The 121,896-nt window shown below is 44.7% G+C and overlaps 2 protein-coding genes across 2 annotated transcripts; one reads left to right on the forward strand and one right to left on the reverse strand.

Annotated features, from left to right (window-relative positions):
• Positions 1 to 47,168: 47,168 nt before the first annotated feature.
• On the reverse strand, positions 47,169 to 103,005 carry EPDR1 (ependymin related 1). Its single transcript, XM_007065903.4, has 3 exons — positions 102,578 to 103,005; positions 72,203 to 72,411; positions 47,169 to 49,173 (listed from the first exon to the last, which is right to left on the reverse strand). Exons 1-3 carry the CDS (start codon positions 102,871 to 102,873, stop codon positions 48,983 to 48,985), a joined length of 696 nt encoding a protein of 231 aa, XP_007065965.3. The 5' UTR covers positions 102,874 to 103,005; the 3' UTR covers positions 47,169 to 48,982.
• A 262-nt stretch (positions 103,006 to 103,267) lies between these two features.
• Positions 103,268 to 119,379, forward strand: SFRP4 (secreted frizzled related protein 4). The gene is made up of 7 exons (XM_043540584.1): positions 103,268 to 104,974; positions 105,667 to 106,273; positions 107,164 to 107,244; positions 107,348 to 107,413; positions 110,360 to 110,558; positions 113,587 to 113,650; positions 116,193 to 119,379. Exons 2-7 carry the CDS (start codon positions 105,832 to 105,834, stop codon positions 116,379 to 116,381), a joined length of 1,041 nt encoding a protein of 346 aa, XP_043396519.1. The 5' UTR covers positions 103,268 to 104,974; positions 105,667 to 105,831; the 3' UTR covers positions 116,382 to 119,379.
• The last annotated feature ends 2,517 nt before the right edge of the window (positions 119,380 to 121,896 follow it).

The following is a 121,896-nucleotide window of genomic DNA, read 5'->3' on the forward strand; positions in this document are numbered from 1 at the left end:
CAACCGCCTGGTCACTGTAGTCTGTAAACCTGAGCACTGTACTTCATAGCTGTGCCTTCCAAGATGGAGGGTGGCCTTTGGTGTCTGCAACCACTTCCTTCCAAAGAGGACAGCTGCTCCATACGCACTGTACTCCAATGTTATTCTATGCTCTAGGATACAAGCCAGGGCAATCAAGAGGAAACATACAAAGCACATTTGAAGCTGGAACTCATGTAACATAAATAGCCTTTAAGTCTGAGAACAGAACTACAGGGCCTGAGATTCAGGTAAAGAAGTCTGAGGCAGAATGGAAAAAAAAAAAAAGGCTATTCCTCTCTAAAAAGGGGAACTTTGCAGCAAGTACATAACCCTTGAATTGATGAACATGTTATGAGGTATAAACAAACAAACAGTCTTGTAGAATCAGAAGTTAAGAGCCAAAATCAAAAATTTCTGCTTCCAGGTGAGAAGGGAGCTTACAATGAAAGGTCCCAAATTGTATGTTTCAGAGGCTTTTCCATAAATACAGAAGAAACGCAACGGTGTGTTACAGGGTTAGGGGACGCTAGTTCTGAACCCTGTTTTAATATATCTGTGTGTGTGTGTGTGTGTATTTATTTCTATATATTTGTTGAGATTAAATGGTGCAGCCTTAAATATGTATGTTTCCTGTAGCATTATTGACAAAAATGTGTGGAATAACCTTTGACAGGTAAAGATCTTATTCTAGTTACTAGATACTAGTTCTAGATACTTATTCAAGTTACTATCTTATTCTAGATACTAACTTGAGCTTGTCATAATAGGAGAGAGCGAGAGAGAGAGAGAGAGAGAGACTGCCTGGCCACAACACTTGAGCAGTTTTCTATATGTACCATTTTACAAATGAAATACATTGCAGCTGACTAGTCAATTCTTTATGTAGACAATGGCCAATAAGTGTGCTGCATATCAAGCTTCAGCAATATGAGTTCAAGAATCTGAATGCACAAGATATAACAAAAAGGATCAATTGATATTTATTTATTCTTTAAGTACCACTCCACCAGATCAGAACAATGAAACTGAGGTCCACAACCAGACTTCTAGAATCTTAGCAGAGAAACACTCATGTTTAATTTGTTGATCTATGCAACTATCTAACGTTTTTTGATTACGTCTGCAGCATTCAAGTGCAAAGAAATTGTTTGATGAGTTATCTGGAGTCACTCAAATATTCCTTTCAGTACTTGGCAGCATACAACAGTAATAATGAAAGGGAAAGTTGCTTTTCCCATCTTAAATTATTCACTGGTGATGGTTTTCTATGTTGTATACATCTGTCATTTGGGTAATTAGTTGTAAAATTGAGTATTACACACTTGCATTCGATGTTCCATTTCCTAATACTATGAAGCCAGTGCCAAGCATATGGAGACTAATTCCAAAGATTCACTGATGTTGAGTCAAAGTGAAGTCAATCATTTCCCAATAAATGGCTGTCCACAAGCAACTCTGCCAAAGTCTCGGTGGGAGGCTCTGAAGGCATATTTTATTTAACAGGTACCCAGAGTGCAGAGCGAACCCCATTCTTCACAATTCTGCAGCATGGTTAAATTAAGCTTTCTAAGGTCTGGTATCTGCCTTGAAACTACTGCAAGCAGTTACAAAAATCATGCCTCTCTCTGCTTTATCTTTATTGTTAATGTTGGGTTACCTACCAATTTTCATGTCAAAATTCTCATTTAGCAGGGTTTGTCATTTGCTAATGGGTGGCAATTTCTGCATATGGGAAGTGCTAACCAGCTAGCCATGAATTAGACTACTTGTTGATGACTCCCACTGATAAACTCAGGTCCAGTCAATCATGCTAGCCTGATCTCATTACTGTTTGTCAGGGGAGTGAACCAGCTTCCATATTTTTCACTACACTATTTGCAGGCAAGACTCTGGAAAAATGTATCATCTTGGACATTACATAAAACTTCCAGTCTCTGACATTATCAGCTACTGAATAAACTAGAATGATGGGGACTCCTGCTAAACAGGGTGTGTTCCTGCCAGCAATTTTCTTTTCACACTCAACACCAAGGGAAGGTTCTGGGTTCAGCCTATGAAATCTCAGCTGAATGGCTGGGTTGTGGTAGATCTCGTGCCATACTTAAAGTCTCCTATGTGCTCTAAGCCCTGGTCTACACTACAGGGTTAGGTTGAATTTAGACACGTTAGGTTGATTTTCTAATGAATGCGTCTACACAAGCAACCCTGTTCTGTTGACCTAAAGGGCTCTTAAAATCAACTTCTGTACTCGTACCCAGCAAGGGGAGTAGCGCTAAAATCGACCTTGCTGGGTCGAATTTGGGGTAGTGCTGACGCAAATCAACGTTATTGGCCTCCGGGAGCTACCCCAGAGTGCGCCAATGTGACCGCTCTGGACAGCGCTTTCAACTCCGATGCACAAGCCAGGTACACAGGAAAAGCCCCAGGAACTTTTGAATTTCATTTCCTGTTTGGTCAGTGTGGCGAGCTCAGCAGCACAGGTGACCCAGAATCGCAAAGAAGCTCCAGCATGGAGCGAACGGGAGACACTGGATCTGATTGCTGTATGGGGAGAAGAATCTGTGCAGGCAAAACTCCGATCAAAAAGAAGCTATAGAGGGAGGGATAGCTCAATGGTTTGAGCATTGGCCTGCTAAATGCAGGGTTGTGAGTTCAATCCTTGATGGGGCCATTTAGGGATCTGGGGCAAATGTTGGGGATTGGTTCTGTTTTGAGCAGGGGGTTGGACTAGATGACCTCCTGAGGTCCCTTCCAACCCTGATATTCTATGCCAAAATCGCACAGGGCATGATGGACAGAGGCTACAACAGGGACACACAGCAGTGCCGAGTGAAAGTCAAGGAGCTCAGGCCAGCCTGTCAAAAGACAAAGGAGGCATGCACAGCAGGCAAGCAGAGACTCTGTTCTTCCCGGCAGCCAGGACCTTTTCATCACCCTGGAGCCAGTACTCTCCCCAGGTGGGATCCCCAACCCTAAAGGCGGAGAAGGCACCTCTGGTGAGTGCACATTTGTAACTACAGTACAGGGTTTAAAAGCAATAGTGTTTAATGTTTGATTTGCCCTGAAGACTTGGGATGCATTCGCGGCCAGTACAGCTACTGGAAAAGTCTGTTAACGTGTCTGGGGATGGAGCGGGAATCCTGCAGGGACATCTCCATGAAGCTCTCCTGGAGGTCCTCTGAAAGCCTTTGCAGAAGGCTTCTGGGGAGGGCTGCCTTATTTCATCCTCCACGGTAGGACACTTTACCACACCAAGCCAGTAGCAAGTAGCCAGGAATCATTGCAGCACAAAGCATGACAGTGAATGGTCCTGGGTTTTGGTTGCATTCAAGCAACATTCGGCCTTTATCTTTCTGTGTCAGCCTCAGGAGAGTGATCTCATTCATGGTCACCTGGTTGAAATAGGGGAATTTTTGTAAGGGACCAGTAAAAGGACCCCATTCGTGCTGGACTGTTTGCCCTTGGCTAAAAGGGATCATCCCATAGCCACGTGGCGAAGGTAGGGGTGAAGGGAACATCTCAAATAGCCACGCAGAGGGGTTGGGAGAGGTGTGTGCTGCACATCCACTCAAAAACCGCAGCCCCTCCTTTTAAATGGCAAACCCAGCCAGCATTGCTTGCTATGGGAAAGGAGGACGCTGCAGTTTGAAAACATTCCCACATGTTATGAAGGTGTTAGAAGCCAAAACCCGTGTCCCCTTTGGCTTCCCTTTGGCTGCCTGGAAACCGAATTCATAGGATATCAGGGTTGGAAGGGACCTCAGGAGGTCATCTAGTCCAACCCCCTGCTCAAAGCAGGACAAATCCCCAATTAAATCATCCCAGCCAGGGCTTTGTCAAGCCTGACCTTAAAAACTTCTAAGGAAGGAGATTCCACCACCTCCCTAGGTAACCCATTCCAGTGCTTCACCACCCTCCTAGTGAAAAAGTTTTTCCTAATATACAACCTAAACTTCCCCCACTGCAACTTGAGACCATTACTCCTCGTTCTGTCATCTGCTACCACTGAGAACAGTCTAGATCCATCCTCTTTGGAACCCCCTTTCAGGTAGGTGAAGGCAGCTATCAAATCCCCCCTCATTCTTCTCTTCTGCAGACTAAACAATCCCAGTTCCCTCAGCCTCTCCTCATAACTCATGTGTTCCTGTCCCCTAATCATTTTTGTTGCCCTCCACTGGACGTTTTCCAATTTTTCCACATCCTTCTTATAGCGTGGGGCCCAAAACTGGACACAGTACTCCAGATGAGACCTCACCAATGTCGAATAGAGGGGAACGATCACGTCCCTCGATCTGCTGGCAATGCCCCGACTTATACATCCCAAAATGCCATTGACCTTCTTGGCAACAAGGGCACACTGTTGACTCATATCCAGCTTCTTGTCCACTGTAACCCCTAGGTCCTTTTCTGCAGAACTGCTGCCGAGTCATTTGGTCCCCAGTCTGTAGCGGTGCATGGGATTCTTCCGTCCTAAGTGGAGGACTCTGCACTTGTCCTTGTTGAACCTCATCAGATTTCTTTTGGCCCAATCCTCTCATTTGTCTAGGTCCCTCTGTATCCTATCCCTACCCTCCAGCGTATCTATCTCTCCTCCCAGTTTAGTGTCATCTACAAACTTGCTGAGGGCAATCCACACCATCCTCCAGATCATTAATGAAGATATTGAACAAAACCAGCCCCAGGACCGACCCTTGGGGCACTCCACTTGATACCGGATGCCAACTAGACATGGAGCCATTGATCACTACCCGTTGAGCCCGACAATCTAGCCAACTTTCTATCCACCTTATAGTCTATTCATCCAGCCCATACTTCTTTAACTTGCTGGCAAGAATACTGTGGGAGACCGTGTCAAAAGCTTTGCTAAAGTCAAGGAACAACACGTCCGCTGCTTTCCCCTCATCCACAGAGCCAGTTATCTCGTCATAGAAGGCAATTAGATTAGTCAGGCATGACTTGCCCTTGGTGAATCCATGCTGACTGTTCCTGATCACTTTCCTCTCCTCTAAGTGCTTCAGAATTGATTCCTTGAGGACCTGCTCCATGATTTTTCCAGGGACTGAGGTGAGGCTGACTGGCCTGTAGTTCCCAGGATCCTCCTTCTTCCCTTTTTTAAAGATGGGCACTACATTAGCCTTTTTCCAGTCGTCCGGGACCTCCCCCGATCGCCATGAGTTTTCAAAGACAACAGGCAATGGCTCTGCAATCACATCCGCCAACTCCTTTAGCGCTCTTGGATGCAGCGCATCCGGCCCTATGGACTTGTGCTCGTCCAGCTTTTCTAAATAGTCCCAAACCACTTCTTTCTTCACAGAGGGCAGGTCACCTCCTCCCCATGCTGTGCTGCCTAGTGCAGCAGTCTGGGAGCTGACCTTGTTCATGAAGACAGAGGCAAAAAAGCATTGAGTACATTGAGCTTTTTCTACATCCTCTGTCACTAGGTTGCCTCCCTCATTCAGTAAGGGGCCCACACTATCCTTGACTTTCTTCTTGTTGCTAACATACCTGAAGAAACCCTTCTTGTTACTCTTAACATCTCTTGCTAGCTGCAACTCCAGGTGTGATTTGGCCTTCCTGATTTCACTCCTGCATGCCCGAGAAATATTTTTATACTCTTCCCTGGTCATTTGTCCAATCTTCCACTTCTTGTGAACTTCTTTTTTGTGTTTAAGATCAGCAAGGATTTCACTGTTAAGCCAAGCTGGTCGCCGCCATATTTACTATTCTTTCTATACTTCGGGATGGTTTGTCCCTGTAACCTCCATAAGGATTCTTTAAAATACAGCCAGCTCTCCTGGACTCCTTTCCCCATCATGTTATTCTCCCAGGGGATTCTGCCCATCAGTTCCCTGAGGTTGTCAAAATCTGCTTTTCTGAAGTCCAGGGTCCGTATTCTGCTGCTCTCCTTTCTTCCCTGTGTCAGGATCCTGAACTCGACCATCTCATGGTCATTGCCTCCCAGGTTCCCATCCACTTTAGCTTCCCCTACTAATTCTTCCCGGTTTGTGAGCAGCAGGTCAAGAAGAGCTCTGCCCCTAGTTCGTTCCTCCAGCACTTGCACCAGGAAATTGTCCCCTACACTTTCCAAAAACTTCCTGGATTGTCTGTGCACCGCTGTATTGCTCTCCCAGCAGATATCAGGGTGATTGAAGTCTCCCATGAGAACTGGGGCCTGCGATCTAGTAACTTCCGTGAGTTGCCGGAAGAAAGCCTCGTCCACCTCATCCCCCTGATCCGGTGGTCTATAGCAGACTCCCACCACGACATCACCCTTGTTGCTCACGCTTCTAAACTTAATCCAGAGACATTCAGGTTTTTCTGCAGTTTCATACCGGAGCTCTGAGCAGTCATACTGCTATCTTACATACAATGCAACTCCCCCACCTTTTCTGCCCTGCCTGTCCTTCCTGAACAGTTTATATCCATCCATGACAGTACTCCAGTCATGTGACAGGTTTCAGAGTAACAGCCGTGTTAGTCTGTATTCGCAAAAAGAAAAGAAGGACTTGTGGCACCTTAGAGACTAACCAATTTATTTGAGCATGAGCTTTCGTGAGCTACAGCTCACTTCATCGGATGCATACTGTGGAAATCGCAGAAGACATTATATACACAGACACCATGAAACAATACCTCCTCCCACCCCACTCTCCTGCTGGTAATAATCTAAATGGCCCAACTTGATGATCACTTTAGATAAGCTATTACCAGCAGGAGAGTGGGGTGGGAGGAGGTATTGTTTCATGGTGTCTGTGTATATAATGTCTTCTGCGATTTCCACAGTATGCATCCGATGAAGTGAGCTGTAGCTCACGAAAGCTCATGCTCAAATAAATTGGTTAGTCTCTAAGGTGCCACAAGTCCTCCTTTTCTTCCAGTCATGTGAGTTATCCCACCAAGTCTCTGTTATTCCAATCACATCATAATTCCTTGACTGTGCCAGGACTTCCAGTTCTCCCTGCTTGTTTCCCAGGCTTCTTGCATTTGTGTATAGGCACTTGAGATAACTTGCTCTATGTCCTGCTTTCTTAGTATGAGGCAGGAGCCCTCCCCTTTTGCGTTCTCCTGCTCATGCTTCCTCCGGGTATACCACGTCCCCACTTACCTCAGGGCTTTGGTCTCCTTCCCCCGGTGAACCTATTTAAAGCCCTCCTCACTAGGTTAGCCAGCTTGCTTCCGAAGATGCTCTTCCCTCTCTTCATTAGGTGGAGCCCATCTCTGCCTAGCACTCCTCCTTCTTGGAGCACCATCCCATGGTCAAAAAATCCAAAGCCTTCTCTCCGACACCACCTGCGTAGCCATTCGTTGACTTCCACTATTCGATGGTCTCTACCCAGGCCTTTTCCTTCTACAGGGAGGATGGACGAAAACACCACTTGCACCTCAAACTCCTTTATCCTTCTTCCCAGAGCCACGTAGTCCGCAGTGATCCACTCAAGGTCATTCTTGGCAGTACCATTGGTGCCCACGTGGAGACGCAGGAATGAGTAGCGATCCGAGGGCTTGATGAGTCTCGGCAGTCTCTCCGTCACCTCGTGAATCCTAGCTCCTGGCAAGCAGCAGACTTCTCGGTTTTCCTGGTCGGGGTGGGAGATAGATGACTCAGTCCCCCTGAGGAGAATTCTGTTGCCCAGCCATGTGTGATGTTCAATATAAAAGGCAAAATGCGACCTTGTACCTAAAGCACATGTGCTGTCTGCTGTGAATTGCTTGATTCACTGTGAAAGAGTCTCCCTTTTGTTCTCAGAAATGTATCATCTGAAATTTTACTCTCCCTTTCTATCCCCCTGCAGGTGCAAATGTTTTTATGCTCCCCATATCATCTCCGTCCCTGAGGTTATCGCAGATTACAAGGCGAAAACAAATGCACTTGCGATGACATATTTTCCGAGCTCATGCAGTTCTCCTGCACTGATAGGGCACAGCTGAATGCATGGAGGCATTCAGTGGCAGAGTCCAGGAAAGCATTAAGTGAGCACGATGAGGTGAGGCAGGATGCAGTGCTGAGGCTAATGGGAGAGCAAACAGACATGATGATGAAGCATCTGTTGGAGCTGCAGGAAAGCCAACAAGAGCACAGACTGCGTGCCCTCCTCCCCAGGTTCCATATCCTCCTCACCCAGACACCCAAGAATGCGGGGGGGGGGGGGGGGAGGGGCCACCAGGCACCCGCCAGTCGACTCCAGAGGATGGCCCAAGCAACAGAACGCCCACTCCAAATTGATTCCTGACTGACCGGTAGCAATCAGGCGTTGCAAGCTTCCACAGGACACTTCAGAGTGGGGGAAAGCAACTCACAGAGTTCCAGGAAAGTGAATTTACGCATGCAAAAGTTTCGCAGCCACTGAAAATCATCCCATACCTGCAAGACTATGCAGTCCCACCAGTCTGTGCTTGTTTGTCGGGCCCAGAATCGGTGTTCCACTGTATTAAGCAGCCCCACTGCCGCCATGATGTCCCAATTGCCACATTCCGTGCTTTCAGGAACGTCTGTGTCCTTGTCCTCCTCACAATCATCCTCGTGCTGCCGTCCCTTAGCCAGGTTCTGCACATACTGCAGTATAATGCGCAAGGTGTTTACAATGCTCGCAACAGCAGTAGTGAGCTGAGTGGGTTCCATGCTTGCTGCGCTATGGCGTCTGCATGGGTAACCCAGGAAAAAAGATGCAAAATGATTGTCCGCAATTGCTTTCACAGAGGGAGGGAGGAGGGGGAGACTGACGACATGTACCCAAAACCACCCGCGACAATGTTTTTGCCCCATCAGACATTGGGAGCTTAACCCAGAATTCCAATGGGCAGCGGAGACTGCGGGAACTGTGGGATAGCTTCCCACAGTGCACCGCTCCATGAGCTGATGCTAGCCATGGTAGTGAGGACGCACTTCGCCGACTTAATGTGCTTAGCGGGGACATACAATTGACTGTATAAAACTGATTTCTAAAAATCGACTTCTATAAAATTGACCTAATTTTGTAGTGTAGACATACCCCTCGAGAAACATGCAGAGATTCTCCTACCTTTAGGTACTGCACTGTGAACTGCAGACCACTAATATGGTTCTATGCCCAGTGAAACACCATACCGCACTTTTTTTCCAGTATCCACTGTTTGTGGTCCCAGTACAGATCCTGCAGCTCTCCCTATTGCTCCAAGAGATTTAAACTTATTGTTGGGACCATGACAATTTAGGATAATCTGAATGATGCTCAACTCAAAACCAGAAGCTAGAATATCGGGGACATACTAGCATATGAAGTATGAATCCTGTATAGGACATTTTTAAAAATTCACAAAACCAGGGGTAAACATGGTTTGGATTGTCCATCTGTGAGATGGAGTTCTACTTCCAAGGCAGTGGGAGGGAACCTGTCCTTCCCAGAAATCTTAAGAGCCAACCTGGATGAATTTCTGAGACATACTTAAGTGACTGATTATGCTGGAAGATAAAGCATTCACCTGGAATGGATTGCTTCATTGATAAAAGGTGGGTGAGGGAATATCAAAAAATTCTGTGTAAACCTGAAAACTTATCTGTTTCACCCACAGAAATTGGTCTAATAAAGGTATTACCTCACCTACTACAGCACTTGCTTCACTGACTCAGACATTGCTTAATTACTTAGTAATAATCCAAGATCCAGCACAGCCCTTGTGGCTTTCCCTACTCATTTCAATGAATCAGAGCCTGGCTTGAGTGGAATGGGATGCGGGGAGGTCAGCTAGGAGCAGCAACAAATTAATGTGGGGCCCAGAGCCCAAGCTGTAGCGGGTAGCATGGTCTGAGAGAGACTTTCTGAGTAAGTCCTCTGTGGCGAGAAAAGGTTAGTTTAAGACAGCTATACATTTTTAGCAGTGCAAAACCAGTTCATAAATAGGTCATGCACTGGGGACACAGTAAAAACAGTGCCCTCACATGCATGAGAAAGACTGGTGCTGGTCGGGAAGATAATACCCAAAGCCCTGAAGGCTCAGTCAAACATTCAGCAGTGTTTGTTGACTTTAAAAGCATAACCAGAAGTCAGTCTTTTTATGGTTTTTCCCCTCACTTGTGGAAAGTGGAGCACTAAGAACTGCACCCTCTTGCCTAATTAGGCATTCATTGTGGAAAGACATTTCAAGAGAACACCTGAAAAAAAAAGTTTTCTATAACCAATGCTGCCTATATTAGATACAATCAATTCTGACTGACAGATTTTATCCTTCGTCTTACCTCACTGGTTATTTCAAACTCCTCTTGATTTTTAAATTTATTATAAAGTCTTAAATTTCATTTGACCTGTTGATCATACCACAGCTGCCACTGACATGCAGCACACACCTGCTATTTAATTTTAGCTCATGCATTTTCATGTTACGTTCCATTTCGCTACACTTGTCACCATTCCTATCACCTTTAGGCCTAGCTCCACACTGAAGCTGAACCAGTATAAAAGCTCTCCTCTTTTCAGCATGAACTGTGCGTGGCTGTATGACTTGCTTTCTCCCTCAGTGTTTTCCCATGAATGACTCTCTGGCCTTCCACTGATAGAAATCAGTCTGCTTCATAATTAAAGCAAATTTGTATGAGTGGGACTTAACTCTGCTTATTGGCAGGGTAGAGGCATCTGACTTCCCATTTAAAATGCCAGTGAAAGCAGTCCTCCCACTGGTGTCCCAGAGTGCACTGCTCACCGTAGCCCTGACCCCATCCATTTACTTTTCTGCATTCCAGTACTCTGGACTAGAAGTTAACTACTGGTTCCAGTAGCACTGAAACACAGAGGAGTCTAATTTGCAAGCCACTTTTATACAGTAAATGCACAACACTTCAGAGAATCCAAAGCTTCATTACTGTGCCTTATGTCTGCCTGGAGTTAAACAACAGCTTCACTTGGGAGAGTTGGGACAAGGGGAAGCGGGGAGTGTAATCCCAGATGGAAAGCAGTTGCAGAGTGCATCTGACCAGATGGCAGCGGTGGGTAGTTAGACTAGACCAGACAGTGGCATGCTATCTGTTTCCACTAAATGATAGAGCAGACTGGCTGCAAAGTAGCAAGGAAAAGACACTTGCACAAAAGCAACAGGACACCTTGCCATCTAGTTAGTGTTCTGCAGGGGTAGATGATTGAGGTTTTTTACTGTCCCCACTACCTGGTGAGCCAGGATGGAACCATCCCGGGGTTGAGTAGCTTTGAAGGTGTAATAACATCACAGGAATTCAAGTAAAGATATTATTGAGCAGCAGCTGGCATAAAAAAGTCTGGATATAATCGGAGTATAACAAATTTTAAATCTTTGGAATGTTCTTATTGCAGCCAGGTGGGACACAAGGCAAGGGAGTGACAACTGGGGGGAAAAAGTTAGAAAAGGAACCTGTGTTCTCCACAAGAGGAATCCAGTACCAGCCATCTAGACGTTAATTTCCTTCTATTTATGCATACTTAAGAGGCCTCCTAGGAGAGCTTGAGTAGTCCTTTATCCACAGCAAGTAAATGCTATTTAACATGCTAAAGCATTTTATGCTATAAAAACCCTCTTGCATCTCAAATTAAGATAGGAAGATAGTCTCCTGTTAATCTGGGTAAGAGTTCTTGTATCAACCAGGCAGTTTTTAGATTTTATTATTGTAATTTCACATTGTTTAATAATGCTTAACATGGTAAAATGTGTAAATTTATTTTCTACATGGGTGTTTGAAGACTTAACTTTAACACCCCCTCACACAGAGCCAGGCATCTCCCACTGCACCTTACTGACATGATTCCTTGTTCTTTCCACCTTCCTTGGGAGCACTGAGCAGAGAACAGTTTCCATAGTAGTGGTTGTGTGGTCTTAGGCTAGTTTGTTAATTGTTTTTAAAAAGCATTCTCTTTGGTTTAATATATTATACAAACCTCTGATCAGTTACTGCAGTAGAGAGATCAGAAGCTTGGTCTGGTGGGTAAAGTTTTGGTTCTAAATTGGCTACTTAATTAAGGAGAAGTATCTTTTCATTTGTGACCCTGCATAGTGTTTTTCTTCTAAAGCTATGAAAGCAGATAATCTGAAGCCATTGTATAAAACCATTTCATTCCCCCACCTCCCTATCCTAGCCATTTCTTTAGGTCACAGTGTCTTCTTCACATGAATCAGTGACAAATATGAACCATCTCGAAGACAAAACACACAGTCTTAGTTTACTGAGCTATAAAATAAATAAGTGAAACCCTTAATTCAAGTCCAAATGTTAGTTAGCACCAAAGTTTGCTCTTTTGAACTGGAGCAGTCTCTAGGTTACTTCATTGATGTGAGGTGGTCAGGTATTGGCACAAGGGGGATGAACAACCTCAAAGTCTACAGCACACTGCTATAGATTAGGATGCATTCTAAACTTTACTATCAGCACTTGTAACTTCCAAATATTGGAAGTTGGAAATAACTTGGAAATATTAAGTGACTGCCACAGTATTTAGTCTCCAAAGAGATTGTTACAGGGCAAATTGATTCCATCAAGTCTTAAATTCTGAAGTATGAAGAGTGTATGCCAGGCCTCCACAGAACACTACAAAGAATGGAAGTTCCAGAATGACAAGTATTAGTCTGAGAAATACATTTGGCACAGGTCTATCTGAAGTCATATTTTGCACTTACCATTGTGCAATTCTTTATCCAAAGAGCATCTCATAACACTGCACAAAAGATAATCACTATTTTAGAGACAGGAAACCAAAGCAGAGATTATTTGCTTAAACTCTGTCAGTGGCAGAACTGGGAACACAACCCATGTCTCCTGACCTAGTCACTTGCTCCTTCCTTGATCTAAACTCCAGTTTTTAAGAGAGCTATAGCTAGTGTCTGCAAGTAATTCTAAAATTTAGTCTTATGCACATTTGTGTGAAAAACCCAACCGTTTAACAAGCAGTGTATTATTAATTTGCTTTGCAGTAGCACTTAGGAGCTCTGGTCACAGATCAAGACCCAGAATAAAATTGGAAGAATGATTCATCAGATGTCTGCAATCGTTCCTTGTTCCTAGTTAAGTCTGACACCACTAACACCTATGAGTCAGCAGAGACTTGTTGGGAGTATGGTTTGCCTGCCCTGTTTTCAGTCTGCTACAGCAGGATCTTTACCCAGTGCTGGAAACCGGCTTTCAACACTCCTGTCACTTTTTCCTATCCATTATCAAATATCACCAGCTTTGACTATGAGGAAAGGTCTATTACTGTACTCCAAGATGTCTGCAATATGGCTATAATATTTAGGCACATATCTTTCCATGCAACTCAGTAGGAGTTTATACCCTCCAAGGAGCGACTGCCTTTTAAAGCTATGACTAAAGATTTTAAGTAAACCTTTAATTATATTCAAGTCGACAGTCACCATCTGATTGGATCGTGGTTTGTTGGCACGAGCCACGAAGGTATCTTATGTATTTCTTATCTCCAGATTAGACTACAATACTTTTTCTACAAAAGGCTACATCCTAAATTTCAAGTTATAGACGGTGTAGAATTCGGTAACCTCTTTGTTTGTTACAGGGTATATCTTTTCCATGATACCTGACACCACTGGTTTTGGATCTGCACTGCTATTTACTTGCTACTGGGCAGAATTTAAAGGTGTTGGATTTGACCTACAAGCCCTAAATGACTTAGGACCTATTTCTGAAACCCCACCTCTTCCTGAGGGACACTGCCACAGTCATGGTCAGCAGAGCTGGACCATACCCATGTGAGGGGACAGTTGGAGGGTATTCTTTGTGACAACCCCTAAGCTTCGGAACTTCCAAACTCCATTGATATGAAATAGTCCTGCTTTAATGAACCCTCAGCCCATGCTACAAGACACATTTTCCTGAACTGAGAGGACTCTGGGGATATCATAAAAATAAGTGGTTTTAGCTGCTGGTTTGTTATTTACTAAAGATTGGGCAAAAGGGAAGTGCTTGGATTAATCTATTTAGATAAATATTTTTTTAAATAAATCAAAGAGCATCTAGAGCAAAGGACAGGTGCATTTGTTAATGGAATGTGTCCATAACTTTATATGTATTTTACTCCATATAATCCACTTCAAAATTTACATATTCTAATTCAGGGCTGTACTACTTTGCCTGAGCCTGTATTTCCCAACAGGGAGGTGGTAGGTGAACAAAAGTTCACCTGAGGGTTGACGATCACTATCTGGTTTAGAGGCCATCATAATTTGTGGTCTAAAATATTTCTCATCTCATCCATAGATTGTCTAGGCCAGAGGGATTTAAAAAGGAAAAGCTCCCTATACAGATTCAGTGGAAAGATTACGAATTTCCCCATTCTCAGGACTGAGTAGAGTATGGAAATCTCCCCAAAGAACAAAGTTGCTGTATGGGTACTTTTCTATAAAAGAATCAATGAGCGATTCAAGCTGTCCCCAGAAAGACTCATTGTAGAAGGAGGTTAAATATTCATGGCTAATAAAAACAAATGTATCTGAAAAGAAAACTGAAGGCCAGGAACTAGGGGTTATTTGTTTTAATGGAAACAAAAGGCTAGAGGGCATGTATACCCCCCTTAGCATGCTTAATCATAGAATCATAGAATCATAGAATATCAGGGTTGGAAGGGACCCCAGAAGGTCATCTAGTCCAACCCCCTGCTCAAAGCAGGACCAAGTCCCAGTTAAATCATCCCAGCCAGGGCTTTGTCAAGCCTGACCTTAAAAACCTGTAAGGAAGGAGATTCTACCACCTCCCTAGGTAACGCATTCCAGTGTTTCACCACCCTCTTAGTGAAAAAGTTTTTCCTAATATCCAATCTAAACCTCCCCCATTGCAACTTGAGACCATTACTCCTCGTTCTGTCATCTGCTATCATTGAGAACAGTCTAGAGCCATCCTCTTTGGAACCCCCTTTCAGGTAGTTGAAAGCAGCTATCAAATCCCCCCTCATTCTTCTCTTCTGCAGACTAAACAATCCCAGCTCCCTCAGCCTCTCCTCATAAGTCAAGTGCTCTAGACCCCTAATCATTTTTGTTGCCCTTCGCTGGACTCTTTCCAATTTATCCACATCCTTCTTGTAGTGTGGGGCCCAAAACTGGACACAGTACTCCAGATGAGGCCTCACCAGTGTCGAATAGAGGGGAACGATCACGTCCCTCGATCTGCTCGCTATGCCCCTACTTATACATCCCAAAATGCCATTGGCCTTCTTGGCAACAAGGGCACACTGCTGACTCATATCCAGCTTCTCGTCCACTGTCACCCCTAGGTCCTTTTCCGCAGAACTGCTGCCTAGCCATTCGGTCCCTAGTCTGTAGCGGTGCATTGGGTTCTTCCGTCCTAAGTGCAGGACCCTGCACTTATCCTTATTGAACCTCATCAGATTTCTTTTGGCCCAATCCTCCAATTTGTCTAGGTCCTTCTGTATCCTATCCCTCCCCTCCAGCGTATCTACCACTCCTCCCAGTTTAGTATCATCCACAAATTTGCTGAGAGTGCAATCCACACCATCCTCCAGATCATTTATGAAGATATTGAACAAAACCGGCCCCAGGACCGACCCCTGGGGCACTCCACTTGACACCGGCTGCCAACTAGACATGGAGCCATTGATCACTACCCGTTGAGCCCGACAATCTAGCCAGCTTTCTACCCACCTTATAGTGCATTCATCCAGCCCATACTTCCTTAACTTGCTGACAAGAATGCTGTGGGAGACCGTGTCAAAAGCTTTGCTAAAGTCAAGAAACAATACATCCACTGCTTTCCCTTCATCCACAGAACCAGTAATCTCATCATAAAAGGCGTATACTCCCGTATACTCCCGTATAAAAGAGATTCAAAGCCTGGAAGACAAAAAGTCTCGCCCTTAGATAGCCAAATTTCTTGAAGGGAAAGTAATCAGATTGGGATAAAATGATTTCTGTGTTCCATATCCTGAGATTTGCTTTTGAGACCACCAGTATTCCAGGAGGTAATCATCATGCGATATTTTAATGTAGTCTTGCTCAGGCCCATCTCCTAGTCATTCTACCTCCTTCTCCAGAGTCTTGGTTAGAAGACTGCGCTGGTAAACAGCTCCATTGGCTTTATAATTAGGGCTGTTTCTCTCAGAATTATAGTCTTTAACCCTATGATTAACTCATGGGATTGAGCAATAGTGCCTAAATTTGGACCATTTGATTTTACCTGAATAGTAGGGCTTTGGCAGAGTTTACTTGAATAATTTAACCATTCATTTTGTTATCTGGAGCTGAAATTCTCTTCAACTGAACACTTTTAGACTGTTTCCCTTTAACCTTTTCTATCAGGTAGCCTCTGTAGCTAAGGAGTGCTCTCATACTCCAGATTTTCTTAACAGCTCAGCAGTCCTTAAAATTCCATCTCCATGCTTGTGGTTCTACATGAGAAAGAACCTTCTGACTTTGGTATCTGGGTAGAGAACACACTACTTGCTCCAAAATGTGCATACTCTGTGCTGCATTTGGACCGCTGACTCATCCTTTCCACCAGAAATATAAACACCAGGGACACGGCCTAATTATGCTTTTATTTCTTAATCTTGATTCTGAAATACTTTCAATTAAACAAAGATGAGAGGTTGGAATAATTCCTGGGTAAATATGAGGCTGCTCTCTAACCTCAGAAATATGAGAGGGAATAACAGGAGTGCTTTGGAGTATTGACATTGCCCTTCTGGAACATACCAAGTTATTATTAGGCTTTGAATCCCATTGTTAAGATTGAAAATGAGAGAAACTTGCATCTAATAACTTAATTTAAAAAAAAAAACTACCCAGTATGAAGAGTGCATTACAGGTCCATATGGTATTTACTGATAGTTAAAATGACTGGATAATTTGGCTATGAACAGGGGATATTTTCATCCCACGAAAGAAAATCTTGTATGATTTGGATTATTTTGGTTATATACACACACAACAGCTTCAGATTATGGCTAGGGCTGTTAGAAATAGGGGCTGTAGCAATGTTAAAAAAACGTGCTAAGAAGTTTGATCAAAGGGCCCTGTGGAAGCAATTTGAATTTACTACCATCAAGACAAATTTATTTATATAGGTGGCAATTGTAAGGTTAACGTAAATACTAAAGCTCTTATCCTTATACATTGTAAGAGATTTTTTCCCTCCTGTTCTTTAGTAATACCCTATCCGCTAAACCTCTGGCATTGTCTGTCCTGATGGACTTTACCTATTGTGCTCTTCTGGAACAGCCACATTTTCCATTAGGAAAGTTTAAATTTAAATCAGTCATCATCACAATAAAGCTCTCAGTGAAGGTATTATTCCAGCAGAAATGTAAGGATAGTATCAATTGGAGGGCTCCTCTTTTAGCAAATTTACCAATAAAATAACAGAGACATTCCCTGCCAATGCAGCTACTGGTATTATTTTTCCTCTATTACAAAGGAAATAAAAGTTACTCTGAGAATTATTGTCCAGTAAGCCTTACAGATCTCTTCCATATACCTCCTGGGGAGGTTAGAAGACTGGTCTGAGAACTGAAACTTTATGCAGAGGAACAAGCTGACTTTAGGAAAGTCCCCTCCACTATAGATAATGTTTGCGCTCATATTGGACCTATACAATTCTCTCCCCTTTGAAGAAGCAATGTGACCTCAGATTTGAGGTCAGATTTGTTGTTGATACAGGCAGTCTTTGGGGGAAAACCGAATACTTAATCCACAAGCGCTGGGATATCTTTAGAGAAAACCTTTTCTGGCCAAATGGCATCTAGAGTTAGGATAGGGAAGAAGGGTGAGCTAACATCTTATTTCCATTAGGAGGGGTAGGAGTCAGGGTTGTTTACCGGTCCCCATTTTTAATTTTTATATTCATGGGGTAGTGGCACAATTAGAGGGCGAGCATTATTCCGCCCCTAGAATTCTGAACAGACCAAGGTCAGTCCTCCTGTGTGCAGGTATGGTTTTGTTGTCCCAAACTCCTTTGGTCTGAAGCATCTGTTTAAAAGATTTCAATTTTTTTTTTTGCATCAGCAGGAGTGTATGATTCACTTACCAGAAAACTAAAGTAGTTACCTTCAGCCATAGACCAAAATTGCATAAGGGGATAATTGCCCACTGTACAGAACAGGTTGAGACCTTTTCTTGTCTGGGTATTTGTTTTTTATACAGGGGTGTCCAAGACAAACATATACAGGAGGCTTAAGGGCCATGCAAGCAGCTCTTAGTTTCTTATGTGCATGGGGTAATTTAATTGCACGCACTGGCTCTCAGTGTTTAGTGCTAACTTTCATGCTCAGATATTATATGGTGTGGAAATTTGGGACAGGAAAGAACTTATGTCATTAGAGATGGTGCAAAATCAGTTTTAACAGAATGCTTGGTCTCCCTACTTACACCCCTACTGCTTTACTTAGGGTAGAAGTGGAAGAGTGCTCCATTTCAACCAAAGCACAATGCCTCTCTAATTGCTTATGCATTCATCATAAGAATTTATATCTGATGGCAATGTTATATTTGGAGAAACAGCTTAATATGTCTCAAACTTTAAATTTCCCTGGCTTTTGCAAGCACATCTATATCTGCATTATGTATGGTTTTCAGCAACAGGCTTGGTCAGCACTTTAAATGTAAAAAGAATTAAGCTTAGAGTTTAAGATATTTGTAAACAATTATATATAGCAGATGTTAAACAAAACAAAGGTCTTCCTTGAAGGCTATCTATACATGTGAGAAATTTAGAGTAAAATAAGCTAAGGCAGGCCTTCAGAGCACTGCTTTCAAAACAATGCAGTCAGCTTATTTAAAAAGCACTGAAAGATACCCCTGCTGACCATGCAGGCTAGCCAGGAGAAGATTTGTTACAACTTTTTTTAAAATCAGCAGCCATTTTCCCCTCACACAACAGTTTTCAGTCTTGGCCCAGAAGCCTTTTGGCTCTTTGGTTTAAATTAAAATATTTGTTATGGAGAGATAGTTCAGTCATATGGTCAGTTGTTCTATTTACCTAGGTAGCAGCAAAAGCAAGAATTATGTGAAGCTTCTCTTTATGGTCTAAAATAGATCTACTTTAACTTTTGAAATGTTGTTTTATGGGCTGTCTGAAAATTGTAATTTGAATTTAGAAGGGCTAAATCTTTATTTGTATTGTGACAATTTTAAAATTTCTTCTTATTCTGTCAAGCATTGTGACTACTAGCACTGTACTAATAAAATATTTTACTCCTTATAAGAGATTCCTAACATGACTTAGCGACACAGCTGAGAACTTTGCCTGTTTTTGCCCTTCGTTCACTAATTGGCTAAAGTAGGCTTGTTTCACTTCACTGGACAGACCTTTCATTGCCACCCAAATGGTATTTGACAATGAAGTCTGAAGGTTTGAAAGTGTTCATTAAATGACAGACTACAACTTGTCAAAGCTTAAATAATTAAAATTGATGCGATGAACAAGAAAGTCCTCAATTCTGCCCCTTTCCAGATTTGAGAAGCTGTATTTTTATAGAAGCCATTTGCCATCTTCTCCATTTTTCTGACTAACTTCTTTTAATATTCAGCACAAAGAGACCTCTGCACTGAATCAGACTAGGACACAATGCAGGCCAAGCGAGAACTCTATCTCTGAGGGTACAGTTACTCTGAACCCCTGCATTGTGAATTAGGCTGGGGGCAGGGTAAGCTGAGGAGCAACACATTTCAAGAAGCTTAGTAACTTAAGTGCACACCGGTTAACACTAAGCCAGGTTAAAACAGGTGAGCTAGATGAGTGTGACTTGTGTAACCTTTGGGTGGGCAAGAGCAGGGGTTCTCAACCTTTTTCTTTCTGAGCCCCCCCCCCGCCCCCATGCTCTACAAACTCCATGGCCCACTTGCGCCACAGCAACTGGTTTTCTACATATAAAAGCCAGGGCCTGCTTTAGGGGTTAGCAAGCAGGGCAATTGCCTGGGGCCCCCCGCAAAGCTAAGCTGCTCGGGCTTTGGCTTCCGCCCCAGGTGGCAGGGCTCAGGGCCCCAGGCGGTGGGGCTTCAGCTTTGTACCCTGGGCCCCAGAAAGTCTAATGCTGGCCGTGCTTGGAGGACCCCCTGAAACCTGCTTACAGCCCACCAGAAGGCCCTAGCCCCCTGTTTGAGAACCACTGGGCTAGAGCAGTGTTTCTCAACAACCAATCCATGGACCAGTGCTAGTCCCTAAGATCTCCCGGGCACAGTTTAGGAAGGCTGCAAGCTGGTCCCTGGTATCAAAAAGGCTAAAATACTGAGCTAGAGTTTACTTCACCACTTCCTAAAAAAACCCAATTCCCATAGAAAAGCACCTGGAGACCCAGAATTCAGTCATTGAGGCTTTTCAGCAAGGATCACACAGGGTCAACCTGCCCACAATCAAGTCCAAAAAGAACAAAAGGAATTAAACTTAATTCTTAAGTAACAATTTTATAGAGATAAAGAAACAACAGTAATGACTTAATTTCTACAACATAAACATAGCTACGTTATAATTCACATATATTATCTTCAGTTCTATATAAACAAAGAAAACAAATTAACTCTAAACAGGTCAGTCCCCCCAGAAACACGGTGAGAAGAAACTCAGAGTTCCCAAAAGCTTAGGTTGAGTTCATCTGAGTCTCAGTTACAGATTTTGATTGCCAAAAACTATACAGTCTGCGTCACTGAAAGCACTGCAACAACAGCTTACCGCCACTCGCTTGTTGAAATCTTCAGCTGGAATCCATGCAGACTCCTCCTCCTCCGCTGAAATCACGATTAGCTAGTCAGCTAACTGATTAGCCAACCACTAGATTAAGTATATAGTTTTTTAAAAACCCTGTTATAGGAAAAATACAGAACTGATAAGAGCAAAATAAATGACTTTCCCCATCATCACATTCAAAAAAGAGAAAAGTGAATCATACTAGTTGAGACAATTTAACTAAAACAGTGTGGCTAAAATCAAATGGCATTCCAAATATAAAATTAAAATAAACTAAATCAGTTTTCTCCTTTCTATAATTAACTCTGCCGGGGCTTCCCTGTGGCGGGGTTAACAATATCACTAACCTGCTGCAAAATGCTTCAGAGTTAGGGAAAACAGGCTGCTTTCAGCTCCTGTGGCTCAACGTCTTCAAATCTACACATGGCCACTTACCCTCATGGAGTTCAAGTCCAGCTACAGGGATCCTATTGAGCATACCCAAAACTACCACACCCAATTCCAGAAACTTCTGAGTATGCAGTGTTAATTGGGTATCTGTCTAGCAACAATGAAGCAGACAACTCATTCATACCTGCCCTCCCCCATACATCTCTTAAAGAGATATCTCCCTATTAGGCACATGGGTCACACTCATCTGCTGCTTCTGTGCACAAACTTTCTTCATGAGCAACTTGCTCCCAAGGAGAGGACTACAAATCCCAGCATCCTTTGACTATTTGTAGTTCTTAGTCCCCAAGGGGATACCAGAGTGCTTCAGATTTAGGCAGCCCAAGTCCTTACATCAACAGACCTTCATTGCTTTGTGAGGGCCACATCTTAACAGAGTACTTCACTGAGCACTTCTCTCCTTCCATTCATAATGGTCTAATATCCCTAACCACAGCGATTTCTTTCTGGAGAAGGGGATAGCTGAAAATACATTAAATATTTTGCTGTCTTAACAGCTCAGAATGAGAGCCACCCCCAAAGGCCTAGCTAGCTCTCAGTAGGCCAGTTTGACAGCCCCTATTCTGCAGTTTGTCCTCTCTTCCCTTTTGACAGGCTCTTCTTTCCTGACCTATTTCCTGTTGCCACATGAATTGCATCTATCGCTCACACCCACTAGGGGTCAGACTTCTACATCTTACACTGAGTTACCAAGGCCTTAAGATGACACCAATTTGAAGTCACGTTCTGTCACAAAAGCAGTTTCTCTAAATAATCCTCATCCTGGAAATACGGTAAGAATACGTGTTCATTCTGTATTTGATTGAAAAACTGCATCACAGTCCTTTAGGATGTTAGGTTTCCCTGAAGCACTTCTGTCATGAGTGCATTTTCCCCACATGCAGTAAGAAATCAGCACTTCCTGCTGCAGATGACTAAGGAGTATCAGGTTTGGCGCTATTCATCTTAAAAAGAAATGTATGCTGATGAGGGTCTCATAGGGCTTAAAGCATGACAGCATTGCTAATTCATTCTTGCTCTTTGTATGGCATCTTTGGGGTTTGTTTCTGTTTCATTGCCTTACTGGAAAGTAACCAGTGATTCTCTCTTGCTTCAGGCATTTATGATGTGGAGGTTTTCTTCTAGTTTTCATTTAAATATTTGCTAGACACTCAGTGTAGCTATAATAGAAGTTTTAATATGGGTGTAGTTTGCTAAAATCCTGAATGATGTGTTACTTCCCTCACTCACACACAAACATAGCCAAATTCTCTGTATTTTTGATTTTTTACCAAAATGTACTTCATAGTGCCCTTAAATCTCCATCCATGGAAAAATAGTGGAATGTGATAGAAAGAGAGAAAGCTATGCATAGGTTAGCTGATGCTCTTTACAGAATTTAAAATACCTTGTAAAAAAAGGTTTCTCAGTTTTTCCTTAAGTGAATTTCCCCAAATGCATTAATCATTCTGCAGTCTTCATGTCAGTATACAAGAAGAGCTGGAAAACAGTCTAGCTCATCTAAAGAACAGTATCTAATATTCTAGCACCCAGCCTGACTTGGAACTAGTACTTTCTAAACATGTTTCTGTTTTAAGTTCCTAAATGAAATATTACAATAGCTTGGTATCAACTCCTATCACCCTAAGCAACTAACCTTTGCTACCTCTAGTTATTCCTTCTTTTCTAAAACTAGATTTATGCCACTCTAAGTCTTTTATCAACATCAGCTGCGGAATTCCACCCACATTATTAGCCAATCAGATATGAATTATCATCTAAATTAAAAGGTCTGCCTACAGAAGGAAACCAAGCTGAAAACAATTACTGATTATATGCCAAAAAAGCCACCTTGTAAAAGTAACAATCAGAGTAACAATATATATATTTTTCATACATACAGTTTTTAAATTCCTTAGAACCAGCAGTTAAAACCTTTTAAATGTTAAATTAAAAATTAACTTCTCAAACAAATTCGAGGAGACAGACAGTAGATTATGCAAATCACAGTTTCTATCTTCCCATTGAATGATCCAAGGCCAATTGAATGCAGTGGGAGTCTTTCCAGTAAAATAAAGGTTTTATCTTTTTAAAATCCTCTCCTCAGAAAGTACAAGCAAAGAGTAGAAAGAATCTGATGAGGGAAGGTTGGTTGGCAAACTTCTGAAGTATCTCTTTGATATGCAATATGTGGAATGTGTTAAGAATCCCATTTAAATTGTTATAATTTAAATATTTCACACATATTGATACAAACACTTTGTCTATAATCTGTATGCTTTATATGGGAGGCAGAGTGGCGTAGTGTGTAGAACATGGAACTGAGAACTGATCTGTGTTCTAAACATTGGTTTGTACTGTGATCTTGAGCAAGTCATTTGGGCCCAAATACTGTACTCATGAGTATTTAGGCACCTAACTAGCCTCTTTGTCCTTCAGTACCCCATCTGTAAAATGTGGATAATACCCACTTTTGCAGAGAGCTTTGATATCTTTGCAAGCAAAGTGCTGTAGCAAATTCAAAGTATTCTTTTTATTGTTATATACATTTTCTATATAGACACTGATTTTTATTATATGAGAATATAATATAGTTTTGTAATAATTTTAATAAGTGAATTATAAACCTGCATTAATACAATGTTAATTTTGCATCGCTAAAGTCCTAAAGAAGCTAAAGAAGTTAGCAATTGCAAACAATAAATTGCAATAATAGCAACAATAACTCAGCCAACCACACTGTATATGCTGTGTTTTAAGCCATAAATATAGGTCCTCATTTTGTAAGTACTTGTGCTGTACCCCACAGGTGGCATGAACTATTGTATTCTAGTGAAAGCACAAATAGAGGCTACATTTGTGGGTGGGGAGGCATAGTTCTCTGTGCAGTAGTAGTAAGTCTCAAGCCTCCTGTACATCGAGATCCTGATCCAATACTCAAGTGAAGTCAGTGGAAGGTGTCTGGGCGGATATGTCAACACTGCAGCTGCGAGTGAACCTCCCAGTCTGGGTAGACGGACACGTGCTAGCTCTGCTTGAGCTACGATCCCCCCACTCCCCTTTATCCTTATTCCTGCTACTGGGCAGAAGTATATTGGCAGCCACATAGCAGTTTTGGCAATGCGGGACCAGCTTCTCCTGCATTTCTTCTTCTGCTCATCTCTAATTTTTTTTTTTTTTTACTGTCCATACACATATGCAACATTCCGCATCTGCACTGAACAGGATCAAGCCCAAGGTGTCTACTTCAATGCATTGAGCATCATGTAAAACTAGTTACCTGGGAATTTACAAGCTGTGCTGTCAAAGCTCTTGCATCTGGTAATCTCTGCAAATCCAAATCTGCATCCCTAGGTTGATTTAAGAAAAGGAGTACTTGTGGCACCTTAGAGACTAACCAATTTATTTGAGCATAAGCTTTCGTGAGCTACAGCTCACTTCGCTGTAGCTCACGAAAAGCTTATGCTCAAATAAATTGGTTAGTCTCTAAGGTGCCACAAGTACTCCTTTTCTTTTTGCGAATACAGACTAACACGGCTGTTACTCTGAAACCTAGGTTGATTTAGCTTTTCTTGGAAAATCTATATCCTATAACCCTGTCCAAAATGTATTTTTAAAACTTTGCTCCTGTTTATGTATCTCTTACTAATAATAAGTATGATAATGTTTCTAAACAGATTACTGGAGATTTAGATCAAGTTCTGAATCTTGGATGTAGATGTCCTTGTGTGGCTGAATAACTGGTATAAATATCTGCTGTGAAGAGATTAACTATGCAACAACACACATTCACTAATCTTGTACATTTATTAGGCACAGTTTAAGTCTAAATCCTCATTGCTATATGATACTGAGCTAATTGTAGTTTGTCTTGCATGACAACCTTTTCCCCCATTCTTAATGCAAAACTGTTGACTTGGCTCATCTTCTCCTTTTGGCTCTCAAGCCTTAACCATGGACTGAGTGCAATCAAATCAAGGTCCCCAATGTGCCTATACATACACACACAAAGTTACAGACTAGGTTTGATACAGAAGATCTGATCTGCATGTAAGATCTCTAAATATAACTGTAAGTCCCAGACTAGCTCATTCTGAGGTTTTGCATTCTTTACCATAAGTAAAAAGCAAAGGAGTACTTGTGGCACTTACCACCATAAGTAAGATATCCAAGGGAAGCCTAGGTCTAGTTGCTCAGTTGCAACGTGGTTGAAGTTTGTAGTAAACTTTCCTCTTTTCCCCCACCCTATCGAAAAAAGAAAAAAAATCCAGACCATTACAGATTTTTTGTCTGTGGGCAGATCAGCATGAAAAATGCATCTGTAATTACATAATTTCACAGTGTGAAAATATCATTTTGATAAATACCAATATATTTAAAACAATATAGTTTGTTTAATGAATTATTGAAAGGGGGAATTTTTTTTTTTACAGGCTAGCTTTGCTGAGTGTCAGTGTTATGGGGAAGGACAGAGATGAGTTTTGTGTGCAAAATTTTGGAGTCAAAACTTCATTAGTTTTGACCAGCTGGAAATAACCAAGACATTAAGCAGGTAGTGCTGGTGGACAAACACTCCTAAGTCTGGCTGCCCCAGCAACGGATATTACTTTGCTGTCTCTAGATCTGGTGGAAATATTTTGCACTTTTTTTTTTAAGAAAATGGCCCCTTTTGCAACAATAAAACTTTTTGTAAAAAAAAAATTATCAACATTATAGAATGTTTCCAGTTTTCTGTGACTTTTTTTTTGAAAATTTAAATCCTTTCTGATATTTTTTACTATAGGAAACTTGGTTTCAATAAGAAAACACTGGTTTTAGCAAATAAAATATGTCTATCAGAATATTGGTAAACTTTCTGTAACAATTTTGGCAAAAACATCACTAAAAGTTTCAAAAAGATGAAAAAACATTTTGAAATTTGCCATGCATGTTTCTTCCTGTTTTTTGACCAGCTCTGTCTCTCTGTGGAGAGGGAAAGTAGAGCTCTGCTGCAGACTTCTATCTGCCTAAGGCCACCTTATTTGCCTCCTTCCACCCATTGCCAAGTACAAAGAGCTCGTCCTCTGGCAGCTCCTACTCTGGGGGCTGGCCAAACACGCTCTATTTCTGGCCTATCCCTGCTACCCATCACAATATTATCTCTGCCACTGACTTTCCAGGAAGACTTAAAGGACTTCAAGCATCTATGACAATGTAAATTAACCATTGTTGGACATATTACTGCTATTTGGGGGAAACAAAACCCAGCAATCAGCCATTATGCCTTTGTGAAGCATTCCTCACCAGTCCCATGATAGCAGTCAAAGAAGTCTAGAGCCAAATTAGCTTATCCATGAAGTAGATGGAAAATTCCACACAGTGATAAATGCTTGAAGCTATGAACGAGTGAAAAGAATCTGGATTCACCCTCCAGAACACTTCAGACATTAGTCATGAAGGAAGGGGGGAAAAAATCTTAACCGCAGTCATGGGAAAAGGATATACAAACTCTGTGGTGCAATCAGTTGGCTTTGGAAGGAGGTTTCTGCCACTAACTTGCTTGTCTCTGTCTGCCTCTTACTTGTCTTGGGTGATCTCAGTATGGTAAGGGTGATCTAGGAGAACAAAGTGAAGCACAACACATTAAGGGTTATGGTATCAATGCCCAAGAAGAAAAGGTGATCACAGTATCCTAAAGGGACAGGAAAGAGTGGTCCAGTGGTTGAAGAGCATTTTTATTCAGAGTTCTTAAACTTCAAACCTAAGAGAACAGGGAAAGGAGCATAAACAACAGTCGATGACAAAGCTGCTGAAATAAAATGGGTAACCAAAGAGGCACACTGGCAGACACTGTCTGTGAAAGAGTCCCACAGCAAGGGACTCTGATTGAGAAAGTCTTAGCTCCACTCTGGTCTAGTCTAAATCTAAGGACTAAGAGCAGATCTAGCCCACTTGATCATAACTGTCTTGTCTTCCCAGATCCATCACAACAGGAACTAAAGAGTCCACATACCCATAACCAGTCCCACCCTCAGCCTGCCAAATCCCCACCTCCCAACGGTGTTAACCTTCTTTCAGGACTGCTATGTATGTGGTCGTAGGACAGACCTGGCTCCTAGGGCTGAGAGTGCAAACAGAGACCCTCAGAGCAGGAGGTAAAGGACATCTTACAATAAACTCCATCATCACCTCCCCCTGCCATCCCAGGCCAGGCGCCTTGGGGGAAGCAAACTTTCTTTAGGACACGTTGCTTCCGTTGTAGAGAACAGGAGCAGTGGAGAGGTCTGGCCATGCTCTTAGCTCTTGATAGGACACTGGTGGTTGCCTTGGAGCTACCAAGTTCTCACATTGTATTTGATTATTTTTTAAGCCAACTTCATGATGTTTGGGGAGCCTGAGTCATGGTTTTGATTGCTTGGGGTTGGCAGTACAGAATTAATGATCATATTTGGCACTTAGGCAGTACTTTCCATGTAAGGTAGGCAAATGAGCCTGAGACAGCTGGAGCTGGTCAACTCCTCACCCCCCTGGCACTGACACATTAGGTACAAGGGAAAAGGAGGGGGGAGCTTCGAGAAGGGGAGAGGGAGTAGTCGTAAGCCTTGACTGGCTGTTTACCTGTCCAACTGCAAAAGAAACCCTGATCACCACCTGCAGCCCTGCGTACAAGTGCATTTTAGCTCTGACGAGTGATAGAGAGATACTCTGGGCAGATGTGTGGCTGTCCTCCAGCTGGTGACAGTCAGTAAATATGCCACAGTCTCTGCTGGTCCCTGCTAGCTCCACCACTGGTAGTGAGGGTCCCAGTCACTGGCAATATTTATATGGAAGACAGCAACTGCGACTGATGATTTTTGTCTTCCCCAGCTGCCTATGGTCCGCAGCAGAGGAAAGGGGAGCACGGGCATCTGGCGGCAGCGGTGGACAGTGGTTGATACCAATGTCCTTGGCTCCCCCTGCTGTGTGTGGTGGAGGGCGCTGCTTGTGGAGGAGTTGTCTTGCAAAGGCACATCTGACAGTGTCATGCCTTCCGGAAGTGGTTGGAAGTTTCTGTCAATGTTTTTTGGCTGCTCTCGCTGTCCATTGTTCAGGGCCCTGCAGAGAATTCTTTCCTCTGACAAAAAAAAAATTTTAATTGGACCTACATTTAAAAATCAGTTTGGAAAATATGTTGCTTTAAATGAACTCAGTTTTAACAATCAGTTCAAGATGTGTCATTCCCTGAGCCAGCAGGGGCTGGGAGCACTGTACACGCAGCCCACTCAGCCCCTCAGCTTCCCTGGGGCAGAGGGAAGGTTACTGCAATGCAGGCGAGAGGTACTGCAGCTGTAAAGAAAAGGAGGGCCTACAACATCTAACAGAAAAACAAGGTGTGGATAGTAAAATACGTATTGATGCTTTAAATCTGTGTAATACGTCCTTTAATCAGGGCTATATCCTGCACTTGCATGGAGAATTGGCTGCAGTGTTTTAATAGGTCTTTTCCAGTTCTAACCTCTAAAACCCTACCTGTTCTTGTCTAATTACCGGCTGTAGCATGTACCAATAAAAGATACAGATTGCGAAGAGCTGAGCAAAGGTGGTAACAACAGAAGCAAGCAGAACCAGGCTAGTGTAGCCTGCCAACTTCCCACCCCGAAGTTACTGGGACTCAAAGCCAATCATTGCTGCAACTCCAGAGATTAAAATTCTTCAGAACACAGTCACACATTCTCTAAGGACAAAGTAGTGTTCCAAAAGCATTCTGGACACAGCTCTGCAGTTGAGGCTCTTGTCGATGTCTAAAGGCGTGGGTGATAACTGATAAGGAATAACTGGGAATTTGGCTGAGAAAATGAAGAACACAGTGCCATGAATAAATCAAACTGTAGGACTGTCAGAAATGGATGTCGGAGGAACATTAATACAATGTAATGTGAGGGGATAATGAATCAAGACAGACTTAGGGTATGTCTACACTACGAAATTAGGTCGAATTTATAGAAGTTGGTTTTTTAGAAATCGTTTTTATATATTCAAGTGTGTATGTCCCCACAGAAAATGCTCTAAGTGCATTAACTCGGTGGAGTGCTTCCACAGTACCAAGGCAAGCTTCGACTTCCAGAGTGTTGCACTGTGGGTAACTATCCCACAGTTCCCGCAGTCTCCAGAAATGAGATTCAAAAGTTCGCGGTTCTTTTCCTGTCTACCTGGCCAGTGCATCTGAGTTGAGAGTGCTGTCCAGCGCGGTCACAATGGAGCACTCTGGGATAGCTCCCGGAGGCCAATACCATCGAATTGTGTCCACAGTACCCCACATTCGACCCGGCAAGGCCGATTTAAGCGCTAATCCACTTGTCAGGGGTGGAGTAAGGAAATCGATTTTAAGAGCCCTTTAAGTCGAAAAAAGGGCTTCGTCGTGTGGACGGGTGCAGGTTTACATCGATTTAACGCTGCTAAATTCGACCTAAAGTCCTAGTGTAGACCAGGGCTTAGAAGGAATGAACTCTTCTAAGTAAGCAGTAATACATGACTGGGTATGTATTTGCCAGTCAATATTACTCTGGCAGGGCTTGCAATTTTCCTGGTATGGTGCACTCCTTTTATAAGAATCACCTCTGTCCTGGATGATTTGTTTCTTATAAACAGTTGATTCTTAAAAGTGGAGTATTTTAGTACTTTAGGAATGATTTTGTCCCAGTAGTTTTGATCACTATATGTGGTTGATTCTTATATCAGTGATTCTTATAAATGGAGTGCACTGTCCCACAGAATATATATTCTTTGAATGTAACCATGGACATGATTTTTTAATTCAGGGCTTGATCCCATTGACTTCAGTGGTTTGGACTCTTTCCATTGACTTCAGTTGGCTTTGGATCAGGGTCTTTTTTCAGTAGATTGAGTTGGCAATATTAGGTACGTGCAGAGACGCATATGCTAGATAACAGTTTACAGTGCAGGGGAGACATAGTTTCCATTGAAGAGTTGCTATATTGCTTAATAATGATCTGGCAACATTTTGAGATCTGCCCTATAAGAAGAATTTCTCGAAATAAAGAACGTTCTGAGTGCAGGAGAAATTTAAACTAGTGACCATAATCTGTAGTCAGTCCTAGCCATCTGTTCTTTCTCTTCCATTTTTCTCTTCTCTTTCCCACCCTTTAATTCCTTCTTGCACCCTAATCTGTACCGTACATAGTGTGCAAAACATGGATTCCAATATGCTCATTTGACTTTTGTGTTTTTAATTGTGTTGCTGCTTTTGGTGTTTGTGCATGTTTGTGATCTACAGCTGATCTTTTTTCCGATGTAAATTATACATATAATATAAAATATACAACGATGTGGTGTGAAATAAAGGTTTTGTTTGCATAAGCGGGTCCTCCTAAATGAGCACCAATATCACTTTTCTACGTCACCTCTCTTGCAGACAAAACCATCTTTAAAATATTTTAGGGAATTTTACAATTTTTGACAGTTTTTCCCCCCAATTTTCCATCTGAAGATACAGACTCTCTTAGTTATTTACCCTGAGTTCAACTGCTCTACTCACTGCTCAATGATGCCTCCTCCTGGCTGTTCTGGGGATTAGCTCTGCCCAGCCGACACCCCTTTCCAGGGGTTGCACTCCATCACTCTCCGTTTCTCTCTCACTCCAGGAGCTGCTGCTTTCTGTTCATGACTCAGTCCTCTGGCCAGATCACTAAGTGGTTTCCCCTTCTGAAGTATGATATTTTCCAAGTCTCTCAGGAAAAAACAGCGTTCAACAGTCCTCACGCCCACTGCCCTGACCCTGTCACTCCTGCCGTGACTCAGACAGTCTGCTAGTTCACTGCTCCTGGCAGTACCACTCAGCAATGGCAGATTTTTTTTTGAAATAGTGTCTACAGTTAGGTTTCTTTAGTGTCCATATTTAGGCATTTTAAATAGTGTCCATAAATAGTGTCCATATTTAGGCATTTTAAATAATAATAATTAATAAGGTTTGCTTTTTTTCAGAAGAGCTAAGTACCCACAACTCCTACTGAAGTCACTGGCCTGTTTGAAAATCAGCCCACTTATTTCGGTGCCTAAATATGAGCTTAACTTTTGACACTCAGGGTGAAATCCTGGCCCCACTGAAGTCAATGGCAAAACTACCGTTGTCTGCAGTGGGACCAGGATTTCACCCCCCATTATTTAAATGTTTGGCCTTCATACCTAATTCTTCAGTGTCACAAGATGTAGAGCTATAAATTGATCACTGAGCAGGGTTAATATATATATATTTCCCCCTTTGCATTTTGATGTAATATATATTTACTAATATTTATAGGATAACACTTGTGTTCTCTTTCTTTATATTGATATTATAGGGCCCAGTCATGCTCCCACTGAAGTCAATGCTCAGTGGGAGCAGAAGTAATTACCTTTTCTTATTTTTAAATAAAGCACAAGTTGACTACACACTAAAAAGTAGAGATCTTTGTTCAGACAGTAAAGAGGTTATGGATGAGATTTTAACTTTTAAGTCTGTTTGCACATCATAAAACGGAAGGAAAGTAAGAGCAAGAGACTTGAATAGAAAATGAAATCTATATGAACCATAAAATATAACCACTGTGCAATAATGTGTATCATTATCCATAGGGGAAAAACCATGGCAACTCTTGTTGGAATATACAGCATACGGCTACAGTAATCAGATGAAATATAAGAAAGGCTTGCAATAATATTGTACACATTTTCAAACATTGGTGCCTAAGGTTAAGTGCCTAGGGATTAGCATTAACTGGAATGAGGCATTCAGATCCCATATGCAGCTTTGAAAATCTCGGCCCTAAATCCTTACTTGGAACCCAAATAATTGGCCTTATTTTCAGATGTACTAAATTCAAACAACTCCCACGGACCTGCAACTTTTGGCTCAATGTTGTTATTGATTAATTGAAGCAGTCTGTACAAGTCATTGAGTTAAATGCTGATATGCTTGGATATGCACTTTTCCACAGAAATGTGTAACTATTGTGCTTTAACCACTCTTGTTGAGTGAATGCTACCACCCAAACTTTACATGTAGGCAGAACTTTAAAATCAGTTCACCTCCCTCCAAACTGAGGGCTGACCGTTTTCTATTCAGTACGTGCATCTAACATGCAGTGCATTTTGTTTTTGCCAACCCAGTAAAAATGTAAATACTGTATATTCTAGGTTTCTCCTTACCCCTTAATCCAAAATATAGAGAGAGGGAAAGGATGAGAGAAGGAAGGAAAAATGCTGAAGAGGCTAGACTTTGTAAATACATTTTCTCTTTTTTTATGTTTTCCCCTACCTTGGTGGAACAGCTTTGTTGAAAAGAACAGTAATAACAAATTGAATAGGTTCACCAAACTGTATTGGGTGGCTAGCTGATTAGATAAGGATCACCCCAATATACATACATATGTGAATATACACTAACTCACAAAAACAAACAGGTTAGATTGTCAGCTGTTTGGAGGAAGGGACTGTCTTTTATTAATATATGTGTGCACAGAGCCTAGAACAATGGTGCGTGACTGGGACTTCAAGACACTACCACAATACTAATGACTAGTAATGATAATTAACAGGAAAAGCCAAGCACAACTGTCAAGGTTCCTTCCCCACTCTGAACTCTAGGGTACAGATGTGGGGACCTGCATGAAAACCCCCTAAGCTTATTTTTACCAGCTTAGGTTAAAACTTCCCCAAGGTACAAACTATTTTACCTTTTGCCCTTGGACCTTATTGCTGCCACCACCAAGAGTCTAACAGATATATAACCGGGAAAGAGCCTGCTTGGAAATGTCTTTCCCCCCAAAATCCTCCCCAAACCCTACACTTTCCTGGGGAAGGTTTGATAAAAATCCTCACCAATTTGCATAGGTGAACACAGACCCAAACCCTTGGATCTTAAGAACAATGAAAATGCAATCAGATTCTTAAAAGAAGAATTTTAATTGAAGAAAAAAAATAAAAGAATCACCTCTGTAAAATCAGGATGGTAAATACCTTACAGGGTAATCAGATTCAAAACATAGAGAATCCCTCTAGGCAAAACCTTAAGTTACAAAAAGACGAAAAAACAGGAATATACATTCTATTCAGCACAGCTTATTTTATCAGCCATTTAAACAAAACAGAATCCAATGCATATCTAACTAGATTGCTTATTAACCCTTTACAGGAGTTCTGACCTGCATTCCTGCTCTGGTCCCGGCAAAGGCAGCACACAGACAGAGAGAACCCTTTGTTTCTCCCCCCTCCAGCTTTGAAAGTATCTTGTCTCCTCATTGGTCATTTTGGTCAGGTGCCAGCGAGGTTATCCTAGCTTCTTAACCCTTTACAGGTGAAAGGGTTTTTCCTCTGGCCAGGAGGGATTTTAAAGGTGTTTACCCTTCCCGTTATATTTATGACAACAACTAAAAGAAAGTTAAATTTTAAGCAAAATGGAAACATAGAAAATATTGTTACTCAGCCTTCTAGAATGCTGTGACTGCACTACGGAAATGTTGCTATTTGCTTGCATTTCGCATTTCACTAGAGCTGTCACTTGAAAAAGTGACACTATTCACTGGTAAAAGTAAAACGTGTCACCATTAGTTGGTACTGCCTGCAAGCTTTATATAATACTGAATTCACAACATCCCCATGCTAAGAGTTAATTAATTACAAGAATAGAAGTGCTGCCTCTGTAGTACGCCAGTATGTTTGCCTCCAACTCTTCAGTGGCGTATGCTTATACAGCCTTGGAGAACTCTGATACCTGCTGTGCCCTGCAAGGTGAAAAAGAAATGACAGTAAATTCAAGAACACTCTCATCCACGAGTTATCCTAAAATGTTCAGCTTCCATGACACCAGAGAGGTGTTATTAGAAATTATGAGGTATCTTCCTGCATCTTCCTCTGTAGAGTCACTGGCACTTTGGGGGGTAGTTACACTGACAGAACAGTGAGACCTATTAGACTGTGGTATTGTTTCAAAAGGGGAGTGACTGAGGCATCATTGTGTGGGTCAGTTAAAATTAGACTGGCTGGAACACCTTAGCCTACACTGCATGGGAGGATCCTGGTTGACCTACCAGTTCTTTTAGATCTTTTGCTCCCGTTAATGGTAGGGATGGATTTTTACAAACGGCAAATTATAGATGAGGGATCAGATCCTTACCCTGTGTAAATCGGTGTCGTTCTCCTGGATTTAGGGGAGCTACACCAATTCACACCATCTGGTCCAAGTTCTGTTAGGTTTCCTGATTGTTGTGATTCATCCAGACCCTTACGGAAAAAATAAACCCATTCTTGGTTACCTTAAAAATTGAAATTAGCTGAACTAATTAGTGCTTAATTTCCTACTAGCACCAAATGCAGCCAAGGCAGCTATTTATAATTTCAGAATGTCTCTGGAAGATTTATAGCTATCACAAAAATCTTCCTTTTCAACTTCCCAAAGGTTTTAGCATTACACTGACTTCTTAACATCAGTTCATCTTTAGATCCTGTGGAAACAACACCAAACCCAAACATGGAATGGGAATGAGCTCACACCATCTGCAGAGACTTCTCTTTGGGACATGAAGTGTTTAACTAAGGAAAACCCCTACGTGAGCAGCAGCAGTTCAAATAAAAAGCCTTCTATAACAAGTGCACTTTAAATGGTGTTTATGGTGATACAAAATGTTACACTAGCTGATATTCGTTCCAGGATTCATTACAAGGAAACACTAAAATAGAAATTAGCTTCATGAGCAGATGTCAGACTTTCTAAAATGCTAGGTTAAAACAAAGCATCCTATTGAAATGGAAACTACAGAATGAGGCTAGGAGAGGTTTATTATAGCCAGCAAAAGTATAGTGGTTGCAACATTTTAAAATGTGGCATTACGTTCATTATATATAAGATGATCATGCTTTTTGATAACAGTCATACATATAGAAGCATAATAATTACAATGATTAATACCTTCATACTTAGCACTTATATGCATATTGAATCTTCAAAGCATTTAAATAACCTAAGCTAATGAGTTTTCACAGTATGCTTGTGAAGTAAGATGTAAGTCTTATTATCCCCATGCTAAATGGAAAAACAGAAGCAGTGAAATTAGGAGACTTGCCCAAGGCACCAAAAAGAATCAATATGAGGACTGGGATTGGAAGCAGACATGCCAAACCCATGGAAAAAACGCAGAAATTGGGCCTGTTTTTGGCTTAATTGGCTTGTGAGTTGTTTGTTCGTCAGTTTTTGGCTTGTAGCTTGTTGCTTGTTTGGCTTGTGGCTTGTTGCTTGTTGTAGATTGTTGCTTCTTTTTTTTGATCGGCTCCCAGCAAGCAGGGGCAAGTGGGAACAAGGGGAGAATAGAGTCAGGGGTGTACAGCAGGCCCACCACAATCCCAGACTGCACGCCAGGGGGATCTAGTCACATACAGTGTTGGGGTTCTTAGGGACTAGCATGTTTTGGCCTTGTTTTGAAATGGGATTAGCTTGATTTTTGGTTTATTGTGAAAGTCGGGGTGCTAATTTAACGTGTGAAAGTTGGCAACTGTGATTGGAAGTCAGAAGTAGGATGTATGCAGAATGAAGAACTTTGTACAAGAGGATGATAAACTGATATGGCTGGCAGATGGACTGTGATGGCACTGAGATAACCTGGATTGTTTGAGAGCTAACAAAAAGTCCAAATTTTAAAAATTGTGAAGCCAATGGGCCCCTTACCTTCTGAGAATTCCAGTGGTCCTTGTTGTTGGAGTCTTCAAGCCCTCCAGAGATATTTGTTGAATTTTCAGGGAATAGTCATAATCTGAACTGATCAATGAGCCAGTATCAATATACCAGTCTCAGTGATCTCAGGTCTGGGTGGAGAATATATGCCTGCTCTTGCTGTAATGGATCTGGCAGAATTGAAAGTATTGCTGGAGGTTCCAATTCTGAGGAAAGGAGATCTGAGAATCAAAACTGAAGTGCCCGAAAATGGAGCTATTTTACATCACCCGAACTTTGTCCTGTTGGTCCTCGTGATGACCCTAAAAGAAGCGTTGTAGGGAAGGCAAAATTCTTGACTCTGGTTCAGAAGGAAGCTATGCATTAGGGAGAACAGATCTCTGCCATATCAGGAGCAGAACTGAAGGTACCTTATATTCTCTTTCATGGTCCTATTTCATAGCCTCTTTCATGCCCATATTTGGAGCAGGAAGTCCTTGAAGGCCCCTCACGCTGGGTATTATATTTCCAGAATGAATTGTCTGCCAGCATGTCATCCTTGTTGTGAAAAGGAAGAGCCAGAGAAATGATTTGAAGCTGACTACATTATTCCTGGTACCTGATATCCCCCTACAGAATGGTTGAGACTGACTTTCTCCTGTTGGTTAACATAATACAATAGATTTCACCATGGATTTGTCTGCAAAGACCTCTCTTGATATGAGGGAAGAGAGTGTTGAAAGTCAATGAAATTGTCCTCAGCCCCCAAGACATTTATGTGAAGCATTAGTTCTTTGGGTTTGTAGAGACCCTGGGTCATACAGTTGCTGAGGTGCACTCCCCAGAAAGCTATGTTGGAAGTATCTATTCCTATCACAGCTGATGGTGAAGAAGAGATGAATAGTACTCCCTTGCAGGCATTCTTGAGCTTTATGCACACAACTAAGGTCCTGAATCTTCTGAGGTACGATCACAGAGATTCCATGCTGTCATGCAGAGGACTGTACACAATCCTTAATCAAGCTTGAAAAGATTTACTTTGAAGTATGGCAAACAATGCCATGTAGGTGAAGAAAGCCATGACTTCCATACCCCTGAGGAAGAACCTTATCCTCTTTTGACATTGAGATTGCACAGAGAATAACAATCTATGAATCTCTTAAATTCTGTCATTTGACCAGTAAGTAACTGCAGAGTTGGTGTCCAAAACAGCTCTTGTGAATCTTTCATTTCCGAATGGTTTAGAACTTATAGCTGCAAATAACCTAAATAGGCAACTGGAAGTGGTAGGTGAGGTACCCATCTTGTCTCATCATTCTTGTATGCCAAAATTCATATGCATACTCACATTTTGTAAATAAATATGTTTATAACATATATGTACGTATGTGTGTGTGTGTAGATTTTTTATGCTGTGGCTGTGTGAGAAGCAAGGAAGAGGTTTCATTTTCCTCTACCACCATTTCCACAAAAATTCAGAGAGTAGATTGGCTCCAGATCATACATAGTCTGGTTAATTCAGATTGCCTTTGCTCAGCAAGTATCGTGAGGCCCTCCTACTGTGCAGAAATGTTGTGTTATTTTGTTAATAACATTGATTGGGTGAGGGGCAAACTATCTGCTTCTGTGTAAAAAGAGTAAGGTTATGGGATGTAAGTGAAAACTTTGTTAGAGAAGGGCTGGCCCTAGGTGGAAAATGTTTTTTGCCGAGCAAAAAACCAAACCAAAACAGCTGAGTGAGGTGATGTTTTCCCACATGCTGATTTGGCAGCCCCAGAAGTTAACATCCAGGTCAACTGCCATGATTGACCAGCCCTGCAGCCGGCCCTGTGTTAGAGCTTCAGTTGGTATCCCTCACTGAGATGCTGGAGGTGTTGAGAGAACTCCGGGTCACAACATGTGAAGGCCAGGAAGTCCATTTCTGGTGCTCACCTGGAACATCTGTCTTAGAGAGGACAGACAGCCCCTTCTTTAACTTGCGATCATATCTAAAAATGACAATTCACTGTAGTCTGGGTTAAAAAAAAAGAGATTAAAAATGCCATTCATAAACTTGAGCTGTATGTTATACTAGATGTGATCCTATGATTTACATATGAAGACTGGAATACAAGGGACTGGTAATGAGATATGGAGGCTTTCACCCATATATTACCAGTTCGCATCTAGCTCAAGTTAGTAGCAGCCGACAGTTGTGAGTATCTGATGACTGTGTGATAGGCTATGTTAAATGAGTTAGTATTGTCAGTCTAGCTACTTAAAGACATATGTCCACATCACAGAAAAATATAATCACAGCGGTGGTAACTTGGCCTCCATTTTGGCACTTGAGTTAAAGGGCCAAAGGACTAAATGGGCATGGATAATGAAGTAGTTATCAGGGTTGAGACACATTGGTGGGGTAGCGTGGAGGAGTTTGCACTAATGCTGCCTGTGCTGTACTGTCCTGTGAATAAGTAATAATAGTACTAGTGAGCTCTTCTCCAGAGCTTTTCATCAGTAAATCCTGAAGCGCTTGACAGAGGATGTCAGTAGAGGATTTCGGTATCCAGGGCTCTGAACATATATTACTTTTCATAAACACTTCAGTTGTTTAATGAAGAGAAGGTGGTTGATGATGATGATAACAATAAAAATACATTATCTAGCACCTTTCATCTACACGATCTTTCGGTTGGTCTGTCTACCCCGCAGTGAAAGGCAACCAATGTTTAAAAATATATAGCAACACTAAATAATAGTCTGGTTCAAGAATTGCAGCATAAATCATAATTACCCCGTTCTTTCTTTGTCCAGTTGAAACCGCAGGGGGAATTTAGGTATGTATGATGTAATTACCTGTGCTAGAATTTGGCCAGGATATCTGGATCAAGTGTCTTGATACTGTGACTCTTAATTTATTTCAGTTAATAAATTTGCGAATAAAACCATCTCTTAGTGGATGCCTAATAATTAAAACAATAGTTAAACAATGATTTGGAAAATTGGTGCAATGCTAGCAGAAGACCACCAAACTCTGTCCACATAAATAAAAGAAACGCAACCCGTCCTATATCCCATCAGTTAAGAAGCCTGAGTAAACATGGGCCAAGCAATGTGCCATGAAGTCAACAAATCTGGCTCTGATACGTCAGCCGGGTGAGTAAAGCCAGAGTCAAATTCCCTCCCTAAAAATGTCCTGCCACCAGGTTGCTGTTAGTTCAAGTACTCAAGCTAATTACAACTGTGATGGTATCACCAAGGAACAACACAGTCTTTTAGGTGGTGAGGAAATAAGCTATACAGTTTTATAGGCCAAAACTTACGTTTGAGTTATACTGGTAGCCATTGCAGATTATAGAAACCAAGTACAATTTACTCTTAGTGAAGAGCTCCACAAAGCAAATGGGCTGCTGAACTAGCACATTCTCAACTAGGTACAATTTCTAAATTGTCTTCAGTTATAGACTCGTACTGTCTGTAGCGTACATCATAGTAAGCTAGTCTGGAAGGGAAAAGTGCTACATAACTGCAATGAAGTCCACATCCAAATGGAAAGGTCTTATCTAACAGCCAATGTAGATGGAAAATGTTTGGGGAACACAGGTGCTACTCGATTTTCTTCTAAATAAAAATGTCAAAAGATCATTAATGGCCAGGTCTAACCATAAAGCTAAGGGTAGCCTAGAATTCCTCCTTACCTGTAAGGGGTTAAGAAGCTCAAACAACCTGGTTGGCACCTGACCAAAAGGACCAATGAGGAAAGAAGATACTTTCAAATCTTGGGGGGGGGGGGCGGGACACGGAAGGCTTTGTTGTGTGTGTTCTCTTGGGAAGCAGAGAAGCATCAGGTCAGAAAACTCCTCCTATAAACCATCCTAAAAGTCTCTCATATTACAAAAATTGTAAGTAAAAGCCAGGCAAGGCGTGTTAGATTATCTTTCGTTCTGCTTGTGATTTTTTCCTTTGCTGGGGGAAGGGTTATTCCTGTTTTTTGTAACTTTGAAACTAAGCCTAGAGGAAGTTCTGCTGTGTTTTTGAATCTTTTGTTACCCTGTAAGTTATTTTCCATCCTGATTTTACAGAGGTGATTTTTACCTTTTTTTTTTTTAAATAAAATTCTCCTTTTAAGAACCTGACTGGTTTCTCTATTGTCCTAAGACCCAGGGGGTTGGGTCTGTGATCACTTTGTAACCAATTGGTTAGGATATTATTCTCTAGCCTCCCCAGGAAAGGGAGTGTAAGGGCTTGGGGGGATATTTTGGGGGAATAGGAACTCCAAGTGGTCCTTTCCCTGATTGTTTGTTAAATCACTTGGTGGTGGCAGCGTACCATCCAAGGGCAAAGAATTTGTGCCTTGGGGGAGTTTTAACCTAAGTTGGTAGAAATAAGCTTAGGGGGTCTTTCATGTGGGTTCCCACATCTGTACCCTAGAGTTCAGAGTGGGGAGGGAACCCTGACAACTACATAACTGCAATGAAGTCCACATCCAAACAGAAAGGTCTTATCTAATAGCCAATGTAGATGGAAAACTTTTGGGGGACACAGGTGCTACTAGATTTTCTTCTAAATAAAAATTTCAAAAGTTCATTAATGGCCAGGTCTTGGGTTTACAACTTGTCCCCCAAATTTTTGTGTGAACTAATATTAGTCAATGGAACATTTTAGTGTGACATTTTTCGGTATAAAATAAGTGCTGTTTACCAATGAGCACAGGACTTCTACAAAGATATTGTGAAACAGGTGGACCTAAGTTCTTTACATGGTTTGAAACACCTGACCAAACACTTGGTACCTATTATATGCATCTCAAAGCCCTTTAAGAGCCAATGCTTCCAGCAGCTGCCATGGAAATAAAGAAGAATATTTGCAGGAAGCTTTACAAAATGTATTGTCTTTGGCCAACCTTGTGTGGTGTTTTTGGCTGGATGAGATGCAACTTGCTGTTAAGATATTATTCACATTTACTACTGCTCTTAAAGAGAACCTCCAGAGAGGGTAATTTCATTTCTGAGCAACACTTTTGATGTCATGCAAGTACTGTATAATATATACAATATTACCAGCAATCTCTGAAGTATCATACTTCTTTGCTTTCTGTGGCTTAATTTTCTCATTTGCCTGTTTTGCAATTCCAGCTCAACTGCTTCACGTGGTAGGAAAGGCAGCAGGTACATGCGAACGTATCATCATGCCTTGTTTCTTTTTAGACTACTCCCTGTGATTATTTCTCAGAACATTTCCCGTTAGGCCCATTTGTCCTTTTCATTCACATCTGTAAGAGTAAAATCACTGGAAAAAAAATAATCCTAAGGGCAATATAGTTTTGGCAGTGTGCTAGAAAAGAAAGAGCACAAGATGGAAATTACATGGAAAGAAGTAAAGAGCATTTAATTTCCAACTTCAGCAGCTCAGTTAAGAAAGCTTTTCTTGAAAAGAAAAAGACAGGGTCATACATGATGACTGTTAATTTCCACTAACTGGGTAGGATTTTGCTTTCCAATAATATCTACCTATCTACTTACCTACCTACCTATTTCATTGGGAGTGCAAGTAGTTGGCACGTCTCAGAATCAAGCCCAAAAGGTCAAATTCACCCTATAGCAGAGCCCACACAAAGCCCCATGCACCACTTGAGCCATACTAAAGCCCTGGGTTAAAGGTTTAACACCAATCTCCACAGGCCCGGGGTCTATCAGGTTATGTCTACACTGCAATTAAAAGCCTGTGGCTGACCATGCCAGCTGACTCAGACTAAAGAGCTCAGACTAAGGGGCTGTTTAACTGAAGTGTAGACATCTGAGTTTGGGCTGGAGCCCAGGCTTTAGGACCCTGGGTCCCAGAGCCCGGGCTGCAACCGGAGCCCAAATATCTACACCATAATTAAACAGTTCCTTAGCAGTGTTGACATACCCTTAGTGAGCGGCAGGAAGTGTTTTGTAAGTAGAGATGAGCACACCTTGTGGTGTTTGATATTTTGTGAATCTGCAATATCCTTTGGGGGTTTGTGGTGTTCTCAAGACACTCTTACTTTAAATCCAGATGTGTGCTTTTCCAAGAAAGAGTCGATATTTTTTTTAAAGTTAAAGGGCAGCCTAGGCTCTGTTTAGCAACTGCACAGGCACGGGCGAGCTGCCTGTGTATAGTTTATCGTAGACTCTGGACTAGATCGTCATCTGCACCGGAGCTCCACTTGCCACAGCTGAGGAGAGCAGGGCAAAGTTGGCTTTAAGCACCTTTGGCATCCACCAATCCCCACAGCTTTCGTGGGCCAGTTTGACCCTCAGTGTCACTTAGATCAATCCCAGAAACCGCCCCTCCATCTCACAAAGCAATCAAAGAAGGGGCCAAGGAGCCAGTCCTCTGGGGTGTATTAGGTATCTCTTCCTTCATTCGAATTTTATCTCTCATATTGCTCCCTTTTTCAATCTCCTTACAGGGCACTCTCATTCTGTCCACTCTCTGCTCCACTTTTCACCCTGTTCTTTCTCGGTGCTCTGTTTCCTCTCTCTGCTCCTTTCAAAGGTCCTCTCCTAAACAGAGCATGGCCCACTTAATGTCCAAGGCTGAGATGAAAATTACAACTCAGAATGTCTGAGTAGGTTGGGAATTAGGCAAAATGAGTTTGCTCCTCCCGAATTGTGAGTGTCTCTGAAGTGAGCGTGGGATGTTACTTTATTACCCATACCCTTTAAATACAAAATTGACAAAAATTCTGGGAAGTGTTTCATTAGAAAACCAAAAACCCCCCAAACTGAATTTTTTTGGTGGGAAAGCAAAATCTTTTTTAGGTTTTTGGCAGGTTTTGGCTGATTTTATTTAATTTATTTATTTATTCTTTGGGTGCAGATTTTGGTTTTGTTTTGTTTTTAATTGAAAAATCAAAATTTTCTGCTATTACAATGAAAACCAAAAATATTTTCATTCACATTTTCTGGGGGGAAACCCCCATTTTTCCAGCCAGCTGTACTTGTGGGATCACAGACTGAGAGGCATGGCTGCAATGGTATGAACAGGCTTCTATACTGATAACATTAGCGAGCATTTTACTAGCGCACAGATGATATACAACAGAACCTTGCTTATCTCTCCTTCCACATGGTATTAGAAGAGTTTTTTGGGGTTTTTTTTAATCACTACCCTCATATATATGGGTAGAAACCCCAAGTCGTGGCTGTTCATAAGTTGACTGTATAGTTTTAAAAGAAAAAAAACGTTTAAAAATGTTTGTCGACATAAGGTTTTTGTCAGCATATATTTCCTACCAGTCGGGAGTATATTGTCCCTTGGTTGTGTCAGCATAAATCCAATTAGCTTTCATGGGAACGGAATGGTTTATTCATCTGCCCCTGGGCAATGCATAACTCCTATTCAACCTTTCATAGCTATGCTTCTGGTCCAGCTTCTGAGTTGCCACTACTTCTGTTCCTGTTCTGCCATTCCACAGGAATCACAATGGAACTTCATGACGTGCCTGGAACAATGACGGTGTGTTTTGCCTGACAGCAGCAAAAAGAGGTACATAGATATGCGTGTGGATAGAGAGCAGATGTCACTGAAAGACAATGCCCTTCTGTTGAGAGAAACGTCTTTATCTGCTAAGGAACACGTGTGAAACATAAATAATCCTTTGTGAAAAGGGTTGATTTAGTTTTAAGAAATGTATGTCCTTTTGTAAAACTGTAATTTTTCCCTTTAAAGTAACCTACCGTATCTTGGTATTTATGCCATACTTGTCATCACTAATATCTGAGCACCCAGAGCCACAGTTAAATGTACTTAGTTAATTGAATGCATGTAGAAGGTGCCCACTGTGTGAATATGCACACAGTGACAGTACAGTAAATTAACAATATTATAATATTAAATAAATAAGAACCACAGGAAAAGACCACCAGCCAGCCGAAAAGGAAATGGCAAAAGAGCAAGCTCTGTATCATTAAGGCAAACCACCCACCAAACAAAAGACAGCAACTCTCTATTAAAACGAAAACCTGGAAAGACAAGGAGTTAAGATACCAAAAAGGAAATCAAAACAAAGGAGAGGGTCCAAAAAGAGTCAGGGGTAACCCTGATTCAATAACCAGGCCCAAGAAGCAACCCATGAAGTATCACATGTGGGAGAGAGTTCTCCAACACAGGTCCCTGGCCCAAGAAAGACAACCGAAAGCTGACTCATGATGCTGGCCAGAAGTACACAACAGGCCAAGAAATTATTATTGAGGCATCTAGGGCTTGGATGATTTATGTATTACACTATCTCTTACCGCTTTCAATTTCTATTTCGATTTATGACTAGACGATGGCTCCCTGGAATGCAGCTGTGCAGGCAGGAGCCTCTCTACACTTGCATAACCCACATAAAGGTCCCCCAGAATTGGTATCCCTGTGCTAGGAGGAGTGCAGGAGCTGCTACTCAGTTGCTCACCCGAGCAGCAAGTCACTGGAAAGGGGGAGGGAACTAGCTGTAGCAAGTTGGTTGGCTCTGTGTGTTGGGGTGAGCTGGGGGAAAAAATTGTCCTGTACCCTTAAAGGGGTATCACAGATTGCCTCCCAGCAGTCCCTGGTTGCACAGAGGGTAGCACAATCTGCCTCTAGCTACATGCCCCCATCCTGTCCAATATAAGAACAGAAACCAGCACTGAAATCAACTTGTCTGCCTACTGAGAGAACACTTCTTTCACTGAAAATAATACTGAGTTTGTAACTCTGAGTGAAGGATTGTTTTATTGGCGAGGACAAAATTCAAACTTCTCTTAGTGACGTGGATTGCAATGTAAAAAATGACAACTGAACTGGTGCCGTTTCGAGAACATCAAAACTGTTTGTTTGCTAGAGCGGTCAAGCTTGTGAAAAACCTATGGCATATGAATCCAATGAGCTTTTCTTTTCTTTTTCCAGCTTAGCCACGTTTGCCTGGCTTGACTCGAGTCTGAGGTGAGATCAGTTAACACTAACTGGCCTTTGGAGAGGTCATGATTCACAATCAGTGTACTCAGCTAGCACATATGGGTGTAGTAGAAATACATGTATAAAGTTGGGGCTGGCCCACAGCGTTTTGGCATCTGAGGCGGGGAGCTCAAATGACGCCCCCATTCCCCCTTGCTTGGGCCGAAACTTTGAAATTCTGGGTCCTAGTGGCGCCTCCCCCCCGCCCCCCCCACGGTCTGGCACCTGAGGTGGCTGCCTCAGTTCACCTCTTGGTAAGGCCAGCCCTGTATAAAGCATACATTTTTTGTGTGTGTGCATCAGGAGGAAGACCCTGACAGTCCCTACTCCATAGAGTTTATAAGCTACATAAATAAGACAGACAAAAAAGTGAGGTGAAAAGAAATGCTATTATCCCCATGTTACAAGATGGAGTAGCAAAGCACAGACAGACCTGTACTTTGCTACTCCATCTTGTAACATGGGGATAATAGCATTTCTTTTCACCCCACTTTTTTGTATGTTCACCCTTTTTACAAGACTATGATAAATTCTGTACATGTACAAAGCATGCCTTGTGAAGTATCATTTGAAAACTCATAATTTGCTGAACATTATTGTCCCGGTAAAATATGTGTATCAACATTGTATGTAAAGTTATAAATTTCTACTGTATAACATTGCCATAACATGTTCCAGAGTTAGAAAGGCAGGCCTAAACCAGTTCTTCGGAGACAAAGACATGCTCACACCCCAAAATAGGTATTAAGAAAGTCAAGTGGGCTATCACTTAGTTAAGCAGCCATTTTCTGGCAGGGGAAAGGCATGAACAAGAAATTTACATTTCATCACAAGGACAGTTCAAACCTCACGTCCACAAGAGACTGTTTGGTCACCATGACTCAGCAAAGATATTTCTAGCTCAAGAAATTGAATTAGAAAGAGAGGAGAAAAACACTTGACCTCACTCGTCTCCATCTTCATCTCTGCTCATGACATCAGTGACATGTAAAGAACTGAATGGGGGGGAGCAGGAGACTTTTCAGTTAGTACAGACTGCTCTAAGTTTATGGTGAGGAAAAACCTTTTGCTTTTAAGTTCACTTAGTTTGTTAAGTTAAGCAGTTAGTGTGTGTTTTATCTTATTTCTTTTGCAACCAATCCTAACTTTTATGCCTCATTACCTGTAGCCACTTAAAAACTTTCTTTTCTTTCTGTAGTTAATAAACCTATCTTATTGTTTTATCTTAACCAGTGTGGATTAAAGTGTATAGGAAACTCAATTTGGGATAACAAGGCTGGTGCATATCATTTTCCATTAATGAAATGACAGACTTTATATGAGCTTGCATTGTTCAGCAGTGTTGGACAGCACAAGATACACATTTCTGGGGGAAAATCTGGCACGAGAGAGCTTGCTGGTATTGCTCTGCAGTTTAATTCATGAGTAGCTAGCTAGTCCCATTTACAATGGAGTTCCAATGGGACCAATCCGGGAGGAGAATCACAACCCAATGTCAAGGTTAATTTTAGTGAAACAATCTTTTTGTAGTACTGCATTCCAGTCCACTAGTACAAATTGTCTTTTCCCCCTTTAAAGTTCAACGCATTCTGATGGCTACACCTACGCAAAACAAGGGTACAAATATTTTTCCACCAAGCGGAGAAACAAAAATGCCACACAGTGAATGCAAGTTAATCACCAAGCACTAGAATTTTGCTGCCAGTTTTAGATCAATCTCAAGTTCGGTAGCAGTGCCAGTTTCCATCCAAACCTCGCAAGAGAACCTACAATTTCATATAAACAACAATTGTGTAAGCATTACGTCAAATGGAATTGGGGATGTTCAGGAACTCTGCAAATGAGACTAGTGAGGTGCCTAAATGTGGACTTTGGGTCAAGTTTCTCAGAAATTGGAGCCTAAATTTAGGCATCTGAGGTAAAAAATTTTAATAACACCTAAGTGACTTACAAGCCTAAGTCCCACTGACAATTAGTTTGTTACTACTTAATTTCAGTGGGTAAAATTTTCAAAAGTGCCTAACTGAATGACAATTGGACTTAGGCTTTTTAGCCACTTAGGCTCTTAATTCCCTTAGGCTCTTCTACAAATTTTACCTTCACATCTATATTAAGGCACCTAAATAAATGGCCTGATTTTCACAAAAGCTCCCTACCATGAAGCCCTCATTGATTTTAATGGGAAAAGAAAATGTTTGATAACTGTATTACACCCAGGATAGTTGTTGTGAAGAAATTACTGTCCCACAGTCTCATTTACACGAAAGCCCCTTTACATCAGTCAGGCAGTGGGAATGGACCTTAAAGTGGGCATAAATGTAATTTACTCCCACTGTAAAGTACTTAACACTGCCAGAGTGGTGTAAAAGAGCCAATAAGCAATGTTAAGGGCCTCTGTTGAAGACTATGATAACAAACTAAGCAAACTTTTTGGTTAATGACACACTCGTTTAGAACAATGAGAAAACAAACCCAAGGCTCTTTGTTCTTTCTTTAACAAGTCCCTTTATTGAATATATAGAGCAGAACTCAAAAATTCAAAAACAGCATTGTTTTAAACCGTATATATTTTGCCATTGAAAATTAACTTGGATGTCACTGCAAAATTTTTAAAAGCACTTTGTGTTACAGACTTCTGCAAATGAATATTAAAAGACCATCTAATATTATTGTTAGAACCAATATAATTATAGACATGGTATTACACCCGCACACAGAGAGATTACATAGTTATCTGTCAAACCACAACAAAGCCTAATGATGTGGAATCACAGTTCCATGTTTGCTAGCCAAGTTTATTATATTTTCCAGCTTTCAACAAGAAGCCCTAATGAAAACAATATGCAATTAGTATTTAAGTTGTCACAAAATTACAGAGGAATCACATAGACTAAATGCATACTAAATTGATAGGAAATCCAATTCTATTTCCACTAGCACATCTCCATAAACTTTAATGTTTGGGCAAATATCATTAATTAGTTATATTTCAGCTAGTTCACATGTATACTTGCAGAAAGAGCTCCACTAAAGAAAATTCCTTCAGGACTCCAGCTCTGAAAGGAAAATACATAATGTGCTACAGTGTCTAAGTGATAAAAGCTAGTACTGCTAAAAATGTACATTACCTGGGGCTTTTTGGTTTTTCTTTCTTTCTTTCTTTATAACTAAGCTCTCATTCCTTCCACCAGCAAATAGCTATATGTGGATGATAATGTTTTGGAATGCTGATTTAACAATGAACATGTTCAGGGATCAAAGGAATGTGTGCAAACAAAAGCAGGATTGTCATTCGTGTTTCGCTTATAGTGCATTGTAATCATATCACGCAAAAGGCCTTTAAAATACCATTTTCCCTTTTGTCACACATTTAGGTTTTTCATTTGAATTGCAATGTGAGGAGCTGTATGTGCATTAATATGGCTTTGACTAGTTAGGTGATAGGAGCAGGTGCTTTTTACTTCTACCTGAAATTGTAAAGGCCTTTCATACTCTCTGAAAAAAAGAAAGACTTCTGAAAATAGGAGTTACAGACAATTATAGCAATTCAGCATGCAGTATCTTTTAATTTCCTTGCATAGGTTAAAAGCAAAAATGCCTTGACAAAGCATGAATTAGAAATGAATAAAACAGAAAAATCTCTAATCAGAAAGGCTTCACTGAAGGATTAGTAAATGTAAGAAAACTTTGGCTTAATTTTTTATTTTCCACCCATTAAAGTATTACATCAGTCACATCGTATTATATGAATAGTTACTCTGGTTTCTTTGCAAAAAGCCAACAACCTCAAACCCCTGTACACTTGACTGACAGCTTTTTGAAGAGCAAGGATAAAAAAACCAAGAGAATGCATTTAATCACTCTGATGTAGTCTTCTTAAGCTATGCCATTTTATGGTTACAGTTAAGCTCTTACACAGAATATATTTTACCAACTCCATAAAATCCTCCAAACAACTTTTCTTTTATGTTAATAGGAGCACAATATACTTTTGTGTTGGCATTTTAAAATATTAAATAATGAAACTTTCAAAAAATATTCACAGCTAAAATAGTGCCTATAAACATTACTTTTTCAGTAACAAACACACCAAGTGCATCGTTGAACAGAGTTTAATTTAGTGAAACACTAACATAAAGATATCCTTTCTGTTACACATCTTACCCTCTTGTTCAATTAAATATTGTGTTCTCTTTCAAATGAAAACTCACAATTCCAAAAAGAGCAAAAATCAGGTTACATGTCAGTTGCTGATTATTAATAATTATCCTCCATGTTATTGTTTGCATTTGGCAACCCGTTGTTCATAATCAGCATTCATCTTTCATCTTTATTGGCTGGGCGTCCTGGCAGGTGCTGGGTGGGGTAAACACAGAGGGGTCAGTAATACCCAGCTGTAGATCAAAAAAGCGGGTGGAGGTTGTCACGCTGTAGTTCTTGGTGTAGGTTTCCTGCACTGGGTAACAGTCCTTGACTGTGTAAACGCCAACCCAGGACTCAACTATAATGAAGCACAAAATGTGACTATTTTATGGGACAAGCATGAATTATTTTAAAGTTGTTATTAAAGAGACAAAAGAACATTTGTATATTTTCCTGACTTCAGTGACAACTTTCCGGGAATTTTGGACACCTAGAACTTTGAAAATCCCCGCCTTAATGGAGAAATGAAAAGAAAAATATTTGTCATGCTGTTTCAAGATAAAATGTTTAGTCATGAGCTGAATATTAATTTCTGGAGCAGTTTTTGAAAACTCTGTATACTGTATACATATCTTAAGCAAGTCATGAGCTGGACAGATATCTGCTACTCTAATGGACAGCATCAATCAATTTAGGATTGGGTTAATCCAATAGGAGTTAATCCCTAATTACCAGGAAATTGTTCTGATGAGAGAATCATGTCTGCAGACTTCCCTCTTTCGATCTAATATTGCCCTAATTCATGCCAATACTGCCTCCCTAACCCCCCACTCTCTTCCATTTCTTTTCCTTCCTCAACTCACTCTCTCAGTTCTTTGGACCTTTCTGACATAATGCTTCCTTTGCCTTTATATTCGCCTAAAACAAGTGTTGACCTATAAGTAGGGCTGTAAGTTTGTCAGGGTGGTAAAAATGTCATGGATGCTCTGACTTTTCTGTTTGTCTGAGATTTTTCTTTGTGCCTATCATTTTAATAAAGCAGTTATATTCCAGACCCTGGGTCATGACCCATCAGTGGGTTGTGGGAAGCACCTAGGTTGTCGCCAACCTGGTAGAGAGGCGAGGCCCCAGTGGAAGGGGTTGGAGAGCAAGCCCACCCCATACTCATCCCATGGTGGCAGCTCCTGTCCTGCAAGACTGGCCCTGGCTCCCTCACATCATGATGGATTGGTGGCCAGGCCAAATTTGAGTGAGTTGCACTGTGACCTGCATGCCAGGTGGCAACACCCAGTGTGGGGAGCCAGGCCCAGTCCTATGGGACAGGAGCTGCTGCTGTGAAGTGAGTGTGGGATGGGCTTGCTCTCCAGCCCTCTCACTCCAGGGCCTTTCCTGTGTGGGATTAGGGCTGCTGTGCCGAGGCAGAGGGAACTGCTGCAAGGTCAATGCCTCCTCCCGCCCCCCATTGCGGTGAGGGCAGCGAAGAAGGAGGCATTTATGTATATTGTATTTAAAGAGGTATAGTTGAATTTTCATATCCATGACTTTACAAACCGGTTTCCCCTAAACCTGTGACTTTTACTAAATTTACAAATGAGTTTTGATCAAAAAGTGCGTTGGCAAATCTGCAGCACCACCTATAAGTATCCATTTCTCGTCCACGTAATCAAGAAAGTAGGTTTCTCTCACCTCTCCATCTGACTCTCTCATAGCTCCCACATGCCCCTCACTTGGAGGGACATCACTTATTTTAATCCTAAATTTACGTACCTTCCACACAAATTTACATCATCTCCTTTTTATTCTCAAAAATTATTTAACTCACAAATAAAGAACCATGAAATTGAAGTTCTAGAAGGAAGGGAGGAACTCCACAGCATTTTGTGTTTCCTGCATGAAAAATGTTTTGGGTCCCACATTTCGAGTAAACATCAAACACTGCATCCCACATGTATTCCGAGGTAGTTGAAGAGGTCTGAGTATCCTTGATGGTCACCATAACTTGAAAACATCTCTCTTTCCCATAGTTAACACATTGCCAAATTTATTTCTTCCTTCTGCTACTGAAGGCTCTTTCTCCAGTCTCATACTACTGGGCCTCAGAGCCACCTTTGACACTATGCAATACTCAGTTTCCATAGCTATGTAGGATATCTGATTTCCTCTTACCTATGAAGTTGCTCATTCTTCATTGGTGGGAATTCCTTCTCTACACCAAGACTCCTCCTCTGTGGAGACCCACAACCTTCTACCTTCATTCTTTTTAGTTATCTTAATTCCTAACTGTGAATTTTACACCGATGAACTTCAGCTGTACATATTTTGCCTTTTGTCACATCTTTAATGAAAATATACATGGCTTCTTTTCATCTTCTTCTAGTTAACTATCTCAAACACAGAAGTGTTCATCCTGGAAAAGAAGGAGCATTCCCAAACACAACTCGAACTCCTCTACCTCTTTCCTTCACTCATTCCTCCCATCTCCCTGTAAACCCTTGGCACCATCCTAATCCCTAAAATTTTACTTCTCCCACAACTCTTTGTCTGCAAATCTGCCCATTATCTTCTCCACAGCATTGCGCATATAAGCCTTCCCCTTGCCTGCCCCCATTATGGAAATCTTTACCCATATCTTCATTAGTGCAACTTCCACCTCCCTAAGCATCTCCCCTAGCTCACCATTCATTTGAAATCCTGTTCAAATCCTGCACTCCTTGGACCCTATTCTCCACTGCAAGGTACAAGTCAAGAGCACAAAATTTGTATCCTGAGACGGAGAATACGTCATGGACTTAGTCCAGCCTAAGTCTCAGACCTCCTCTCTCTCTCTGGTCCTCCACCACTAGTTTTCCCTTTGTCAATTCATGTAATCTTGCCACTGTTGATGCAAGAATTTCTCTCTCTGCAGCTTCCGCCATCCAGAAGGGCTTCATTGATTCACCATCCTTTTTTAAATCTCACCTCAGAGCATATATTTTCTCTCTTGTCTGCACCTCTTAACTTTTCTGTTCCCCTTTTTTAACTTGGTGACTGTATAGTTTTAGGGATGTGCTCAAACACCTTGCTGACCTAGAGCCTACTTTTGCACATTATTTGGGACATAGTTTGTATGAAAGAGGCGATTCAAAGCTGAATTTTATTGTATTTTATTATACAGATTTTAAAAGGTGCCATAATTAAACACTGGCAGAGCAGATATTTTTCCTTTGGTGTAATAATTAAGGGATTTCTTCTGTGGAAGGCTGAGTATTAAGGTTCATAACCAGCCATATATTTTGTTGGTCATAACCATAAGTATTGCATTAACTGGATAATGCTGTAAATTCAATTTAAATTCAGGGGGGTTTAAGAACTGTTTTTTATAGTTAAGGTCTGGGTGTGATGCTTCCCAGAGGTACCCAGGGTTGTGAGGTATCTTGCTACTACCTACTCTTAGCGCGAAGAAGCTTTGTCTATGCCTGCCATGGGACAGCTACCCAATTCTTTCAGTCAGAGGCAACACAAGCACACCCCTCTAGATCTACGTAGGCCCTCCTGTCTCTCTACAGGTTAGCAACAGGCACACTCTAACCTACGACCTCTTCAAGCCTCTCCCTGGAGTGTCCAGTCCCTGATACACTGGACTCTGGTAGAATTCACAGATTTGCCATTTCCAAAGAAACAGTACATCCCAGATTACCATTTACACCTAAGATCACGGCTCTGCTTAAAGTACAGCACTTAGATATTGTGACAGGGTCTGGCCAGATGGCTACAAGAAAGTGATCCTATTGGGATCCGGTAAGTGGGTGGGTGAAGCCCACCCACTGCTAAAGGATCCCCCCGCCCAGCCTAAGAGGGGGATCCACAGGACCTGGACACCAAATAAATGTGGGGGACAACTAATGAAATAACAGGGACAGGAGTGTGGTCAAAGGGTCAAACGAAGGGAACCGGACGGGGACACCGAGCAGAGAACCCTGGACAGCACCCACTGCTCCTCAAAGGCGTCAAGGGAGTCAGTGGACGCCGCCCAGAGGAACTCTGCCCAGAGGCGTGAACGGACGGAGGATCAGAAATAGGCCCCACAGTCATAGGAGACTCCATCGGCCAACCTCCTCACTCTGGTTTTATAGATGGCCATTTTATCTAGGGCCAGGAGGAGGTTGACCAGGAGGTCCCGTGACTTAGTGGGGCCACAGACAGGGAGTGCATAGATAAGGAGGTGAGGGGAAAAGTGCAACCAAAATCTTAACAAAACATGCATGAGGAGCCAGAATAGGGGCTGCAGCTTGGCTCACTCCAGGTAGACATGCGCCAGGGTTTCCCTCACGCCGCAAAAAGGGCAGGTGTCTGGGATTGGGGTGAACCGCGCCAAGTACAAGCCCGTGCTCACGGCCCCATGAAGGAGCCGCCAACTGATGTCCCTGGTGGGCCTCGGGACCAAGGTGGAATATAGGCTGGCCTACCGGGGCTCCTCACCCTCTAGAGGTGGCAGGAGGTCCCGCCACTTTGTGTCGGGGTGGGACGCGAGGGTGAGGACGTGAAGGGTGTGGAGCACGAGCGTGTATAGATGTTTACTTGGTGCGGTCTGGAAACGGACCGGCTGCAGCTCGCATAGCCGGCTCACAGTAAAGAGGCGGGGGGGTTGGTCAGGTCCACGGGGCAGGGGCCCGATGAAAAGGTCCAGAGGGCCTGGCATGGAGGGTGGGCGGTGCACGCCCTCCCTTAGGACCTGGTGGAGGTAGACCCGAGCAGTGAGCGGCAAAGCGGCCCTCACCTCCTGAAGTACGCACAGGGGAGTACGAGGTCTGGAGAGCCCCATGTCCTGAGTGAGCATCAGGGGATCCAGCCAGTCTCCCCAGTCGTAGTCCAGGAGGTCTCCAACTCTGGTGACTCCTGCCAGGACCAACCTCTGGCGCCCCGAGGGCGACTCTGCCACCTGGACACGGAGCTGGGGGTTGTGTAGCAGGGGCTCCGCGAGGAGATCTTCCCCCACAGAGGCCGCCACGGACCTGGTCGCTGTGAACAGTTTCCAGGTCCGGAGAAGGTCCTGGTAGAAGACTGGCAGCCCGGAGAGGTCTCGCGGAAGACCTCTCGGATGGAGATAAAGGAGCTGCAGGTCATATTGGAGCCCCCGGAAGCGGTGCAGGAAGGCGTGCACCTGTACGCTCCACGCCGGACTACCTGCACCATAAAGGAGCCTCTGCAGGGCCTGGAGGCGGAAGACATGGACCTGAGTGCGGAGACACTTCAGGCCCTGCCCTCCCTCCTCCAGGGGTAGATGGAGAACCCCTGCAGAGACCCAGTGCAGTCCTGACCAGAAGAACTCCAGAATCAACATCCGGAGGTTGGCCAGGAAATCCAGGGCCGGGACCAGGGTGTTGAGCCAGTGCCAGAGCATGGACAGGACTAGTTGATTAAGCACCAGTGCCCTCCCTCGAAGGGAGAGACACCGGAGTAGTTCTGTCCATTTCTGGAGCCACTCTATCACCCTGCCCTCTAAATCGTGCCAGTTCTCCGGTGGAGAGGGATGCGTGTCAGAAAGGTAAACGCCGAGATAGAGCAGCGGACCCATGCTCCACCGGATGGCCTGAAGCACGGGTGGGAGGGAGCTCGCCTGCCAGCCATCCCCGACCACCAGGCCAGAGCTCTTGACCCAGCTGACCCAGGTCTACAAGAGAGTGATTTTTTTTTTTGAAGCAGAAAAAAAATTTTATTTGTGTAACACTTACAAGGAATCACCAAAAAGGATAAAGCAAAACTATGCAACAAAACAAAAGCAAACACAAGGTATAACACAGCAGCCTTCAGGAGGGAGAAGTGTTCAGGCTAGCCGGGGCCCAGAGCGGGGGGGGGGGGGGAGGGCTTCCTCGACACTCGTGGTCTTCCACCCTCCTGAGTTACCTGGTGGCCTAGAGCGGGGGGGCTTCCTCGACACTCATGGTCTTCCACCCCCTCGAGTTACCTAGTGCCACACCCAGTGTCACCGATTATTCCTCTCCTGAGAGTGCCCGACAAGATGGGCACGGCTGCGGGGTGGGCGGTTTGGCGGTGGGGGGGGGGTACACCACGTGTGATAGGACCCCTCCTAGGTGACAGTGATGATGGTATCCACAGCGGCAACGGCTGGGGCTGGGGTCTCTCGCTCTTCCCCTCAATCAAAGGGTAAGACGGAGGGAACCGGACGGGGTCACCGAGCAGAGAACCTCGGACAGCGCCCACCGCTCCTCGAAGGCGTCAAGGGAGTCGGTGGACGCCGCCCAGAGGAACTCCACCCGGATACGTGAATGTACTGAGGATCGGAAAACGGCCCTACAATCACAGGACGCTTCATTAGCCAACCTCCCCTCTCTGGTTTTATAAACGGCTGTTTTAGCTAGGGCTAGGAGGAGGTTAACCAGGAGATCTCGCGATTTTGTGGGGCCACGGACGGGGAGTGTGTAGATAAAAAGGTGAGGGGGAAAGTGTAGCCAAAAGCGTAATAAAATATTCGTGAGGAGCCGGAAAAGGGTTGCAGCCTGGCACATTCTAAATATGCGTGCGCCAGGGTTTCCCTCACGTTGCAAAAAGGGCAAGTATCCGGGATGGGGGTGAACTGTGTCAGAAACACACCCGTGCTCACAGCTCCGTGAAGGAGCCGCCAACTAATGTCCCCGACGGGCCTCGGGACCAAGGTGCAATACAGGCTGGCCCACTGGGGTTCCTCACCCTCCAAAGGTGGCAGGAGGTCCCGCCACTTTGTATCGGGGCGGGACACCAGGGTGTGGGCATGAAGGGTGTGAAGCGTGAGTGTGTATAGATATTTCCGTGGCGCAATTTGGAAGCTGACAGGCTGCAGTTCATGCAGCCGGCTCGTAGTGAAAGGGTGAGGGGTTTGTTGGGATCTATGGGGTAGGGACCCAATTGAAAGGTCCGGCGGGCCTGGGGTAGAGGATGGGCGGGGTGCGCCCTTGCGCAGGGCTCGGTTGAGATAAGCCCGATCAGCGGGTGTCAAGGCGGCCTTCACCTCCTGAAGTACGCGCCGGGGGGTACGGGGTCTGGAGACCCCATGCGACGAGCGAGCGTCAGGGGATCCAGCCAGTCTCCCCGGTCGTAGTCCAGGAGGTCTCCGACTCTCGTGACTTCCGCCAGGACCAAACTCTGGCGCACCGAGCGGGACTCTGCCGCCTGCACATGGAGCTGGGGGTTGTGTAGCAGGGGCTCCGCGAGGAGATCTGCTCCCACGGTGGCTGCCATGGACCTGGTCGTTGAGAACAGTTTCCAGGTCCAGAGGAGGTCCTGGTAGAAGACCGGCAGCCCGGAGAGGTCTCGCGGAAAACTTCTCGGACAAAGATAAAAGAGCTGCCGGTCGTATCGGAGCCCTTGGAAGCGCCGCAGGAAGGCGTGCGCCAATATGCTCCACGTCGAACTACCTGCACTATAAAGGAGCCTCTGCAGGGCCTGGAGGCAGAAGACATGGACCTGAGTGTGTAGACACTTCAGGCCTTGCCCTCCTTCCTTCAGGGGTAGATGAAGAACCCCAACAGGGGCCCAGTGCATTCCTGACCAAAAGAACTCTAGAATCGATGTCCGGAGGTTGGTCAGGAAACCCAGGTCCGGGACCAGGGTGTTGAGCTGGTACCAGAGCGTGTACAGGACTAGTTGGTTAAGCACCAGTGCTCTCCCTCGGAGGGAGAGACATCGGAGTAGCCTCGTCCATTTCCGGAGCCGCTCTATCACCCCGCATTCTAAATTCTGCCAGTTCTCCGGTGGAGAAGGGTGCGTGGCAGAAAGGTAAATGCCTAGGTAGAGCAGTGGACCCGCGCTCCACGGGATGGTCTGAAGCGCGGGTGGGAGGGAGCTCACCTGCCGCCAGTCCCCTACCGCCAAGCCAGAGCTCTTGACCCAGTTGACTCGCGCGGAGGAGGCTGCCGAATAGATGGCCTGGCAAGCCTCCACCCGCTCCAAGTCCCCTGCGTCCTAAACCACGAGGAGCACGTCATCGGCATACGCTGACAGGACCAGCCGCAGCTCCGGCTGCCGCAGCACCAACCCCATCAACCTCCTGCGGAGGAGACAGAGGAAGGGCTCGATCGCCAGAGCGTACAGCTGGCCCAAGAGGGGGCACCCCTGCCGTACTCCTCGCCCGAAGCTGACCGGTTCGGTCAGGTTCCAGTTGAGCCTAACCAGACACTCCGCGGAAGCGTACAGCACCTGGAAAAAACTCACAAACTGAGGTCCGAATCCAAACGCCTGCAGAGTGCTCAGGAGGTACCCATGGTCCACTCTATCGAACGCCTTCTCCTGATCAAGAGACAGGAGGGCGAACGACAGACCATCTCTACTCCCAAGTTCCAAAAGATCTCGGACTAGAAATAGGTTGTCAAAAATGCTGCGACCTGGGACAGTATAGGTCTGGTCTGGGTGGATCATGTCCGCCATCACGGACCCTAGCCGCAGCGAGATTGCTTTCGCTACAATTTTGTAGTCCGTGCTAAGGAGCAAGATGGGACGCCAGTTTCATAAATCGTGGAGGTCCCCCTTCTTCGGCAACAAGTCGAGCACCGCTCGCCTGCACGAAAGAGGGAGGACCCCGTCCTGCAAAGACTCAGCCTAGACAGTGGCTAGGTCTGGGCCAAGGATGTCCCAGAACGCGTGGTAGAACTCCACGGTCAGCCCGTCCATGCCCGAGATTTATTGGTGGGCATGCGACGGAGGGCTTCCGAGAATTCGGCCAGGGTGAGAGGCAGCTCTAGTCGGTCTCCGTCACCCACGCTGACTGTGGGGAGTTCCTCCCAGAGCACCCCGCAGGCGCCAGGATCGGTCGGATCCGGGGAGAAAAGGCTTGTGTAGAAGTCATGGGCCCTCCCACACATCTCCACCGGATCTGTGAGGGGGGCGCCGTCTTCTGCTAGAAGGCAGGTGACGTATTTCTTGGCCCCCCTCGTTTTCTCCAGGGCGTAGAAGAAATTTGAGCCGCGATCCATCTCCTGAAGGAGGCAGATGCGGGATCGAACAAAGGCAACTCCGGCCCGATGGTCCTCGAGGGCCCGGAGCTCCTCCCGCTTCTCCCGGCACGCTCCGCAGAGGAACGGGTCCTTGGGGCTGGCGGCCAGACGCCTCTCCATCTCTAAGACCTCCCGTTCCAACTGCTGTATCGCCCGATTTCTCCGCCGGCTGGTGCCCCGGGTGTAGTCACGGCAGAAGAGCTTGGTGCGCACCTTCCCTAGATCCCACCATCGCCGCGCGGAGGGAAAGGCACGCAGCTGCTCTCGCCAGGCCAGCCAAAACTCCCGGAAGGACGTCACGAAGCCCTCATCCTCCAACAGACTGTTGTTAAAGTGCCAATAGGCCGGCCCCGGCCTCTCTGCACAGAGGGAGGCTGTTATGGTGGCTAGATGATGGTCGGAAAATGGGGCCGGCCAAATGTTGGAGGAGTGGGCCTGTGAAAGATGGAAACGGGATAAATAAATACGGTCCAACCAAGAGTGGTGTGACCGATGGGCCTCCACCCGAACAAAGGTGAACGTGGAAGTGTCATCTGGGTGGTGGTCACGCCAGACGTCTACTAGGGAGTGATGTTCGACTATTTCTCGGAGAATGTTCGCAGCGGCCGGGCTCAGCTCAGCCCCTGAGCGGTCCTGTTCCTCGAGGGTGATGTTAAAGTCCCCTCCCAGGACTAAGCACTCGTGAGAATCTAGGGTGTTGAGGAAGTCGGACACCCGCTGATAGAATTGCGGCCGCTTCGGGCTTGTTGTCGGGGCATAGATGTTAACGAGGTTGACCATGAGCCCCTCCATACGGACTCGGAGATGCAGCAGGTGGCCCGGCACGGCCTCAGTGACCCCTAGCACCTCGGGCCGTAGGTTGGGGGAGAACAGGTTCCCCACTCCAGCTTGTCGAATCGTGAAGTGGCTGAAGTAGACCCCGTCCCCCCACTCCAGCTGCCAGCTGTCCTCGGCGTTCAGATCCGTATGGGTCTCCTGCAGGAAAACCACAGAGTACCCCCCTTCCCGGAGGTAAGAGAGCACCTGGGACCTGCACAGAGCCATCCTACAGCCCCTGGTGTTCAAAGTTGCAATAATGCGGGGCGTCATGCGGAGGGCTGGGGGGGTGGGGGTTCCTTGTTGGCTGGGGTGTTCACAGCCCCCGGCGGGTCGCGCAACAATCCGTGACCCATCCCGTAAGTCAGTAAATCATCACGGAAGCTGCGGGCCCGCCCGTAGGCCGCGGCACCGTGCCTTCCTTTCCCTCTACCCTCCTTTATAAGGGCCCTTGTGACCTGGAGGATTTGATCAAAGTCCCCCCATAGCTGGAGAGCTAGCTGTACCCTGTTGCGGGAGCCACGGATGTCTTCTAAAAACTCTCGCAACACTTTTCGCAGCTCATGGGGGGGTGGGGTTGCGATTTCCGGGTTATTCCCTGGTGGGGCTCTTGGTGCAGCCTCGTGGTCCGCTGAGGCGGGCAGGCAGGGTGCAGACCACCGACGGGGCGTCTGACAGGCCAAAGTTATTAGGTCCGTCTCAAGCCTTGGAGTAAAAGAGGATGGCGGAGGGAAAATTGCAGCTCCTAATGGGTCGCGGCAGGAAAATGCAAAGGCTGCTCTTTGGGGGGGATCCGCAAAAAAAGGGAAAGAAATAACCCCAGGGGCGGCAATAGCATTGCAGGAGGAGGTGGATTGGGCAGGGACAGGGATGGGGGTGGGGGCGGGGGCAGAGGTGAGGCTCTGGGCTTCGGGAGGCAAGCAGCTCAGAGGTGGTGCCTCCCAAACAGATTCGAGGGATAAGGGGGTGGGGAGGGGGCTCCCAGTGATGCTAGGCGCAGGCTCTGTGATGGATTCGGCAGCCATGGCATCAGGTGGTGCACCACCTTCTGCAGGGTGCTCGCCCGGGAAGGCGGTTATGGGGAGGGAGCATGGGGAAAGGGAGACTGGGGTAAGATTGCCCAGATCGAGGCCAGCCGGCAGTAGGTCATTCTCTCCCTCGGTGACCGGGGTCAAACCTAGGGCCTCGATCTCCTCATACATGGAGGAGAGGTCGTCTTCTGCCACCGTGGGGGTCTCCCCTCTGGCGCCCGCTACGATGGTCGCTTCGGGGTTCGCGGGGGGTTCGGGTGATATTCGGGCAAAAGGGGCTTCCTCAGGGGTCTCAGAGGGGAGGGTCTCCCGTGGAGGGGAGATTCTACCTTCCAGTGCTATTTTGTCTTCCCCTCCTGACACCGGCGGATGGATCTCACTCGTGGGCACAGCGGAAGGCTCAGTGTCGGTGCCTCCCTTCCTGGTCTTCCGGGGGGCCTCCACATCGGATGGGTGCAGCGGAGCTCGAGCCTTCCGCTTGCCTCGCTTCCCCTGGACTAGGGTCCAGCCCTCCATAGCATCGTCTGGGGGCCGGTTAGCAGGGGTCGTGTCGGGGGGCAGAGGCGATGGTTCAGGGGATCGGGGGGGTAACGGTGAGGCAGGATGGGGGGGGCGGTTCTCCTTGGGGTGGGCCCTCTCCTATACCCGGTAATATCTTTGCAGCACCCTCCTCCATAGGCTCTGCTGGATTGTTAACAGCAAGGGCGGGGCTCCCTCGCTCGTCTGGGCATTGTAGGGGAGGTGTCTCTTGGGTCCGGACGGGAGCAGCGGTGGATCGAGCGGGAGGAGAGGTGGTTTCAGGTGCCGGGCGGCCAGGGGCTTCAGCAACGACGGAGCCGATGCCCTGCCGGGTCTTGGGTGCCCCTCCCCGCTGGGCCAAAGGGCAGTCTCTTCGGACATGCCCCGCTGAGCGGCAGAGGTAGCACCGGGCTTCTCCCGTGGAGTAAAAGACCCAATAGCGGGCTCCCTGGTAGGGGACTAGGAAGGACCCCTCAAGCACCTCTCCGTCACGTGCCCCCGCCGGCGGTAGAAGCTGCACTTGCCTGCGGAACGAGAGGACGTAACGGAGGGTGGGGTCCTTGCGGACCAACGGGAGAGGGCTGATGACAGAAACGGGTTTCCCCAGGGTGGAGAGAGCGGGTAACAGGGCGGCATTGGGTAAAAAGGGAGGGCAGAGATGAGGACTAGGCAGACGCCCAGGTCCTCTAGCGGCTCCAGGGGGACAAATACCCCCCCACTGCCAGGCCCTTCTCCACCGCCTCCTGGGCGGCAGCCTCTGATGCTAATAAAAGAACGACCTTCCCATACATTTTGGAGGCCGCCACAATAGCTGTGGGTCCTACCACCCTCACCAACGCCTGCACGTATGTCTCCACGTGGGGCGAGGGGGGGACCAGGAGGCAACGGACGCCGTGCTTCCTGGTCATGATGGGAAAGGGACCCCGGCCGCTATTGATGGTAGCGGAGGCGGTGGGTGGGCGAGATGACGAGGTGGCAGGCATGCGGGGGGCTGCCACCGCCCGGGCATACGTCCTGGGGGCCGGGGGAGAGATGCTCACAGAGCTGGTGGAGGGAACAGCGGGGAGGGATGCCATGGTTGATGACAAGGCCACAGCGGTGGGGGCAGCCCCTGCCATAGAGGACCTGGTGGTTGTAGCGTGGCCCTTTCCCTTCTTCACACCCTGGCCTTTCCGGCTAACTGGGGGGGCTCTACTAGAATCTGGGGGGGCGGTGGGCGTGGCAGCGGCAGTAGTCGCCCCGGTGCCTCCTGCTGTCGATGCCCCAGCGGGGGCGGTGGCAGGTGTTTTGGCAGCAGTGGTGGGGGAGGAGCTTGGGGGTTGGGCAGGGGAGTACGTGGGGGAGGGGCAGCTGAGGTTGTGAGAGGGGCCTCACCCCTCTCAGTCCCCGCCATCGTGAGCAGGGAGAGACGGGGAGACACCAGAAGGAGGAGGGGGGAGGGGGAAGCAGATTAACCACTTCTCCCTGCTGGGCTGCAGGGGGGAGGGCAAATGGGTCGGACTGGACAGGGGGAGGAAACAGGAGTTGGGGTCAGGTAGTAGGGGCAAACTGTGGGGTGGGCAGTCCGGGGGGGGGGGGGGGGCGGAACCGTGGACCCACGCGCGTTTGTCCAAAGAGTCTCGTTTGGTCGGCTGTTGTGTCTGGTCTGGACAGCGGAATTCAGAGCGAGCAGCTAATCCAGAGGCAGATGGCAAATTGCCAGCAGGGACGGACAGCAGGGGGGCCGTGACGGTTGTAGTAGTGTTGGGGGGGGGGCACTGATGGATCGGGGGGGCAGCTTCGTGTTACACCCCCTGTGCCCCTACAAATGCAATTAGGACATAATCAAACTCCCCCCACACGAGAGTATAGTTCAAAAATTACTCAGTCTTACGGCCCCCTTCATGATGGTTTGTAGCTTCCCTGGGTGATTTTTTCTGTCGGCTATCTTCTCTTCCGGCTTTGTAATGAGGCTTTCAGCAGGCCAGGAATGTCGGAGACATAAGAAGATTCCCGTTGGCCATAAACATACAGCAAAGCGGCTGGGTCTGGGGGCTTCCACTCCCCTCCTCCGGGGAGCGGGTCGGCAGTCCTCCCCCCCTCCTCCGGGGGTTTCAGCTAAAGCAATAGCAGTGTCCGAGGGCAACCATGGGGGGGCTGGCAGCAGGCTGGCAGCCGACCAGCACTCAAACGGCAGCAAAAAAACAGCAAAAAAAAAAACAAAACAAAAAAAAGCATCTGGCCCGGTCGGGGGGGAACTGAAGCAGGGTCAAAAAGTAAGAAAAATCCAGGCCAGGGGGCTTTAGGAGAGAATTTTTTTTTTTTGAAGCAGAAAATAATTTTATTTGTGTAACACTTACAAAGAATCACCAAAGAGGATAAAGCAAAACTATGCAACAAAACAAAAGCAAACACAAGGTATAACACAGCAGCCTTCAGGAGGGAGAAGTGTTCAGGCTAGCCTGGGCCCAGAGCAGGGGGGCTTCCTCGACACTCGTGGTCTTCCACCCTCCTGAGTTACCTGGTGGCCTAGAGCGGGGGGGCTTCCTCGACACTCGTGGTCTTCCACCCCCTCGAGTTACCTAGTGCCACACCCAGTGTCACCGATTATTCCTCTCCTGAGAGTGCCCGACAAGATTGGCACGGCTGCGGGGTGGGCGGTTTGGGGTGGGGGGGGGGGGTACACCCATGTGTTATAGGACCCCTCCTAGGTGACAATGATGATGGTATCCACAGCGGCAACGGCTGGGGCTGGGGTCTCTCGCTCTTCCCCTCAATCAAAGGGTCAGACGGAGGGAACCGGACGGGGTCACCGAGCACAGAACCTTGGACAGCGCCCACCACTCCTCGAAGGTGTCAAGGGAGTCGTGGACGCCGCCCAGAGGAACTCTGCCCGGATACGTGAATGTACTGAGGATCGGAAAACGGCCCTACAATCGCAGGACGCTTCATTAGCCAACCTCCCCTCTCTGGTTTTATAAATGGCTGTTTTAGCTAGGGCTAGGAGGAGGTTAACCAGGAGATCTCGCGATTTTGTGGGGCCATGGATGGGGAGTGTGTAAATAAAGAGGTGAGGGGAGAAGTGTAGCCAAAAGCGTAATAAAATATTCGTGAGGAGCCGGAAAAGGGGCTGCAATCTGGCACACCCTAAATATACGTGCGCCAGGGTTTCCCTCACGTTGCAAAAAGGGCAAGTATCCGGGATGGGGGTAAACCGTGTCAAAAACACGCCCGTGCTCACAGCTCCGTGAAGGAGCCGCCAACTAATGTCCCCGACGGGACTCGGGACCAAGGTGGAATACAAGCTGGTCCACCGGGGTTACTCACCCTCCAAAGGTGGCAGGAGGTTCCACCACTTTGTATCGGGGCGGGACACCAGGGTGTGGGCGTGAAGGGTGTGAAGCGTGAGTGAGTATAAATATTTCCGTGGCGCGATTTGAAAGCTGACCGGCTGCAGTTCATGCAGCCGGCTTGCAGTGAAAGGGTGAGGGGTTTGTTGGGATCTACGGGGTAGGGGCCCAATTGAAAGGTCCGGCGGGCCTGGGGTAGAGGGTGGGCAGGGTGCGCCCTCGCGCAGGGCTCGATTAAGATAAGCCCGAGCAGCGGGCGTCAAGGCGGCCTTCACCTCCTGAAGTACGCGCCAGGGGGTACGAGGTCTGGAGAGCCCCACGCGCCAGGCGAGCGTCAGGGGATCCAGCCAGTCTCCCCAGTCGTAGTCCAGGAGGTCTCCGACTCTCGTGACTTCCGCCAGGACCAAACTCTGGCGCACCGAGTGGGACTCCGCCACCTGCACACGGAGCTGGGGGTTGTGTAGCAGGGGCTCCGTGAGGAGATCTGCTCCCACGGTGGCCGCCACGGACCTGGTCGTTGAGAACAGTTTCCAGGTCCGGAGGAGGTCCTGGTAGAAGACCGGCAGCCCGGAGAGGTTTCGCGGAAAACCTCTCGGACAGAGATAAAAGAGCTGCCGGTCGTATCGGAGCCCTTGGAAGCGCCGCAGGAAGGCGTGCGCCAATATGCTCCACGTCGAACTACCTGCACTATAAAGGAGCCTCTGCATGGCCTGGAGGCGGAAGACACAGACCTGAGTGTGCAGACACTTCAGGCCCTGCCCTCCTTCCTTCAGGGGTAGATGAAGAACCCCAACAGGGGCCCAGTGCATTCCTGACCAAAAAGAATTCTAGAATCGATTTCCGGAGGTTGGTCAGGAAACCCGGGGCCGGGGCCAGGGTGTTGAGCCGGTACCAGAGCGTGGACAGGACTAGTTGGTTAAGCACCAGTGCTCTCCCTCGGAGGGAGAGACATCGGAGTAGCCTCGTCCATTTCCGGAGCCGCTCTATCACCCCGCCCTCTAAATTTTGCCAGTTCTCCGGCGGGGAGGGGTGCGTGGCAGAAAGGTAAATGCCTAGGTAGAGCAGTGGACCCGCACTCCACCGGATGGTCTGAAGCACGGGTGGGAGGGAGCTCACCTGCCGCCAGTCCCCTACCGCCAAGCCAGAGCTCTTGACCCAGTTGACTCGGGCGGAGGAGGCTGCCGAATAGATGGCCTGGCAAGCCTCCACCCGCTCCAAGTCGCCCGGGTCCTGGACCACGAGGAGCACGTCATCGGCATACGCTGACAGGACCAGCCGCAGCTCCGGCTCCCGCTGCACCAACCCTGTCAACCTTCTGCGGAGGAGACAGGGGAAAGGCTCGATCGCCAGAGCGTACAGCTGGCCTGAGAGGGGGCATCCCTGCCGCACTCCTCGCCCGAAGCTGACCGGCTCGGTCAGGGTCCAGTTGAGCCTAACCAAACACTCCGCGGAGGCGTACAGCACCCAGAGAAAACTCACAAACTGAGGTCCGAATCCAAACGCCTGCAGAGTGCTCAGGAGGTACTCATGGTCTACTCTATCGAATGCCTTCTCCTGATCGAGAGACAGGAGGGCGAACGACAGACCGTCTCTACGCCGGAGTTCCAAAAGGTCTCGGACTAGAAATAGGTTGTCAAAAATGCTGCGACCCGGGACAGTATAGGTCTGGTCTGGGTGGATCACGTCCGCCATCACGGACCCTAGCTGCAGCGAGATTGCTTTCGCTACAATTTTGTAGTCCGTGCTAAGGAGTGAGACGGGACGCCAGTTTCGTAAATCGCGGAGGTCCCCCTTCTTCGGCAACAAGGCGAGCACTGCTCGCCTGCATGAAAGAGGGAGGACCCCGCCCTGCAAAGACTCAGCCCAGACAGTGGCTAGGTCTGGGCCAAGGATGTCCCAGAACGCGCGGTAGAACTCCACGGTCAGCCCGTCCATGCCCGGAGATTTATTGGTGGGCATGCGACGGAGGGCTTCCGAGAACTCAGCCAGGGTGAGAGGCAGCTCTAGCCGGTCTCGGTTGCCCATGCTGACCGTGGGGAGTTCCTCCCAGAGCACCCTGCAAGCGCCAGGATCAGTAGGATCCGGGGAGAAAAGGCTTGTGTAGAAGTCATGTCCCCTCCCACACATCTCCACCGGATCCATGAGGGGGGCGCCGTCTTCTGCTAGAAGGCAGGTGACGTGTTTCTTGGCCCCCCTCTTTTTCTCCAGGGCATAGAAGAAACGGGAGCCGCGATCCATCTCCCGAAGGAGGCGGATGCGGGATCGAACAAAGGCACCTCGGGCTCGATGGTCCTCGAGGGCCCGGAGCTCCTCCCGCTTCTCCCGGCACGCTCCACAGAGGAAAGGGTCCTCGGGGCTGGCGGCTAGACGCCTCTCCATCTCTAAGACCTCCCGTTCCAACTGCTGTATCGCCCGATTTCTCCGTCGGCTGGTGCCCCGGGGTGTAGTCACGGCAGAAGAGCTTGGCGTGCACCTTCCCTAGATCCCACCATCGCCGCGCGGAGGGAAAGGCACGCCGCTGCTCTTGCCAGGCCAGCCAAAACTCCCGGAAGGACGTCACGAAGCCCTCATCCTCCAACAGGCTGTTGTTAAAGTGCCAATAGGCCGGCCCCGGCCTCTCTGCACGGAGGGAGGCTGTTATGGTGGCTAAATGATGGTCGGAAAATGGGGCTGGCCGAATGTTGGAGGAGTGGGCCTGTGAAAGATGGAAACGGGATAAATAAATACGGTCCAACCGAGAGTGGTGTGACCGGTGGGCCTCCACCCGAACAAAGGTAAACGTGGAAGTGTCATCTGGGTGGTGGTCACGCCAGACGTCTACTAGGGAGTGATATTCAACTATTTCTCGGAGAATGTTCGCAGCGGCCGGGCTCAGCTTGGCCCCTGAGCGTTCCCGTTCCTCGAGGGTGGTGTTAAAGTCCCCTCCCAGGACTAGGCACTCGTGAGAATCTAGGGTGCCGAGGAAGTCGGACACCCGCTGATAGAATTGCGGCCGTTTCAGGCTCGTAGTCGGGGCATAGATATTAACAAAACTGACCACGAGACCCTCCATACGGACTCGGAGATGCAGCAGGTGGCCCGGCACGGCCTCAGTGACCCCTAGCACCTCGGGCCATAGGTTGGGGGAGAACAGGGTCGCCACTCCAGCTTGCCACATTGTGAAGTGGCTAAAGTAGACCCCGTCCCCCCACTCCAGCCGCCAGCTGTCCTCAGCGGTCGGATCCATATGGGTCTCCTGCAGAAAAACTACAGAGTACCCCCCTTCCCGAAGGTAAGAGAGCACCTGGGACCTGCACAGAGCCATCCTACAGCCCCTGGTGTTCAAAGTTGCGATACTGAGAGGCGTCATGCGGAGGGCTGGGGGGGTGGGGGTTCCTTATTGGCGGGGGTGTCTGCGGCCCCCGGCGGGTCGCGCAGCAATCTGTGACCCATCCCGTAAGTGACTAAATCATTACGGAAGCCGCGGGCCTGCCCGTAGGCTGCAGCACCGCGCCTTCCTTGCCCTCTACCCTCCTTTATAAGGGCCCTTGTGGCCTGGAGGATTTGATCAAAGTCCCCCCATAGCTGGAGAGCCAGCTGTACCCTGTTGCGGGCGCCACGGATGTTTTCTAAAAACTTCCGCAATGCATTTCACAGCTTCTGGGGGGGTGGGGTTGCGATTTCTGGGTTGTTCTCTGGTGGGGCTCTTAATGCAGCCTCGTGGTCCGCTGAGGCGGGCAGGCAGGGTGCAGACCACCGACGGGGCGTCTTACAGGCTAAAGTTATTAGGTCCATCTCACGCCTTGGGGGAGAAGGGGATGGCGGAGGGAAAATTGCAGCTCCTAATGGGTCGTGGCAGGAAAATGCAAAGGCTGCTCCCTGGGGGGAATCCGCAAAAAACAGAAAAGAAATAACCCCAGGGGTGGCAATAGCGTTGCAGGAGGAGGTGGACTGGGCAGGGACAGGGGTGGGGGCGGGAGCAGAGGCAAGGCTCTGGGCTTCGGGAGGCAAGCAGCTGAAAGGTGGTGCCTCCTGAGCAGATTCGAGGGTTGAGGGGTGGGGGAGGGGGCTCCCAGTGATGCTAGGCGCAGGCTCTGTGGTGGATTTGGCGGCCATGGCATCAGGTGGTGGACCACCTTCTGTAGGGTGCCCGCCCGGGAAGGCGGTTGGGGGAGGGAGCATGGGGAAAGGGGGACTGGGGTGAGGTTGCCCAGATCGAGGCCAGCTGCAGTAGATCATCCTCTCCCTGGGTGACCGGGGTCAAGCCTAGGGCCTCAATCTCCTCATACATGGAGGAGAGGTCATCTTCTGCTACCCCGGGGGCCCCTCCTCTGGGGCCCGCCTCGACGGTCGCTTCGGGGTTCGCGGGGGGTTCGAGTGGTATCCGGGTAGAAGGGGCTTCCTCAGGGGTCTCGGAGGGGAGGGTCTCCCGAGGAGGGGAGATTCTACCCTCCAATGCCATTCTGTCTTCCCCTCCCGACACCGGCGGATGGATCTCACTCGTGGGCATAGCGGAAGGCTCAGTATCAGTGCCTCCCTTCCTGGTCTTCCAGGGGGCCTCCGCATTGGATGGGTGCAGCGTAGCTCGAGCCTTCCGCTTGCCTCGCTTCCCCTGGACTAGGGTCCAGCCCTCCATAGCATCGTCTGGGGGTTGGTTAGCAGGGGTCGTGTCGGGGGGCAGAGGCAATGGTTCAGGGGTTCGGGGGGGTAACGGTGAGGCATGATGAGGGGCGGGGGGTTCTCCTTCGGGCGGGCCCTCTCCTATACCCGGTAATAGCTTTGCTGCACCCTCCTCCATAGGCTCTGTTGGATTATTGATAGCAAGGGTGGGACTCCCTTGCTCGTCTGGGCGTTGTAGGGGAGGTGTCTCTTGGGCCCGGACGGGAGCAGCGGTGGATCGAGCAGGAGGAGAGGTGGTTTCAGGTGCCGGGCGGCCAGCAGCGTCGGCAACGACGGAGCCGACGTCCTGCCGGGTCTCGGAGGTCTCGAGTGCCCCTCCCCACTGGGTCAAAGGGCAGTCTCTTCGGACATGCCCCGCTGAGCGGCAGAGGTAGCACCGGGCTTCTCCCGTGGAGTAAAAGACCCAATAGCGGGCTCCCTGGTAGGGGACTAGGAAGGACCCCTCGAGTGCCTCTCCGTCACGCGTCGCCGGCGGCGGTAGAAGCTGCACTTGCTGGCGGAACGAGAGGACGTGACGGAGGGTGGGGTCCTTGCAGACCAACGGGAGAGGGCTGATGACAGAAACGAGTTTCCCCAGGGTGGAGAGAGCGGGTAACAGGGCGGCATTGGGTAGAAAGAGAGGGACGGAGGTGAGGACTAGGTGAATGCCCAGGTCCTCTAGCGGCTCCAGGGGGACAAACATCCCCCCCCATCGCCAGGCCCTTCTCCACCGCCTCCTGGGCGGCAGCCTCCGATGCTAAGAAAAAGACAACCTTCCCGTACATTTTGGAGGCCGCCATGATAGCCGTGGGTCCTACCACCCTCACCAACGCCTGTACGTATGTCTCCACGTGGGGCGAGGCGGGGACCAGGAGGCAACGGATGCCGTGCCTCCTGGTCATGGTGGGAAAGGGGCTCCGGCCGCTATTGATGGTAGTGGAGGCGGTGGGTGGGTGAGATGATGAGGCGGCAGGCAGTGGGGGGGCTGCCACCGCCCGGGCATACATCCTGGGGGGCCGGGGGAGAGATGCTCGCAGAGCTGGTGGAGGGAACAGTGGGGAGGGATGCCATGGTCGATGACGAGGCCACAGCGGTAGGGGCAGCCCCTGCCATGGAGGGCCTGGTGGTTTTAGTGGGGCCTTTTCCTTTCTTCACACCCTGGCCTTTCCGGCCAACTGGGGGGGGTTTCCTAGAATCTGGGGGGGCAGTGGACGTTGCAGCGGCAGTAGTCGCCCCGGTGTCTCCTACTGCCGATGCCCCAGCGGGGGCGGTGGTAGGTGTTTTGACAGCAGTGGTGGGGGGGAGGGCTTGGGGGTTGGGTAGGGGGGTAGGTGGGGGAGGGGCAACTGAGGTTGTTAGAGGGGCCTCACCCCTCTCATTCCCCGCCATTGTGAGCAGGGAGAGACGGGGAGACACCAGAAGGAGGAGGGGGGAGGGGGAAGCAGATTAACCACTCCTCCCTACTGGGCTGCAGGCGGGGGGGGGTGCCAAATGGGTCGGACTGGATGGGGGAGGAAAACAGGAATTGGGGTCCGGTAATAGGGGCAAACTGTGGGGTAAACAGTCCGGGGGGTGGGGAGTGGACCCACGCACGTTTTTCCAAAGAGTCTCATTTGGTCAGCTGTTGTGTCTGGTCCGAAACGGCAAAATTCAAAGCAAACAGCTGAATCCAAAGGCAGACGGCAAATTGCCAGCAGGGACGGACAGCAGGGGGGCCGTGACGGTTGTAATAGTGTTGGGGGGGACCGATGGATCGGGGGGCAGCTCTGTGCCACACCCCTTGTGCCCCCACAAACGCAATTAAAACACAGTCAAACTCCCCGCACACGAGAGTACAATTCAAAAGTTACTCAGTCTTACGGCTCCCTCCACGATGGTTCGTAGCTTCCCTGGGCGAATTTTTCTGTCGGCTATCTTCTCTTCCGGCTTTGTAATGAGGCTTTCAGCAGGCCAAGAATGTTGCAGAGATAAGAAGAATCTTCCTAGCTCGGTACGGGTTTAGAAACAACAGCAAAACGGCTGGGTCTGGGGGCTTCCACTCCCCTCCTCCGGGTAGCGGGTCGGCAGTCCTCCCCCCCTCCTCCGGGGATTTCAGCTGGAGCAAAAGTGGCGTCCGAGAGCAAGCGTCGGGGGGGAGGGGGCTGGCAGCAAGCTGACAACCAACCAGCACTTGAACGGCAGCAAAAAAAACACAAAAAAACAAAAAAAAGCATCTGGCCCGGTCGGGGGTGGGGGGACTGAAGCGGGGTCAAAAAGTAAGAAAAATCCAGGCCAGGGGGCTTTAGGAGAGAATAGAAAGCAAACAGAGTAGCAGCAAGCGGAGGAGGTCCCTTTTCCCTGGGTAAGGTAACAGGGAAGGTTCCAGAACCATCAGGAACTTTCTAGAAACAATTAAGGCAGACAGGCTGATTAGAACACCTGCAGCCAATCAAGAAGCTGCTAGAATCTATTAAGGCAGGCTAATCAGGGCACCTGGGTTTAAAAAGGAGCTCACTTCAGTTTGTGGTGCGTGTGTCAGGAGCTGGGAGCAAGAGTCATTAGGAGCTGAGAGTGAGAAGGCGTACTACTGGAAGACTGAGTAGTACAAGCATTATCAGACATCAGGAGGAAGGTCCTATGGTGAGGATAAAGAAGGTGTTGGGAGGAGACCATGGGGAAGTAGCCCAGGGAGTTGTAGCTGTCGCACAGCTGTTCCAGGAGGCACTCTAGATAGCTGCATTCCACAGGGCCCTGGGCTGGAACCCGGAGTAGAGGGCGGGCCCGGGTTCCCCCCAAACCTCCCAACTCCTGATCAGACATAGGAGGAGTTGACCTGGACTGTGGGTTCATGAAAACAGCCAAACTGAGGGCTGCTGTGAATCTCTGAGGCGAGCAAATCCGCCACAGAGCACAAGACCCACCAAGGTAGAGGAGGAACTTTGTCACAATATGTTTATAGTGAAACCAAGTATAAGTTTATTTAGTATAAGTATAACAAAGCACAGTGATTCAAGTAATAGCAAGTAGAAGTATTGGAAACAAATGACCACATATCAAATAAAATCATAACATGTTTTAGAACCCGGACTTAATTAACTAGATACTTTCATGTCTTGTAGAGCAACGCTCACCCAAGGTCCTTCCAGTGTTTTTCAGCCAGGTTGGCTGTGACCCAATTTTCATGAGGCAAAACATGGTGTCAATTTGCCTTCTCAGCAAAGGATCCAGGGTGTTTGCACCCATAGAAATATCAGAACAATCCACTGTCCTTATTCATAAACAGGACGCCTATATACTCCTTTCTTGTAGACTTTGCAATCTCTTAATCAACAACTGGCTCAGTATGCAAATAGGTCTACATTGTGAGGCACACAATACCCAATACCCAAATGGCCATACAGGGAGATAGGCATCTGCTACCCCGTGCCCGAAAGGAACCCGCCCAAGGTATGTCACCTCCTGGTAATCAGCCTTAACACCAGGGCCTTAAGAACACAATTTCCAGTTCAGATACGTAACTCCTCAAATATTATCCATGCACACATTTTGAAATGATTAGGATTACCATTGGGCTACTGGCTCTCAGCAGAGACCTCACATGCTACCCTTCAGTGATTATTGTGCATATATCTGACCCAAGGGAGCCCTATAAAACCCTATGGAGCCCCAACGCCCTCTGTCAGTTGGCTCCAAGAAGTCCTTGGGTCACACTGGGTAATCTCCAAGCCACACAGGTCACGTGCAGTTACTCCTTAAACTGTGAAAGAGTCTCTCTATATTATAGATTTTCTTATGAATAATTCTGGGCTCAGATTACTGGACTCTAATGGGAAAATGGTGTGATTTCATCCCAAACTTTGTCTGAGACATGCAAACAACTCCATTATATGCTCCTGTAGATATTTAACCCTTCTTAGATAATGGGGACATTTTCTTTAATACAATACAATGAATATGATATACAGTATGTGCTGGATATTTATTACATGTTATTTCTTCCTGCAAATTTTGTGGTAATATGAAAGCCAATACTAACAGTCAGCTGGAAAATTATATCTTGGGTAAAGGAGATGCAGACATTTTTTAACAAAACCAAACCAAACACTTACATTTCCTGGCTGGTTTTCTATCAGACCATTCCTGTACCATAATTTCATCTCCAGGCCCCCCGATGTAGTACTGATCTTCATAAGTGGAGTTGTCAGGAATATCATAAGGATCCCATGGCTCAGTCAAAGCAATCTTTGAGCACAGCTTTGTGACTTGTTCAATCTGAAACATCACTGCATCTTTATAGAGAAATATATATTCAAAGAATCTGAAACGTTTAAAAAAAGAAAACAGTTAACGTTCATGATGTTTTTACAGCTTGTAGCACTCCCTGTAGTTAACATTGCCTGAGACTTCTCTTTATAACATCCTGTTTTTAGTCGCTTATAACTTTGTCAAATTTTAACCATTTTGGCTGAAGTTTTCCATACTGGGTATCTGCCTCAGTATGAGGGGTTTTTTTAAAAAAAAAAAAGTTTCAGCTGAAGTCTTTCAGCCATTTCTGAGAATGAGATGAGGGGAAAATATGTTTTGCCCTGGTTACATTTTTTAAACAACATTTTAGTGTAGAAGCCCTAGCACCTGCCAGTTTTGTGGAGCAAGGGCTTGACATTTGGCAGGAGATGGCCTTTGTGTCAGGGTTATATCATTTGCATCCCTGTGAAAGTCTGTCCAAATTTGGGCAAGGTATAAGCCTTTGAAAAATTTCAGTTTTCATACGCTCAACTTGTTTGAGTTTAGTGGTTAAATTCTCTGAAGATTCTGTCCTCAGTGAGCATGCTTAGTCCCCTCACAGGTCTTACCATGTGAACTGAGGCACAGGGAATTGAGGCTCAGGGCAATTAAAGCCAAAATTTTCAAAACGTCCTCTAATTTTGGGTGCCCAATTTGAGACACATAGTGAACAATTTTCCAGAGTATTTAGCATGTGTACAGCATATTATATGTTCAAAGCACAGCTCCAGTCAGATTTTTCAGTCCAGTTGCAGTTGTAAGTGCTCAGCACTTCTGCAAATCTGGTGTCAAGTGTAGAAACTGAGCACAAAGTTAATGGCCATCTGTGAACATTTTAATGTAAGTATTTGGCTTAAATGATTAAGCCAGATCACAACTCTGAAGTATAAGAAAAGATAGAATCCAATTCTTCAGGGTGGCATTCAACTTCTTTAACCAAAAAACCATTTCTTCTTTTCCTGGAATCACCTGCCTCATTCACAACCCTTGCAACAAGTGAGGCACGGCTCCTACAAACAACAGCCTTACTCACTATACAACCTTGATTCATTCTCAGAGTACCATCTATCCCCTGCACTGATGTAGGGGTCCTGTGGAATGATGTAGGGGTCCGGTGGAAAAAATAGGTGTGATTATGTAATTAAAGACTCTGTCATAATGCATATGGGGAACCTTAATTGTGGCATTTCCTAATTTTTGAGTGCTTGACTTTTCAACCCTGAACATTCTTTTAATGTAATTTTTTTAATGTAATATTACATAAGACCAGGTGGAAGTCAAAGCAATTCAAAATGTTATTAATTCACCATATAAAATATATATAGGTAGGAATCACTTCACCCACTGCTCAGGTGAAGTTATTTAAAGGTTAAAACATGGAAAACATTTAACAGTGGTTAAAAGCCATTTAGCAAGACTCACAGCAGCTCAAGAGAGAAAGTGAAGAATAGTGTATCCAAATACAGGGGGAAATATAGGTAAGTGAAATGTAATTAGACAAACTGGAAGTTGATTAAGACATCCTGATTCTTGTGAAAATTGCCACAGAATTATTACTGGCCTAAAGTAAATTTACATTCTCTTTGTTGAAAGAAAAGTTCACACCATTGTGATAGGGGTCAGGAGAACTACCTGGTATCTGGTCAGTAAAATGCTGAATTTGTGAACACTTAAGCATGTGCATAACTTCTGTTCCACTGAATACAGTGGAGCTACTCATGTAAGTACAATTATGCATATGCTTAAGTGTTTTCAGGATCAGGTTTTAAGGGTTTAAATCCAGCCCAGCTTCCTCTTCTGCTTGCATAAGTTCAGCAGTGGCTTCTTGAGATTCAGAGAGAAAGAGAATGCCTTTGGGAAAGTGAGCTGCACACATGCAGCTGAGTCTCATGGCATAGCAATAACTTTTGACCTTGAATTATCATCTGGAAAATTTGCAAATTAACCAAAGATAAAAATGCTGATTTATCTTTTAAAATGATGTGACATACACATTACATCCTGTCTGGTTTTAAAGGATTTCGCTTCTCTTTCTTCCTTCAAATCCCCCCTCAAAACCTATTTTCTGTGGAAATTCTTCCTACTTTATTTCCCCTAACAATCATCTCTTCACACCTTCCTTTCCCTGAACTGTTATCCAGTGTCTTGCCTTCTCTGTGTTGTCTCTCATATATTATAAGGTATTTGGGGGAAGGGAATATGTTTTACCCTGTATTTTGTAAATCAAATTATATATTATTTATATTGCATAAGAGATATATTCTGCCACCCTTACTCAAGTGGAGAGTACCTTAGGCTTCAATCCTCCATATGCTTATGCATGTACTCAACCTTAAGCACACGAGTAGTCAGTCTAACTTCAGTGGGACGACCTGCATGTTTAAAGTTAGGCGTGTGTATAGCTATGTGCAGAATTGGAGCCAAACCCTGTAGATACATTTAGTTGACTTTGCTTTCTCAAACATAAATACCTAGCAATGTGTATATTAATAAAACAAAATAAAAAACCCTAACAACACAAGATACTTCACTGTACACACTTCTCACCCTGGGGAGAGGATGAGAAAAACTCATTACAGAGGTTAGTAATGTTGCTTAATGCACAACTGGAGGGCACTCTGATACTAAAGTGATGAGCACAGAATAAGACTCTAAATAGAACAAAATAGACTACTATGCCCACAATGAAATCATTGGTGTGCAGAGGTGTGCGTGATAATCTTTGATAATAAAGCAAGTAAACAAGTTTATACTGTAAATAAATATACTCTCCCTAGGTCTTACAAAAAATTCAGACATACCCATTATCCTAATTTTTACAGTGAGGATTGCTTCTGTGTATGTCTATATGCCTCCACACAGTGAACATAAGGTACTCTGCAGTTTTGCCAGACTTGTATTTCATTACACATTATTGAAGGTGAACTGCTAAATTGTTATTTTACAAAAAGAACTGTTTACCAGTCAAAATTAATAACAAAATGTGCATAGACTTAAAAAGGACAACCTGGCATATTTTAAAACAAAAAAATTGAAAACCATTTCCTCTTTTACTTTCCTGCCAAGTCCTAAATGTACTCCCTGTAGTTGTTTTAGGTGCTTGAGATGTCACCGGCTTCCTAAGGGGAAGCATGGATTCCTGAAAGTAGGTCTTTGCAGGAGAACGGATTTTTCAAATATTTTGTTTTTTAAAAAGTAAACGTAGTTGGAATCTTTATCTACAATTACTATTATTCTGTTAATAATTTCATTTCTTAAACAGTTTCTTAAAACAACCCCCAAAATCCTTTATACCTCGCCTTCAGATATAATTTATAAGGAGCTACTTGGTCCAGTTTCTATCTTTCTGTTTTAGATTATTTCCCTTCCTCTCCCCTACTTTATGCTGTGTACTTAAAGGGACTCTGTTAAAAGCCTTTACAGTCCCTTTTTATATGACTTAAAATTAATAAAATCCTTTACATTAGGGCATGTATATAGTGTTTACTTCTCCTTTTGTGAACATAATACTCCCTCTCACTTCAATCAGGCCTTATATTAGCTAATAATGTTTACAAAGCATTTGGAAGGAGAAAGGCAGAATGTTATATATTAGTATTATTATTATTGCTGATGTGTTGTTCAGATGTGAACGACGTCATTTTAAATTGTTGCAAATGAACTTCAAAGTTAATTTTTTTCACCTCCACTAAAATAACTGGAAGCGTGGATAATCTACCTCTGTCTTGATGGTATTGTTTAGATTTGTCTAGCTGCATTTTCAAAAAGATCATTGGTGCAATTGGTTTAAAAACATTGTGAGAGCCTTCTTCACAACTAGAAGTGATAGAAATTTCACTTTTTAAAAAACAAGTGTTTCTATTCTGATAAATATAACAAAACCTACAAGTAGCTCTACATCCTTAATTCTTTGGCTTTCTTATGCCCTGTTTGATAATGTATACCACAACTTTCATAGAAATATTGCTTCTTTTTACAAATCAGTTTTCTAAACAAAATATTGATCAGTGTATTTCACAAGCCTAGTTCATTAAATGATGATAGCAACAGTTAATCTCTTCATTTTAATTTTAAATAAGAACATTGTAGAGGAGACAAAAAGCTGCTGAGTAGACATTCAGACAGACGATAAATACTTTCTTCAGGTCAGGAAGACTTCATCTGCTTTTGGAAATCTCTGGTCAACTCATTTCCTAACTGTGAAGCATTCATTTTTTTTTTTTTTTGGTATGCTTCTGGGAACTCCATTCCTCTTTCCCATGATGTTTCAGTAATTTCAGACTTGTGTTTTTCTTCTGGTGTATCTGACTTCAACAACAGTAATTACCATATTTGATATCACATGTTTGGCAAAGAGGCAGAATTATAATATATTGTACAAATACGGTATTGTACATATACATGTGGCAGTACATGTAATCTAATGTTTTGTCAATGCAGTACTTTTTAGACTGACCAAAAATGTTCTCAGATTTTACAGGATTTTCTTTTCCAAGGAGCCTGAGCCTTCTGTATCAGGTATCTAATTAACAAGTTATAAACAGAACTTTGACAATACGAGTTTTGAACTGGAAGACACAGGCAGCTTAATCCAGTTAGTTATGAAGTTCAGGTAAAAAGAAAATTTTAAATATAAGAAAAGAATCAAAACCTGAAAAGTCAAAGCTAAATCAACTAAGAGGATTACATATTTCTGTGATTTTACTGAAAAAAAAGCATTAAAAAGTTATACAACTTTTTATTCTTTTGATTTTTGTAACATAAATTAGATTAATTACTTTGCCAAAAATGACAGGAAACTACGTTTTTCAGTAAGAAAAGATTTACATCGTTTTCGTTGCTGTTTCTTGTGGGCCAACTGATGTTCCATAATATAGAGCCTAATCTAGCAAGCTTTAATAATCCATTCTAATTTAAGATGTGATTCAGGAAAACACTTGAAACATGTTTAAATTCATTCCTATTTAGGATAGCACTTAAAGCACATGCTTAACTTTAAACACAAGGTTAGAGCCCACTGTATTGTGTTTCAATGGGATTTAAGCATGTGCTTATGTTCTGTCCTAAATGGGGATGCATTTGAGCAAATCTTTAAGTACTTCCCTGAACAGGGATGTTTTCCTGAATTGGGGCCTTTAGTAGTCCCCTTAAAGACAACGGGTTACTCATAAGAAATGAGATGGAAAATAGTAACAAAAATATTATAATACCTTCATATAAATCAATAGTGTGGCCTCATCTGCAACACTGTGTGTAGTACTGGCCACCCTATCTTTGAGTTTGTACAGCACCTCGCACAACTGGGGCTCCTAGGGCATACAGTGTACAAATAGAAATAATAAAAGGATATTGCAGAACTAGAGAGGGTTCAAAAAGTTGGGGAAAAGTCTTCTATTGAGAGGCTGAAAAGACTGGGTGTGAAGGAGCAGAGAGACCTCAGCCGGGCACAGCAGGGGTTAAAGAACACCTGTGGGTTCAGCTAGCCCCACCCCGTTATACCTGCAGCCAATGCCAGGCCTGGAGGGGGGAGAAAAGAAGGGAGCCTGGCTCAGTCAGGGGCTGACTGGCAAAGAAGCAGGAGCCTGCCTGAAGGCACAGACCAGCAACCTGCCTGCCAACGCAGCCACTGGAGGCAAATAAGTCTTCCCCGACCAAGGGGAACCTGCAGACAAGCCCCAATTGCGGGAAAACTGGACTAGAGGGGCCACGCCCCAAACTAAAAGGACTTAAATAGGGAGCAGCCCAGGAAAATAGGCCATGAAGCCCTCCTCACGGCTGGGAGGAAGGTCCTTCTCCCCTGCTTAGGGGTGAGCGACACGGGACACTGGGTCAGGACCTGAGAGAGGAGAGCTCAGGTGCCCCTTCAGCCCTCCCTAACCAACGATCTAGCCAGTAGGCTTCATGGCCACTGAAGCCCCTATCACAAACGGTGGAGAGTGTGGGCATCACCCTAGTCCCTGCTGAAGGAAATTTAAAAAAAAAAGAGAGAGAGAGAGAGAGACAGTCCCGGGGACAAACACTTGAATGGAGATGGAGCAGCTGCTGAAATGGATGGCAGAGGAAAACACCCAGCATCAACAGCAACAACAACTACTGCAGCAGATGGCCACATAGCAGCAGCAGCTAAATGGCAAATTGGCAGTCCCAACAACAGCAGCAGCAACAGCTGGTCCAACAGGTGTCATCCATTTTGCAATCTGCTGCTCCAGCAGAGCTGCCTAACCCCGCCTCTATCAGGCTTGCCAAAATGGGGCCTGATGATGATCCTGAGGCTTTCTTCGAGACTTTTGAGCAAGTGGCCACAGTAGCCCGGTGGCCCAGAGACCAATGGGCTGCCGTGGCTGGCCCCGTACTTAACCTGCATCACGTGCTTTAGATCCTACTGCCGTCCAGGACTATGCCCAAGTTAAAGCAGCGATCCTTGATCCCCTAGATATCTCAGAGGAAACCTTTTGGCAATGCTTCCAGGGGGATTGGTACCCACTGGGGGCCCGACCCCGCCTAGTCACCCAGAAGCTGCGCGACTCATGCTGGAGATGGCTCAAACCAGAAGCCAAGACAGGGACACAGGTTGCTGAGTGGGTCCTGCTCCAGCTGTTTGTCCAGATCCTGCCCCCTGGGGGAAGAGAGTGGGTGTTGCGGCATCATCCTGACACCACAACGGATGCCATCCAACTCATGGAGAACTACCTAGCCGGCAAGTCTCCCATAACGGCACCCCCTTTGCATTCAGCTGCAAATAAGAGCCCCATGTCCCTAAAAGACGGACCCACTCATGGACCCCAGGATCATGAGGAATGCCAGCATCCTTCCTCCCTCTCAGAGCTCTGGAGGGCTCAAGGATCTAGAGGTGCCAGAGCTCTCCAATCCAGAGGTCCAGAGTCATTTATCCACACCCCAGCTTGGGAGACCACAGGTCCACCAGTGGCCTTGCCAGGGCCCTTGCTTGGCCCAGAACTCAGGGAGACCCGTCATGACCCGACCACCTAGGTACCCAAGTAGGAAACCCCATGTGCCACCCAAGTGTTTCACATGTGGCTGTTCTGGGCACTGGTCCAAAGAATGTCCGTACATGAAATGTAGCTTTGGGAAGATCTGGACTCCGTGAGCACGAGCACATGCTGGGGACCCAGCAAAACTGACCATCACACTGTGGGTAAATGGGAGAGAAGTGATGGGACTAGTAGATTCAGGGTTTGCCCAGACCCTGGTACAAAGTACAGAGGTGCCTAATCCCAGCCCAACTCAGGGCACATTATGCTACAGTGCGTGCATGGGGATGTGAGGGCCTATCACTGCACAGAAGTGACTTTAACAATGGGGAGACGCGAAGAGCCCCTGATGGTCGGGCTGGCCCCAACACTGGCCTACCCAATTATTTTGGGCAGGGACTCGAACTATTTTGGGGAATTGTTAGTGGAACTGCTGGGACCCCGTTCAACGGTCAAGGGCCCCTACCTCTGGCCACTGGCCGGCCTGAAGCTGCGACCCTTGTGGGGCAGGGGAGATTGCTGACCCTGCTGAAGGGATGTCCCAGTCCTCAGCGTCAACCCAGGCCAACCAGGCCCCCTCCCAGCCAGGAGCGGAGCTCTCCCTATTATCCAAATCAGAGATCCTGACTTGCCTCTCTGACTTTGTGGAGGAGCAACGGGCTGACGATACCCTGAGTCGGGCATACACCCAGGTGGCGGCAGTGAACAGGGAGACTGTCGAACCCCACCAAGTGGGATGGTTCCCACGCTTTGAGTTTCAAGGTGACCGTCTGTACCACATACATAAATATCAACCAACTGAAGAGATTCAACATAGCTCTTGGTGCCCCGACCTTACTGTAAGGAAATTATGCAACTCTCCCATGCCATACCCGTGGCTGGGCACCTTGGAAGGGAAAAAAAGTTAGCCCAGATTTTAGCCCAGTTCCTTTGGCCAAGGGTCTACAGAGACGTGGCAGATTTCTGTGCCTCATGCCCACAGCGCCAGCTCCCTGCACCTCGGCCAGCTGAGAGAGCCCCTTTCATCCTCCTTCCACTTATAAGTGTACCCTTTGAGCAAATTGGAGTCGATATAGTCAGCCCGCTGGAGAAGAGCGCTGCCAGATACCAGTTCATTCTTGTTGTGGTGGACTATGTGAGCTGGTACACCGAAGCAGTGCTGCTACGCTCCATGAATGTCAAGGGGATGGCTATGGAACTTATGAACATCTTCACCCAAGTCAGGGTGCCCCGGGAAATCCTGACAGATCAAAGGACAAACTTTATGTCTCAGACGATCAAGTAGCTTTGCCGGTTACTTAAAACCAAGACCCTACGAAATGGATGGTCTGGTGGAGTGCTTTAACCAAACCCTAAAAACAATGCTCTGAAGGTTCATCCTGACAGACGTCCAACATTGGAACCAGCTGCTCCTGCCTCTCTTGTTCGCGGTCTGGGAAATACCTCAGTCTTCCACTGGCTTCTCACCGTTCGAGCTTTTGTATGGGATGCAACACCGGGGATTTTAGACCTTGTTTGAGAACTGTGGGAGGAGCAACAGTCATGGTGCAGTATCTTTTAAACCTGTGGGAGAGACTTCAGGCTCTAGGCTCGTCTGCCAGGCAGAACCTCCTACATGCCGAAGATACCCAAGAGGCAGCCTACAATAAACAGGCGCGTCTCCGAGAGTTTCAGCCCGGTGACTGGGTGCTGCTATTGTTGCCCAGTTCGGAGTCGAAGCTCCTGGCCCACTGGCAAGGACCGTATGAGGTGATCCGGCGTGTGGGGCAGGTGAACCAGACAAACGTAAGGTACGACAAATCTACCAGGTGAACCTGTTAAAACCATGGAAAGCCCCAGAAAGCTTGCTAATAACACCGTACCCACCAGAACCTGAACTAGGCCCCACAGGCAATGAAGGCTTCAACTCCAGGGATCGTTAACATTGGGGACAATCCTACCCCAGAGCAGAAGGGTCAGGCGCAGAAACTGATCACCGCTTTCTCTTCCATTTTCTCGACCCGACCGGGGCGGACTCACCTAATAACTCATCATATTCAGACAGAACCGGGTATTAAGGTCAGAGAAAACCCCCAGCCCCTTCCCCAGAAGCTTAGAGAGGCCATGAAAGACCAACTCAGGTCGATGTTAGCATTGGGGGTGATTGAGGAGTTGTTTAGCGATTAGAAAAGCCCCGTGGTACTGGTCCCTAAGCCCAGTGGAAGCACCCGCTTTTGCATCAACTTCCGAAAGGTCAATGCAGTATCGAAGTTCAATGCCTACCCAATGCCACGGGTTGATAAACTGCTTGATCAGCTGGGAAAGGCGGAATAGACTTAACCACTTTAGACTTAAGAAAGACTATTCGCAGATCCCACTCACACCCGAATCCAGGGAAAAGACAGCTTTCTCCACCCCCTTCGGGCTTTTTCAGTTCCAGACCATGCCCTTCGGTTTGCATGGGGCCCCGGCCACATTTCAGCGGCTAAGGGACAGAATTCTTCACCCCCATAGTGGGTATGCAGCTGCATACCTCAATGACATGGTGATTTATAGTCGCGACCGGCAACGCCATTTGGAACATGTGACAACGGTCCTGCAGTCCCTCCAGGAGGCCGGCCTGACAGAGAACCCCACCAAATGTCACCTTGGGAAGAATGAGACCACCTACCTTGGGTACACATTGGGAAGGGCTTAATCTGACCCTTAGTTGACAAAGTCCAGGCCCTCCAGCTGTGCCCCCCGCTGTCCTCAAAGAAGCATATATGCTGATTCCTGGGACTAGCCGGGTACTACTGCCACTTTATCCCAGGCTTCGCCTCCATTGTGGCCCCCCTTTCCGATCTCCTCAAGAACGAGAGTCCTAAAAGGATCCTGTGGACCAGAGCCTGTGAGGAGGTGTTTCAAACTCTGAATGCCTGGCTCCCTCAGGAACCCATCTTGTACAGCCCTGACTTTGCCAAGGAGTTCTTGTTACAAACAGACACCTCAAACGTGGGCCTAGGAGCAGTTCTATCGCAGGTAGTAGGGGGTGTCCAACACCCCATTCTATATATTAGCAGGAAGCTATTCCCGCAAGAGAAGACCTATTTGGTAATCCAGAAAGAAGCCCTCGCGGTAAGGTAGGCCATGGACTCGCTCCGTTATTATCTTCCAGGTGCGCACTTCACCCTCATTACCGACCTTGCCCCCCATGTCCATGCCATGAAGGACACAAATCCCCGAATCATGAGGTGGTACCTTTCCCGCCAGCCCTTCTCCTTCCACATCCAGCACCAGGCCGGGAGAGACAGAGCCCATCTGAATTCAAACTTCTTTCCACTGGATGGTGGAGAGCAGTTGGAGGGGGGGCAGACCCCAGAGGAGGTCATGGGTGGGGGGGGATGTGTGAAGGTTCATAGAGGGTGCAGCTGGGCACAGCAGGGGTTAAAGAACACCTGTGGGTTAATCTAGCTCCACCCCATTATACCTGCAGCCAATGCCAAGCCTGGAGGGGGGAGAAAAGAAGGGAGCCTGGCTCAGTCAGGGGCTGACTGGCAAAGACGCAGGAGCTCTCTGTATGCCTGCCTGAAGGCACAGACCAGCAACCTTCCTGCCAACGCAAGTAACTGGAGGCAAGAGTGATTTTATTAAACATAAAAAGTAGGATTTAAGTGGTTCCAAGTAATAACAGACAGAACGAAGTAAGTTATCAAGCAAAATAAAATAAAACATGCAAGTCTAAGCCTAATACAGTAGGAAACTAAATGCAGGTAAATCTCACCCTCAGAGATGTTCCAATAAGCTTCTTTGATAGACTAGACTCCTTCCTAGTTTGGGTCCAGCAATCACTCACACCCCTGTAGTTACTGTCTTTTGTTCCAGTTTATTTCAGGCATCTCTTTGGGGTGCAGAGGCTATCTTTTAAGCCAGCTGAAGACGAAATGGTGGGGTTTACAGGGCCTTATATAGTCTCCTTTGTGGGTGGAAACCCTTTTGTTCTCCTTTGTAAAATCCCCTTAACAAGATGGAGTTTGCAGTCACCTGGGCAAGTCACATATCTATGAATGATTCAGCTTTTGACAGGCCGATGCTATTGTTTACATGTTAGTTTGAATGTTCCCAGGAAAGCTCAGATGTGGATTGGTGTCTCCCGAAGTCCAGGTCAGTTAAGTGTTTCTTGATTGGGCACTTACTGAGAATAGTCCTTTCTCAAGAAGCTGACCAAATGCTTCACTGAGGATACGTAGAATCAAACAAATACATAGCCAATATTCAGAACTTCAAATACAAAAATGATACACACATACAGACAGTATAATCATAACCAGCAAACTACAATCTTCCCATAGAAATCCCACTTGGCCTCCTCTGTATAAGAATTGGTGCAACCATAGGACCCTGTTTGCAACAATGATCTATACAGTCACAGTTTATGTCAATAACGTCACAATTAGATGTGCAAAACAAAGAGTATCATGGGAGATAAGAGGCGGCATGTGAGAGAGAGACAGGCAGCGACACAGGGAGAAAGAATTAAGCATTCATAGTTATGTTCAGAAGGGAAATGGCACTTCGGACAATCACTGCAGTAAGCAAGTGTGGTACAATATATAACAAGTGTTTAAAAAAACGTAGGTTCGTAATTATGGATCAGTTTGTGACACTTAAATCGAGCAATTCCAAATCCATCGCAACCCTATACTACTTTAAAGGTAGTGAAGAGACAATAGGTTCATCAGATCACCCAAGTGGTGTCAGTCTCACTCAAGAAACCATTTTTAGACACGAATAACCCTGCCAGTTGTTGTACTGTCTCAATTCTCCTAATTTTAAGGAAGGCTATTGAGAAAGTAGTTATGGGCCAACTCCAGCTGCCCCTGGATTCCGTCAGTGTCTTAGATCCCTCTCAAGTCTTGGTTCAAATGGTACGAAAATGAGACTGCGTTGATATCAGTGGTTAATAATCTCCTTCTGGAAATGGACAAGGTTTAGATGTCAGTGTTATTGTTATCAGCTCTATCTGCAGCTTTTGATACCAAGGTACTGCCATCTGCAGAATCTTGCCAGAGTGGACCAAATGGCTTTTCTGAGAGCTCCCAGAGAGTAGCGCGGGGCAACTGCTCATTCTCTTTGAGGGTCCTCACATGGCAGTTCAATAAGAGCCATTTTGTTACTCTTATTCCATGGACGTATGAAGCCACTGAGGGAGACTGTGAAATATGGGGGATTGCAGTGTCTCCTGTACACTGAGGATACTCAGCTGTATGTGTCTTTTTCAATTAACCCAGATTACACCATCTCATTATTCCTCAGTGCCTGAACGAGTTAAAGGCCTGGACAAAAGCAGCCTGGCTAGAGCTCTGTATAGATAAAATGGAGGTGATGCTTCTTGGCACTGGGAGACATGTGGCTGCTTTTCACCAGAATGGTTCCAAGTCCTTGGTTTCTATTGAATCCATTGTACCTTTCATTAACTACAACTGGTCAGAAACCTGCAACTATTCCTCTGATCGGGAGGTCTTTCCACTGTCACCCACACATTTGTCACCTCCATCACTGTTACTTTATGCACTGGCTCTATCCTTGCTGCTGTACTGGAGATAAATATAAGGACAGATCCTGATCCCTAATCTTACCATTTAAAAGATACACACAGATACAACGAGATGCACTGGGAGAGCCAAATTAGAGTGCAGGATTAGAGAGCTTATTTTATTTTGTTTCATTGATCTCACTCTCATCTCCTATAATGTAATATTGTGTGGAAGAGGCATTCAACAGAGGCTAGTGTTACAGGGCGCTACAGAAGCAAGGCTTAGCGAGGCTTTGGAAGGGAGTCCTTTGAGGTATACTGCCTGGAACCTCCCTCAGCTTGTGGAGAATACAGCTGGCGACCTCTGGAATGGGCCACTGTGAATACATAACTCTGTACTCAAGTCTTCCCATTGGCTTCGTGATCATTTCTGAGGTCAGTTTAAGGTGTGCATCCTAACCTTTAAAGCCCTGAATAGTCTGTAACCCAGCCATCTTAGAGGAGGCTTCCTCTCACTCTTTCCCTCTGTGACATTTAGATCAGCTGGAAGGCTCTTTCCTCTTTATTCTTGAGGTTAAACACTGCACAATCAGCTGCAGGGCCTTCTCCGCAAAGAGCTCTTGCCTAGAGAATTTGCTTTCTTTGCAGGTCTGCCAAAACATGAGTCTAGTGAGTGCACAATGTAAGGTAACAACATTTGGTTAGGTATCTTTCAGAGCATTTGTGCATTTTTATTTCTGTTTGATTTTATTTCCATCAAAGGCAGTTTTTAAATTTCACCTTTATTACATTAAGATTTGTAATAACAATAGGTATCTAGCTGCTACTGTGATAATTGTTAATAAATTAATGAATAATAATCTTTGTTGTTGAAACAAATTTTGACTGTAAAGATGTAAATATTTAAGTAAATAAGAATTTTTAAATATGTTTTTAAAACTTTTTAAAATGTCTAGTGTTTGCTCTAAGGTAAATTGGTAAAAGTATATTTGCTACAGAATTATTTCATATATTACCTGTTAATATACTGCAGAAATTGACCATCATTGTTAAACAACTGTTCCTAAAGACATGACTTTCAGCTAAAACAGATTGGCTGAAGACATTTCTATTTTTAAGTTATATCCATTTTAAATGTATTAAAAAACAGGTGTGACTAAACGCCTGACTGACACATTTATTTTTTATTCAAGGACAGTTCTAAGAAATTGTAGCAAGGAAGACAAGACCTGTAAATAACAGTGGTATAAAAATACAGCACGGGCACTGCTGAAAGTTTTCCATTACTCAGGAAAAGGTCACTAGACCTACTTAATATGTTTAGACTACCCCATGCTGATTACAACATGACAGAAATAGGTTTACCATTTGGCATCTGACATGAATACAAAACCAAAGTCTCTGGCAAACAGGTAAGACTGTCTAACTTTCCTGACATGAAAGTGTCTGTGGCAGGTATCAGCTGGAAAAAAGAGCTGCTGTTCACTTTGAACATTTTTCATCAACAAGACCTGAGAACTTTTCTTATATGTGCAATAGTGATTTACTTTTTTCCTTCTAAGAAACATTTTCTCCACCATCACAACAAATATTCTTACCAAAGTAACTTATCTTTTGAGGTGGACAAATTATTATTATTATTATTGATAACCATCCAAAGTGTGCATATTGTAATTTTCTTGTATTTCCAATTTCAGGCACATTTAATAAGAAGTAATGGCCAAGATTTTCATAAGTGACTAGTGATTTTGACTACCTCATTTTTGGGGTGTCTGATTTTCAGAGAATGAGTATTCAGCATTTTCTGAAAATGAGCATGGATGCGCAGCATTTTCTGAGAATCAAGCCTGTTTAAGTTATCTCAAGTTGAACACCCAAAAATTAAGATGAAAATCATCCAAAATCATTACTTAAATTTGAAAATCTTGATCAATGCTTGCTTGTCTCTATTGTTTGCTTAAATCAGGGGCCTCAAACACGCAGCCTGCAGGCCGCATGTGGCCTGTGGAGCTATTTCCTGCGGCCCGTCATAGCTCCCCTCACCCCCCGCCTCTGCGCCCCCCCCCAAGCAGGCAGCATCCCTGCTCCTCCGCCTATCCCCCAGCGCTTCCTGCCACCAAACAGCTGTTTGGCAGCACTTAGGACTTTCCAGGAGGGAGGGGGAGGAGCGGGGACACGGCACGCTCAGGGGAGGAGGTGGAGAAGAGGCAGGGCAGGGCCGGGCCGGGGAGTTGGGGAAGGGGTTGGAATAGGGGCAGGGAGGGGGCGGAGTTGGGGCACGAACTTTGGGGAAGGGGTTGGAACAGGAGGAGCAGGGGTGGGGCCTCATGGAAGGGGTGGAGTGGGGGCGGGGCTGGGGGTAGAGGCAGGTGGCTTTTGTATCTTTATATGTAAAGGTGTAAATGATGCAGCCCTCGGTCCAATGTACTAGTCCTCATGTGGCCCTCATGGTGATTTGAGTTTGAGATCCCTGGCTTAAATTATTATCCTAATATACCAGAAGATCAGCCTTCCTACTGAGGGGGTCTCATGCCTCCGGCTTACATTTTCAGGACTTCCAAAGCTTAGGCATTTCTGGCACATCCTTACCTCTTTACACACACATTCTTCAGGCTGTATATCCAACCCTTTGGGGTTCTTTTCTCAAAGGCTACCTTCTTGCATCTGTGACTGGGTAGGTGACTCTTCAGAAAGAGCTACATCAGCATTAACCACTTATTCACCAATACAGTTGAGACCTGTCCCTCCAACCTCCTACATGGCTATCAAGAGCCTTTTCACACTTCATCATCTACATTAGGTTCCCAAACACCTGCTACTATTTACAGATCCCATTCCAGCACCCTCTCTATGAAAAATATGTGCACCAATATACTTCTCATTTTCCATCACAATGTGAGCATGAGTCCCAGCCATCGCAGTACAACCAGATAATCGCTATCACTCCAGCTACTGTACAAATACCAGGATAGACTACAATGAACTGTAACATATTTTCCAAAACAAATTTAGGGCCTGATCTAAAGCCCAATGAAGTCAGTGGAATGAAGTCAGTTGAATTAAATAGACTCTTAAATCAGGTCCTTATTACCTGAGTACAAAGAGTAGTTGAAAAAAAATCTAAAAAAGGCATTTGAAATACTTAGCACAGATGCAATATCCATCAAGTGGATAATGCAGATTATATGGGTGCATGCTGGAGTATGGAATGACGGCAGAGAGAACGTTGTTTGTAAAATCTTAATTTCCAAAAGTTTATTTTTCACAAATTTACAGTAACTGAATTTTCTGGTTTTAATGTTCTAGAATTTATTTTAGGCAAAATAACTAATAGAATATATCTTTACATCCTTGCTTATAACCACCTGAATTATCTGGTGCATATTCCCTGTCATAAAAGAACTGTGCTGGTTTTGAGGACCTCCCTTTTTATCCTCACCAATCTTCAAAGTTAATTGGATAACTTCTTAGGGCAGTGGTTTTCAACCTGTATTTAAGATTTCCAAAGGGGTCCACACCTCCATTCAAAACTTTTTAGGAGTCCTCAAATGAAAAAAGGTTGAAAACCACTGTCTTAGAGATCTGAGATGTAGGAAAGTGAGAGACTTTTTTGCTCCATGTAGCATTTTATTGTAATTCCGTATCTCAAAGATGCCATGGTCTAGAGAAACTCCATATTTTTTGTACAAGGTTGACCCTGAAGAGGAGTGAGGTAGTAGAAGTTCTTCAGGGAGTGACAGGGGCTACTGAGAGTTTGTCAGAGATGGGCTTATAAGGCGTTAGTGAATCAAAGAGTAAGGGGTGAAGATCCTGCTGTGGCTCATCTCTTCTGGCAGGAAGTGTTTGTGGGTAAATATGGCAGAGGCCAGGAGCAGGATCTTAAAACAGAAGGCCAGACTGTCCTCTACACTACATGACTGCACCATCTGGAGATTTTCCCTATGCTGGGAAAATTCCTGGGTAGCTAGTTAAGCCCTTCTTTGTGCTGCTGGAGTGGCACATATGGGAAACTGTTGCCCTAAGCTCCAAGAGCTTCTTATGGCTGTCAGACTTCAGGTGAGAGTTACACCTGCAATTCATTATGCATGGGTATACTGCTTCACCTGTGTAGGTCTGTGTGCATGGAGAACCCCACTAAAGTCAATGGGACTCCATGTGGGAACAGCGGTGCACCTATGCAAAGTAAACTCCAGGATTCTATGTTGTAAGACACTACTGGCTGCTTCATCAGAGTTTTAGATTCAGCAAACTATAGTTATTAACCTGATAAACAGAAACAGATGGACATCTATGTGTAAATTTGACCAAATTTTGTTTAGTTACATTGATGTTTGGCCTATCCCCCACTCATTATACTGGAATGAATTATAATAACATAAAAATTACAATTATACTGATGTGCATATATTGATATTTTAAAGATAATTATGGCTAATGTAGCTAAATATGTATGTTTGTTGTTTGCTCTGCTATGTTTGCAGTTTCAGTAGATAGAGTCCTGGCTGACATAGATTTATGCATATATTCTTTATATTCTGTGTTTACGAATACTCGATTCTAATAGGCATCATATAAATATGGTAATGATGATCTGCTATTTTTTAAACAAAAATTCTAGTAACATTTCTGAACATAAAAACAGAGAGAACTCCGTTTATATTGCACTTCCCATAGAAAGCCAAAATTACACTTGAATAAGTTTTGGGGGGGAATTAATATGAAGACCAGGTTGATGTTAACAGTAGGTCGTATTTAAAACCAATGGGTAACTAAGCATGGGAGAGCTGGCCTAATCTGACCCCTGAGCAAAAGACTACAAATTTAACTCAGGTCACCTGTTTTTAAAAAAAAATCCCCAAAACATTTTTTACATTTATAGTCCCTATTGCTATGGCATATAGGCATCTCAGTTACAACATATATTCTGTAATGTCATAATCCAAACTTATCTCATCTCATCTGCACAGCCCTGATGATAAGATGGTAGCCTCATACAACATCAACAACTGGATGAATGAACCTAGTCACCTGATGCACTGGGGGACTCTATTGACCAACATTAGTCCCATCTTCCCTTCATTTCTTTTATGTCCCTGTAGCAGGGTGGTAACCCCGCTCCTGCCAGAAGGAGATAAAGCAGCCCCACAGAGGGCTGCAGTGAGGAAAGCTGGACTAATTGGGAAAGCAGCCACAGCTGTAGCCAGTGCAATCAGGGCCCAGCTGACCCTTATAAGAGGGTGGCGGGTCAGAAAGACTCAGACACTCTCTCTGGCTCTAGACAGGGAAGGACCTGGCTGCCTGGGAACCTGAGAAGGGTACCTAATATGGAGCAGTGCTGGGGAAGGGCAGAGGGAGCTGGGAGCTCCAGCCTAGCAAAACCCCAGGCTGCAGGCTGAGTTAAGGGCCCACAAAGGGTACTGGGGCTGCAGAGGGGCAGCCCTGAAATAGGCAGAGGCAGCAGGTCCAACCCCCCACCTTGCCCCTGATGAGTGGCCTTTAAAGACTGTAGTCAGCCCCAGTGAGTGGGGGCTAGATGGTGACTGGCAGTAGCCACTGAGGCGAGGTGGGGATAGGGGGTTGGGAGTTCCCCAGATTGTGGGTTGCTGCGGTGGGCAGAACCCCTGGTAAAAGGCACCAGGGTCTGGGAGGGACACGAGGGCCAGGGGCAGGTGAGATATCAGCCAGCAGAGGGCACTCCGGGGCTGGAAAGAGCTAATTCCCTGGACAACCAGCAGGCGGCACCATGCCAGTGAGTCTCCACCCCGCCACAGTCTCCCATCCTAATTTTCCTCCTCATTGCTACAAAAAAGTGTAAGAGACACCAGAAACATCTTGACTCTTCTACCACCTAGTCAGTTATATAGTCAAGGTTCCTTTTCCCTCTTTTGTAAGGCATGTAGAATAACATAACAGACTGATTGTGTGTGTGGGCTGGGGGAGGGTGGGTTATGTGTATGTGCCACAGTGTAAGAAACAATGAATGTGTATCTACAGCAGTAGGTATAGGATAATGAATCTGGATTAAGTTAAATTATAACAACAATGCCTGATCCTTTATGGAAACAGGTTTTCCAAATATACAATCCCTTGAGAAAGAGTCATATCCATGCAGAATGAGTAAACTTTCCAGTGCTGTCTGCCTAAAAGTGTGACAGAAACACAAGTTTCCTGGCAAGAAAAGCATTCAAATATCATAGAAACCACAGATGCTAATGATATAAGGAAGTAATGAAACTGAGTACAACAAAATGTCTTTCCTCGCACTTCTAAACAAATGGAACTGTTCTCCACCTGAGCATTCAAAAGTTTTAGCACAGTCATGTAAATCATTACACTTTTACAGAAATCTAGCTTCTCCCCCTCAAAAACATAAGTTTTATATGACACAGGTAGGTATATATTTCCTAGTGAGAGAGGGTGAAATCTACCACTTTGCAGAAGCCTGGCACAAAGTCTATGCACCACCTTGCCCCTTATTTTGAGGACTAATGTGGGACTGAAGAGGTGGACAGAATTCATGCTAGCCGTCTGCACAGGAGTGAATTCCATTCAAAATGTTTTAAAGAACTGAGAAAAGCGAAGGGTGCTACATTTTTGTGCATTCGTATATGCAGATCTCCCTGATTCTAGATGAAGTATCAACCTCATCTTGAACTGCAAGGAGATGACAGAAGGAAGCTGATAGATTTTGCTATGCTAAATATGAAAGTTCAAGAACTGACAGAGAAACAGATGGACAAGATTAATGCTTGAAACCTGAGTGGACAGTCTTGTAACCGTTGGTTTTCATAGCTATCTTATATTGTTTTCTTTCTGTAATTAGTCACAGGTTTAGAACAAGAACGCAGCAAAAAAAATAAGCATAATTATTTTGTTCTGTTCCTGTTGGGAACTGGTGCCATTTAATGATGTGGCATTTTATGATGAAAACCTCAAGGATAATTACATTAGTTCTCTGAACAACTTCCATAAGAAAACATCATTTAAATTATAGTAGCCACTTTTGGATATTAGCTGCAGACTTTTAAAAACATTTCATCTTGAATAAACCCCACAACAGCGTGCTTTTAACAGATATGCAAGGATTTGTGATAACACTAAAGTAGTTACATAGGACCAGATTATGATACCCTTACTTATTCTGAATCATTAGTGCCCGAAGCTGTATGCATGGTACCCACAGTGTATACCATAGGCCAGGGGACCAACTAGGGGCGGGGGCAGGATTGCCCAGGGTGAGGATCAGTTTTCTCTAAGCCCCCCCATTTGAGAAGGCCACTAAAGCAAGTGAGGTTGTAATGTGGCATATGAGTTCACCGCACCACTCAGGTTTGGCCCATTGGCCCAGCACCCATCTGTCAAGGAGCCAAAGCTGAGTGGTGCGGCGACCCTGTGGAATGGGTTGCAACACCACTCCATGAAATTTGGCCCAGCAGCTCCTCCCTCATGACATTTTTAAGTTAAAGTGAGAGTGGTTCAGTTGTGCATACGATGTGATAAATTTCTGGAGATGCCTCTGTTCTGAATACCCCCTTTAAATTGACTTCAGAGGGACTATTTATGGAGTAATTTATTATTCCACTTGAGTAAGTACAGAAGAATTTGGCCCACTGTACGGTAAATAAGTCAATGGAGAGTGGAACCTTTTTACAGAGCAGTAATTTTTCTAACAGAGCAACTTTACTATAAGAAAAAGTTCACTGTAACCATTATTAAAATGTTTACATTACACTTCACTGAAGTAATTTTGGACTTTATATTATTTCACCATAAGTTTCACAGTATCAGAGTTCAGTAAAAGTGGCTTTCACTGTATATAATACATAGAGAAAATATAATACCCAGTTTAAGATGCAAAGCTACATTTTCTCTCAAGGAGAAAATAACTTCATTTTAAAGAACAATACTGCACTTCCACTGATACAGTATTTTATTTTTAAAGAAAATTTTAAAGGTAGTTCTGACATATAGTATTTGGCCCTTTGAAGATAAATGTAATGTTGCCATCTTAATTACATCAAACCTCAAGTTGAACTAGAAACTAATATAAGATCATGAATATAAAGATTTATTTCACAGTGTTTGTATAACTGCTCATCACCACTGCCTATATCCTGTCTGCAAACACAGAACAAATTAAGAATATATATACACACACACACACACACATATACGTCCTAACTCCTTTAGTCAGGATGCCAAAAAGTCCCCTAATGCAAATAATAACAATTTCTCTTGTGAAAACAAGTCTGAGAAACAAATTTGCAGTCATTCAGTGATGTGAGTTCAATGACTCAGCCTGTTAAGTCAACATAATGGCCACAGAAACAAAAAGAATTACATTATTTTAATAGGTCAGATTCCACTGTTTTTCTCTTTACAACTGCACAGCCTTAAACAATTAAAAATTGGCTCAAGATAAATCAGAGACACCTGCCCACACTCTTGTTTATTTTGAAAAGTGATCATCTCATCTCTGGACAGATGCTGTTATATTTGCACCTGACCATATGGTTCTTCTTATCAGTCTGGGAGAAGGATTGACACAAGTATGCAGACAGGCTACAGGAGTGCAAGATGCACTTGCCTAATCATAGCACTGTGCCTCCTGTACAGCATCAGCAGCTTTTGTTCTCAAGTCAAAGAGTTAAGCAGATTCATAATTTGTGTCTGTCCTTTGCAAATAGCACAGAGACTAGAGAAATAATCAATAATCACTTTTGTTATTAAATAAATATTATCATCTTTTTAATAGTTCAGATTTTTTACTCTCCATTATTATTGCCATTATAAGTGCCAAAAGGAATTGACCATATTAGGGTCCCATTATGCTAGGCACTATACGAACATACCGTAATTGCAGTTCCTGTCCCAAAGAGTTTATTGTTCATGATATACTTATAGAAGGTTGAAAATGAAATTTCTTCCTCTCTTGATGGTGCTGACCATTCGGTGAATTTAATATTTTTCTTGTATTTCTTATAGAGTACAAGCTAACACCAATGTGGATTCCTTTTTGTGTATATCTCTGTATGTGCATGTAAAAGCTGTGAGGGACCAGGAGTGAAATTTTATGAGTCCTGCAGCTATTGTTCTCCTTTCAATTGAATCCAAAAGGTATCAAAAAGACCTACGCACTCATGCTAAATTGAAGCTTGCAAAATATAGCATGAAGGTAAAATAGCACCTGAGCTTCTCTTCCAATGTCTCACTGACTCGCCCTATTACCTTTGAAAGAGATCACATTCAAATGAAACAAATGCCTCAGATCCCAATGTGTAAAATAGGGATAATGATACTTGCCACATTTATATAGTGCTTTTCATCCATGGATCTCAAAGCACTTTACAAGAACTAGGTATTACTGTTACTATATACTATTGGCACACTTAAGTTCCTTCCAGCATTAGACAGTAAAGCTATTTTTAAAAAGGGGAATACCACAATAAATGGTAATATCTCTAGAACCAGGATGAACTTTTTAAGCATGCTCAGTGAACATGATATGATAGCACTACTGGAGTGAACTATGGAATAATATAATAAAACATGGGATGGCACAATCTAGTGGATGAAAATTATTGTTTTCTTTATTATTTGTATTATGGTAGCACCCAGAGGCTCCAGCCAGAATCGGGGCTCCATTGTGCTGGGCGATGCACAAATGTAAAATAAGACAGTCCCTACCCCAAGAATTTTATAATTTACAATAATCTGAAGAACACAATGCAGTGGAGAATGGCAGAAGACATGAGTGAGTGAAACGGGAATACCGGGCTGCCTTTATTAGCTAAAACTGGGATTTTCAAAGAAGTTAGGCACCGAGCTCCCATTTGAATTAAATATCCTTTGTCAATCTCAGCCTAAGTGCACAATTTGCAGAGTTCAGTGTTTGTTTGTTCTTAAATAAGGTGAGTGAAGAAAAGAGATTAATGAAACACTAAGAATGTCTACACTGCAATTAGACACGTGTGACTGGCCCGTGCCAGCTGACTTGGGCTCACGGGGCTCAGGCTGCAGTGGCTGATTAACGGCAGTGTGCACTTACACGCTTGGCCGGAAGCCCAGGCAGTAGGACCAGAGGTGGCGCTAGCCCATTGGGGGCCCTAAGCAGGAATATTTTTGCTCCCCACAACACATACTAATAATAGGGGGCTCCCATAAGTTGCTCGAGGCCCTAAGCAATTACTTAGTCTGCTTATGCCTAGTGCCAGCTCTGTCTAGGATCCTGCAAGGTGGGAAAGTTCCAGAGCTCAGGCTGCAGCCCAAGCCCGGAAGTCTACACTGCAATTAAACAGCTCCCCAGCCCGAGCCCCGCAAGCCTGAGTCAGGTTCAGCTGACATGAGCCAGCTGTGGGTTTTTAATTGCAGTGTACACATACCCTAAGAGGCCACCTACCTCACTATTATCTTTAAGCAGTTCACTGTGGGCATCATGGCTGAAGTGGGTATGAAAATACCACGATTTGTTAGTTTCATTTTTAACCGTATACCTTAGTGGTAGGCAACCTGCAGCCCATCAGGGTAATCTGCTGGAGGGCCGCGAGACAGTTTGTTTACATTGACCGTCCACAGGCACAGCCGCCCGCAGCTCCCAGTGGCCGTGGTTTGCCATTCCCGGCCAATAGGAGCTGCGGGAAGCAGCAACCAGCACGGCCCCTTCCCGCAGCTCCCATTGGCCAGGAACAGCGAACTGCGGCCACTGGGAGCTGCGGGCAGCCATGCCTACGGATGGTCAATGTAAACAAACTATCTCGCGGCTCGCCCACGTATTACCCTGACGGGACGCAGGTTGCACACCACTGATATACCTACATGGAAAGCCCTAATAAGTATAGTCCTTACTATGGTTACCATCCTGCAAGCAGGCAGATCCTTGCACTCCTTTGGGTCCCATTGAAATCATCCAACTTCAGTGGGGCTGGGCATTGGCACAAGAGTCCCACAGCATGGAACAGTTTGCAGGATTAAGGCCCATATTTTTAGGATTTAGAAAACATTTTGTTATTTACAATTTAATTAAATCTTTGGTCAGCACTGATTACTGTATCTTAGTTACATTTGATATGAGTAAAGTCTGTATATTGCTGCTCATGAGAAGTGTTACTAACAGTTCTCTAGAGGGTTGCATAGCAGTTTTGTTTGTTTTTGTAGTCAGTGCCTTGGCCTAATTATCTTTCTCTTGCCAATAACAAAACAGAGGTTAGGAGACAGAACTATTTTTTTCAAAAATCTGGAAAATTCCTTTTGATTTTAACTTCTGATGCCTTCAGGATATGACTCACCTTGTCCAAAGTAAAATGAAGTTATGATCACACCTTGAGGCCTGATCCAACACCTATTGAAATCCATGGAAATCTTTCCATTGACTTCAGTGGGAATTGGATCAGGCCCTTAGTGGACACTATTGGCACACGTGATAAAATCTCCCTACAATTTTGTATGACAGGAAATCTGCCCACCAGGGATAGTGAAGGTCAGAGGATTGTCTGCAATAAATGAATGGTACTCCTGGGGGAATTCTGCATTACTACACGTGTGCAGAATTCATGTCCCCTGCAGATTTCTTTACTTCCCCACAGAAAAATTACTTCTGACGGGGAAGCAAAGGGAAGCCACAAGAGCAGTCACATGCCCCTCCCTGGCAGCACCGGCATGTCAGTTTGGGTGCCTGGAGCAGCTGGTAGAAATGTAAATCACCGCCAGGGGGCGATGGGCGGTTGTGCATGTGAGAGAGAGGGACACTGTCCCGCTTGCTCATTATTGCGGCTCGTTTGGCATGGAGGGGCTGGGCTTCGGGGTGTTTCTGAGGAGATAGAAGTGGGACAGGCTCTGTCCCCAAATGCAGATCATAATATATACTCCTGGGGGAATTCTGAATGCAGAATTTGCAGAAATTAATGTATGTGCAGAATTTATTTTCCCCCACAAAAACGGGCTGCAGGGCCCTGTGGCTGGGCTCCGGGAAAGAGGAGGTGTGGGTATCTTGGCCAGGGGTCCCTGTGGCTGGGTTCTGAAAGGGAAGGGATTCAGGTGTATTGGCTGGGGGGGCATGGCTGGGCCCTAGGGAGGGCTTGCGGGTGTCTGGCTCCCCAGCTGGGCTCGGGAGGTGGGGTGGGGGCAGAGAAACAGGAACTGGATTGTCACCGGGGTTTCTTTAACTCTCTACTCCTGGGGGAATTTGTGTGAGTGTTTGTATTGTTAAAGACATACTTGCTGACAGGTATTTTTAAATAAATTACCAAAATAATTGAAACTGGCGTGATTATGTAGTGTTATTTTGACAAATAAAATTTGCAGAATTTGCAGAATTTAAAATTATTGTGAGCAGAATTTTTAATTTTTTGGTGAAGAATTTTTAATTTTTTGGTGCAGAATGCCCACAGGAATAGAATGGGTAGCACTAATGAAGGGAGGCTTCGATTGCACCTGTCTGCCCTGTGCCAAGCTCTATCAGCCCAGACATAGCTGAATCCAGTCCAAATATGTAAAATATTCAAAAAATATTTTAAAAAAACAGAATCTTCAAATAATACAGCAATATGTTTGTGCAAACATGGGAATATGTGTTGTACAGTTTGCATATCAGAACACAATACAACATCAGATTTTCTAATGCACTTTTCTACACTTGTTTCTGTTTTGAAAATCAACCTAGAACTGATATATGATGAAGAAACTTGTACCTCATAGATCTCCTGAGATCAATTTAAGACATGTATGACAAGGAACAGATCCTAGGAATGAATTACCACCTTTCATGTTTGACCTATCTTACATTTAATACTGTTAAAACTGTTCCTTTTCAAAATATCACTAAAAGAAAACCCCACAATTTAGAAAGGGGAAAGAAAATTTAGATTTAAAACAGGATACAGAATAAGAATGTTGTGACAACCATTCTGACACAGAAAAAGAATTCAGGAGCATGCAGTTTAGAAAAATTTTTAAAATGATTATATGATGCTGGAAAGAATGGAAATTATTAACAAAAAGAGCAAAAATATTATTTTTGTTACCTTTTTTTGCACTAAGAACTGTATTAATTGTTAAAGTATCTGTCAATGCATGCAAACAAACAGTACAGTTTGTAAATGTCAAAAATTTTGAAATCACTGGTCTGAAGTTTGGGAGGCCACAGGATGGGGATCAGGTCTCCTGAGGGAAAATCCTAAACCCGGTGAAGTCAATGGGAGTTTTGCTATTGACTTCAATGGAGGCAGGATTTCACCCATATTTCTAGCTCTGCCATTGGTTTTCTGTGTGATCTAGTGTAAGTCACTTAACCTCTGTGATTCATTTTACCCGTCTGTAAAATGAGGTATGGTGAGAATTAATAAGTATTTGAGATATTTGGATGAAGAATGTGACAGAGTACTGGGCAACAGCAGCTGAGCCAGCACACTTATCCAGGATATTAGCTGGTGGCCTGGACAGTGGAGGATGGTGATGCAATGCTGCAATGACTGGTAAAACAATAGGCAGAGATGCCGAAGATGCTGCAAAGCTTCCAGCAGTTCCACCATCTGTAGAGGTAAGCTTTACGTGCTGAGCAACAGATGAGCCTGCAGGATCTTATAAGAGAACAAGCCAACAAACAGCAGCAGCTTTTACTGCAGATGGTGAGTTTTGTAGCAGTGAGCAGCAACTGGGCACCAGCCCTGGGGCTCTGTAAGATGGGCCCTGCGGACAACCCTGATGCATTCCTGGGTACCTTCAAGAGAGTGGCCATGTGTGCAGGCTGGTACAGGGAAACCTGGGCCCTACAGCTAGCTCCTTATTTGACTGGGTAAGCTCAAGTGGTCTCTATGGCCCTGAATGATGAGCAGGCCAGGGATTATGAGGGGGTCAAGGTAGCCATCATAGATCAAGTCAGCTTCTTCACTGAGAAATAATGCCAAAATATCAGAGGCGTGAGGTGAAGTGTGTGTGTGTGTGTGTGTGTGTGTGTGCGCGCGCAGCCCCAGGCATTCATTCAAAACTCGATGGATTTGGCTACCCGTTGGCTCAGGCCAGACACCCAAATGATGGAAGAGATAATGGATGCTCTGGTGCTGGCACAAGTCCTTCAGGGCCTCTCCAAGAATATACTGGAATGGGTTATATGGCTTCAACTGATCTCTTTTGATGCAGCTGTAAAACTGATGGAGAAGTTTGAGGAGGTGGACCTATGAAGGAAAGAGGGTCAACCCTATAAAGGACTGGAACTAGGGAGGAAGTTCAGGGAACCCACAGCTACCAAGGGTGTGGAGATGAAGAAGGAAGAGCCCAGAACTAAGAGCTTCAGCTGGGGTTTGACATGACATGTTTCCAGTGCAGGCACCAGGGACACATAAAAAGGTGCTGCCCTGTTGCAGAGGTAAACCTGGAAGATCAGGGGAGGTTTAATTGGAAGTGAGCTGGGGGAGTGGACAGACTGCCCCACCCTGTTGTGTTGGGCACCAACTGAAACCCGTTCCCATTAGGAAAAGAAGGTGGTGTTAGGGGGCCACAGGCCGGGAAACAGAAAACCTGAGAGGGAAGAAACAGAGCCCAAATGGAAGGGAAAAAACCCTAGATAACAGAGCCTAACTCAGGTGAAAGGGGAGAAAAGGAGAGTCCTCGCAAAAATTGATGGGGAGGGGATAGGAATTAAGGAAGCAGAAATAGTGGAGAAAGACAACCCAAGCTCCAACCCAAGCTCCTGTAGCCCACCACACCACAGCACCAAGGAAAAGCTGCCCAGGTGCAGTTCAGAGGTCTGGGAGAGTCCGAGGCCCTGAATAATCAGGGGGATGAGGGAAGTGCTCTCAATCCACCGCCAGACACAGAGGGAGAAAGCACTCCCCTAGGGTGCCCATGATGTGGCGAATTGTGGACTGAAATGGAAGTGTGGGGGTGTCCTCCCAACACCAAGTGTGATTTCAATGGGTGGGAAATGAGTAGGTACCACAAAGATGACCTAGATGATCAGCCTAAGGACCAAGAGAGACCCGCACAGGGTGGCACCTCCAGTAAGTGCAGAAGACAACAGGAAAAGAAAAATCTGACTTAGGTAAGGCAGGGAGGTGTGTGATGGAGTGCTGGGCAACAACAGGTGAGCCAGCACTCTGATCGCTGCAACTCCAGTGGGTTGCCCCGGAGCACACGTGACTATGGGAACAGTGCCCAATTGATAGACTGGAATGGACTGGGGAGAGTTAAAAGGCTAATAAACTCATTAGCCCAGAGGGTACAAGAGGCACAGGAAGGAAGTGTGAAGAGAGGAAGAGAGTGAGTGGGAGAGAGAGAGAGAGAGGTTGCCTTGTAGAGTCAGAACCATGAACAATCTCTCCCCTCCTCGCCTCGGGAGCTGAGGACTCCATGGTACTGTTGGTATGTAGCTGCATCATCCATAAAGGTGGTGGAATAGAACACTGTAAATATATTGCATGATATGTTTTACTCGAACAAATGTCTCTGGGCCATTTGAAGTGTAGGAAGTAGGTAGGAGCGAGTCTGCTCTGCCACAAAGGGCAATACAGAACCCTCTCTCTTCCTTCCCAGTGTTTGATGCAGGATGAGAGCAAAACTGATTACACTTAGTTTGGAAGAGTAAATTGTAAGTTCATTGGGGCAAAGATTTCATCTTCCTTTATACATGTTCAGCACCTCGTACCTTCCAGGCACTACCACAATACAAATAAGAAAGAACAAAAACAAATGCCAGTTGGAAGTACCAAGGGGAATGAACAGATTTGATACCTTCATTTTTCCTCATGTGTCTTGACGTAGTGACTGAAATCTTGTTTCGATACCTAGAATTATGTTCCACTGAATCAGTGAAAAGGCATTCTCAATTGAAGGCCTCACCTCAGGAATGAGTTTTCCCTAGAGGTCTTCCTGAGTCTGAGTTGGCAAATTGGAAAATAATGAAAGGCCTATCGCCACTCATTGAAAAGCATCTAACTCCAGAGCAAGCTGGATTCCATCCAGGCAAGTCACACACCAGTCAAGTGCTGAACATCACCCAATACACTAAAGATGGTTTTGAAAATGGAGTGGTAGCAGGCACCATGTTTGTTGACCTATCAGCATCACTTAAAGCGTCTTACTAAAACATATGTGATGAAATATCACCACCTCCTATGACTGATACAATTTCTATTAGAGAATTAATGTTTTTATGTCAAACTATGTGGAAGCAGAGCCAATGATAGCAACAGAAAAAAAGCCTATAACAGGGGAGTGTATTCTCATCATACTGTTTAACATCTATACCAATGATCAACTAATCCATCTTGACACAAGAAGTTTTATCTCTGCCAACAACCTATGTGTCGCTGCCCAAGCCAAAGGTCTTGGCCAGACAGAAACTGCATTAACACTGCACTGTCTGGTCTCTCAGTCTATTACAAGAACCAATTGCGTGCCCAACCCAGCCAAAATGCTAGTGCGGTGGTTCTCTAACTGGGGTCTGCGGACCCCTGGGGTCCATGAGAGTCCTCCAGGGGGTCCGCGAGTCATGTCCAGCTCCAGAGGGTCCGCAAGTCCAGTAAGATTCACAAGATGCCACTGATAAATATAGTAAAGTATATTTATTGAGCATGGACATCAGTCAAGTCCCTGATGGCTCTTTTCCTGTTGCTTGTTGCATAAGTATCTGTCACCATGATATGACAGCTCAGTTCACTTAAAAGGCTCTTTCTGGTTTTGCCTTTAACCTCCATATCACCTCCCTCTCCTAAGAAAAAAAATGTAATGGGGGAAGCCCTCTGTCACCATCCACCAGAAATCACCTCATCTCACTGTGCTTACCACCCATCACTGATCAGATCAGTTAAAAACATGATGCCAAATCCTGCTCTCAACTAGGCCAGTGTAAAATCAGAGAAATTTCACTGACTTAAACTAAGTTACTTTTGATTTACACTGGGGTAAGTGATCTGAATCTGATGAAAATGAAAAGGGCAGAATCTGCTCTAGGGTGTCCACCAACCTGTGGGAGTCCAGTTTTGGGGAATGGGTCTAAAGTGAGCTACACAATCTGCCAAATTAGTGTGGCTGAAATAAATGATTTATCTGTGACATTCTTTGGGCAGGCTCACAGCACAATGCTAAAGCTGTGGCCCGGGATGCATAAATGATATAATAAGCATGCGGCAGCAGATTGATAAACAAACCCTGGGGAAAATAGGAGGAGGAAGAAATGCATCCCCTGGTTGCGAACTGAGTAACGTACCGATGGTGGGATGGATGGAATGGAAGCTCTCTCTCTCTCTCTGGGCGTTTATACCACCTTGTAGGTGTGTGGAGGGGGGAGCAAGGGGAAGGGGGCTACAGCCCTTCAACAGGGGACTCTCTGGGACTGTGCTCCCCAGTAGTATTTGTGTAGCCATTTGGGGCGTGTTCCAGTGCCCACTGAAGTCAGTGGAAATACTCCCATTGACTTCAACGTGCCCTGACTCGGGCCCTGGGGGCACCTGAAAGCTTTACCGAACCACACCCTGCTCCAGCACCCTCCGGAGAGGTCCTCCCTGCCCCGCCAACGCCAGCACTGCCCGGCCGCAGGCGGGCGGCGGCGGGGGGCGCTTGTTTAGAGCAGGTTTGCAGAGGCAGCAGGTCCCTGACGGCCGAGAGGGAGGGTGGGGGATTTCCCGCCCCAAGCCGCCCCTTCCCCAGAAGTGACTGGCTGACAGGCTGCTCTCCCCTCCCCCGTAGGGAGGGGCCACCCCCGTGGAGCTCGCAGCACCTACTTCTTGCAGGGGATGAGCCCCTTTCTCTCCTCCAGGAGCCGGAGGCGCTGGTCGGGGCCGTCGTAAGACACCGCCGCCCTGGTGTTCCTGCCGCTGCTGTGGTCGTACGCCACCGTGCGCCCTTCCCACTGCAGCGGCGCCTGGCACGGGGTGGGCGGCTGCCCCCGCCCAGTGCGGCCCTGCGGGGCGGCCGCCGCCGGAGGCCAGCCGGGCAGGCACAGGAGGCCGCCCAGCAGCAGCAGCAGCAGCCGCCGCCGCAGCCGGGGTTGCCCCAGGCAACCGCCGCCTCGCGCCATCCTCGGTGCCTCCTCTGGTCCGCGCGAGCCCGGTGGGGCGAAGGGGGGAGGGGAGAAAGCTCGGGGCTGCTGAGGCGCTGGAGCGGCCGCCGCTCGCTCGCTCGCTGGCCCCTTCTGCGTGGCTATGTCCGGGGAAGGCGAAGGCGGGTCTGGCTGACTGCGGCAGCGGCAGGCGCGGAGCCAGGGCCCAGCAAATTCTGCAGCTGGGAGAGAGACAGGAGCGGGTGCGATGCTGAGCAAGGGCGGCTGCTGTTTGATCTCTCTCTGGCCAGCAGGGGACTGCGGAGACAGAGTGCCGCCTGCAGCCCGCCGGGCATCAATTATTTAAACAACGGCCACGGTGGGAAAAGCTACACATGCCTCCTTCCACCAGCTCCTTCGTTCATTTCACCTCTTCCCTTAGACGTTTCCTGCCACGGGCATTGCGCATGAGAGAGATAGCCCCAATTCTGTAGCTGGATTTTAATACCCGTGCTATAGGAGGGGAGACATCATCTGATGCCAGTGTCAGAGCTGGGGGGCAGCACATGATACCAATGCCACAGCCGGGAGCTCTGCACCTGATGTAATATTCTGGCTAGGCATACTGGATATTAAGCCTGTATTTGATATCTGTTCCATATACCTCTTTATGTTCAGCCCTGGACGTTTTCTCCTTGAAGGCTTAATTAAGATAAAAAGGAAGCAAACTATATATGTTAATGTCATTGCTCAGGTTACTTATAATGATCACATATTTCTTATTCAGCAAAAAAAGAGAAAAAAAGGACAATATGTGCTTTAAAATACATTCATGCTCGTGCTCCATATATAAACCAGAATAGGAAAGTAGACACTTTTCAGCAAGGAGCAAAGTGGCCACATGTTTGGGAAGCTGATGGTTTGCTTGCTTTCCATTTGGATCCTATATTTTTGCTCTGTGTTTGACAGGAGCATCTGTGATGTGGAATTTGATTGTGAGCAAATCTGATCACTTTTTCCTCTGTGTTCTGTGCGTGTGTACGGTCAAGGGTTCCTATGCCGCGGTGAAAGCACATATTTGAGCATACAATTTTGCTGCTCCCCAAATTCCTACTAGTCTCAAAGCAGAGCTACTAACCGCAGGACTGGAAGCTGCAGCCAGTTTTATCATATCGACATATATTCGTGTCCGTTTGTTGTGTGTTTGGGGCTCATGGAGGAAGGGAGTTGAAGAATGATCTGCTTAGAGAGACCTGTCTAAAATGTTGCTTTTGAGGGAAAACATTTCACTTTCCCTGGCATCTGCTCTCCAATGGCTAATAGGATCACCCCCTTTCCCCCAAACATACCCGTTCTTCCCCCATTTGCCTTGGAGAGCCCTTGGCCTAGGTTTGCTGTCTCATCCTGAGCAGTTTCCTAGAAAAGAGGGGGAGAGACTAACATAGGCAACATAGGTTATAAAGCACACACAGGGAACTAGAAGGGAGGGCGCTGCTGCTGCTACAAACAGGAAAGCACATCAACCTGAGTTTACTGCAAATGCATCCTACAAAAGAATCTTAATGAGAGGGGAAGGGAAATTGCTACCCTAGGAGGGCCACAGTCTGCCTTCAGTTACATCCCCGCTATGCCAGTGACTGCAATATGCCATTGTTCTCATTGGAGTTGCACAGTTGAACTGAGGGCAGAATTTGGTCCCTGGTAATCAAGGATGAAATGCAACTCTTTTAATAAATTGTAAATCCGGAGCAATTCCAGTGAACACTCTGGGGTTACTCCTGAATTACACCGATGTAAACGTAGAATTTAGTCAAATGAAAGCCTCGGCGTTCAGACTAATGAAAGGGACAAAACGACTCGAATGTGAACGGTCTGCACTGTTTTCTAAAACTCTGGCGGCTGCTGGTTTGTGACACAACGTGCTTTTGAAAAACTTTAAATAATAGGTCTTCCCCTCGCACCGATTCCTTTGCTGATCCGATTTATGGGGAGATTGTACGAGGGCGAAGTGGGTAGCTAATGGGATTTCTCACAGCACCAACAGCAGGTGCAACACGACTATTGGAGCTGTGCACTGAGGTTCACTCGAGGCTCGGATTGGCTGCAGCTGCTGCCCCATCCAAGATCGTTTCCAGAAAAAGTAATTGACCAGTTTGTATATTTCTTTTTTTGTTTGTTTTTTGTTGTTGTTGTAAAGTCTAAGTTTCACATGCTGTATCTACCTCTGGAGCCATTGCAGTAACTGCGTAACCACCTACAGGCGACAGAAATAATAACAGCGTTTTTTAAAAAGCTGCAAAAGTTTCTGTGCTTTGTTACTGAAAATGTACGAAAAGGGCATAAAGTTCAGAACTGCTTAAAAGAGCACCGTCCTTTCTCCTATTGAACTTCCCCTCCTTGTCTCTTAATTCTGCCAGTGAATTTGCAAACCCGAGGTAGATGAGGGAGGCTTTTTTTTTCTCTCTCTCGTCTTGAGAGAATTTATTGCACAGATCAACACTGAATGGCTTGCTGAAATTTATCTTGAGGCGCAATGAGAAATTTAGTGATGTCGCCCTGGGATTAAACGGAGTGGAGGTGATGTCACCCTGTCTGAAAAGAAAAACAAACACACACACACACACCCCAAATGAATGATGCTGCCAAGAAGAAAGACCAACCCCCACGTCACTTGTGGCACTGGTATAAATATGGCCCTACAATTTCCATGGCTGTCTGTAAAGCTCAGATCGCTTGAACTTTGGAACAAGAGAGAAGCTCTGTGTCTTTTTAGCACTGAGGCACAAGGAGCTATAGAAGTTCATCTTTACCTGTGGTTTTTATGTGCCAAAGTGATAGGGAAGAACGGGGATAGACCAGCATCTCTTTAGCCCTTTCCACTGAAAGCTGAATGAGCGACAGGATCAGCCTGTGAGACTGATTACCCAAGACTTCGGGAGAGGAAGCCGAGAGTCTCTGGAGCGCCAGACTTTAGTCCCGCAGCTAAAGGCTGGGAAAATGCTAGCAACCTTGGCAGCGCTCTTTCTGTGGCTCCGGGTCAGCACAGGGGTGCATGGTGCTCCCTGCGAGGCTGTGCGCATCCCCATGTGCAAGACCATGCCCTGGAACATCACCAGGATGCCCAATCACCTGCACCACAGTACCCAGGAGAATGCCATCCTGGCCATCGAGCAGTATCAGGAGCTGGTGGACATCAGCTGCAGCCAGGTGCTCAGCTTCTTCCTGTGCGCCATGTATGCCCCCATCTGCACCCTGGAGTTCCTCCACGACCCCATCAAGCCCTGCAAATCTGTGTGCCAAAGAGCCCGCGATGGATGCGAGCCCATCATGAAGAGGTACAACCACAGCTGGCCCGAAAGCCTGGCTTGCGATGACCTGCCTGTGTACGACCGAGGGGTCTGCATATCTCCTGAAGCCATAGTCACCGATGTCCCTGAAGGTGAGGAGGGACCCCCCCCCCCAGGGGACGTGTGTGTGTGCGTGGGGGGAGGGGGACGGATACACAAAGGCAGGGCTCATGGAGTAAAGAACCTTGATTATAAGGTGGCAATTTTGAATTCAGATTTGTGCCCTTCTTCACCAAGTCTCTGGAAAGCAGAAAGCTTTAGTTAAGTGGGTCCCAAAAGCACAGAGCTCCAGAAGCTCCAGCACTGTGTAGGCAATCTATCTCTCAAATATAACACAGAGACGGGTTTTGGCGAGGATTGCAACTAGTCTCTCGGGTAGTTAAAATATTTGTCTTTTTTTTTTTTTTAAAAAAGGCTTCTCGGCAACAAACAAACAAACCCAAACAAGAAGAGATTGAAATTTCCTATGGGCAGGCAGCTTTTCTGAGAACACTGAAAAGCCAATCAGGGCAGAAGGACTCCAATATCCTCTCCAAATCTCCCTGGTGTTACTAGTCAAAACGAGAGAGGATTTAGAGTTTGGCATAAGTAAACATTTAATAGTGATGTTTAAGCATGCCTTTCAACTGTGAGTGTCAAATTGGCAGTGCACTACACAAAATCAGGCTTTTGGCCATGAAGCGAACTAGCAATCATACAATTATATATTGCAGATCTTACTCCCTTCTTTAAAACCATTTACAGTGCTGTTAAAAAAAACAAGTGTAAGACCTGATGCAGACATATTTTCAAAAATATAGTGAATCGGTTGTTTTTAGGACAGATTAACTATTTTAAATGCTCCTCAAGATGTGTGTGCTGGGGAAGTGATTCCGGAGATATCAGAGATGATTTTTTTCCCCCGTATCTTCTTGTGTTCATTTCTTTTCGGTAGCAGAAACCACGTTTTTCGCAAATCTTATTTTGTATGTTTTTCAAATAGATGTGAAGTGGATGGATTTTACTCAAGATGTAATGGTCCAAGAAAAACCTCATGAGTCTAACTGCAAGAATCTAAACCATGGTGCGTCTTCGTAAGGGTCGCCCTTTATTTCTCTCGAAAATAATTCTGTAATTGACATTAATTTGTAATTTTTCCTTATGATCTTGGGTTTTTTTCTTTGAAGCTCGATGCAAGTGCCGGAAGATAAAGCCTACCCTGACAACGTACCTGACCAAAAACTACAGCTACAGTAAGTCAACCAGTGAAATAATCTCATTTTCAACTCTTGGCAAAATTTCTCTATAATCGCACTATCTTCCAGTTCCCTTCCCCTGCTTCTTTTGATATTATCAAATTATTATAGCTCCTCTACTTGTAATCCATGACAAGCCACAGCGTAGGTTTTAAGGTTAAATCAATACATGAATCATAAAGAAGCAGTTTTATCTGGCACTTTAAACGATGTTGCTCCCGAAACCTTGTTTTCCCGAAAAACAAGAAGAAACAAATATCTAAAGTTAACGTGGTCATTAAAATCACTAACTTCTTGTAGTGTTTTTAGAATACAGACCGGTCTAACACAACTTAGTGGGACAGATTGTTTAGCAAAAATGGAGAGGGTCATGTGAGCCGTTTCTAAATTTTCCTGACGTTGTTTAACGCGACTCAGTCTAGTGACAAGTCACAAAATAGCTGGAGATCCTATGACTTGCCATTTTTATTTTGCTATTTCAGCTGGAATAAATTGGAATCTTGATTGACCAAGTAAGCACTACTGTGCAGTTCTCACTCGATGAAATGAGTTCATGTGAAAACACTGAAATTGGAGAGACATGAAAAGGCTGAAAAGCAACTTTTTTGTTTTATTTAATCACAAATTAAGTCATAGAATACTTACTATATTTTGCATACTAGCCATTAGAGTCCAATGGCCAGATCCTTAACTTATGTAAATTTTCATAGCTCTATTGAGGTCTATGGAGCTGTGACAACATACGCCAGCTGAGATCTAGCCCCTGGGTTTTATTGTACATTGTATGGCATTTTGACAAGTGCCCAGCCACAAAAAGGATTTCTGACCAGAGGAACTCAAAATATTTATTTATAATTTAGTTCTTCTTTCAATAACAAGTCTGTAAGATTAAGAGTGAATGCAAAGTGAGCTGTGAGTTTAATATGTAATATTATGGTTTATTGCAGTTTACAGTGACTGTTTCTGGGAGGATATTATTTTAATTCTCTTATTTTAAGCAATGGATAGGCAGTTTAAAAAAACTTATATTCAATATCAAATTAAAACAAAAATGTTTGGGTACGTGCTTAAGTCTTTGTTGTTAAATAATCGTTTAATTCAAATTCAGTTTGCTATTAGCAAGACAGTTGTGATATTAACCTTACAAAGCAAACTGCAAACACATTTGTTTTAAATTGTTGCATTCTGATGCACTTATATGAAACATTAATATTTTCTAATATCTAATTTCCTAATCTCTCTCTCTACAACACACACTACCATTTGGTGGAACCCTGAGATTCCGCATTGTGTAATATATACATACATCTGTACTCTGTGTATGCATATAAATATATATGGTAACTTAAAATGTCTGTATTCTGAAATAGAATTTTTTAAATCATGTTTGGTCCAATCCTGTTTCCACTGACTTCAACAGGAGTGTTGCTGAAGAAAGACTGCCGGTACTGGTCCTACATTTAAAAGAGCTGAAAACACTGCATTCCATTGACTACATTTGTATTCAAGATTTTAGCTTTGAGATGCAGGGCCTTGTTCTGCCCTCAGTGAAATCAATAGGAGAGTTACCATTTGAAGTGGGATGGGGAGATAATGTGGGGAAAAAGTTGAAGTACAAATCCAGTTTTGCTAGAAATCCCCTTTAATTAGTATATACAGTTAACCAGTAATTTGTAATGAAAGAGGTGCTGGGGCTCAAGCAATTTTTTTTATATTCATAATTGATGCAGCAAGCCCAGAGGTGCCAGGGCTGTGAACTGCCAAGCCTAGAGGTGCCGGGACTGAGCGCTGGCAAGTCCTGGCACAAATTAATCACTGCAACTAACTCATTCTTCCAGTTGATTGGGGTGTACTGTTTAGTTGTAAATACAAAAGAATCACTGATGGTTATCTGGGTTTAGCTATGATATTATAGCTTATTTTGTAAACAGTTCCCAACAACAATCATATTTTATAGTACGTCTATACGAAGTCTTCAGCTTTTTAATTGTAAAGCAAATTTCCAACTAAAAATTCATGTAAAGATTATGGGTAGACATTTTCAAAAGCATTTAAGTTACATAGGACCCCAAATCCCATAATGTTTCAGTAACTTTTGAAAATGGGACATAGACTGTTAACTCACTTAAATGCTTTTGAAAATGTCACCAATATCCCTAAAACACTATGTGGATGCTACAGATTTTGATATAGTTACTGTTAACACAGATAGCACAGATTGTTATAGCTACTGTTCTCAATAGATATTATTCCTCCTTTATGTGAAACCTTGCTATATTTCTAGAATTTGCAAGTTACTAATGTTATTTATTGAAGATGGAATAAAAAATGTTAAAAAAGAAAGCGGAGATACTGCTCAGGTACAGGATGTGCCGCTGATCAGGGGTGTCCTTTGAGACTAATGAGTGGCCCTTTCTTAAATCCACGTAGGTGTATAGTTTTCTTCAGGATGTTTAGCATTCCAGAGTCCAAATACAATCATCTTAATTTCTCCTTTATATAGTCAGGTAACAAGAGTCAATGGATATTGTATTTGGGTCTCTATTCTGGGTAAAATCCACAGTTGAGATACCACTTTTAAAACAGTTTCTCAAAGACTTTTATTTGAAGGAAGACTATAAACTATATACATTGTGAAAACCTTAGCCTATTAATTTTTCAGCTTTTCATTTAAAATCAATGTTTTTTTTTACAGTATGTTTGACGTAATTAATTTACACCTGGAAAATGTATCCAGTTTTTAGAGGTAATCTAGACATCAGTAGTTTAAATGGTTTATTATTTAAAACAGTGTGGATTTCATGGTAAATCTTTATGACAAATATTTTTAGCTAATCATAAATAACAACATGTAAGGAGTGAAAAAACAACTTTTACTCATATTAATAGTTCTTATTAATTTACATTATAATTTTCTTTGCCTATATATTTTCCTACTTGCAGTTATTCATGCTAAAGTAAAGGGTGTAGAGAGAGGTAGCTGCAATGAAATAACTACAGTGGTTGAAGTGAAAGAGATACTTAAATCTTCAGTGCCCATTCCTCGGTCTCAAGTGCCTCTTTTTACTAATTCATCCTGCCAGTGTCCACATCTTCTCCCAAATCAAGATGTTCTCATTATGTGTTATGAATGGCATTCAAGGTAAGCAATTACAATGCAGTGCAGAAATGTACTGTAGTCAAGTTTAATAGAAAGCAGGCAAGCAAGCAAGCAAGAAAAGGCCATTTTCTCTGTTCAGAAGCACATGTGAACCTCTGTTCAGAAGCACATGTGAACCTAGTGCTGAGTTTAATTCCCCTGATTAGTATCCCATATACAGTTCAGGGGAAAATATATAAATATTCTATTACTTTTACAAGACCATGGCTTCAGGTAACAACATTAACATTTCAAAATTCACTTACACATTTCATAAGCAACCTGAACTCTGACCTACAACACATACTTACAAACTTTGATGTGTACATGGAAACGAGACTCAGATGTGTAGCATGGTAAAATGTGGCCACCGCAACTTTATTTGAAATTATTACCCCACTGGGCTAACCACCCCAAACTACCCAGCAGGAATCAGTTAGAGAAAACCAGTGAAAGATCACCATCTGCTTTTTTATTACTGTGGAAAATGAAACTAATCACCAAATATGTTGTGAACGATTTGGAAAGGTTATTGAGGTTTTTATTTTCATATGCTCTGCTAAAATGGATTTGAAAAAACTGTTATATGTTTCCTGTTGAACTCAGTTGTATATAAACAGAAGGTTTTGAGTTACAGTGGCTTTTTACAATGTCAGAAGTCACAACTGATAAAATCCTGTCTCCGTTGAAGTTGATGGCAAACACCTATTGATTTCAATGGGACCAGGATTTCACCCAATAACTAGTTTTTGAGCTGAAGTGACATCAGCACTGAAGGAAATATCACATTGTGGTTTCATTCATAATGATTTCCCCTTCAGTTTAATGCTACTATTTTTTTCTATAATCAATACTAGAGGAGGGAAGGAGTGGTCTATAATATTGGCCAGATTCTCCACTGCGTTGTTATCTGTTTAGTCATTTACATCTGTGCAAAGTGGATGTAAAATGCTACCAACTCTGCATGGTACCATTTTATACTTACTTTGCACTGTGTACATGACTGCCTGGGGTGCAAGTCAGTGGAGAATCAGGCCCTATATTAGGTAGTGCAGATGCCCGATTAGCAGTTAAATGTCATATGGAATCAGGCATATTTATATCAATGTTTTGCTTTCTTCAGCTGATTAATGCGTGCATCTTAATTGATATCTGCAAAGTCTGGAAAATTATTGCAGGATTGCATTGCCTCGATCAGTAAATAGGTTTAAGGTCTGGTATCTCATGATCAATGAGGGTCTGAAATGTGTGCTTTATAGCATGGAGGTTTGGAAATCCCAGTTTCCCAGTGAGACAACAACACATGATTCTAGATTGTGAGATATCAGACCTTAAAACTGTGATATTATGATTTTTAGATTAAATTATTTTAAGCTTTTGTTAGAGGCTTCCGACATTCTGTAGTTACAATTTTATTTTTCTCATTCTGCGGCCTGTACTATAGCACTCTTGTACTATGGCCAGCTAACTTTACAGGGGAAAAAAATGCAAATACTAGTAGCTGAAAGCCTGTGCTGTCACATGGGTGTGGCATTTGGGTCAAGTAGTCCACCATCTGTGTGCAGTCTCCCTCATACTCCCAATGAAATTTTTGCATGCAAATTAGCGGCTGGTGATTGGTTGAGTTACGTCTGCTATCACAATACTCTAGGACTCTTGGCATGGCATAAATACATGCCTTACTATGGCTGTACACTGCATGGCTGTAATTCATAAAGTCAGTGTGGCTGAGAGCTTAAACACTGATGGGTAACAGACAGCAAATCTCAGTGATGATTGAACCTGGAGATCAAGGCTTAAATTCAGCTGGAGCTGTCCAGAGTGGAACTCCGGTTAATGTTTTCAACCCCCCATGGAGTGTTTATTGCATGTTGGGCTGGGGTGTGTGGGGGCTCCTGGAAATACTTTATAAGAATTTAAGCCCTGCTGGAGATATTCTGAAAAAGAGCTGTCAACCATGCTTATAGCTGTTTCCATTACTTCACATTGACTCAACAGACATTCTAGGCTTCAGAGTGACATGCAGTTATGCAAGACAAACAAAATGTAAGATTGTACAGTGGGGTATAAAGTTTTTATACCTGCATAACTCATTTGTGGTTAGGGACATGGGAGTATTAATATTGTTCTACTGGATCAAACCAGTGGCCCATCTAGTCTATTATTCTATGTCTGATAGTGGCCTCTACCAGCTGCTTCAGAGGATTATGTTTCTCATGAGTAATACAATTGTCATAAATAAGTGCCAATGAAATCTTTATACCACAGTGTATAATCATGTGTACTCTTTCTCCTGGTGACATTTCCCAGCTGGAGTTACAGCAGAAGCCCCTCTATGTCACTGTGCGATAGGGCCACTGGAGCCACATAAGTTCAGATCTGAGTGCCTTTCCTCTACCCAAGCCCACCATGGCCCTTGGCTGCAGCCCCTGTTGGACCAGCATAGACACCCTGTCTGTCTGACAGTGCGGGGTATGGAGGCATTCAGTTTCTGTCCAGCAGTTGTTCCAGTGAGAGACTGAAACGACTGGGCCTTGTGCTGTCCTTCACAATACAGATATAGTTAGACAGAGAGAGAGATTAATTAAATGGAGTGTCATGGGACATGCTACCCAACCCATCATTCTTCTTTATACCTGGTGAAGCTGGGGTATCTTTCACCTACAGCACTATGGCAGGTAAGGACACAGATTCTGAAGTGTTTCATAGGCACCAGCACAATGCCTATGTTGTATAGGTTGCAAACATGTCAGGGAAATGCTGATATTTTTTAAAACAATGTTTTCATTAGAATTTAAAAATTAATAATGGAAACATTTCTGTTGGTCTTAGGTTTGTAAAAGTTTATTTGTGGAAAACTTAAATTTGGGATCATTTTGACCTGACTGGTTCCCTTTGGAAAATATTTTTTGTCTACGGTAAATCAACTGGAATGATGACTAAGCATATAAAATCAGGGATCATATCTTTTAGATACCTTGTATATAGGAAACTAGCTATAGCTCACATTTTTATCTTTTAAAAATTTTAGGTTGATGCTTCTTGATGGATGTTTAGTTGAAAAATGGAAGGATCAGCTAGATAAAAGATATAAGGTAAATATAACCAATGAAAGTAATTCTTACATTCTTAATACAAAGTCAGCCATCAAAATCTATGTGAGCACCTAAATAAATGACCTGAATTTCAGAGATATTGAGCAGTGGCAGCTGTTACTGTCTTCAGTGATGGTGTTTGGCACCACTGTAAGTCAGACTTCTATTTAGATGACTAAATGTACATTTAAGTGTGTAAGTTTGAATATTTTGGCCTTAAATTTTGGAGAGGGTTTCTCATGATGAGACATTTATGTTTATAATTTTCTTAGAAGAAAACAATTTTTACAACAAACATCTATGAACATTTAATCCATAAACATTTAACAAAAATCTAAAATATTTTGAATATGTAAATGTTTTATGTTAGTGTTCTTTTCTTAAACACTGATTTGTTACAACAATGAACTTGTGAATTATTTTCATAGAGTTGCTAATGCATTAACCTATGAATGATAACCTATCATTGTTAACGTTTCAGAATAGCAGCCGTGTTAGTCTGTATTCGCAAAAAGAAAAGGAGTACTTGTGGCACCTTAGAGACTAACCAATTTATTTGAGCATAAGCTTTTGTGAGCTACAGCTCACTTCATCGGATGCATGTAGCTCATGAAAGCTTATGCTCAAATAAATTGCTTAGTCTCTAAGGTGCCACAAGTACTCCTTTTCTTTTTTCTATCATTGTTAAGTATACAGTGCTCATTACAAAGTGAATATGAGAGTAAGGCCAAATCCTATTGCATGGAATAAAGCCAATGTAAACAGGCTTTGATCCATTTAGAAACATTGCAGGACTGAGGCATGGAATCCTATGCACTAAGGTCCCACCCAAAGTCTACTGAACTTATTGGGAGTCACCCCATTGATTTCAATGGGCTGCAGACTGGACCTTAACTGGCCTGGATGCCTGTGCAGCTACATTGTATCTCCTTCTGCATGGGGAGGAGGAGTAGACATAGCGCACTTCTCCCTGACTTTACAAGGTCACTGACCACCACCACCACCAACCCCCGGCCTGCTCACAAATCTTCCTGTAAGTCCCAGTGCAGAGATCCACCATGGACAGGGTGTTATGGAGTCCTGATTCAGCTGTGCTCAGCATGGAGCCTGAGCACATTAGGAATTGGAGGCAGAGTTTGTTTGCCTCTTAGTTCTGAAAAAAGTTTGCAAAGTATTAAATAATGGGCTGAGATCATACTTTTTTATTTATTTATTTTTTTGCTTTTAATTATTGGCTGGCTGGAGAATGCCAGGGAGAGGAGAAAGAAGGCTCATTTTTCCCTAAAGAAGCTTTTAAGCTACAAATCAACTCTTTGCTGCAGCTGTGTGTCTGCTACATTTTATTATTCTTTTTATCCAGTCCTTTGACTATAAACTACCTATGAAATGGGGAAACACACTTTTAAAATGAGTTAAAAAAGAAGAAATGGGGGAAAAAGTAAAACTAGATTATAATAGCAATAAGGCAGCAGAGGCTGTGATTTATGGAACCATTACCATGTGACTTGGGCATTTGAAAACACTCAGCCTTTAACCTCATGCCTCCTCTCTGGCTCATGGTATGATTTAATGGCCTTCAGATAGCACCTTTGTCATGTCTGACTACATAATTAGACATCTTAAAACCAGCTTAAACAATAATTTATAGACCGCTACAGGTTTTATGGATATCTTACAAGTTGTGGTGCTTATTCACTGTATTTTGTTCAGTGATTAGTATGTTTTTGTCCACAGTACAGGAAATAATCACCTTTTAAACCTGTTGCTTTTAAATATAAGCCTAAGTACTAACTGGTATTTTTGATTTTGTTTAATGGGCTGTGTGCGGTTGTTGTTGAATCACACAAGACTCTCTGCCACTCTGCAACACTTCACAGGGCTGATGCTTTATATTTTGTCACCCTAGGCAAAACCGCACAAACTTTGTCCTTCACAGGTGTCACATTGTACCCCTAAAAATTCAGTGGCTTAGGTGGCCATCTAGCTGTCCTATTCCTAACATCAGCCCTGTTATTTCTAATCTAGCGAAAAGATTAATCCATAAATTAAATATAGCTTTCCTATATGGGGATATGTTTACATATATATATATACACACACACACACTTTTAAAGGATAGACTGCTCTCTACTTAGGCGAAACAATAGGCCAAGTAAGCGTGTTCTGTAAGTCATTTAGTAGTGGTCCTGCAAAGGTTGTGCACATATAGACCCTTATGCCCACTGACTTCACTGAAGTCCCAAGAAGTTGTTAGGTTTTGCATGTGTAGATCCCTTTGCAGGATAAGGGCCATAGTATGCAGCTATCTATTGCACCAGTTTCATTGACAATATCACTGAATCAATGGGAATGTTGACTGCACCAGGAATACAGGTCCAGGCTGTTACTGTAGACATCGGTGACATACTGACAGTAAGTAGAGTAAAATATTAAGCTACTGAGAGCTACACTAGAGTTCACAGTTTGCGTTAGCTTTTATGAATTAACTCAGAATGCGGTAACATTCCTTTCTAAGTGTTTTGTTTTGAAATTATTTCCCTAGAGGTGGGAACAGAGACTGCAAGAACAAAAGGTGCGAACAGCCCATGATAAAAATCAAAACGTTGGACGCACTGGTCGGAGTGGTGCACCAAAACTGAACACTAAGAACACCAGCCCAGCGCTGGGGACACCCAAAAAGACCACTAAAATAAGAAATGACCAGAAAGAAGCAACCCCCCAAAAAGTATGAGTTATGAATTTCCCTAAGGGAAGACTTTCTTGCATGATGAGGGTCACAAGCTGGCTTGAGTGGCATGTGTATTACTCCAGAACTCATCAACTGCGGTATTCTGCATAGACATTTTTTGTAGCACTTTACTTTTAAATGTTTGCTTTTTATTTTAAGCCATTGCAAACCATAGATTGTAGGTTTGCACTGATGTGTGGCAGGCATATTAAAGCTGATTGATGGCGCTTATCATATTCAGAGCAGTCGAACGCATAGTTTACTAATAAGCATTGGGATATGCATTATCCAATTTTTTTATGTGTGTGCCATAAATATGCTTTCACTATTAGTGTTTGAACTGTGTGTGTTTGTGTAGCAAAAACACATCAAACGGAAACATTTAATTTTTTATTGTACTTCAGGCTGGCTTCTGTTGTTATAACTTTAAATATATTTAAACATTTAGATAAAAAAATCAATGTTTTTAAAAGGAACAAATTAAAGTGAAAGAAAACGACAGAGTGCTTAACAGTAACATTTACATGTTTGCCATTTGCTGAAATATGGCTTTGTTATGAAAAGTGATTTAAAACAACTGGAAGGAAAATATTATTCTGTTACTGTAAACATGCCCTTCAGTTACTCTGTAGTGCAGATGTTAAAATATTTAAGAGAGGGACTGGAGTATCTCAGGAGTAAAGTGGGCAATTAGCCATTTTACTACTGGGGACCTGATTTTAAATTTTGCTTAGATCACACAAGCAAATGAGATTGCTATTCCCTGTTCATAAACTCCTCTACACCACCACACAGTTTGGCACAACTGGAAGGCACTCGTATTGAACAAGGTCCAGGACAACGTTGATGCAGCTACTCATGTGCTCAAGGATAAGCATGTGCTTAAATGCTTTGCTGGGTCAGGGCTTAAAATTGCAAAGGTGTGAGGTAACTTAAATATGAGGTACATTGGCACAACTCTGTGGTGCAGTTTACACTGCTCCTGACTGCACCTTACCTGGCTCAAGCCATTGCTACTGTTTTTTGCTGACACCTATTTAATGCCATTGCCTAATGAACATTTGGCTGTGAAAGTTTCAATACCCCTGAGCTTTAATTAAGCAGTTAGAGCTCACAACAAATGTCACAGAGAACCGCCAGAAATCTTGCAGCAAAACCAAAAAATACTAGACTTAAAACCCCTGATATTTTCTAGTTTTTAAGGGGCAAAATACCATTCTTAAAAACAAGCAAGCACCCAACTTTCCTGCCTTCTTTACCCATCTTAAATAAGAAGAAAAAAAGACACAACCCCAAGTTTTAAAAAATCCTTTGCACGTCTGCCGATTTATTGTGTCAACACATTAGCATGCTGATCTAAGTTACTGTAGGAATCCTAGGTTTCAGAGTAGCAGCCGTGTTAGTCTGTATTCGCAAAAAGAAAAGGAGTACTTGTGGCACCTTAGAGACTAACAAATTTATTTGAGCATAAGCTTTCGTGAGCTACAGCTCAAATAAATTTGTTAGTCTCTAAGGTGCCACAAGTACTCCTTTTCTTTTTGTAGGAATCCTAATGAAGGTTGCATGTATTTTATATGAGGGCATAATTTGTCACCCTGACTCGGTAACAAAATGTTCTAGCACAAGCAACAAAAGATGCTCAAATAAATCCAAATAGCACCCAGCAAAAATACTACTTTCCTTAGCCATGCTCGTACCTGTGCAGCATAATCACCTTGCTCGCTGGCGTGCAAGCTAATGAAATTTTCACGTGTGCAATTTCTAGCTGTGAGCCCCCTAAGTGGCAATGGATGTGTGCTTTGTGTACTTACACAACTAGAAGAACAAAGTGACGAAAAGCTCCGGCCAAAATGTCCAAATGTGGGCATCCTAAGCTAGGCACCTCCAGCCATTGTCTTTGTGCAGATGCAGAAATTCAACCTTGCAGATATGGGTCTGAGATCTATGTTTAGGTACCTAAGTGGCCTAATTTTCAGAAGTGCTGAGCACCCATAGTTCCTATTGATTACAATGGGAATTGGGGATGATCACCTTTTCTGAAACTCAGGCCATATAATTAGGTGGCTAAATAAAAATTATGGATGAAATCCTGTTTCCATTGAACTCAATAGTAAAACTCCCATTGGCTTCTTGGAGCCAGGATATCACTTGAGATGCCTCAATTAGACACCCAAGTTTGAAAATATTGACCTAAACAACCATAAGCAAAAAAATCAGTATTTTTAAAAAGCTTCTAAAATAGCATGCTTTTAGAGCAGGGATCGGCAACCTTTGGCATTCGGCCCATCAGGGTAAGCCCCCTGGCGGGCCAGGTCGGTTTATTTACTTTCTGCATCCGCAGGTTTGGCCGATTGCAGCTCCCACTGGCCACGGTTTGCCGCTCCAGGCCAATGGGGGCTGCGGGAAGCAGCAGCCAGCACATCCCCTGGCCCTTCCCACAGCCCCCATTGGCCTGGGACAGCGAACCGCAGCCAGTGGGAGCCGCGATCAGCTGAACCTGCAAACACAGCAAGTAAAGAAACTGGCCCGGCCCGCCAGGGGACTTACCCTGGCAGGCCGCATGCCAAAGATTGCCAATTCCTGTTTCAGAGCATTGTGGAAGTTCTAATGCTTTGTTTTCATATCAATCTCAAGTTAACCCCTAAAAGAAAGCTGAGGAATACATGTAAGTGTAATTATTAAAAAAGGATCAACATTCCTAACATTGCACTGTTAAACCAGCAAATACTGTAGCCGTGATACTTCACTTTAACAAGCTTTGTTGTGAGCGTACAATATTGTGAGCACAAGTGTGTTTGTTGAATGAAACACCGCTATTTAGAAAGTATAGCAGCATAACATATTATTTTACATCTGTTAAAATCACACTTTTATCAATAGCTTTTCTGATATTAAAGAAAAAGTGTAAAAATTATTTGCTACATGGAATTTGCGCCATTCCTTCATATAATGAGATCATTCAACATTCCACTGTATGGGAATAAATGTTGATGCACCAATACTAGTGGTTTTGTATGTTTGCTTTTACATGTTCCCTAGTGTATGTTATATGCACGTTTTATGCTGACTGCACTTTCACTTTCCTAGTCCTTACAATTGGAAATACCTACGGTTAAAAATGCTTGGGAATGAAGGCCAGTACTGCAGATAGCATGGGGCAATACTGTATAAGGAGCAATCCTATCCACACAAGGGAGATGGACTGGATGAGCTAACGTTCTATTTTCCATCTCTAATTTTATGATACCATTATATAATACTAATACTATATACATATGTAGTACTAATATAAGTCTTTACCTTTACAAATTACCTTACAAATATTGGCTCACAAATCCACACAATGCCTGTGTGAGGCTTCTAAGTGAATATTTTAACATTTGAGTGCTATTTTGTTGCTAAAGTATGGATTTAGGCACTTAACTTTAGCTACTCAGGTTTGAAAATTTGGTTAGAAGTCACATATCGGAGGCCACAGCAACTCATTGTCACAGCCAGGGTTAGAACTAAGGGGTTCCTGACTCCCAGTCACTAAGATATATGTACAGTTATTGGAACAGCAAGGCAGAGTGGCACAATGAGAATGTGCTGGACTCAGTCTATATGTTGATGGACAGAAGTCATCCTCTCTGTCTTTTTTTAGTGTTGGGCCCAATATGAGTTGTGGAGGCAAACAATTTAATTAGGTTTAAGAGAGAACTGGACAAATTTATGAGTGTGATTATATTTCGGATTTGTTTGTGATGGTAGGGGGCAGGGGTACTCTGGGGCTCACTTCCAATGTATGTCTTACGTTCCTAAAAGCTTATGTTTAAGGTTTCAGCTGGCCAACTACAGGGGTCAGGAAAGGATTTTCCCCCCTCCTAATGTATTCTGGATGTGGTTTTTTTAGGGCTTGTCTTCGCTACCCGGGTAAGTTGACGTAGCTGGAGTCAACATAACTTAGGTCGACTTACCATGGTATCTTCATTGCGCTGTGTCGACAGGAGATGCTCTCCGGTCGCCTACCTTACTCTTCTCAGAGTGCGGGAGTACCGGGCTCGACCGGAGTGCACTCTACAATCAATTTAGCAGCTCTTCACTAGACCCGCTAAATCACCCCTGCTGCATCTCCCTGTAGTGAAGACAAACCCTTAATCTCCTTCCTCTAAAGCACTGGGAATGGCCATGGCTGGAGATGGGACATTGGATGGGGTGGGCCAGGGTTCTAAGGGGTACCGAGCATTCTCCCTCTTAGGTGCTTGGCTGGCTGGTTCTTGCTCACATGCTCAAGGTCTAACTGATCACCATATGTGCAGTCAGGAAAGACTTTTTTTTTTTTTGCTGGTCAGACTGGCAGTGACCTTGTGGGGGTTTCATCTTCCTCTGCAATGCATTGGTGGGGTCACATGCCAGGATTATCTGGGTATATCTCACTTAATCATTTATCTGCCATTGTGGGGGCCTCGGCCACTGGTGTACCTTTGCTCCTCCTATTTGCTGTCTGTGGCACATAATAACCTAGTCTCCTGTTGACTGTAATACTTGGGTGTAATTTTGGCTGTTGGATTTAGTATGCAGGTGCTGGGTGGTTTTGGTGGCCTGTGATCTACAGAAGGTCAGACCAGATGACCAGGTGGTCCTATCTGGCCCTAAACTCTGACTCTAAGAAGGTAGCAGTCCAAACTGAAGGGCCCCAGCTATCTTTTGTGGTTATATGGTCGCCTGCCTACTATAGGGTCTGTTTTTGAGGGGGTGGAGGTAGTAAATTGGGAGTTGAGGACAGGGAAACTTACAATTCTCAGAATCAAAGCTAGGGAGTTTTAAATGTAAATGAGATAGAAGCTTTTTAAAATTATTTCTAGTTTCACAAGGAAGCCCTGACCAGACTATTTGGTGTGCATTGCTAGTCCCATCTCCTTGTGTAGCTTTTCTTCCAGTAAAGTTATAGCACCACCTTGCCCCTACCCCTAAAATGGGTATCAGTTGGGTATAATCCTTTTTTAATATGTAACTTTGACAAATTGAGAGGAGAGCGTTTGGCTGCATCACTAATGTAGTTAATGTGCCCAGATCCTAGACGCTTTAGCTCTGACTCTTTTATCACCACACAAGCATGTATCCAGTTTACTAAGAGATAGAAACTTATGGATCACAACTTTCTTATTAAGCACATAAAATATTTCAATGAAGTCCCCTATAAAATAAACTAAATGTCCCAGTCACTGTATTAACTCAGTTCTTTGTTGTTACTTCATTTGCTTATTTTTGTTATGCTGATCAAATCATTGCATTTAACTAAAAAGCATTCACTGAACAAACAAAAATAAAATTATAAATCTAAAATAACCCAAAATTGCTTTTAAATTATTTCACCCAGCATTCTAACCCGAATTCAGATAATGAGACCTGAAAAAATATTTACTCTAAGTACACATAAATGACACTAAATCTGCTATGGTTGTGCTTAGCAGTTGACTGTAATTGCAAATAAATCCTAAAATGTTTCCTCTACCAGATTTTCAGGAAAGTTGTCTCA

Source organism: Chelonia mydas, chromosome 2 (assembly GCF_015237465.2).
Source record: "Chelonia mydas isolate rCheMyd1 chromosome 2, rCheMyd1.pri.v2, whole genome shotgun sequence".
In the NCBI taxonomy this organism is placed as follows: domain Eukaryota; kingdom Metazoa; phylum Chordata; order Testudines; family Cheloniidae; genus Chelonia; species Chelonia mydas.

What these genes read in the sequence shown, in the direction of transcription:
- EPDR1 (XM_007065903.4), bottom strand. Translation starts at nt 102,873, where the DNA reads ATGGCGCGAGGCGGCGGTTGCCTGGGGCAACCCCGGCTGCGGCGGCGG. An exon ending in GGGCTCATCCCCTGCAAGAA is followed by an intron (nt 72,412 to 102,577) that starts GTAGGTGCTGCG and finishes TAAACGTTTCAG; the next exon opens with ATTCTTTGAATATATATTTC. An exon ending in TAGAAAACCAGCCAGGAAAT is followed by an intron (nt 49,174 to 72,202) that starts GTAAGTGTTTGG and finishes GCTTCATTATAG; the next exon opens with TTGAGTCCTGGGTTGGCGTT.
- SFRP4 (XM_043540584.1), top strand. Translation starts at nt 105,832, where the DNA reads ATGCTAGCAACCTTGGCAGCGCTCTTTCTGTGGCTCCGGGTCAGCACA. An exon ending in CTGCAAGAATCTAAACCATG is followed by an intron (nt 107,245 to 107,347) that starts GTGCGTCTTCGT and finishes TTTTCTTTGAAG; the next exon opens with CTCGATGCAAGTGCCGGAAG. An exon ending in AGCTAGATAAAAGATATAAG is followed by an intron (nt 113,651 to 116,192) that starts GTAAATATAACC and finishes TTATTTCCCTAG; the next exon opens with AGGTGGGAACAGAGACTGCA.